This window comes from Artemia sp. Qi Xiang Cuo, chromosome 3, assembly GCF_049724085.1.
Source record: "Artemia sp. Qi Xiang Cuo chromosome 3, ASM4972408v1, whole genome shotgun sequence".
In the NCBI taxonomy this organism is placed as follows: Eukaryota; Metazoa; Arthropoda; class Branchiopoda; order Anostraca; family Artemiidae; genus Artemia; species Artemia sp. Qi Xiang Cuo.
Genome location: NC_142796.1, coordinates 696,759 through 840,937, shown reverse-complemented (window position 1 = coordinate 840,937; position 144,179 = coordinate 696,759). Strand labels below are relative to the sequence as shown.

Below are 144,179 nucleotides of genomic sequence, written 5' to 3'. Positions count from 1 at the left end.
CCCTTGCCCTGAAGGTTCTGGGGGAGTGGCCTCCTCAAAAACATATTTTCTATCGCGAAATCAACTACGCTGAACAAAATGGCTATCTCAAAATTTTGATTGGATGTGTTTTGGGAAATGATGGGCCTGGGGGGGGCTAGTTGCACTCCAATCACTTTCGACTATTAAAAAAGGGTAATAGCACTTTAAATTTCAACTAAATGAGCATGTTTTGAATTTTCTTCGACAACGCCTTCTATAAAAACCTTTTATGCCCCCAGGTCATAACATAAAACCCTTGCCCTGAGGATTGTGGGGGAGTGTCCTTCTAGTTTCTATCTGGAAATCAACTACGCTGAACAAAATGGCTATCTGAAAATTTTGATTGAATTTGTTTGGGGAAATTATGGGCGTGGAGGGAGGGAGGCTGGCTAGTTACACTCCAATCACTTTCCACTATTAAAAAGGGCACTAGCTCTTTAATTTCCAATTGAATGAGCCTGTTTTGAAGTTTCTACGACAAGGCCGTCTATAAAAACCTTACATGCCCCCAGGGCATAACTTAAGACCCTTGCCCTGAGGGTTGTGGGGGATTATCCTCCTCAAAAACATATTTTCTATCTGGAAATCAACTACGCTGAACAAAATGACCATCTCAAAATTTTGATTGGATGTGTTTTGAGGAAGGATAGGCGTGAGGGGGGGGACTAGTTGCCCTCCAATCATTTTCGACTATTAAAAAGGGCACTAGAACTGTCGATTTCCAATCGAGTGAGCCCCCTTTGAAGCTTCTACGACGACCCCTTCCATATGAAGTGCCTCTGGAAAAAATATATAAACAATAAAAGATTGGAGCCGTACGGAATTTACTATAGGCAACGCTGCAGCGTTGCCTCTGATTTTTTTTTCCTGAGTCACTTCATATGGAAGGGGTCGTCATAGAAGCTTCAAAAGGGGTTAATTCAAATGGAAATCGAGAGTTCTAGTGCCCTTTTTAATAGTCGAAATTGATTGGGGGGCAACTAGCCCCCCCACGCCAATCCTTCCCCCAAATGCCGCCCATCAAAATTTTTAGATAGCCATTTTGTTCAGCGTAGTTGATTTTAAGATAGAAAATATATTTTTGAGGAGGACACTCCCCCGCAACCCTCAGGGCAAAGGTTTTCAGTTATCTCCTGGGGGCATATAAGGGTTTTATAGAAGGCGTTGTCGTAGAAACTTCAAAAAAGGCTCATTCGATTGGAAATTGAAAGGAATAGTGCCCTTTTTAATGGTCGAAAGTGATTGGAGGGCAACCCCCCCCCCCACGCTCATCATTGCCCCAAACACATCCAATCAAAATTTTGAGATAGCCATTTTGCTCAGCGTAGTTGATTTCCAAATAGAAAATATGTTTTTGAGGAGGACGATCCCCCACAACCCTCAAGGCAAGGGTTTAAATTATGCCCTGGGGGCATATAAGGTTTTTATAGAAAGCATTGTCGTAGAAACTTCAAAAAAGGCTCATTCGATTAGAAATTCAAAGGGCTAGTACCCTTTTAATAGTCGATAGTGATTGGAGGGCAATTAGCCCCCCCCCCACACGCCCATCTTTCCCCCAAACACATCCGATCAAAATTTTGAGATAGCCATTTTTTTCAGCGTAGTTGATTTCCAGATAGAAAATATGTTTTTGAGGATGACACTCCCCCACAACCTTTAGGACAAGGATTTTAAGTTATGCCCTGGGGGCATATAAGGTTTTTATAGAAGGAGTTGTCGTAGAAACTTGAAAAAAGGCTCATTCGATTGGAAATTCAAAGGGCTATTGCCCTTTTCAATAGTCGAAAGTGATTGGAGGGCAACTAGCCCCCCCCACGCCCCTCACTCCCCCAAACACAGCCAAGAAAAATTTTGCGATAGCCATTTTGTTCAGCGTAGTTGATTTTCAAATAGAAAATATATTTTTGAGGAGGACATTCCTCCACATCCCTCAAGGCAAGGGTTATAAGTTATACCCTGGGGGCATATAAGGTTTTTATAGAATGCGGTGTAGTAGAAACTTGAAAAAGGGTTCATTCGATTGGAAATTCAAAGGGCTAGTGCCCTTTATAATAGTCGAAAGTGATTTGAGGGCAACTAACCCCCCTCTCACTCCCACCTTTTCCCCAAACACATCCAATCAAAATTTTGAGATAGCCATTTTATTAAACGTAGTTTTAAGTTCTGGAAATTAGGTCTTTGAGGATGAAAACTCCCCCAAAGCCCTCAGGGCAAGGGTTGTAATTTAAGGATTCTCCGATTTTTTTATATTATTTCTTATGGAAGGGATGCTCGTATAAACTTTAGAGAGGGCTCATTTGATTGGAAACTGAAAGTTCTTGTTCACTTTTTAAGAGTCAAAAGAGATGGGAGGGCAACTAGCCCCCCCCCCTAACGTAGTCTAAAGTAATGTAATTTACTTAATTAACGCAAGATTGCGTTAATTAAACTTGCTCCTAACGCAAGTTTATCGGATCAACCTATCCCCCCCCTAAAAAAATCCTGGATCCGCCCCTGGTGTAAGGGCACTATAACTTGTAATTTGTAATTCAATGAACTCCGTTCCAAAGTTTATGCGACCACCTCTTCCACATAAAGTGCCCCTGGAAAAATAAATTTTTATTTATTTTATGAATATCCAAAATTATCTGAGGGGAATATGTCTGGGGGAGCATATTCCATGGCTGGAAAATTTCTGCTGGGTGGAATTTAACGCGGGGGAATTATCAGCAGGAAAAGAAAATGTTCATGGAAGGGGGAGGAATTTCCCAGGGGATGAGTTTTCCTAATGTGAATTATTCAGGGGGGACGACTAATCCCATTCGATAATATTTTAAATTTTACATCTGAAAGTAACGGGGATAAAGAATCAACGGAAATGTCAGAGATAGCACTTCGGGTTCCTTTAGACGATTATTTTCGTGTCTTTTGAAAAAAGACATTTTCAAAAGACAGATTATTTTCATTTGTATTACTTTCTCTGTGGTTGCTCAGTTATGCATGTGAGGGGGGAGACTTCCCCACACCACTGTTTACGCTAAGGTTTCAGTTTTTATCTCAAGGCTTACAAATGAACGCAATGCGATAAAAGTATAACTCAAAATAACATATATAGTTTAATATATGCACATAGCACGGAACAATTAATCAAAATTGCATATTATGAGTTGAGGCTCACCCAAATCATGGGCCAGGGGGATCACCATTCCACAATCTATGAAAGCAATCCTGCAATAACGAAAAATATAAAGTATTTTTGAGTATTTTAACGTCTTCCAAAACTCAAACGGTCCAACATTCTACAGCCCAAAGAGTCTCTCTAATCTCCTAAATCGGGAACGGAGGAGATAAGTGAAGTTCCGCCCCGTATTAGATGAGTCTCCAACCTAACCCTCCCCCTCTTGTACTCTATACGCTAAAGTTTTTTTGTTTATGCCAAATATGCTTCCCTCGCTCGAAAGACTTTAGTAAAGTAAAGTTTTGTAAAGAAAGAGAACATAGTAAATTTTCCAAAAAGTGCTTAAATTTGAAACTATACTTAAAATAAGGTTAAAATACATACTTTGCGATAAATGCTAAATTGTTGTGGCACAAAAAATCCGAAAAATGGTCTAATCAAAACGATCCTGTTCTTTCTGCATCAACAAATGCAATAACCTAGCTACTGTTTTTAGAAGTTATTATTTCGATCCATTCATTATCGCGTGAAAAAAATCAGGTTTGATTTTTCAGAGGCATGTAATTAAGCTGTCTATAGCAAAGGCCATAAGGCTTCAATGTTTTATTATTATTAATTAAAAAAACCTTACATAAAAAAAAGTTTTCTAAGAAGAGTAAAGAGCCATATTGAACTCAGGACCAGCAGGAATTATTTCCTGTTATAGTTAAAACTCAAAAAGACCAGAAATTACTGTTAAAGAATAGACAAAACCCCGAACGAACAGAAATTAAGATTAACTATCTTACAAACATAAAGATAACCGGTTCAAACATAAATAAGTAAATTAATCTTATATTGCTTCAATATTTTTTATTAGTTGCCCCCCAAAACTGTTTCATATGCAATGGTTAAAAATACCATTTTGTTAAAAATAGTTGAAACGTTAAGTAACAAAACTCTGGCGTCGACAAAACCCCCCAGGGCCCGGGTGCAGGAAGGGATCCTCGGATAAACTTCAGAGAGGGCTCATTTGATTGGAAATTGGAAGTTCTAGTCCAGCTCTTAAGAGTCAAAATTGATTGAAGGGCAAGTTACCCCCCCCCCCTAAGGCCCAATGAGAGTTAGAATGTTTTGGTATTAACACACACCTATTAGGCATCTGCTCTCCTCCCTAACAAGGAAAGAAACAGAGAGTGTAAGGCATTGGTGGATCCAGGGGAGGGGCGAGGGGGAGCCCCCCCTAACGTAGTCTAAAGTAGTATAATTTACTTAATTAACGCAAGATTGTGTTAATTAAACTTGCTGTTTTTCAATCCACTCATTGTTGTCAATCGCTGTTCACAACTTTTGCAAGCTGTCAACTGTTAATACATAAGGTTTTTTTCAAAAAGGTAATTTTATATACTTGGAAAAAAGCCTAATTTGATTTAAACTGAAAGTTCTAGATCCGTTTTTAAAGTCAAGTATAATCGGACCGTAAGCAACCCCCCCCCCCCCCCTATGTCATAAAAACTTGAGACTTTTTGCAATCAAAAATGACCAAAAATTAATTAAAAAAAACTTTCCGAAAAATAAGTTTTTCCAAGAAAAGTAAAGGCCATTTTAAACTTAAGCTCAGCAGATACAAATCCCTATTAAAATTAAAACTCAAAACGACCAGAAATTACTATTAAAGAATAAATGAAACCCAAGACGAGAAGAAATTAAATAAACAATCATAGCAAAAAACACACAACAAGTAATAATATAAATTAATAAATAGATCTTAAAGCGAGTAATGCTTAGATTGAATAGGAAAATCAAGCTTAAAACGAAAAGAAATAGTTTGCTATTAAAGTATAAATGAAACTTAAAACGAACATAAATTAAATAAACAATCAATGCGAACAAACATACAATATATATTAAAGTAAATGAAAAAATCATTCTTAAAACAAGTGAAACTTGTTTGAATATGCAAATCAAGTTTGAATCGAATAAAAATAACCACAAACTAGAGTTTGGGTATCGCTTCAATGCAGAAGCCTAAAACCTACTGCGTCATTGGCGCTTTACTGAAAACGAATTATATTACAACTGTTTTCTTTTGTACTTAATATTGAAGATAAATATTAAAATTTCAGTAAAATTTTGAACTGATGAGCTTTCAGCAATCAATATCATTATACATAAAATATTCAGTTTAATTTATTAGTTCTTTCCAAGATTGGTCAAGACAAATGTAGTTTCACTAAAAACAAAATTTGGATACTGCCCCCTTCTTTAACTGTAAAAACCTAAAGCCTTCTGCGTCATTGGCGCTTCATTGAAAACGAATTACTCGTATATTACAAATTTATTCTTTTCCAGTTCTTACAGCATTGAAAATGAAAATAAAAATTACAATGAAAAAAAAAATCTTGACCTGATGGATCTTTCAACAATCAATATCATTATATATCTAATATTCAATTTGATTTTGTTTATACTTTCCAAGACTGTTCAAGACTCTTATAGTTTTCAGTAACGCGCCAATGACGCAGTAGGTTTTAGGCTTCTGCAATGAGGCGGTACCCAAACTCTTTTTTGTGGTTATTTCTATTCGATTCAAGCTTAAATTGTGCATTCAACTTAATTCTTACTCGTTTTAGGGTTTATTTATTCATCTTTATAAATACCTAATGTATGTTTGTTTAAACCGATTGTATTTTCAATTTCGGTTTAATTTAAGCTTCATATAAACAATTAAGTTAAATAAACATTCAATGCGAACAAACATACAATATCTTGAACAGTCTTGAACAGTCTTGGAAAGTATAAACAAATTCAAACTGAATATTAGATATATAATGATATTAATTGTTGACAGATCCATCAGTTCAAGATTTTTTTGCACTGTAATTTTTATTTTCATTAGCAATGCTGTAAGAACTGGAAAATAATAAATTTGTAATATACTAGTAATTCGTTTTCAGTGAAGCACCAATGACGCAGAAGGCTTTAAGTTTTTACAGTTAAAGAAGGGGGTAGTATCCAAATTTTGCTTGTAGTGAAACTATATTTGTCTTGACCAATCTTGAAAAGAACTAATAAATTAAACTGAATATTTGATGCATAATGATATTAATTGCTAAAAGCTCATCAGTTCAAAATTTTACAGTAATTTTAATATTTATTTTCAATATTAAGTATAAAAGAAAACATTTGTAATATAATTCGTTTTCAGTAAAGCGCCAATGACGCAGTAGGTTTTAGGCTTCTGCAGTGAGATGATACCCAAACTCTTGTTTGTACTTATTTTTATTCGATTCAAACTTGATTTGCATATTCAATTTAAGTTTCACTCGTTTTAAGATTTATTTATTCATTTACATTAATTTATATTGTATGTTTGTTCGCATTGATTGTTATTTAATTTCTGTTCGTTAAGTTTCATTTATAATTTAATAGCAAAATATTTGTTTTCGTTTTAAGCTTGATTTTCATATTCAATGTAAGCATTACTCGCTTTAAGATCTATTTATTCATTTATATTATTACTTGTTTTAAGTTTTTTGCTATGATTGTTTATTTAATTTCTGTTCGTTTTGGGTTTCATTTATTCTTTAATAGTAATTTCCGTTCGTTTTGAGTTTGAATTTTAACAGGTATTTGTTTCTCCAGAGCTCAAGTTTAAAATGGCCTTACTTTCATTTGAAAAACTTATTTTTCGGAAATTTTTTTTAATTAATTTTTGTTCGTTTTTCATTGCAATCAGTTTCAAGTTTTTTTTGCCGGGGGGTGGGTGCTTACTGTTCGATTATTCTTGACTTTGAAAAACGAATCTAGAACTTTCAATTTAAATCGAATGAGGCTTTTTTCAAAGTCTATACGATTACCTCTTTGATAAAAACCTTATATATGAACAATAGACAGCTTGCATAACTTGTGGACAGCGATTGACAACAATGAATGGATTGAAAAATAGCTCCAATAAGGGGGTTTAGACCATTTAACTTGCTGACACAAAGGGATCACGACTGTTTGGAATTGACCTTAATAGGATTTTGTGTGCTAAAGGAATTTTGCATCTATCACAGAGTATGTATTTTAACTTTATAATTGGATAATTATAATAGATTTCCTATTTGTGCTTCCCACACAAAACCCCTTCCCATAAGTTATAAACCCTCCTTAATAAGTTATGCCCCAGGGCATTACTTACTACGCCTACCCCTGGGCCCTGGTGGGCTCTGTCGACACCGGAATTTTTTGTTATCAGAACTTTGAACTATTTTAACAAAATGTCTATCTCAAACTTTTTATCTGATGTATTTAGGGCGTGGAGGAGGGGGAGGGGCTAGTTGCTCTTCAATCTCTCGTAAAAAGTGATCAAGAACTTACAAATTTCAATCAAATGAGCCCTCTCTAAAGTTTATACGAGCATCCCTTCCATAAGAAATAATATGAAGGATTCGGAGAATCCTTAAATTACAACCTCTACCCTGAGGGCTTTGGGGGAGTTGTAATCCACAAAGACCTAATTTCCAAAATTTAAAATTATGTTTAATATAATGACTATCCTAAAATTTTGATTGGATGTGTTTGAGAAAAAGGTGGGCGTGAGAGGAGGGCTATTTGCCCTCCAATCACTTTCGACTAACAAATAGGGCAGTAGCCCTCGGAATTTCCAATCCAATGAGCCTTTTTTGAAATTTCTACGACAACGCCTTCTATAAAAACCTTATATGCCCCCAGGGCATAACTTAAAACCCTTGCCCTGAGGGTTGTGGGGGAGTGTCCTCCCCAAAAATATATTTTCAATCTGGAAATCAACTACGCTGAACAAAATTGGTTATCTCAAAATTTTGTTGGGATGTGTTTGGGGGAATGATGGGCGTAGGGGTGGGGGGCTAGTTGCCCTCCAATCACTTTCGACTATTAAAAGGGAACTAGCCCTTTTTTTCCAATCGAATGAGTCTGTTTTGAAGTTTCTACGACAACGCCTTCGATAAAAACCTTATATGCCCCCAGGGCATAACTTCAAACCCTTGCCCTGAGGGTTGTGGGGGAGTTTCCTCCTTAAAAATATATTTTAAATCTGGAAATCAACTACGCTGAACAAAATGGCTATCTCAAAATTTTGATTGGATGTGTTTGGGAGAATGATGGGCGTAGGGGGGGGGGGGCTAGTTGCCCTCCAATCACTTTTGAATATTAAAAAGGGCACTATCCTTTTGAATTTCCAATCGAATGAGCCTTTTTTGAAGTTTCTATAACAACGCCTTCAATAAAAACCTTATATGCCCACAGGGGATAACTTAAAACCCTTGCCCTGAGGGTTGTGGGGGATTGTCCTCCTCAAAAATATGTTTTCTATCTGAAAATCAACTACGCTGAACAAAATGGCTATCTCAAATTTTGATTGGATGTGTTTGGGGGAATGATGGGAGTGGGGGGGGGCTAGTTGCCCTCCAATCACTTTCGACTATTAAAAAGGGCCCTATCCCTTTGAATTTCCAATCGAATGAGTCTTTTTTTTAAGTTTCTACGACAATACCTTCTATAAAAACCTTATAAGTCCCCAGGGTATAGCTTAAAACCCTTGCCCTGAGGGTTTTGGGGGAGTATCCTCCTCAAAAACATAATTTCTATCTGGAAATCAACTACGCTGAACAAAATGGCTATCTCAAAATTTTGATTGGATGTGTTTCGGAAATGGTGGGCGTGGGGGGGGGCTAGTTGCCCTCCAATCATTTTCGACTATTAAAAAGGGCACTAGCCCTTTGAAGTTCCAATCGAATGAGCCTGTTTTGAAGTTTCTACGACAACACCTTCTATAAAAAAACTTATATGCCCCCAGGGCATAACTTAAAACCCTTGCCCTGAGGGTTGTGGGGGAGTGTGCTCCTCAAAAACACATTTTCTATGTGGAAATCAACTACGCTGAACAAAATGGCTATCTGAAAATTTTGATTGGATGAGTTTGGGGGAATGATGGGCGTGGGGGGGGGGGCTAGTTGCCCTCCAATCGCTTTCGGCTATTAAAAAGGGCACTAGCTTTTTGAATTTCCAATCGAATAAGCCTTTTTTGAAGCTTCTACGACAACCCCTTCTATAAAAACCTTAGTAGCCCCCAGGCTATAACTTAAAACCCTTGCCCTGAGGGTTGTGGGGGAGTGTTTTCCTCAAAAATATATTTTCTATCTGGAAATCAACTACGCTGAACAAAATGGCTATCTGAAAATTTCGATTGGATGAGTTTGGGGAAATGATGAGCTTGGAGGGGGGGGGGGGCTAGTTACACTCCAATCACTTTCGACTATTAAAAAGGGCACTAGCTTTTTGAATTTCGAATCGAATAAGCCTTTTTTGAAGTTTCTACGACAACGCCATCTATAAAAACCTTATATGCCCCCAAGGCATAACTTAAAACCCTTGCCCTGAGGGTTGTGGGGGAGTGTCCTCCTCAAAAATATATTTTCTGTCTGGAAATCAACTACGCTGAACAAAATGGCTATCTCAAAATTTTGCTTGGATGTGATTGGAGGAATGATGGCCGTGGGAGGGGGGCTAGTTGCCCTCCAATCATTTTCGAATATTAGAAAGGGCACTAGAACTCTTAATTTCCAATCGAATGAGCCCCCTTTGAAGTTTCTATGACAATCCCTTCCGTATGAAGTGCCTCTGGGAAAAAAAATAATAATAATAATAAAACATTGGAGCCGTATGGCCTTTACTCTAGGCAACGCTACAGCGTTGCCTCTGATATCAGTAAATATTACCATTTCACTGCATCCTCTTTTGCACTTAGTGGTCCTGTGAACATGACTTCAGCATGCTGTTGAAGTGTGACCATGCCACTTTCACGTTTGTTGCATCCCAGTCTATAGATGGGCAAGCCCCAAGTTCATTTATGCATTCCTTATACTTCTGACACCTTGTATAGTATTCTATCAAGCATTAAAGGGTAGGCAAGGTAAGGGTAAGCAAAGAGTAAACAAGCAAACAGCAGAAAAGATAAGTATCAAAGATCAAGCATTAAGCATCTACTGTGACCCAAGCACCTACAAAATAAATAGAATATAAGCGACATAATAAATAAAGAAAACATGTATTAAACACTTTAACTAGATAACTCTACAATAACCTGCTTCCTCTGGACAGCACCTCTGCAACTTTGCATTCACATTTGATTTGAATGAGTAATATGCAATAAGGAATCAGGTAGAAATTAAACAATAGATAATTTTCTAAATTTTGGAATGTATGTTCTACAGGAAATGAGTGCTAGCCTATATTTGAATAAAGTATTAAGTTCTAAATGAAATAGCATTTTTATTTCTTAACCATTGTTCCGCTTTCCGAATTACACACATATTTAAAATAACTTCTTTTACTGTACACTCTTTAGTCTATTGGACTGTAAAAGTGGAAAGGTAATGTTCAAAAGAAGCAAGACAGGATAGCCCGGGACTACCTATTTATTCAATTCTAGCAAAGTATTCCCTCTGCTTTGCAGTGTCTGTACACCTTTACCATATTAATGGTTGAAAATTACTTTCATTCAGGCACCTGACTGATATGTATAATATTTGCTCTTGGAAGCACGTTAATTACTAGCTAGAGTGCTCGCGAGTTCTGCAGTAGCCTGTCCAGCCATATATCATTAGAAGTAGAGAGCAAACATTCGTCGCTTTTCCCTTACGGTGACATTACTTAGTATCCATTCAGTTAGGTTCGCCATTTCGCCACATAAATACGCTGATCGAAGTCATTTCGTGGTATAATTGCGTTATGCGGTATGATTAGAAAAAAGTGCGGCATTTCTCTCGAAATTACGGTATTATACCGAAAAATGTAGTATAACTGGCAACACAGTATGAGCTACTAAAAATCTGTCTAGATACCTGCGATACCAATACGGCCAATAACAATATGCCAATACCGATACGCGTGATATCAATACGTCCGTTACCGGTACACTGTGCAGCTCCTTTCCCAGAGTGATATGGAGGGTTACAGCGGCGGATCCAGGGGGGGGGGGGGGGGGGGGCCCGGGGCCCCCCAAGATTTTTGGGCGCCCTCTCATCCATCGTGAAAACGACCATTTTTTGTTAATGATTCAACTAAGACCTACGCTAAAAAAAGAAAAATCGGATACGTCGTCATTTTTTACTTTCTTTTTATCACATTATCTAAAGTTAAAATCCGACACTGCACGAATCATGATTATTGGGTTTATTTTTGGGACGTGCTAAACGAGCAAAACATTTTGTGAATGCTTACGAGAAACGCATGTCTTTGGGGAGTTGCGTGGGTGGTTAGATCCAACCGGCGGGAGGCTAGGCGCGAGCGACCCTGCCACTGCCTTCGGAGTGTTTTTGCTCCGTGTGTTAGACCAGTTAGACGGAAATGCATTTAAAATGGATCGGAAAAAAAAATCAGGGCATGAATATAGAACAGAGAAGAAACAAAGAATGATGGCGGAAAGCCGTAAAGGATCGAGGGACATCTCTGATTATTTTGCCAAGAAAGATCAGATTAAAGGTATGCTTTTAAAGATAGAACAATAAGGAAGGAGTGTCATTTAAAGTGGGTATCAACACTTCTAATTTCTAGCTTTAGCCCATTGTCGGATAGCTTTCCTGATAAGGCTCATTCGTCAAGCTTCATCGCGTACCAGCTGCTTTTGTTGTTATATATTGCATACGGTCCCTCTTGTACAGTGTTCTTCGTATGCAATTTGTCCGAAGCGTTTGACCTGATTTTTACCAGCCCACTCGTCTCGCCTGACGGTTATGATATTGGCTTAAAGCAGTATTTTTACCGACACACTGTGTCAGCTCTGAAATTATCTTTCAATTTCTTGCAGTTAAAGCTCTCTCTTTAGCCTTGTAAACTTCGGTGATAATTGTTTCGGGTTTCAGCTCTTGAAAAATATTTGTTAGCATATGTCGGGGATCGGTTCTTGGGGTTGCAAATTAAATTAGTGATGTTTAGGGTGGTATTTTATTTTAAAGTCCGGGTTTCCTAGAAATAGTTTTGGGGTATGAAAGTTCAAGATTGTTGGGGGAGTTTAAAGTTAATGCTGCTGATTCAGTTTATTTTCAAATTTAGTTCCAATTCTGCCTTCACCATGTTGAGAGTTAAATCTACTAAAGCAAGCCATTATACAAAGTGTATATACGTTTACAATAAATGTCTTGTGCAAAATTTAAAAGAGAAACTTTTTTGTTAGATGTTGAGACGACGGCAACTTCTGATGCCCACTCTGAGTCGACGGTCGGAATGCACAAAAACGCATTCAGCCAGGAGAACGAACTGTCACCAACAACTCCGTCCACTTCACAGACGGCCTTCATAAAAAACTTCGGCGAAACGACACACACTGATCAGCTGACTGAAGGATCAAGAAGCAGTACTCAAACCTTGGTGGTACATAGCCCAACACTGATTTCACAGTCCCCGCACCCGCAGCAGAATCAAAGCGCTATTTTTTCGCCTGAAACTGACTTCACGCCGTCGAATGACTTTGGTATTGCAGTAGCGCTGAAAGAGCGAAATCAGTTGTCTTCTGCCAAAATTATGTTTTTTATGAACGAAAGGTGGAAGCCGAAGAACCAATCTGATCTTCCAGTCTCGACACAAAAGAGAAAAGGTGGCGAAGTCAAGCGTCGCTTGAATACCGAACATCTTGCCCGGTATCCTTGGCTCGCAGTGAGTCGTCATCCAGACCACGAAGGCCTTTGGTGCAGTGTTTGTGTTTTGAGGAGGACCAACGAAAGCGGAGGAGGATGGTCGGCTTTATCTGGAGGCGGCGGAGGGCAAAAAATGGGAAAATTGGTCTTGAAACCGCTAAAAGACTATTCGAAACTTACCGGGAAAGATGGTGCGCTGACAAACCATGCTGAAGCACAGTTTCACAAACACTGCCAGGAAAAAGCTGCCGCGCTGCTAACAACGTTTCAGCGCGGTAGTCAAGATCAAGATATCAGGAATGCTCTGGACTGTGAAAGGGTCAAGCAAATACAGCAGAACCGTGCACTCTTGAGAAGCGTTGTTGAAACTGTCAAGCTTTGCGGGGCACAGAATATCCCCCTTCGTGGCCACCGTGATGATGGCAAACTTGATATCCAAGACTCTGATGTCATTACAGCAGTAAACGACGGGAATTTCCGCCACCTACTTCGGTATCGGATTCAGAGTGGAGACTCGCAACTTAAAAATTTACTTGAAAATGCACCGAGCAACGCCAAATATACGAGTAAACAGATCCAGAATGAACTGATTGGAACAATTGGGGAAATGATAAAAACCGAAGTAGTGAGAAAAGCAAACAAAGCAACAGTTTGGTGTCTTCTTGCGGACGAGTCAACAGACAGGCAGACCATGGAGCTGATGGTCATTGTTTGTCGTTATGTGTGTAAAACCGAACAGGGATACGTGATTCGAGAAGATCCTTTTGCAGTTGTCGATGCCTTTCAAACCCTGTCAAGCCTCGCTGGAGATGAGGAAAGTGACGACGGTAGAAGTATCGAAGAGAAGCTAGACGGCAAGAGCCTCGGGAAGCTGCTGTTGAGTGAGGTCAGGAAGTCAAATCTGGATTTGTCAAAGTGCGTTGGTCAAGGATACGACAAAGCTGCTAGCATGGCAAGCTTGACAAATGGTGCTGCTGCTGAAGTTAAACGCCAGTGTGAACTGGCACATTACTTCCACTGTGTGAGCCATGCCACAAATCTCTCATGTTCAAAGATAGTTTCAGTTCCCATTCTGCGCAATGCCCAAGACGTTGTTCGAGACACAATTTCTCACTTCAGCTCAAGTGCCAAGAGAACAAGACTTCTAAAAAAGCATCTTATCACGGACAAAGCTAAAACAGAGACACTCGTCAGTCTTTGTACCACGAGATTTGTAGAGAGACACGAAGCAATCAGCAGGTTTTGGGACTCCCTTCCGTCGATCGTTTCTGCTCTGCAGGAGATGGAAGGATGGCATGATTGAGAGGCAAGTAGCAGAGCTTATGCATTACGATCCTGCATTGAAAAATCAGATACACTCGTAGGACTGGTTTGCCTGAATTCGTTTTCGTCGATCATGAAACCTTTGGCCGAGTCACTACAACAGAAGGATGGTGACCTCGTGAGAGCCTTGTCCCTCATTAGCAGCGTGAAGGCAATGCTGGAAGATATGCGATCACATGCCGAAACCAAATTCAGACTGCTTTACGAAGATCTTCTGAAAATGGCCGAAAAGATTGATGCTACCATCAAGGTAACGCAGCCACGCATAGCTTCACGTTTTACATACCGGGCAGGGGTACCCAAGATGGATCCAGAAAGTCATTATAGGATGGCGGCATTTATTCCAGCCCTGGACGCCATGCTGCTTGATTTTATGGAGCGGTTCAGCTGCGATTTTACAAATGCTGCAAAACTTTCAGCTTTGATCCCGGCTGTGGTTAATGGCAAACGCTGGGAGGACGTTCAGCCAGGGTACGAAAAGTACAAGGAGCTGCTCGTGGGTACGGAGATAGACGTTAAAACCGAGTTCGAGATTTGGAACAAGTATTGGTCTAAGGAAACCGTGCAAAAACCGAAAACAGCTATTTCAGCGCTGAACAGTTGTCAGGAAAATGTATTTCCCAACATCTTCGCATTGTTGACAATTCTCATGACGCTTCCTGTGTCAACCTGTGAAGCAGAACGAATGTTTTCAAAGGTTGACAGGACATGTTCATCAATACGAAGCACGATGACTGAAGAGAGGTTGGAGGCTCTACTACTCATGCAGACTTACAGAGACGAACTGCCGAAAACAGACGATGCTATCGATATGTTCGCTCTCAGAAAAGCTCGCCGATTGAGTTTAGTTGTGTAGTGTGGTACTGTTTTTATTTTGTTTTGCTACGTTTTACCTTTATGAGCATATTTGGCAGTGTTTTTATATAAATAAAGAGCTATCAAATTAGTCCTGTATAATCAGTTTTTGGCGCCCGGTGTCCGGCGCGGCCCCCCCCCCCCCCAAGATTTTCCTCTAGATCCGCCGGTGGAGGGTCATATCATCACCAAAACCAAAAATATTTGACCTTTGAACTATGTTTGAACGAAATGGCTTTCTCAAAATTGTGATTGGATGACTTTGGGGCGGGGGGGGGAGGGGGCTAGTTGCCCTCCAATCTTTTTAGTCACCTAAAAATGGCACTAGCAAATGTAATTTCCGTTCGAATGAGCTATTACACATCTCTCTGTGACGTTTTGGTCACCCCCTTGGTTTGCTAAAAAAAAAAAAAAAAACAAGAAAAAAACAGGAGATAGATCAGTGCTACCAGTGCAAAAAAGTCATTTTCCTTGTTATTAAAGGAGGGGGGCTGTAACTTCTCCTAACTAGGTTTATCCTAACTAGATCGTGCTGATTCCAATGATAGACTTTTCATTTTTATCAGACTTCATTTTCGAGGGGTTTCAGACTTTTTTTTCGAAATCACCATAAAATTCTTTTCGCAATAAGCTTTTACTTTTAAGACGAAACGAAATAATAGTTACCATTCCTGAATCAGTGTCACATGGCAATTTTTTCACAAAGAAGTTTTTTTCTAAACCATGTTTTTTAACTTTTGGTTACTATGGGCTGTGGTTCGCTCTTTAATACGTTGCGGCTTCCGCTGCAACCATGATTTTTTCCCAATTTCTTTGAAAAGATCTTGGGAATTGTGCTCCAAAATAAAATTCCCGTTTAAGGTTTTTTTCTTTTTATATAAATGAGTAATTATTTCTGGATTCATCTTGATAATATTCAATAGGGAGTAAAAAATAATATATCTAGCAGGGAGCAAATACCTCCTCAAAAGGGGATCAATTCCATTCTCTTCCTTTTTTCCCTTACTTGAGCAGTCTCTTTGCTTAAAAGCTCTTTTCTAGTGCTTGAATCAATCTCTTGAATATTATTGGAGCCTTTGGGGACTTTTTTTTTCCAAAATATGGATTTTCCAAAAGTCTACACCAGACACCAGAAAGTGTCAAAAATTGTAATTCCCCTAATTTAAGAAAATGAAAACAATTATTCTTATTTTGCCCCCCCCCCCTTACTTCTCCCTTGGTAAGTTATCTGATCGTCTTCTCTAAAAGCTCGACCTTTACAAATTGGATTCAAGCCACATGTGTGATTAAACTTTGCCAGTTGAAACAAACTAAAATAAAAATCAAAAGGGAAATAATCTTTTGATCAACTTCACAGTTGCTTACTGCATGCAAACCCACTAATTAAGCAGGGGAAGCAAGGCTGAATAAATGTGAAAAAATGCAAGGTAATGCTGCGCTTGGTAACTTAAAATTAATATGATTTCTAAATATTTTTATAACAGTAAATTTCAAACCGGTTTTATGAAAATATAGTTATGTGTCTATAAAGGTAGGAAAATTTTAAAGCAATTATAGCAACAAAGAGGTATTTGCATAATTTGGTACCTTTCATCACGGGGCTAAGAATATCACTTATCCCGGAAGGCATATTTTAGCTTCTGAGGCGTTTTGATTAAAATATTTGTATGGAAATTTTAATCCGATTCTATTTGAGGGTGGCGGAGACAACCAATAGGAAAGGGCACCGTGACGAGAGCATCTTTAAGGACATTACAGGTCAAAGCCATCCGATGTCAAAATGCACAAAACTAGTTGAAGGGCATAGGGAGCAATGCTTTGTACCAAGAGGGAGGGAGATTATGATTCTCACTTATTTATCCAATTCCAATTGAAACATAAAAACGAAACTAAGAGAAGATTTCAAAGTGCTAAAAAATGAAAGAATATCTTGCGTCTTTTTATCTTTAATGAGGTGTCAGTCTGTCCTAGAATACGTGGTTTGTGAATACTCGTAAATTTGACACATTCCCTTTCTCCTGACACATTACACAGAAAAAAAAGTAAAAAACGCATTAAAAATTGTTATATCCATTTTTGTTACATTTTTACGAGTCGGGCAAACATTTTTTTTTTGGGGGGGGGGTCAAACCCTCTACCCCCCCCCCCCCCCCAGAATATAGCATTGCTTCCAAAAAACTGGCTATCATCGAAAGATGTCAAGAATTTGTGGTTTGAAGGATAAATTTGACTGAAAAGACAGTAAAATTTTACGTCCCTTTTGTCGACAAGCTTGACAATCGAAATGGGCGACACAACAAAAAAGTCCCAAAGCGGCCAAATCGCTCAGATGATAATTCCTTTGACCTGACTTGTAGTTGTTTCCCAGCAGGTATGCTGGAATATTTTTAGGGACTGCCCATTCCTGAACTTTAAAAAAAGTCTGCTTCATTTAATGGAAAAAGCCAAAATTCATCTTTTCGGAAGATGTCAGTATCATTGAAACTGATTATCTCTGGCACAAAACGCGAGAAGTTGAAATGTGGTTCTAAACTTAGCGGTAAAGCAGGCAACGACTTTGAGTTTTAACGACTTTGAGCTTTAACCAATTCTAAACTGTTTGGCAACACAAACTAAAAGAGTTAGGGTAATCTTTTAAAGTACTTTGCCCCTTCAAGGATATAAGATCCCTATTTCTAATTTCGATGCTCAAAAAAATCAATAAAGAAATCCGAAAATGTCACTCGTTTTTTTTTTTTTAAAGAGAGAAATAATTTATTAACCAAAATGACGTTTACATAATATTTCAAGAATCAATGGGGAAACCCATTGGGTTTTCCCAATGGGATTGTTTCCATCATTATGATGGTTGTTTCCATCCTTATAATCTACTAATATATATTCCCACTTCACTTATAAATGAAAATAATAATAATAGTAAAAATACTTAAGTCATTAACAACCTCCCAGAAGGTGACGTTTCAACCCACTCTTGAACTGGCAACATTATCTGCCGCCTTTATACCCTCAGGGAGTGAATTTTACAGCTATGCTCCTGCAAAACACAGAAATACAGATCCGTGTTGAGTACTCCGAGCCTCAGACACTATCCCCGAAGAATATCTAGTTTCATAAGAATGATAAAACGAGTTAAACTTAAAGATTTCCCCAAAGCACTCCGGTGAATAAAGATTCAAACATTGATCAACAAAAATAGCTAGTTGATAATCACTTAACTTATAAACATTTAGAAGTTTCATTTTAGTGAAGCAACTCAAAGGACTATCTTCAAATCTCACATAATCTCCTAAGACATCAACAACTTTATTTAGTAAAATTTGAACTCTTTTAAAACTTGGCACAAAAGAACTAGTCCACAGCAAACAACCATAAGATAGATACGGTCTGGTAAGAGAATGATAGAGGATCATTAGAATTGTTGGTGGGAGCTCATTCCTTGGCCTTCTCATAAGAACCAATCCTCTTGCAACTTATTCTGCTACTGCATCACAGTGTAATTTTCAACTTAAATTGCAATCAAGATAAAAACCTAAATATTTTACACTAAAAGCTTGTTTTAAGAACACTCCATTCAGACATATTTTTTTTTTCATAATGGGAGTACCAATTCTACAAAAAGTCATGAAATTCATCTTTAAAACATTTTTAGATAGACAGCTACATTTCGCAAAACTTACCAGTTCATTTAGGGCCATATTAGCCTTTCCAATCAAAAGACTTTCGCAAGATGACGTTACTGTAAAGACAATATCATTAGCAAAGTAAATTAGGTAAAGTAAGGACCCAAGCACCTAACCTTGTGGAATTTTGTAATGGACTCTATAACTTCTTGATTTACAGCCATCAGCATTCACTCTAAGTGCTTTCCCTCCAAGATAAGACTCAAACCAATTCAAAGATACATCCTGAACACCTAAACAACGTAGCCCGCACAATAAGATCTTAAAAACAACAGTATCAAAAGCTTTGCTGCAATCTATGAAAATTGAAAGCACTAGGCCACGTTCAAGCGCAGAGTTAACAAAATCTGTGAGATGGTGGACTGCATGTATTTTAGAACTGCCTTTCCTGAATCCAAACTATGTTCCAACTCTGTCCCAAACTGTGAATCCAAGATTTTTATACAATCTTCTTTGCATAACCTTTTCATACAGCTTTGAAAACAAAGACAACATTGAAATCGGTCTCCAGTTCGAAGGATTTGAATTCAGACTTCCTTTATGCAAAGAGATAACCGTGGCCTCTTTTAATCATGAAGGAAACTCACCCTTTTTCAGCGATAAGCTGATCAAATATGCAAGGAAGGGCAACAAATATACCATTACTAATTTACATGTTTGCAGATTGAGACCATCACTCCAAGACGAATTTGACTTTATCAATCCTATTATTTGCTTCATCTCTTCTAGATTAGTTTCAGGCATTTTCATATTTACCCCCAAACCTCTTTCATCTTTAAAAGGTTGCAATTTTACTGCTATCGTTATATGAAATTTCAATTACTGATTTACCTATTTTTGAAAAATACTCACCCAAAACCTCAGAAATTTCAGAACATCAACAATTATTCTATCGTCAACTTTTAGGCTAGCTGGATTTCCATTCTTCTTACCACCATTTAATAATTCATTAATAGTTTTCCACGTACCATTCATGTTCCCTTTATTATTTTCAAGTTTCATCCCACCATATTTTTTGAATACATGATCTGCGAAGCCGATGAGTTTCATTACAAAGTTTTCTTAAAGTCATTGAACACCTCCTATGACTCTGAATTCAAATAAAGTATGTACAAACCATTTATTATCTGGATTAGTCACAGAAACTCCTTGGTTATCCATGGTTTTATAGGAGTCGATTTCTTCAGCTTGACATTCCTCATTGGACATGTTGAATCAAAAATCAGTTGAACAATACCTAAGAACTTATCAAATGCAGCGGATGGACTTTCACATTCATCATAAACCTCCGGCCACCCTAGAACACTCAGTTCTTGCATATATTTATCAATATTTTCCTTTTTCATTAGACTTTTCTTTGTCCTATTTATTTTTGGATTTTGTGTACGAAGGAAGGAAGACACTGCCACCACAGGAAAATGATCAGAAGACTCACTAATTATTACATCAGCATAAGAAGCGGCAAGTAGGCGAGATCGAACAAATATCTTATCGATTAATGTTGCTGAGGGCTGAGTAACGCGCGTTGGAATTCCTACTAGAGGATATAGATCAAGACTAACCATAAGGGCAAAAAACTCTAAATCATCATTATTCAAACACAAAAGATCAAAATTAAAGTCACCCATGGAGATAAGCTCGGAAGTACTCAACTGGATCTCATCCGAAACTCGACCAAAAGCAAGTGTAAACTCCTTCCATTGAGTACTCAGTGGCTTATATACCTCACTTATCAAAATCTTATTCCCACCAATTTCTAGCTCAAGAGTAAGAGTTTTAATCTTATCTTCTATCCAAATGAAGTAATCGTCCCTCACATTAGCCACAAGATGCTCCTTAATTAGAAATGCTAAACCTCCACGTGTATTCGTCTTTCCATTTTTTACAATATGCTGGTATCCTGGAATACTAAAAAGTGACAAAGAGTGTTCTGACATTAAAAAATGTTCACATAGGCCTATAATTTTAAATCTGCAATTCGTACTATCAAGCATCTGCAGAATCTCACAATACGATGACGTAATATGATAATTCCAATGACCAGGACAAAACAAATTTGTGTCAACGTTAAATACCGAAGAAAGCAGATTTACATAACAGCTATCTTTATTCTGTCAAAATGTGATAGAAGGGGCTTTCTTTCGCAATATCAGTGTTAATTGCTGACGCAATATCAGCAATACATCTTCTAAAAAAAAAGAGAAGAAAAACAGCTAGTAGTGAAAATATAACAATTTTTACATATTAGCACACACTATTAAGTAATATCGTCGATAGACCATAAACGATGGGGAAACGAATCACTGGCGAGACGTACATAAATCCGAGCTTGATCAGACCACACTTGCTTATTCCCATATTTATTCCCGTGCTAAATTCAGAACATCACGTCTTCGTTTCGTCAGATTTTCCGACACAAAAAAACGAGTGCCAGCTAATTTTGACTTTTCTTTAAAAAATTTAGAAGCAAGGTCCTTAGACTTGAATGTTACAACTAAAGGAGCAATTGCATCCTGTTTACTATTACCTTTGCTTAGATTTAATCTTTTAACCTCGATCACATCTTGATTTGATATTTCTAGCTCCATTTTATTTGTCACTATATCAAGAATTACTGATTTCAAGTCACTATTGGGAGGTTGTTTAACCCCTTTGAACATGAGACTATTTAATCTCGTTTCTTTATCTTACTCCTCAAGCTTTTGCTTTGCAACTTTAATCTGTTTCTCAATAAATCAGCTTCTCTATTAAAACTGTTAAAATATCTTTGGCTTATTTTTAATTTCTTTTTTCTTTTTTAGTGAGGGATCTAATATTCCATAAAAACGTCAGTCAGGTATCAAAAGGTTGCATCTCCATAAGTGTAAATTTTCAGAAGAGAAAACAAATAACCTCATAACTTTTTATTTCCCCTCCTATAACCATGAAAGACAAATACATTGGTGATGCGTTTTTTGTTTTTTTTTACAGTTATCAGAGGGTAAATAAAAGAGTTGTGAGGTTTTTTGTTTCCTTTTCTGAAAGTTTACAATTACGGAGATATGACCTTTTGATACCTGACTGACGAAATTTTTCTCTGAGTTAGTGCTTAAATGCTCTCTAGTTTCTCTCTCCTTGAAAGTTTAAGGAACCTTTATGAGCTCCTCCGTATAATAATGTATTTACAAAATGGTAATTCACTGTGACTAATATTATTCTATCTGAATGTAGATGACGTGATTGTTATGCTAGGGAAATTGAGTCAGTGATATAGATAGAAAAAAACTTGGAGCAATCCTTCTCTGATGTAATACCTTCAAAATGTTTGAATGTCTTCCTAGAGCCCAAAAAGGTTCTATGATAGAACCCAAAATGTTTTCAGTGACTCTTTAAGCCTCGCCATCTCCTCTAAAGAACCAAATATACGAAGTTATAAGGATTATATAATTATCATTTTTATAAAATATTAATGGCTACTCTAACCAAAGAAAAAAGCAAGGAAATAATTTCACAGAGATTGCATGCCTTGGAAGCAAATACGAAAATAGTATTTAAGTTTTACTGTTTCCAAGAATTACAAAAAAAAATACAAGAAAATAAGTAACTCTAATTTAAGTCTATTCCGTACAGAGAATTTGATACTATTACATTATCTATTTTATTAATAAAATAGATAATCAGAGTCAATAGTCAGAGAGTCAATAAAATAGATAAAAATAGTCAGAGAATTCTAAAGATTGATATTAAAACCTAAAAGGAGTAGGAATAGAGTTATATAAATAATAAGTCAAACTTAAAATGAAGAGATATTGTTATGAATGAATAAATGAAACCAAAAAAGAACAGAAACTGTAATATATGATAAAGTCAAGCTAAAAAATGGTTATTATGGATTATTATATAAGCGAACAGAATTGAAAATGAAGAACCAAAACAATAAATACCACATACATTGTGGAGCTACCACTTAACTATTCATTTTAGTTTTTGTTCGTTTTAGGATTCATCTATTCGTTCATACCAGTGTCTGTCATCTTTATGTTTGATATAATTATTTATTTTAGTTTTTATTCCTTTTAGGTCTTATTCATTAATACTATTTTCTGTTCGTTTTAGGTTTGACTTATAATTTAAATGACATTTTTCACTTTAATATTCTCTTAAAGTCATTATTCAATTAATGTGTGCTCGTGTTTTAACTGACATAGATTTACTATTTGTTAGTTGTAGAAATAACTGTAGCTTTTTCTCAGCATTTTACTTAAGAAAATAAAATTTCCGGATAAAAACTCGAACTTGAAGCAAAATCTTGAATAGTGAGCTAAGACGTTCGATGAGCTGTAGTTTGTATTATTAATGGTGCCCGGAGTGTCAGCAATGGACACAACCAAGTTTTATCAAAATATTTTGTTTTCTCTGAGGCTCGTTTTGCCCATGATAGGACACAAAAAAGTGTTGGGCCAATTTTGGATTTCACAAACAGATACATTTTTCTCCCCTTGAAATTCTAGGCCCGCTGAAATGAGTTCATACGCGCTTACCTGGCTACAGCTTTTCATGGGGTTTAATCTGTAATAAGCTCTATTTTTCATTGGTACAATTGGATCATCAAAATCAAAGACACGGAAAAGTAAAGGACAAGAGCTTTCCATTATCTACTTACGTATTTTCTTAGAACTCAGACATGAAAATATAGGATTGTGTAAGCTCAAAATGGCCATGAGCTGGAATATTAATGATTAAACAACAATAAATTTGTCTGGAAAATTTTTGTAAAATGTTCTGAAATATATTCTTTGTTTGCTTAGTAAATAAAAGGGAAAGTTTAAACACCTTAGTTAGTTAGTATACTAGGACCATATTCTATCTGATATTTTTATGAATTGCCTCCCCACTAGTTTTAAGATTGGTCGCAGTCCTTGGATTTTACGTACACCCACGCTAGTGGTTATACTTTTAATTTTGATCATGTACTTTCATGCACATTCATTTCTAGTCTTCCAGTTACAGTTTGCACTTACAATCCGATTACTGACCATTCCGGACTTTCGTTTCAGATGCAGTCTTCACAGATCACTAATAACGCTTATTCCAGCAAAAGTGTGAAAAATACAATAATCCCCTTTATGCCCCTTTATGCACTGTTGCTTCGGTCCTAAGCTGCATCAAAGTTCCGTTTCATCTACTCTGCTCTGGCTCTTCCAACGTCTCAGCCACTGTTGATTTCAACACTTACTACCATCAAGTCATCCATGCTCTGAAAGTTGCCGAATCGAAAGCGGTTCCTACAAGACGAGCCAAAATTGGGACAGAGAATCCGATGTGGCCCAAATCCGCTGAACTCCGGTCGGCAAGGCGACATGCAAAAACGTGGCTGAACATTTGGATTGCTTGTGGTAGACTGCTACGCGGGACTGTATTCGTGCTGAAATGGAGCACAAAATGTAAATACAAAGCTGAAATAAAGAAGTACCGAATTATTGGGCTACAGGTCACTGGAAATAAGAAATCGTGGCTAAGCCTAGTCAGACCAGACGATCGTCTATCTAGTACTTCTCTGACACTGCATGATTGGCACTCTTACTAAACTTCGATGTATCGAGATTAGATTCTTACTATAAACAATCAGTACGAAATGGAAGTTTCCAGCTGGCTTTCACGTTTCTCAGTGCAGCATTGCTTTGTTCCCATTCCCCTTGAGAAGATCAAGTTAGCTTGCGGAAAAGAACTTTCCAAAGCAAAAAATGGAATATAGAGGGACGGTCTTGCAATAAATTACCTCAAGGACTTACCTGAATGATTCTATTCCCATCTTCAGATTATCTTCCAGATGTGCGTTACAAAGGGTTTTGTTCCCAACAAAGGTCAAAACAAATACAAATCTTATAGATCCATAACCGTCTCGTGCATCTTGAGCAAAGTGTTTGAATATGTGATCTTCTCTGAGGTTGATACTGGACACTTTGGGGACAATCAGCTTGGATTCCATAAATATCTTGGGTGCCCAGAGGCTCATTGCCTTCTAGCTAACGTACTTATGGACTCGGAAAAAAATAAGTCGCCTCTATGTATGTGCACTATTTACATATCGAAAGCGTTCAATAACACCAATCTAATGCCAGCAATGAATACTCTACTGCTCAATGGAGTGAGTTTGAGTATAGTGAGTACTTTGAAACTTTGGTACGAAAATTCGGCTGTGTTGACCAAACGGAAAGGTACAATTTCAGATCCCGCAAAAATCAAAAGAGGTGCGAGGCAAGGTAGCGTTCTTAGTCCTCTTGTTTTCAAACATAGAATCACCAAGATTCTGGGCCGTATACTTGGCATACGTTGATAACGTCCTTCTGCTCAGTAGATCCAAAGCGGATTTACAAGACAACCTAAATCGACTCCTAAGCGACTTTCAATCCATCGGGCTTTCTTTCAGTATTGATAAGTGTGAGTTTTTTACCTTTAATGGACCGCAAAGTGATTTTGTCACTCTCGGAAATCATGCTGTCCCTACGGTATCGGAGCTGAAATATCTTGGAATTATGATCGCAGAAGCGATCGTTGAAACTAGACAAGCAATTGTTAAGCAAACAGCTACCACCATTAAATGTGCTTATGCGTCTGTAGTGCTGAATCACAGATGCTACTCCAGGAAATCTCTTGCCTTGATTTATTTTTCAGTGTGCCTACCACACATAACTTACCTTGCCGGTGCATCCCACATGCTGTCACTGAGAGACACTGAAAACGTCAAAAAAGTGCTACTATAAATATGCAAAATTTTATTATACATACCCAAGAGTTATAGGAATTTCTGCATTGAAGAACATGGTCTTATAGAGCCATCCGAAAAATGATCTCGTATTCGACAAAAATTCAGTGCTAAAAGTTAAATTAGATTGGCGACGTTTCTCACCTGCATTTATTTGAGTGTCGTATCTTTATCTTTTTGTAAGCTGGTTTCTTTTTCTTTTTTCTTTTTGTAGTCCTCCACTATAATTTATTTTTGCAGATGGTGGGTGATTAAATGTTGTTATTGTTATTATAGTACTTGTTGTATATTGTCTAAGCAAATTGTTTAGATTTGATCAAGTGCTTTTATCTTTCTGAACAAAGATTGAGGTTTGTATTATCTAAAATTTTTGTGCAATTTGCTCAGCAAATTCAACAGGAATACGCTGTTCTCAGCTGGAAACTGTCACAAACGGTTGACAATAAATGTTTCCCTTGTTTTGGTACATAAATTTTATCAGGAAAAGCACAAAATAGAAAACAGTATTGGTTATTGCTGCAGTCTTCAAAACCAGTTTTCGACGGTTAACATATTCTGACGCTACCTGGCCAACTTCACTTGAAAAAATAAATAAATCAAGACATGGCTTTCGAATGTCTTTGGTCACAAAACTCTCAAAATCCATCCCAAACAGGCAAAATATTCTATGACACAATAATTTCAATTTTCTTCTCTTACCCTCTGCCCCCTAAATAGCCCCTTAATACCCGCTATGGAATTTTAAACTCCAAGCCAAAGAGTTTTCTAGCTTGACAAGAGAAGAAACTCAAGCACTTTCATTGGGGTTCAATGGAAAATAAAGACCCCTAGAACCACTGACAGTACAGTATTGCCAACGGCGTCAATTCGTAAAATCTTAATGGGGCAGGGGCAAAATGAATTTTCAAAATCTAAGAAGGGAGTAAACTTATGGTTCTTCCAATATTTTCAGTGAAGATACAATAAAAAGGAATTTTTCAACGTAAACATAAGAAAGGAATTTATAGGGGACACAGGCCCCGCCCCTACAATTTACACTGCTGAACTTCACCAAGATAAACTAAAAGATTTCAAAACAAACTTTATTTTTGTATTGTAATTTTGATTTTAACTAAAGGTCTAATTTTCTGAACTTCTCATAAAATAGTAAGGGTTGACTTAACTCTGAAGTTTATACGAGCATTCCTTCCATAAGAGCCATATATGCTCCCATGGCATAACCTATACCCCTTGCCCTGAAGAGTGTGGGGGGAGTGTCCTGCTCAAAGATATAATTTCCAGAAATTTCAACTACGTTTAACAAAATGTCTATCTCAAATTTTTGATTTTGGTGGACCTGGATGTGGTGTTAGTCACTTTCGACTATTAAAAACGACACTAGCCATTTAAATTTCCAATCAAATAAGCCCTTTTTGAAGTTTCTACGACGACGCTTTCTATAAAAACTTTATATGCACCCAGGGCAGAACTTACAACCCTTGTCCTGAGGGCTGTAGGGGGAGTGTCCTCCTCATAAACATAATTTCTATGTGGAAATCAACTACGTAGAACAAAATGGCTATCTCAAAATTTTACAACTTTACCTTTTTTCCCTATGTATTATGCTTTTGATGAGCAGTATCTAGTGATCAGAACTGGAGATGAAGTTTTAATTAATCTTTACCTGCCGGATAATAAGAATAATATACTTTCTCTAATGCATTTACTAAGACTATTGTTAAGCTGAATAATTTAATCAGTGGAATATGCGTGAACTGATATGTTTGGTTATTAACTGGGGACTTAAATTGGGATATAAATACGCGACGTCTCCACGATCTGAAACTTTCTCAAATGGCCTTTCCTAGGCTCTCAGCTCATAATATAAAATACGCATTGTACATATACACATAATTCTGTTTTTTGCTATAATCTTGGTAACTGTGTTTGCTAAGCTTTACTGACATCTAGTGTTCACGTAAATGAAAAAGAGAAAGACTATGGCCACTTGCCTTTATCTTTAAAAGGACCTATTTCTGCTAATTTAGTTATCAATTCTCTTTCGTAAATGATTCACAGTCTTTTAAAAATTGTGACTGCGGTCGTAAAAATTAATATGGATTATTATGAAATTTTGATAGCTTGAAGAAGGCTGAAGAGGCTACAGCTCATAGTGAAATTAGTTCGCTACTGTACTCGTAAACCTATGTAGAATATTAATCCAGAGTCAAAGAAAGTTGAAAATCTGATGCAGAACTTCAAAAAAAGCTCCAATGAATGGAAGCATGTTGTTTATTCTTCAAAACTTGATGGTTGACATGTTGATACATCCCGCAACGTCACCGGATTTAACACTGTTTAAGCTTATTTTCCGTTGTAAATTGTGCTTTTCATACTCGGTTTTTGATTCTTTCGTCTTGGTTTTTCACCCCCCCCCCCCTAATTATCGTCAAATAATGTTATTCCTGTTGCACCTGAAGCTATTATGGCGTTGATAAAGCTACTGACACCTATACATGGATAACATTTACATATATCACTTGAATCTGTATTTTAAGTGTTCCTGTTTCATCTGCAGCTATTATTTCAAATGTGCCTTTATAATTCCTTTGGTCGAAATAGTTTTCTTGGGGGAACATTAACTCCGGTCTTGAAGCGAAATAAAGATCCTGACATTATTCATTTAGGTTAATAGCTTTTGCATGTAATATTGGTAAGTTATTCGAGTATTTTTATTATATCATGTTCATGATGTAGTTAATTATAATATTAATCAATTTGGATTTAAAAAACATTTTATTTGCCTATATGTGCATTGAGTCCTCTCAGTTGTCTTAAGAGAAGCTAGCATCAAGTTCTGGGTATCTGGCTGACTGGTCGTATTTCAAACAGTAGGCTGTACGATAAGTGTGGTTCAGTTCTGCTTCCTAAGGCTGTAATGAGAGAAAGGTTATGATGGCTGGGGCACTTTCTGTGGATGAAGGATGACCGATTGCCGAAAATTGTCCATATTGGCCAACCGTCGAAGGCTAAACGGAAAGCAGGTCGTCCGCGGTCAGGGTGGGGGATGTCATAAAAAAAGATTTAAAAGAAATTGAAACTTCCTGGGAGGGTGTAAAGAGACATCCAATCTATTCAATCTTTGAATAGATTGGGGTGGAGGAGGAGCGTGCGTTTCTGTGTTGGCCTCAGGTGGCTTGGTGCTGTGGTGACTTGTTAGTAGAAGCAGATGTAGTAGTTGATGTATCCAAAGCGTTCAACAGCGATGTTCATCCACAAACTATTTATTTAATAAATGAGCTTGTTATCAACACTTCTATTGTTTTAGTATTAAAATTTGGTATTGCAATTCATATTGAAGATTAAAATTGAAATAGTCAGATTTTTTTAAATAAACATGTTCGCTGTGAAGTTAGACAGGGATTGATGCTTTGTTTGTATATTTTAAGTGCTTGTATACCTAGTATTCTTTCAAAGATATCTTATACCTGTTTGGCTCGGTTTTTAAAAGTGTCTTACCTTGGATACACCTTCGATCTGATACTTCTTGGCTGGTCTAAAGTTGGTTTAGCCCAAAATCTTAATAAGGTACGTTCTTCTTTTGAATAAATTAGAAAATCCATTGATACTGCTAATCGTGAATTAATTGGGCTCAGTGGCTTTATGTGGCATGTTATAGTTGTTATAACTATATTTTACATTTTCAAACTTCCGAAATAATTACCTAATACTGTTTTCTGAGCTGCGTTCAAGGGCAAGGTCAGTAAAGCACTGTATGTTTAACCACATTTTATACCTCCTAATCTAAAATACTCTGCTAATCTTCTATTTGTGTAAATTTAGCAAATGATATTTGCCAATGGTCTCAGAACTCAGAAGCATGCAATCGGGCCTTTAGGAGTTTTTTGCTGTCATCTATAAACAATAATTCTTGCCATCTATTTTACAACAATAGTTCAATGAGGGAAATAGCCTTCACAATTCATTTGTTTGATTTTATAATTTTGTTTCCTCTGAAAAGAGTCGTTTGAATATGACTATTTTACCAAAAAAGAAGATATCTCAGAACAGTGCTGATGCTAAAAGTTCAGCTGAAGGTGTTCATCAGCCAATCCAACAGGGCCTTCAAAATCAGGTTAGCCTATGCTCTTCAGAATTTATTGAATGGCCTAATTCTAGGACCAGTCTATGTTGTCTTCTGAAGGGCACACTATGATAACCAAAGTTACCAAATGCTAGCCTAGTACCATGCAATCCCCCAGTAAACACTTTTGAATATGGAAGCTGCTATTGTGACAATCTGCCAGCCCCACCCTCTAAAAGGAGTAAATTTGCAGTTTTCAAGATAATTTAGCTAGGATGAGATTGAATATATCACTTGATGCCTTTTTTATGGTATTTTATAATTCAAAAATTGCTTCTGAAGGAAATTAATTTTCAGCCCTTAAAGGGTTAAAAGGGCTCCAAACAGCCCATTGTAACCAAAAGTTTAAAAAAATTATTGTTTATAGCTAATACAGGAATGGTATTTATTATTTTTTTTTAGGGTAAAATTCTACTTTAGTTACTTTTACCTATATTGGAAAGGGGTGAGGTTAGGAAACTGAAACTTTCAGGGATGGGTCTTCAGGCTAAAATATGTCCTGGGAAGGTATTTTGAAGTACTTATCTCCTCTCCTTTTCACTCTTGAGGGTCCTAAAATTTGCCTACATGACAGGTATTGAAAATTTGAAAAAAAACAATATTTTACCTTAATTTTCAGTTATCAGATTCTTTTTCTCTGGCTTTACTTCTGAAAATGCAATTCCTGTTATTTGAGCAGTATTTTAGGCCATATCAATGTTAATTTTCAAAATTTAGGAAATGTATTTGCATATCTTCAAAACCCTAAATCAGGATTGAGCAAAGTTGTGAAGCTGAAAACAATCTTGTTGGACTTCATTTTAAGCAGAAGATCTATTTTATGAGGTTTCACTTTTATAACACACATATTTTTAAAGGTCAGGACCCTCTAGAGGGAGAAGGAGTGGAGGCAGGTAGGCTATTTCAAAATACATTCACAGGACATAGGCTAGCCTACTTTAGTCTGTAGATCTATCCCTGAAAATTTCATTTTCCTAACCAAACTCCTTTCCAAGATAGCCAGAAGTAGCTAAAGTAGAATTTTAGCCTACCTTTTTAGTTATAATATTAAAAAGTTTTTTGGGGAAAAAATTTGCAGATTTTATAAAAAAAAGCTAGAAACCCCCATAAAAATGACATCAGTTTTGCTGTGATGTCATTTTCAAGGGGGTCCAGGCTCTTTTTAGAAATCCCTACAAATTTGATATTAAAATAACATTTTACTGCTATTTTCTTAGAAACATGTTTTTAAACTTGGTTACTATAGCCTAGACTGTTTGGTAAATTTCTAGTGGGTCATACACTGACATTAATTCTGATTATGAGCCATATGCAGAACCAGTGTGGATAACTGTAAACCTGCCTTGTGAACCTTTGAGAATTGGTTGCAAAATATAAACCCTAGTTACCCCATCCTTGAAGATTCCCTTCTTGCTTTAACTAATTCAATAGCAGTGAATACCAAAATCTGTGGGGGTGTGATTATGGTTTGAGATTTTAAACTCCTGTTTGTTCAATGTATAGATAGTTGTGGTCACTCCACAGGTGACTATCTTATGCCTTTCCTTGAATGTCTAAAAAAAAACAATATTTTTAGCAAATTGTAAATTTTCCAATTAGATACAAATGCCTTCATTGCTAGATCTTGTTCTAGTTAGTGACCCTGAGTCAGTGCTGAGTATAGAACCTTTACTGCCACTTTGTGCAAGTGACCATATCATCATAAGCTGTAGGTTTAGAATATACCCAAAAAGGTTGTTATTTAGAAAACATGTGTATACAGATTATAGTCTAATCTGAAAGGAACTAGCAGAATGTGATTGGTTCTTCATTCATGCAATGAGTATAGAAGATTCATGGCATGCCATGAAAAGTTTATTGCTTGATGTTGTCAGTAGAAATTCATCTACAAAGTGGATACACAAACCCAAAATACTCTGATTTATGTCGAAAAATTAAAAATGGCCAGGAACAGAATAAAAGATTAGAGGTTGCATTCACAGAATGTGAATAATGCAGCATGCAACTATTTGCCTCTTTTTTTACACCTATTGACAGTGCTCCACTCTAAGACCTCCCCTCCCAACATCCTAAGTGTGATGTCACCTATTACTATCAGTAGAGTGGACCTTGAAACCCACCTTAAAAACCTGTACCCAAATAAACCCGTTAACCCAGATGGCATTCACCCTTGACTTCTAAAAGAGGCACATGCTGAATTGTCTCTTGCTTTTACCCAGCTTGCCCAGAAGTCTCCAGATTCAAAGTGTACACATGCAGAACAGAAGTTAGCATATATGCTAACTTCCTATATTAATATATATGCAGAATGGTGCACAAAAATGGTAACAGAGATGAGGCAGTTAACTACCAACCAATCATTATCACCTCTGCAGTAGGAAAAATGCTTGAAAGCATGTTCAGCTCCATAGTGATTCAACATTGCAAGACTTAAGGTAAGCTGTTGTCCCTGTGCAAGGTAAGCATGGTTTCTGTTTTGCTCAATCAGTTGAGACCAACTTTATTGATGCAAGTGAATATATCACCAAACTTATGGACAAGGGTTTCCCAGTAGACATGGTTTTGCTGGACTTTACAAAAACATTCAATAAGGTGTGCATCAGGAGACTGCATTTTAAGCTAGAAGCTATTGGTTTTAATAATAGACTATTGACTAGGTGACACTTTTCTTAGGTAATAGAAAACAAGCATTTACAGTATTTGGGGAAACTGGGTAAACATTTCTTTCTGATTTTGTGGAAGTGAGAAGTGAGGTGCCCCAAGGCACAGTCCTAGGCCCAACTTAGTCATTATTTCAAATCTATCTTATCTTTATCCCTAATCTATTCAAAGCCCCCCTCTTTACACCGTCCCAAGGAGCTCCTATTTCCCTTAAATATTTCTCCACAACATCCTCCCACCCCAACTGCCAATGACCTGCTTTCTGTTTAGCCCTACACAGTTGGCTAAAAAGGACAATCTGTCTTCCTTTATCTGCAGAAAGTGTTCTAGCCATCTCAACCTTTTTCTCATTATAGCCTTAGAAAGCAGGGTAGTTGTATGATATCCTGACCATACTCTAGAAGTGAAGTTGCAGGCCACCCAGAATGCATTATATTAAATACCTAACCTAACCACCTCTATATATCAAATATTTTATTAAAATATACTTGCATAATCTTTTATCTTGCTCAGGCTGAGCTGATTATCTCAAAGTGCACACATAGATACAGAGAGAAACTGGTTTTAATACAGAAAAAATAGAGTACAGTTGGGATATCACACAAGTACCAAAAGTAAAATCAAAGTACACTTTTCATACAGCCTACAAGTTTGAATTCCCTGCAAATTTGCTTTTGAAACTACATTTTACTAATAAGACTAATGAGAATAATAATTACTATTCTTGAATCAACTACAAATGGCAATTTTCTCACTAGACAGTTTTTTAAAGGAACTCCAAAGGTATTTCATTTTTGTAACCACACAAAGAAGTTTCAACATAAACTAAGTAATTGAAAAGTGGTTAAAAGAATAAAACAAGTTTACGAACAGGTTATTCAAGGGCAATATAATCCAAAAATGCTAATTTCCAACAGCTCATATTCCATATATTAGGCAACTCAAATATAAACTAATTTTTTACCATTTCAAGTTTTTTGAATGCCATTGACAAAAATAGCACTGAATTTTGCAATTCAAAACTTTGCCATCAACAATTCAGGGTATATTTTTGCACATTAGGGGTGGTGGTAAAGTTCATGGTAAATTTGCAGTGGACCATATAATTTAGCTAGGATGGTACTTGTCAATTAGCTGGTACACACACAAGATAGATGCTAAAGGAAACTAGTCAAACAGGTATCAGTCAATAGAGAATTGGATTGCAAAGTGTGGCTTGTCATTGCATTTACAATATTTAAACTTTTTTTCTGGGGGGGGGGTTAGGGGTGGAAAAGGTACTAGGTTAAGTTATGTATTTAATATATGCCATGCTCTTCACTTGGCTGTCTAATTGATCATTAAGACTGTTTTTTAAAACCTCTACTTCAGATTCAGCTAATCTACAAAGCATATGGGGCACCAGATGCTTACTTTAAGGATGCAATATGTGTTTTAATATCTATGAATTTGTTATCAATGTCTTTGTTCAACTCAGCTTTAAATTAACAAAAAGATTTTTTACAGCTTCCTTGATCTTTGTGTTTAAGTTCTGCACTGCAACAATAGTGGGATGAAGTGCTTCAAGAATCTTACTGATGGTATTCTGTATTTGGGCTTCACTAATACCAGATCTGGTGCTACCTTTGCAAATTGGGCACTTCCATTCACAGCCAAAACGCCTGGTTATTTTTATGAGAAGATTGTACTCAGGTTCATTTATATCTAGGCAATCAGTGCATAACCACTTTTTAAAAACACTGCAGTTCATTGCAGCTGGTTCTTCATTTAAACTGGTCACAAGCAGCACACTTTCCTGTTCCCTTTTTCGGCCTCCTTTGGTCTTTTTGGTGGCATTTTTAACAGTAATTATTAATTAAAACCAAATGCTGGCCTAAATTCTAAGTTTGGCTCTAGGCTCACAACCTATGAACAACAAAATTCTAATTAAAAAATTTGATAGACCTTAAAATTCTATTAAAGTAATAGGAATTAGGTTTTCCAAGGTAAAGTTTTAGCTGAGGTGCTACTTGTTATCTTGAGAAAATTCATGAATGTGGATAACAATGTAATTGAACATTATTATGTCATTAATATAAAGATGTTGCATTTTATAAAGCAAGATTTTTGTTGTTTAAGTTTTTATATGGGATGGTCAGAGGAGCAGTGCATTTGCAAGCAAGTTCTAATTCAGAGGCCTCTTCCTATCTTGTAAAGCATTTGAGCTATGTGAATAAATCTGGGGCCTAAAATATGCCTTTGAAGGTGTTATCAAGCTACTATCTATACTCTTCTTATTTCGAGAGAAGATTGCATATATGTGAGGTCTCTACAAATATAAATTTTGACAAAGATCATTTTATATTAATTTTGGGTTTTTACTCTCTTTTGACAAGTAATAAATCACCAACTCCTGACAAGAAAATAAGCACAACAGGGGATACACACCAACAAAATCAGCAAAGTTTTGTATATAGCCAAGGGATTTATATGGTCCTTTTAGGAGGGGAACTGGGACATATTTTAAGGACAGCTATTAACACCTTTAAAAGGTTTTAAGTGGATTGTCGTCTCTTAAGTAGGACTCTAATCAAGATGATCTAAAATTAACTGAGCTCTTTCTAATGTAACAGGCTTAGTCAATGCTGTTACAATTGAGTCCCTGTTATGCCCTTGATGGGGGCAGGTTCACAAAATTTTTTTTTCCGAATTGACTTTGCTTGACATTGTCAACCAACTGTTGGTGAGAAATGAGCACATTGTTAATTTTTTCAATGTCTGAAATTATTTGCTAACATAAAAAAAAATGATTTTACAACTTGATTCACCTTTTAGTATTATTTATGAGCACACTAAATGCTTGCTACTGTTCCATTTTGTGCCCTTAAAGTGGCACCTGGTTTTTATTTTCTTATTTGCTTGTAGAACTAAGATATCAGAAAAGAAATATACCATTCAATGTTCTTGCAAAATATTATCATTATTGCTGTTGCAATTGCCCCTCCCCCTGTAATAGGGTCAGATATATATATATATATATATATATATATATATATATATATATATATATATATATATATATATATATATATATATATATATATATATATATATATATATATATATATATATATATATATATATATATATATATATATATATATATATATATATATATATATATATATATATATATATATATATATATATATATATATATATATATATATATATATATATATATATATATATATATATATATATATATATATATATATATATATATATATATATATATATATATATATATATATATATATATATATATATATATATATTTTTTTTTTTTTTTTTTTTTTTTTTTTTTTATATATATTTATATATATATATATATATTTATATATATATATATATATATATATATATATATATATATATATATATATATATATATATATATATATATATATATATATATATATATATATATATATATATATATATATATAGATAGATATATATATATATATATATATATATATATATATATATATATATATATATATATATATATATATATATATATATATATATATATATATATATATATATATATATATATATATATATATATATATATATATATATATATATATATATATATATATATATATATATATATATATATATATATATATATATATCCAGATCTATGGACAATGGCCTCTTCAAAGGGCTGCCTTGACCCTTTTGGGGTACCTGCAAGACTGGGGACCTTGCAGTCAACTCTATTCCCACTTGAGGAGTGGCGCTTCTCAAGGAAAGTATAGCCTAGTAAACAACACAGCACTTGCACAGGATTCTGAGTAATGGACAATTCTTCTGGGCTTGGTATTTTTTGACAGGTGTCTACAGGCTAAAAAACTTCTTCCTAGCTAATTTATCTATTATGGGCGGCATCCTCGTAGTAGCATAATATTTGTAGGCATGAATATATAACGAGTCGGAGGTAATAGGCTTGAGATTGTTTGTGCAGGATTTCAACTCTTTTTGATAGAAGAGCATCGCCAAGTGCTGAAAACCATGTTGTGATCAAGATGGGGCCATGATTGCACAAAGCCTCCATTCATGGAGGTCCCTGGGACTTCTTGCTGTCCGGTTCTAAGCCCGCTTAAGCACTTTGGTGTAGACTTGAGAAGATATGCGATCCCCGTCCTGCACTGGTATCTGGGACAATTGCTTTTCCTGAGGCGAAAATAATTTCAATGATTTAAAGAACATGAAAATTGGAACTTGGAATGTTACCATGTAAAAAAATGACTATCATATCGAGATTTTGACTGGCGAATTCAGACGATTCGAACTGGATTTATTAGGAGTTTCAGAAACTTATATCCCAGGGGTAGGAAGCATGAAAATAGGGGATATAGAATTTGTTTACTCAGGCAGGAAGGATGGGGTACATAGACAGGTAGTAGGGCTCATGATGAATAATGAAACTGCTAAGTCTTGTTTAGGCTGGAAAGTTGTTAATAATAGAATACTAATTGCTCATTTTATGACTAGAAAGTTCAGGGTATCAGTTATAGTAGTATACGCCCCTGTAGAACCAACTGATGGAGATACTAGTGACTCAAATGAATTTTACTTACAGTTACAGGAGCAAATAGACAAGGTCCCAGGTAGAAATATGATGTTATTACTGGGAGATTTTAACGCCCGGGCCGGTAGAAATAGGGATAGATGATAGGGTAGTCTGGTTGAATGTGGTGTAGGAAAAGAAAATAGTAATGGTTACAGACTTTTACAATTTTGTAGGTATAACAATCTAGTTATAACCAATACGGTGTTTGGTCATAAAATGGCTTATAAGTTAAAATGGTATTCATGTGATGGTAAGCAGCAAACCTTATTGATTATGTTATAGTTAACCGAAGACTGGCAGGATCAGTACAAGATACTAGGGTATATAGGATTGCCGTTATTGATGTTAAAAGTAAATATCACCATGTAGTAGTCTCAAAGGTTAATTATTGGAAAGCTGAAATATTGGAAGGGTAACTATCTCCCGGGAAGTTATGATGTTCGTAGACTCCAGGATGAGAATTTGAGAGAAACTTTCCAGGAACATTTGAATACTAAACTTGAGATTTTAAAATTTGATAATGTGGAAGATGGTTGGAATAATTTTAGAAAAATAATTTGTGAAGTTGCTGAAGGTGTCTTAGGGAAGAAAGCTAGAATTGCAGCTAAGAATATTAGTAAAAAAGCTTTATGTTTAATAGAAACGACAAAGGACTTGTACAAGAATTATCTGAGTGATAGATGATATGAAAACAAAAGGAGTGTGAAGAAAGTGGAGAAAGCATTAAAATATGAACTAAAGAGGTGTACAGTTGAGACTATGGATCAAGTTGCAAAGGATCTGGAAGATATAACTAAATAGCACACTAGTAAAAAATTATGATTTTATGTCATGAAAATGAGTGGTAATAATCAATCGAGACGTGTCCCGGTTGAAGATAGGAATGGGGCCGCAATTAGCGATAAGGAAAAAACTAAAGAGAGATGGGCCAAACTTTTTGAGAATCTGCTAAACCGAGATAGAACTACTGGAAACTATATAGAGGAAAATGGAAATGTTTGTGATTCATCAGATGTGAGAAGATATTTTCTTTGTGAGAAGGAATTAACGATAGTAGTTAAAGAAATAAAAAATAAGAAGTTGCCATGCACTGATAATGTGGTAAATGAGTTTCTTAAATATTGTGGCTCTGAGGTTAGAAATAAGTTACTGAAGTCATACTGATGAAATAAGTTACTGAAATCATATTATGAATATGATTTTTGAAAAAGGGGAAGTACCTAATGATTTTAGGAAATCCTTAATTAAGCCACTGAGAAAGGTGATAAGTGAGTGTGGTAATTATCGAGGCATTAGTCTGGTCTCTGTAGGTAGTAAATTACTTAGTAATATGATACTTTTTAGACTGAGAGATGCTGTAGACAAAGTTTTAAGAGAAGAACAGTGCGGTTTTAGAAAAGGTAGAGGATGTGTTGATCAAATTTTCACTTTTACGTTAATAATTGAAAAGTGCCTGAGTTTTCAAACACCTTTGGTCCTCAGTTTTATAGATTATGATCAAGCTTTCGATTCTGTTGATAGAAGAGCTTTACCAAAGTTTTTATCCTTGTATGGTATACCAGACAAATGCATTAAAGTGATTAGTGCTATTTACGAGAATAACACTGCTGCAGTTAAGGTAGAAAATAAGGTTAGCATCTGGTTTTGTATTAAATAATGATTTAAGCTGGGCTGTGTTTTACCCCCCTTTATGTGGATCATTTTGATGGAATTAGTCTTAAAGAGCACAGGAAAGGCAATGGGACACAACGGAATCAAATGGGGAGGAACAAGTCTCCTGGATTTAGATTGTACTGATTATTTAAGCATCCTGGATGAAAGTGTGAGCAAAATGAAGTGTGAGCAATTAGAGGTTTTTGCGAGTTCAGGGTGCTAGAATAGGTTTGAAAATTAACGTTAAAAAGACTAAGTCACTAAGGCTAGGAATAAGTGAAGATGAAAAGGTGACGTTGGGTAATGAAAAGATTGATCAGGTGGGCAGCTTCACTTACCTTGGTAGTATTATTAGTAAAGATGGTGGGTGCAGGGAAGATGTTAAAAGTAGAATAGCCAAGGCTCAGGGTTTTTTTAACAGTTAAAAAAAGTTTGAAGAATAGGAAGATAAGTCTGCAAACCAAGATTACAATTTTGGAAGCTACAGTGATGACAGTGGTCAAATATGCCTCTGAAGCATTGACGCTCCGAAAAGCGGATGAAGATTTGTTCAATGTTTTCCAGAGAAATTGCTTAGGGATTGTTCTGGGTACCCGGCTGACTGACCGTATTTCAAACAATAGGCTATACGAAAAATGTGGTTCAATACCGCTTTCTAGGGCTATAATGAAAGAAAGGTTGAGGTGGCTAGGGCAAGTTCTGCGGATGAAGGATGATAGATTGCCGAAGATTGTCCTTTTTGCCCAACCGTCTAGAGTTAAACGGAAAGCAGGTCTTTCTCGTCTGGGGTGCGAGGATGTCATAAAGAAAGATTTAAAGAAAATGAGAACTTCATGGGCGGGCGCAAAAAGGGAGGTTTTGGAAAGATTGGGATTGAGGAGGAGCTTGCGTAGCTGTGTTGACCTCAGGCGGCTTGGTGCTAAAGATTACTGATATTTTTTTCAGCTTTATTTGGTATTACTAAGTGACTGTTAATGAGAAATTAGTGCACAAATATTGCCAGTCCACAAGATTAGTCAAGCTTTATATATCGTCTAGGTCTATCTATATCTGACCCATTAGGGGACCTGGGGTAACATTATGACAGCAGTTATTCTTATATTTGGAAAGAGTAGGGTATTTACCTTAAATCACACATTGGTATAAGTTAAGGATTTCAATCCTTGTTGTGCTCTGTGATGACATTTGTAGAAGTAATTTTCTTATTGGCTGTGTATCACTTCCTAGTTCAGCTACTTCACAGTTAAACAAAAACTCTTGACATAGCCACTCTTTCTGATTATTTATATATATATATATATATATATATATATATATATATATATATATATATATATATATATATATATATATATATATATATATATATATATATATATATATATATATATATATATATATATATATATATAAAAGATCTGCAAAAAAAACACTTAAGAAATCATGTATTACAATCACTTTGAAACGTCTTTTAGGGGCGGGTTTCAAAATGGAATTTGTAAAAGTAGCAATTAGTGTGTATATTTGGAAAGAGTGTTAAAGGCCCTCAAGGTAGTATAGCCTACTCATCTTTTAGCTATTAAATCAGTCTAAGCATCAACAAATTTACTAAAAAAATTTAATTCGTTTTGAAGATGGACAAAATGTAGACAATATTTTTTTTCTTTAGAATATATGGATATAAGTGAAAATAGTGGGTGCAAAACTGATTGGGCTGTACATAACATAGATATCAAATTAATCCAAGCTATAAATGCATAAATGAAAATAAGTGTGCAAATTGAAGAAATCAAGTTTAAGAAGATCAAGTTATATAAAACGCAATCCATTTTGCACTCCCCTTGATGTGTGCCTAATACTCTCTGGGGCTCTAATAGATGGTTGTCTACCGCTGCAAAGTGTTGAATGGCATATCTCTTTTTGCTACCTGATTTCTGTATTACAACAGAATAATCCAGTCTATATAGTCTGCACTCTCGGTTTTGCTTTGGGAAATTAAATATTATTGAAATGAAATTCAAAAAATTGACAGGTTCAATGGTCAGGTTCACAGGTAATGATTGTTTTTTCATGCATACAGGTAGTTCTGCATCCAGGGACCCATCCCCCCACCCAAAAAAATCTAGAAGATAGTTTTTCATATTTTGAACAGGATACACATGTTTTTTTTTCAAATCACACCTCCTGCAAAACCAATCCTTGCATGTGTGCCTATTATATAGATGACTGAAGAAGCTAAATAGTTCTTTTTAAACCTGAGGAGGGGCGCAAGTTCAGTTGTTTTTTTTCTTTCTTTTTTAGTGAAAATACCCCCAAAAAAGTATTTTTCAGTAAAAAATACCAGAAAAAAAGGTTGTTTTAAAATCAAGAAGGGAGGGTAACTGTCCCAGTTGACGTGCCTGCTCATTAATGTTCTTTTTTAAATCGCTTCTCATTGCATATTCCCATTGATTTAGAGTTCAACCCTCCCTGGGAGAGGATAAATTTACATTAAATATAATAACTTTTAACTAATGTATTTCTGCTTTTTTGCAGTTTCTTTAAATAAACGAACATTAGTAAATACATTCCTTGGTCCAAGATCGTCTGATATGCTGAATATATGACAGTTCAAAAAAAACATTGCCAAGGAGCCTCTAGTGTGTCTGCCAGGGGATATCCAGGAAGTATCCCCTTCTCTATAGTTCTGGTATGGTTGTAAGAGTACAATTTTCATTGTTTATTACATCCGAATGAATTTGGCTCCTTCCAAGGTAAAATCCTACCTATGTCACTGATATTCATTTCTTAACCCTTTGATGGCTGGTGGCTCTTATAAGGCACACCAAGATTTTTGCCTATAGGTTCTTTCTGATTAGCTTAAATAAGAAGTCATCTGGATAGCCAGAGACAAGAGAACGAGAGCTATCGAATAGTATATTACTTTTCCCCTTTATGAGTCATCTAACAATGTTCGCACGGCACTGAAGTTTACATAGTGAAATTTTTCGGATTTTGTTGAATAAAATTAATCGGAATCATGTAATAGGCTATTGAAATTTATATTGCTTAGTGAAGGAAAAAAATCTTATGGTGTTTGTTGCTGTCGTATGTCTCCCCCTGTCTTATCTTAATTCAAAATTTTTTATTCATCCACAAGCAAGGACGGTTTAGAAGTATGCATCTTATAAGGCTCATCTTCCCTAAGGGAGGAAGTACAAACCGACCCACTGAAAAGTTCAGTATAGTTTACACAAGGAAATCTTGGAAATTATGAAATACCATACCCAATCTTGATCCTGGTTGACCTATAAACAGCTAATTTATAATAATTGATCCTGGTTGATTTATAAACAACTAATTTATAATAATTGATCCTAGTTGCCCTATAAACAGCTAATTTATAATAATTGATCCTGGTTGATTTATAAATAATTTAAATAATTGATCCTGGTTTACATATAAACAGCTAATTTGCGGATATAAAGATCAGTTTAAATAAACGGGTTTGTTTAAAACCGTAAGGCCATCTATATATAATCCATGCATCATCCGCCCAGTTCGCCAGTTTACTCTCTACTATCAGCAGCTGAAAAGCCATTGAGATTATGGAGCCCTCAGCCTCTTCACTAGTTGATGAGGCAATAGCAAGGAGTGAAAAAAGTCTGCAGGAAGCACTGAGGAGGTGACATGAAGGACGACTAAGAAGAGTGGACCTCAGCACTGCTGTTTCCTATGTCTTAGAGCCGGATGGCGATCTGTCTGACCTGAATTTGGAGACGACAATGACCCTCTCTTTTGCGAATCAGCTGAAGACGAGCACGATAGTAGTTGGGATGACAGTAACGACGAATACGATCTAGCACTCAGTTGAAGAGCAAAATCTCACCTAAAGTCTACAAGTCCGCGATGAAGCCGAAGCAGCCGTGGTTCCTAAATCTTCGGCTGAAAAGAGACGAATCTGGAAGAAAACCCCTGTGCCAGAGAATGACGTGGACTGGAAAAGACAAATGCCAAGTCGCGACTTGTCTCGGGTTACTCCAATCACGTGCTTCCAAAACTTCTTTGACTCTGAAATTATAAGCATCCTTGTAGAAGAAACGAATCGGTATGCTCTGCCGGAGAAAGGCTTGGAGCCGAAATGTACTATCAAAGAAATGGAACAATTCCTTGGAATATTTTTGCTTATGGTGAAACTTCCCCACTTGTCTATGTACTGCAAAAAGGCTACATGTTATTCTCCAGTGGCTAACGCTATAGCACGCGACCGCTACTAAAGAATAAGACAGTTTTACCACGCGAATGATAGATTCAAAGCAATCAAAAAGGGGAGTCCAGGATGCGACCCACTCTTCATGGTTCGACTCTTGTACGATAGGCATCGTAAGAATATGCGATAAGTCCCAAACGAAGAACGACAATCTGTGGATGAACAAATGGTCCCGTTCAAGGGCCGGCTTGGGTTCAACCTGTACATACAAGACAAGCCACACAAGTGGGGGATAAAAGTATTTACAAGAGCTGGAGCCAGTGGAATAGCTTATGACTCTGTCGGTTCAGACCTTGGTGTTGTTGCTTATGTGGTGCTCCGCTTAGTCGAATACCTCCCGAAAAACCAGAACTTCAAAGTGTTATTTGACAATTTTACAGCAGTTTTCATTTAGTAGAAAAGCTGCAGGAAATGGGAATCCAGTCAGTAGGCATATTCCAAATAGACAGAATGCGGAAAGTGAAACTTCCGTTCTTGGAAGTTGACGACAAGCTCAAAAGCTCCGGAAGAGGATCGTTTGATTGGCGGGTTGAGCAACATTCAGGAATAATCGTGACGAAATGATATAACAAAAAGCCCGTCTGTTTCATTTCTTCATGTTTTGGGCCTAGTCCCCTTGATCAATTGAAATAATAGGACAAAAAGGGAAGGCTTAAATTAATTGAGCCCAAACTTATATTGTCAAAAAGAATTTAAAACCTATGGGCGGGACGGACTTGAGGAACATGTTGACCGAATTATACTGTACTGATATCAAGGGGAAGAAGTGGTACATGCGTCAAATCTATTACTTTCTTGACGTCAGCGTAGCCAATGCTTGGCTACTGTACATGAGCAATCATCACTCTAACGCTGAAAAGCCCCTATTCCTTCTTTGCTTTTGTGTGGATATTGCTGACTGTCTGCTCAGAGGTGCAGCCATCCCTGCAACAAAGAAAGGTAGAACAACCAGCGAGTCTCCAGTTACTACCAAACCGCAAACGAAAACTAGGAGAAACAGCATCTCTTTTTCCTGCGTTCGCTTTGACAACACGACCCAATGGTCTGAGAGGGTGGACGAAAGACAAAGATGCAAGTCCTGTGCAAAACACATCCACACGTTTGTCAAGTTCCTGAAGTGTAATGTGCACCTTTGTTTAACCAGACAAGAATTGTTTCAAAGCATGCCACTCCAGTGCTCAAGTAGACTGTTTCACTATTTGCCTGATGCGCTTTTTAAGACCCATATTCCATGTGAAGTATGAATATTTAAAATAAATGATTTTCCTCAGTTTCCCCTGTGTCATGGGCCCCAAGGAAACTAGTAAAAAGCAAAACCGAATTTTTCTAGGCACAGTTTCATAATTCAGCCATCAAAGGGTTAAGAAAGGTCATTTTTAAGCTTTGTCCCCTACTTAGGACAAAAATTTTCCTTACGGCTTTAAGTGATTTTGTTGGTTCAAGGGCACAAGCGCCCCTCTTCCTGGATTTAGAAAAAAATAACTTTTTGGTATTTACATTGAAAAACACCTGTGTTTTGTCATATAAAAGAAAGTTGACAAAACAACAAAATTGCCTTTCCTCTAGATTTTGCAAAATGTTTTTTTGCCACTCCCCTCTCCTATTTTATTTTTGTGGATTGACGCCCCTGAGTACTTGGGCAGTACTTCCCAGGAATATTTAGAGCGATTAGAGAATAATTTCTATCTCAACCCCAATTCTCTTATATTTATCTGAAGATTCACTGAGTGCTAGTGGGCAAACACAGCCAAATGTTAGGAGTAGATATCAGAGGGTATTTCCAGGTGACAAAAGGGAGTCTTTTTGACGCGAAAACATGTGACATTTGTTCTACAATTTTTTTTTCTAGCCATCTGAAGGATTAAATGGACGAGATAGACTGTTTATACCACCAGTAACGAATTCTCCCCCAAGATGGAGTCCAAGTACTTCTCGAGTTGAAGAAAAACGTCCCGCTTCTTCTTCTTCGCGGTTTGATGAAGATGATGAATTTGGGCCATCACAAAGCAAAAGGAGACATAGAGGATCACCATTAAGGTTCATTTTATTGTTATGGAGCTCAAATATGTTGTAGTAACATAATGAAAACTGTGATTTCATGTATAGATGTATAGGGTCTGTCCCAAAAGTTCTGTTAATTTTTGTTATAAAAAAAATCATTTATTCAATATAAACGACCAAAATACTGTCCTTCCGACTCGATGCAGCTTTCTCAACGTTTTACCCACCTCTCTTAGGCTTCATGAAAGGCGTCAATGGGGACCTCTCGTAGACAGGTTGTCAAAGCGTCTTTTAACCCTCCTAGTGTCCTGTCGGTGATGTCATTTGAACGATCTCTTGATTCTTGCGAGCTAAATGAAGCCTGGCGGGCCGAATCCAGACTGTAAGATCACTAGCAATGCGATCACTAGAACATGAGTGAGAAATCCGCAAAAAAATCAACTAAAAACACATGGCGCGAAACAGCTTAAGAAAATGTAGCTATCTTTGAAGGTGTAGTTGTCTCTAAAAAAAAAACTTCATAATTTTGCGACAGCCAAAGACAAATCTTGAAAAATTACCGAGTTTCGGTATGAATTAAGCTAAGATAGGTGTGGGGGGTCGAAAATATTTTTAAATGCCCTTGGTACTTAATAAACGAAGTCTTGTCTTGAATGCTTTTTTGGCAAATTGTTCAAAAAGTCGGACCTGCTGATATATTTTGACAATTTTTCTTTTGACCGAAAAATTCATTTTATTTGTAGTTCAGCTCAATGGAACCAGTCATCCAGATGAACGGGACTGTCCTATTGAACTCTACTCAATAAGTACTGCTGAGCTTAATTTAGTTTTTAGTCCGATAGAATTGAATATTTACATTGAAAATTTAGAGGTATGTCTAACATTTGGTTAAAAGTAGAACTGTAATAATTTCTATCGTAGCGTTAATGACTGAGTGTGACGATTTATCCTCATTGCTATTTCCGGTTATCCCTAGTATTGTCTCAGAACGTTTTTTCTCTTTGTTATATAGTATTTAAACTTGTTTGTGATGGCAATTCCATAATTTGTGTATATGGTTTTAATAACAAAATATTTATAAGTGTACATACTTTGCTCTGCATGTTTTTTTATGCTTTACTGTACTCAAACTGTATTGTTTATGTAGATAATTTTACTGAAAGTTATTTGCAAATTTACAGACTTTAGTAGATCTCAATAGGTAGTTGGAAAGGAACAGGAAATCAATACAAATCTCTATCGATCATCGCTGTAACTCACTCTTTCTTTTGTGGAAGAGGGGGGAGGAGGGTACTGTGATATGTATGTAGTCAGAGTTTTAGGCTACTGTTTATCATATTCTTTACTATTTAAGCAGATAAGAGTGCTTTAGTTCTCAACAATATTCCTAAGACACAAAACCAGATTTTAAATTGTCAAATTCATTCTAAAATTTTCATTTTAACGTTATTGAAACTTCTTTGAAAAGAGAATCTATGTTTTCTATAGGTCTAGTATTTAGAATTTTCTATATAATATTAGAATAGAAGGTCAACCATTTTTGTCGGGGGCCTTTTTAGTTTATATGGGACTGGAAAGTTTCCTTTATTCCCTGATATGATTTTTTCTTTAGGTCTTTCCGACAAAAGCACAGAGATAGAGGTACAGCATCTCCAATTATCCCAGTGACTGCGCCTAGCCTCCCCTCGCCTGGTGTACCATCTTCACCTCCTTCTGTCTCAGGTACGGTAACAGTAAGGTGCCATATTTTTAGTGACATACAAAAATGTTGTAAATGTTTTGTGTCAATCAGTTGTCATATTATTGGTGCCATAAAAATGAAACATTTGAAGCTTACACTAAAAAATTTAATATTCTTATCAGGGGAATCGTAAAGCTTGGGAAACTAATTTGTGGCAAAAGGAATTAGGCAAAAGTCTGTTGACCTTACTTCTCGTAAAAGCCAATAAAAACTGATAAAAGGCAAATAATGTTAAGTAGATCAGGCGAAACTCTTGGCCATTCAGCTCATAAAAGCCAATGAAAAACTAATAAAAGGCAAAGGATGTTAAAAAAATTAGGCAAAAGTACATGGGCTATGTAGCTCATGAAAGCCAATTAAAGCCAAAGGTATGTGGGCCATGCAGTTCATAACAGCCAATGAAAAACAAGAAAAGCCAAATGATGTTAAACAAATTAACCAAAAGCCTCTGGGTGTGGAGCTCATACAGACAAAGTAGATATTTTAGTAACTTGAGCCAAAAAATATTGGAAACTGATAAGCACCAAGTGAAATTCAATAAGATAGTAAGGATAAAAAAGATAGATTCTCTAGAGTCGTTGATGGTGCATAGGGTGTCGAATCAACGTTTCAATTGCTGTGTCGTTTGTACGGGGACAGGTAGCAAGTCAGTGAACCAACCCTGCGGCAGCCGAAATCTAACACCGTGTTTTGTATACCCGAGCAGAGCATAAATCTACTGTGCTGCCATAGGGTAAACCAGGACAGCAAAATTTGATTTATATCATCTGTAAATATTTATACTTCCGCTAACTTAATGATAAGTTGCCGAAACATTAAACATTTCATATACTAAAACTCGTCACTACGTTTAACTGCCTCACACTTTGACGCATATTCCTCCGTGATATCCTGTGCAAAGTTTCTGTTCCGCCATATCGCAAGAAATCCCCTAGTTATTTCTTAAAACCCGGTCCCAGTTCCGCACGGGGGGGAGTCTTTTTCTGAAAGCGGCAAGTCACGTGAGATTATGCCATGGGTAACTGAAGCCAATTTTTCTCCAGAGAACATTTAAATCGGATTCCACTTGGTTTCTAATTGTCAAAGGAGAGTATATCCCGTCTTGTCTCACAACTTTGGGATCAAGATGAAAATACTTGGGGATCGAGTTGGAATGCCAGTCTGTCAATCAAAGCAGGTGTTTCTTTTGAGCAGATTTTCAGCGTTTGTCGAGTAGGTGTGCTAGAACGTTTTTAGGGTCTTGAAGTTTAAAAGAAATTCAGCTCCGTTTAATCGGAAAAATATCACCCTTTTTGAAGTTTCATTAAAACAGTATCTCTATATCAGGTACAAAGTGGAAGAAATTAATTGGTTTTCTAAGGTTACTGGGAAATTAGGCGTCGGCTTTTAGCATTCTGTCGTTTACTTGGATCTCTTATCCATGGTCAACAAGTTATAGCAAGACCCCCTAATCGATTCTAAATAGTTTGCCACAGAAACCAAAAAAGTCTATAACGTACGAGGATGGGAGATTTTTTAAAGCATCAAATACCCTTAAATGCCTGGTCTTCATGATTTGATTTCATAAATAGGAATTTGTCACATTCCACAGAGGGGATTCTATATATATTGCTTCTGTAGACGATTTAGTGTTTTAATCGATATCACTATTGATTAAAATATTATTTACCCTTCTCCAGGGGCGGATCTACAACATTTTCATTGGGGGGGGGGGGGCAAGAGGGGTCTACTTTCGTATATTCAAGGGTATGGGCTTTATAATAATTTTTTCTCCACATTACTGGGGGGCAACTGCCCCCCTTGCCCCTCCCAAACGACGTCCCTGCCCTTCTCCTTAGGATACCCTTTAGGTACATATTCCCTAATAGATGACAGATGGTTAATATCATAAAACGCGTTGTTTGGCTGTTCGTTTTTTCACTATGCATTTCTAAATGAGTGGACCAATTGGGTGGAAACTTGGAACATCTTCTCTGGCAGGGTGAGGGCAAGAGGGGGTGGGTAATAATATATTGCGCTTAGTCTAAAGCGTTTACAACACATATTACCCACTCTAGCAGGGGGCTGAAGGTAGAAGGTTGGAGCTTAGTTATTTGCTTCTAACTATTTGTATTATACTTTACTTGGGACGTGACATTACTATCAAGTAGAGAGTTAAGGTCTCTTCCACTGACAATTCCGAATACAAAATGACAAATCGGATTATAAATTTGCCGGTCTAACAATTATCCAGATCATGAATATACTGTTCTACTTACAACCGGGATTGTGAGTCCATAATTAAGACTCTGGATTTGGCTGAGTCGTTTGCCGAGTTTGCAAGTCGACAATCCTATTTTGTAAACGTTTTAGTTCCAGTGATAATTCTTTGTCCTGTTTCAAGACTCTGGTTTGTAGGTGAGAGATACCTTAATTAAATTTGTGTCAGGTTTAAAAATTTAATTCTGTTATTTTATAAAGCTTCCCAATCAACACCGGTTAGTTTTGGCTGCTTGAAACTATTAGTTTGTAGAAGTATCTTCGAAATGATAAGCCTATAAGCTGCACGTGTGTTTTTCCTGCCATGAAACAATTGTTGCGGTTAGCCCTATCCCAATTCGACTATAGGATTCGAATAATGCTGAACCCATATTTTACATTCCCAAAGAATAATAAATGTTAGAGAAAGAAATTGGAAAATTTGCAAAAGAAATTGACACAGCTTGGCGCTGCTGTGTTTCTTCAGGCGGATTTGCGTTAGGATGATTTGTTACTTATTTATTTATTTATTTCTTGTATTTATCTTTATGATTTTGTTGTATACCGCTAGATGATGTTGGTTGGTGATAGTATTCAGTACCCAAAACAGCCAGCATTTTGCGGGAATCCTTATAAAACAGTGTGACTAACTATATGATATAAATTTAATTGATTCTCCACCCTCTTCTTGACCATGAAAGCTTCGAAATGGTTCAGAATGGTTATATCACGTGCCTAGTTTAGTACAGTTTTGGTTACTTAATACTATCTTACTTGCAGAAATACCTTCAAGTCCGAACCCTGACGAGCGTGGCTATAATAGTGGTGATGAGTACGGGCCGTTGCCATTGGACCTTACTGAAGATGAATGGATTGAAGTATGTTGCATTTTTGCTTTTATTTTGTGACTTCGTAAGTAGGATTAAGTGACATGATTTCTAGTCAAAAAAGGTCTTTATATCCTAAATAATTGTGTTAGCTGATTAAATATATGCTAAAGTGAGCTGTAGCATATTCAAACACATTTTATTCTTAACTTTGTACGTTGATAAAGACATTTCTTAACAAAAGAATTCATTAAAAAAAAATAATTGACAAAAACCTTTAAAAATCAAGTACAATGTAATTCTTTGGACGTCATTGTGACCAAATTAAAAACCATTATTGGTAGTTGAAGCCTGTTTTAATCTCAAACTTATAGGCTTAGAATGGTTAAACACGTCCCAGTCTTATTAAACACGATTTAAGACGTTATTACTCAGTCTTATTAAACACGATTAAAGACGTTATTACCCAGTCTTATAAAACACGATTAAAGACGTTATTATACTAGATTAAACACGTTTTAACGTAGTGAATAAACCACGATTAAACAAATCATTAAATTAGATTAAGCACACCTCAGTTGTATTTGGGTTCCTAACGAGGGTATCAGTATTACTGTAGTGCGAACAACGAACCAACAGAGAATACCTATTAAGATTACAGCCTAGGCTACCTTTATAGGCTAGTAAATCGTCTTTAGGAAACTCACGCTCAGAAGTACTCCGAGTTGGTGCAACCTCGAACTGATACGACTCAATAGCCACCTCAGTCTGTCACACTAGGACCCCCCCCCCCCCGGACAATTCCATTCCTCGCTGAAAATTCCCCTGTAAAATTTCTTGCGAGCAGTTCTTCATGAAAAATTCTCCTTAGTATACTTTCATTTGAAAAAGACTTTAATTTCTAATCGTTTTTCAGATCACCTCGGAAATTCCCCTTACGTGGGAATTTTTCTCCGGAAATCGCCCACCCAACCCATTGGGAAATTGCTCCCGCATAAGATTATCTAGAGAGAATTTCCCCCGCTAAAAAATCCCCCTGACAATTATCCTGGAACATCTCCACATGGAAAATTGAGTTGGAAAACAGAAAGTATGACTAATAAAAGAATTTCGTATAGGAATTGTGTCAAATTCTTCCATTTTAAGATTTCCCCTGGAAAGTTCACCTCTGGAAACTTCTCTTCCCATGGAAAATTAATTCCGTGGGAACCCATCCTAGTTGACCCCCCCCCCCCCCCTGGGAAAATTTCTGAGCACTTTCCGATAAAAATGGGCAAATTTCATAACTTACAGCCATTTCCCCAGGAACTGTGGGGTGGGTCATATTTTTTGGACCTTCTAACTATGCTAAACAAAATGCCTATTTCAAATTTTGATCGGACGACTTTGGAGGAAAAGGGGGCATGGGAGGGAGTCTAGCTGCCCTCCAGTCTTTTTGGTCACCTAAAAAGAGTACTAAAACTTTTACTTTCCATTCGAACGAGCCCTACTCCGATATTCTAGAACTATTGGATCAATATGACCACTGGAAAAAAAATTAAAGAAATAAATAAACACGGAACCATGATCTTTCTTGTAAAAAATACAATATTCCACGTTTTTGCAGATGGGAGCTTGAAACCTCCCCAGTAGGGTTCTCTGATACGCTGAATCTGATGGTGTGATATTCACTAAGATTCCTTGACTTTTAGGATCCCCCCGTTTTTTTCAAAAATCAGATGTCGCTCCTTACTTACAGTTTGTTTAAACACGTTTTCAGTATTATCATCAAGTGCTATATGTTCCTTTTAGAAACTGATGTGACTATATCCAGACTCAAAAATTATTATTAATAATTTAAACACGTTTTAATTTTAGATTTTTAGTCCGCAAGGATTAAACACTTTTCAAGTTGGCAATTTGTTTCTTCTCTGGTCTTGTTAAAACAAGTTTCAATACTAAGGTTGTGGGTTACCAAAGATAAAACGTGTTTAACTAGTTGAATGGGAACATGTGTGGGAGTTGATGTCACGAGCCTTTAAGAATTGAACCCACAATAACTAGCTAAAGCCTTTGTTCCTAGACCATGCAGCATAGGAGGATTTTTTTTTTTTTTTTTGTCATCTCATTTTACACCTAATCGTTCAAGGTAAATCAATCTGATAAATAAACTGAAAATAGTAATTTATCCGTAATAGAACATTTTCCCTACAGAGCAAAAATGAGATCAGTCAGTTGGTTTTTGAGTTTTCACAAGGGAACATGTGGGTTTTTTTTCTGCCTACAGGCAAATGATTACGTCTCATTGCAAATATTACTTACAGTCAGAATGTTTCATTAAAAGGTAAAAATTTTGTGCGTAGCTAGTTAAGCATATGTAGCTTAGGTGCCGAGAACCTTAGCTGTTGAATGGTTTGGATATCGAGTTGAAGCTTACAGAAAAAAAAACTTTTTTATGGGTGTGTGTGTCGGGGGGGGGGGGATTAAAATTCTGGGGAACGAGTTAAAAAATATTTTCTCTTTATTTTCAAAAGAGTGCATGCCACTTTTTTCTTTTTTATGTCTGTCATCTGACAGGTTCTTGATTATATTAAATAAAAAAAAACAAGTTTTTTTTAACAGAAAGTAAGGAACGACGTTAAAACTTAAAACGAGCAGAACTTATTCCGTATATGAAAGGGGCTGTCCCCTCCTCAACGCCTCACTCTTTACGCTAAAGTTTTTCATTAAAAAAAAAAAGAGTTGTGAGAAAGTCAAACTTTAACGTAAAGAGCGAGGCGTTGAGGAGGGGACAGCCCCTTTCATATACGGAATAATTTCTGTTCGTTTTAAGTTTTAACGTCGTTCCTTACTTTCAGTTAAAAAAACTTTTTTTTTTATTTAATTTCTTAACATTTTTGAATTAATGCAGGTTTTGATTTTGGCTAATCGTAAATGAATAATCAAAACAAAATTTGCATATTAATTTTACTTTTTTTTGGTTAAATGGCTTTCTCGAAACTTGTTTAATTTTATTTGCGAACGTTTTTATTAGTAATAAATATACGTAACTTACAAATTAACTTACGTAACGAACTTCTATATTCATATATTTTTAATACATATATTAGAGGGTTCTCCCTAGTCAATACCTTGCTCTTTAAGCTAAAGTTCGAATTTTGTTCCAATTCTTTAAAAATGACCTCTTAATCTCAAAGGCCGGTAATTAGAATAAATAGCTCTTATGAAAGTACTAAAAAATCTTTGGCTTAAAGAGTGATGTATTGACTAGGGGGTGAACCCAATCATATACGTAATTTTTTCTGTCGTTTTAAGTTTTGATGTTGCTCCTTACTTTCAGTTGAAAAACTTGTTTTTTTTATATATATATAATCTCTGATCTTTTTTTAAATAATGCTGGGAAATCCGGCGCCCCCTACATAGCAATGTCCCATCCCCCATGAAAACTTCCTCCATGGAAAGATCCTCCCACATAAACCCCGACCCACTCCCCCCCCCCACTACCAGAAAAAAACCCCCCGGGAAATGTGTGTACACTTCCCAATAACCAATACTATATGTTAACATTGGGTAAAGTTCATAACTTTCAATCCTCCCCCCGGGGACTTTGGGGGATTAAGTCATCCTAAAAGACATAGTTGTCATATTATCGACCATGCTGAATAAAATGGCTATCTCAAAATTTTGATCGGGTGACTTCGGGAAAAAAGTGAGCGTGGGAGGGGACCTATTTGCCCTCCATTTTTTTGGTCACTTAAAAAGGGCCCTAGAACTTTTAATTTGCGTTCCAATGAGCCCTCCCACGATGTTTTAGGACCACTGGGTTGATACGATCACCCCTGGGGAAAAAGAAAACAAACAAACAAATAAACACGCATCCGTGATCTTTCTTCTGGCAAAAAATGCAAAATTCCACATTTTTGTAGATAGGAGCTTGAAACTTCTGCAGTAGGGTTCTCTGATACGCTGACTATGATGGTGTAATTCATTAAGGTTCTGTAACTTTTAGGGGGTCTTTTCCCCTTTTTTCGAAAATCAGCCAAATTTTCTCAGGCGTGTAACTTTTGATAGTTAGGACTAAACTTGATGAAACTTATATATTTGAAATCATCATTAAAATCTGATTCTTTTGATGTATCTATTGGTATTAAAATTTCATTTTCTAGAGTTTCGGTTACCATTGAGCCGGGTCGCTCCTTACTTACAGTTCGTTACCACGAACTGTTTGATAAAACAATTTTTGTAATATAATATTATTCTATTGAACATTATAGTAATAATAGTTATATATAACCTTGTTTACTTTTAATAGTTAAAGGCAAAGTGGGTGGAGAGATGTGGTGGAATAGACCAAGATATAGATCCAAGGAACGTTGCGGTGATGAAATAGATAAGTAGTATCAGAACAATCTTCGTAAATGAGAGCTATGAGATTTAAAGATTGATTCTATTCTTTCAGAAAGAGCGGCGCTTTGAGAAGAAGATGATCAAACGTGGCTTTCTAATTAAAGTGATGCATCCCGACGGTGCCTGTTTGTTTAGATCAGTTTCGGATCAAGTTTATGGAGATCAAGAGATGCACTCTCTAGTTCGCCAACAATGTATGGATTATATTGTAAGCTCTTTTTGGTACTGTAAATGGAAATATTGTATAAAAAAAAATTCCGCTATTAAATTAGTTCTAGTTTGCATGCCTAGAACTGAAGACAGAATTTTGATTACTTTTGTGTGATAAGATTTGAAAGTCTTTTAAGAGGCTTATGCACTCTTAGCTTTTAAACTGAAACATTAAGGAAAAGAAATTACAAGGTTGTCACAAATGTTATGCGATATAGAGAGCAACAACAGCAACTTCAAGTTTGCTCTCGTTGTGGTTCCAAGATCTTTTAAAAACATTTTTTGGAATAAATTGATTACAATCCTTCTATTAAATTTTTTCTCATAAAAAAAGCAAGAAATATGTGATTATTATTATATTTAGGCTTCAGGATAATTTCGGTATTTCAGTTCTTCCCTTCATTGATGCTAAACTTGACAGCACGCTTGTAGCAAATCGGGAACGGTCTTGACTCAATTAGCTTTAGAGAAAAGATTTCGCATTTTCAGCGTTGAGACACGAAGCGAGGTTAGTGCTCGCTCAGATCATTAAGACGGTTATCAACTGGAACCGAAGCACCACAATTGCCTCGTCTTGTTAACTGCAACATCGCGCTGGAAAGTGCTTCCGTATTTCCTCCTCGACTGTGGCACAGACACGAATCCTCTTACGACCCTTCATCGGAACTAAAGCACGGTAATTTTTTCTTTAGGAAACAAGAGTGTGAAAAATACGGGCATTGTAATGTCAAAAATACTAAACCGTAGAAAAGCCAGGGCAACCATTTCAATGACTATTTGCTCGATATCATCTTTTGCTATTTGAAGGGCTATTACAACGGAGGAGAGACCCATTATAATTCTTTCTTCTTGCAGAGACTACCTTTGTACCATGGTAGTTGGATGCAAACAGAACAATCTTGGAGTTAATGCTTTTATAGACACCAATCAATCCACAATGTTTGTGATCGAAACTCCCTGTATCTAGAGTTCTGTAGGGTGCAGGGATAGAGAGCTCCTTAGCTACTCAAGAAGGGAGACAGACGAAAAGAACTTATCAAAGTGATGATATGCTCTTTTCCACTGAGTCATTTGTCGAACGACTCTGCCGTCAAGTCTGAATTCTTAATCGTCCTCGAGAGCTTCGAGTTGTCCTTGATAAACGTCAAAATTGTAGACAAAACTGCTCATGGAGACGAAGCACCAAAGCTTGTAGCCATTTTTATCGGCTTCATTGGGTTATATCGGTTTAGCGTGGAACGTCCTTTGAAGAGAAAGTTGAGCAAGTCAATCTTCGGCCCCAACTTGAAAAGACTGTATTTCTCGTCAGCTTTGATATTCAAGTTGTCTCTGACAGCAAGTTTCTTAAAAATCACTTCGATCCCGTTTTTTGACACCCTTGAAGATACAAAAGGGACACCCAGGTGTCCCTGACACTCAGTATCAGTCACCAAGTAATCTCTCGTGCTAGGAAGTTGGTAGTTCCCTATTAAAGGATTTATTCCAAAGAATACCTTACGTTTATCGTTTAATACGTTGAAATTCTTGCCCTTCTAAAGTGAATAAAGATTCGATTGAAAAACCAGAAGCTCATTACCTATGCAGGTGAGGAAAAAAGCTATAAAAGTTGATTCACGCCCTATTTACTCTAAATTGGCCTCATGACTCATCATATCCAACTGATGGGTTTCTGCGGCAACTTTCTTCCGAGTCATTTCTGGTTCAATGACTTTTGCCTTCGTTGGCGGTACTCTTACATTTTTCTTGGGTTGATTGGCTGAACAAGACGGTACTGGTGCCGATGTACTTGAAGGCGGAGCAAGGCTGGGATCTGTGTTGGTTGGGATTGGATAACTCGGGAAAACAGTAGCGAACACCATGTCAGCCAAGTCCGGCTACATTTCACTGTCCTCTGTGTTGGTATCTTCCCGTAGATTCTGCTTTATCTCATCAGACTGCTAAACCAGTTCGCATCTTCATCTCAATCACTAAGATCGCTTCCCACTTGTTCTAAGGCTTCCAGTATGGTACTTTGATTGGTAGATACTCGCTTTCGCATCTTGTGGAAAAGCACCAACCCTAAAATGAAATCATACAGTGGAGAGAGTGAAAGATAGAGTGCGTTTGTGATCAGTGAGGCCAGCCAAACCAAAAGGAGGCCATAGGAAGTCAAAACCAACCAGAGAAAAACAATTTCAAGATTACTGGATTTTTGAAAGTGCCATTTTACCAACTTCGTCCTGCGGGACTTTACTGTCGCCGCCACGCAAGGTCCTTTCCCACTGGAACCGCAAGGTCCCAAAACTAGAATCCTTCACAGCTGGAAATGGCTTTGTCGGATTTGTTTTTGCTAAAATGTTTTATTACACACCGGCAATACCTCTTGTACTTTTGGCTTTGATCTTAGCACAGTATTACTTGCTATCACAAATAAAAAATCCGACTTACTACCTTTTTTGAAAGAAAATAAACACAGCAAAAACTTGGCCGTCAGCTAAATAAGTCCAACTAAAAGCTACTTTGACTTGTTACCCATTAATCGTCGAGCCAGAAAGGGCTAAACACCATGGGTCACGTTTTCCTATTGTAGCCATCGGTTTAGGAGCGCCCCAAGGATTTCTACATGCCGAGACTGTGAGGTCCCTGAGGTTGCCAAAGGATTAAATACTATGAAGGACTTATTAGTTTAATTCTTGAATGTTAATAAGCTAAGATTGTCAGGTCTAAAAATGTTGTTTCATTTGATATCTTCTAAATATCTTTAACGTAAATTATAAATATTTTGAAAGCTAAATGAAACAGACTTGACAAACAAATCGATGGAACTCGATTGTTTCAAAAGTGTGACTACAAACAAAAATTGTAAAAATTGCACATATCGCCTTTTAAATTGATACTGTTCAAGTCTTAACGTAAACGCTCATTGATAAATAATTATTTCGTTCCAGATCGCCAATGCTGATTATTTCCGTCAGTGGATAACCGAGGACTTCCATTCATATGTTATTAGAAAACGTAATGAGTTTGTCCAAGGCAACCATGTTGAAATACAAGCTCTGTCAGAGATGTATAATAGACCCATTGAAGTCTTCTGTTACAGTTCAGGTTTGTGAATACCCTTATCTTGTAACATGTTGCTGTAAACTTGCTAAAACGTCTTTCTATCGAAAGACTTTTGCTGCACTTCAGGCTTGTAAACACCCTTATCTTGTAGCATGTTGCTGTAAATACGTTATACGCATTTATTTAGTGAAATCTTCTGCTACAGCTAATGTTTGTAAACACCCTTATTTTGTGGCATGTTGATGTAAACACGTTAAATACATTTGTCTAGTGAAGCCTTCTTCTGCTGCTCAGGTTGGTAAGCAAGTTTATTTAAAAAGACTTGGATGGGATACGTCTGAAAACGATCCGGAACTTTGGGGCCAAGTCAGTTTCTCTCTTTGAAAGGTACTTACACCGTGATTACGACAACACAGAAGAATTTAAACAAATGAAAATATAGACAAAAGGGTATAATATTTGAAACAGAAACAGTGGAGAAAAACAGTAATAAAACAACAAGGTTTTAATAAAAAAATAATCCGAATATTACGGCTTCGCATTTGGAAGCCTTTATCAACGGGGGGGGGGGAATAAGAGACTAGCCTAAGGAAACAATTATACCCGTTTTTGTATATTTTGATTTGTTTAACTTTGTAAATGGAAAGGCAGCGTAGTCTAAGGAATTATCTAATACATAAGATATTAAATTAAACTAGAAAAAAGCTGGGCTTTCGTACCATCTCTTTGCTTGCCTTGGTTGGTATGTTGAGCTTAAAGACCTCACATGCTTGTAATCATGACGTCATATTTCCAAGTTTGGGCAGTATTGTAGGCCGTAGAAAATCCGAACATATCTTATAAAAGGAAGAATTAAAAAGAATTCGACTTCAAATGGTGTCATCATTTTGATTGTTTGGAATTGAAAGTACATCGATATGACGTTCAATTTGCTTCTTACCAGAAATAAGCTCTGAAAAAAAAAATCTAAATTTGTGATTCTTCCTGGAATGAATATCATTATATGTTAAACAGTCAGTCAATTTTCATTAGCTTCTTGTTGAAAATACAGCCGATACAACAAACAGGATTTGGAGCAGAAAGATACTATTTAATTATTCATAACACACTCAAGAATTTTGATCTGTAGATATGTAAAAACTGGTTTCATATCTCATAGCGACAAGACTTATTGGCTTTGACAGAATGCGTTGGACTTACGGCGTGAAGTTAGAAAATAATTCTTTCTTTATAATATGCAGAATAATTGTAGCTAATACATTTTGCATGCAGACCCACTATACTTTACCCCCACCTCCTAATGTGCCAATGACCTGGGTATATAGCCCAAATTATATAAATCCAATGCATTATAATAATAATGTATTTCTTACCCGTCTACAAAAAGGGGAGTGACGGAGTACTATATAAAAAGAAAAAAGGAGATTCGGTACTAAATACTTATTTTCGCCGAAACTAATCGAATCAATTCGATGAGAGGAAGACTTCTCTTCGTACATCATACATAAAAGAACTTTCAGCACGGGTAACAACAGATTAGATGATAAGTTAGCCACAACCTTTCGAAACTTCGGTTAGTTATTTACACTTGATGGTATGTGGGGGATGTCTTTCACTTCCATAATGTTCACATCTAATAGGTACAGAACAAGGTTTCTCACGATTGGAGGTATGTCCTCCGGAGTATCTAACACTCTTTGCCGCATTTTTACATTCGGAAGCTCCGTTTCCATAGTGTTGGCAAATGTGGAGCGTTTTTGATTAAACAAGAATTTTACTATCCAAAAGCCATCACTTTTGATCTAAATACCAAGTCCAATTCCAGAGAAAAGGGCACTTACGGTCTGAAAATGTTTTGTGAATATCGACGAGCTTCCCATACGGCTCGCTTTTATGCATTCTGGTGACGCAGCTTTTTTCTCTTTTTCTGCTACACCACTAGGTATCCCTTTCACAACGCCAATGAAGACGGGCTCAGTCACTTTCGTTGTCACAGTGTCGCTTTTCAGGTTTTTTGCAATGTTTTCAGCCGAAACCCGGTACGTCACCCATCACTTGTCTTTGTGGCTATGAAACCGATTTTCTCTGATCTCACATTCACATCAGAGTTCTCGAGTGTGTTCTGAATAATTAACAAGTACCGGTCCTTAAGTAGTCTACAGGTTCGAAAAACCTGAGCAAGCACAGCTTTCAATAAAAATTGCTAGTTCTACAGAATTCTACAAATAAAGGGAAATATATTGAGTCAGTTTATTTCAATTAATATTGCAGATATATGTTGCATAAACTGTGATGCAATTATTTTCTTATTTTTCAAGTTTCAGCCCTGCTCAGTTTCAAGTTCAGTAATTAGAATACCAAGAACACTAAAATTGAAATCAAAATTTTGAATAAAATTTTGGACTTCTTGGGTTTAAATTCAGTATTTTGTCTTTGTTTATTTTCCCAAATAAAGTCCTGAGTGTCTTCTCTTGGCATTCGATACCAATTCCATAACTGTTTTTTGTTTTGTCTTTTTGGCAGATGATCTGCCAAAACTTACCATATAATACAAGTAAAAGGGAAAAAAAGTGATAGTTACCGAAAAAAATATTTTCATAGTTAAAAAAGGATAAAGAGCCCAGCTCTTCAAAATGAGTAAATGCAGATTCGAAGCGATATACAAAGGGGCAAGTTAAATCTCCTGTCCAAGAAGATTCAGCTGGCCCAAAAATTTAGCCCCGTTCTCCAAACATGTAGTACCGTATATAATTTTCTTTTGGCCCTTTACCTTGCAATAATCTACCAAATTTTGGTATTCAGTATAATTCCCACTGCTCAGAAGAAAGACCACGCATTCTTGGAACGGAGATTTTGGCTTAAAATTCCTGTCAATAGTTCTCTTTAGCAGGGGGTCAAAGTATCGATAGTCATCAACTTCAGTCGAATGCTTTAATTCCATGAAGTGGTCCACAATCCTAGTAACAGGAAAATTATCTTGCTTTATAAGTAGGCTCTTAATACCATCCATGAACGATGCCGAAGTTTTTGAAAGGCTTCTAATAAGAGAGGCCGACTTAGTGCCACCCTTAAAGTAATTGGTGGACATTTGTGGCCGAGAATGTGTCTTCCATTGCTTGATGTAATTCAATGCAGCGAGATTACAGCTACAATCGAACAGCGCCTCTTGACACTTATTATACTCTTCCGTAGGAATCGAGGGCGTGCGAATCAAGTAAATTAGAAATAAACGAAGCTTATCTTCTGGGTTTCCTATGGAAGGATCTGAAAGAATTTCATGGAGGGGTCGTTCAAGACTTGGTTTGCTCATTATTTTCTGTTCTAATTCAAAATACACATTTAAGTGTCTCGTTTTTATTTGATCCATGATCGCTTGAAGCAGTGAGGTATGCACCTCAATTCGTTTTTTCTTTTCAACAAGCTGCAGCAAAGAGGACGTAGCTGTAGTGATTTGACGGTTTGTAGATATCAAATCAACTTCACCTTCTGTTATTGTTTCTTTCAGACTTCTGACTTTCTCATTTTCCTGTTTAAACGAGTTAATTTCTTGCTGCAGAACTTCAGTTACGAAGGGAATAGCACTTCCTTTCTGATCGATCCAGAATTTGTCATTATCATTTAGTTCCCAAGTAATTTCCTTTTCCTTGCCACTGTTTTCATCCATCTCCTTAACTGAGACGAATCCTGATTTGTAATCCAAAACATCAGCGATAAGCGTTTGATATGTCCACGCGTGATGCAAGCAGGTTGCTAAATCTATGTCACGGTCTAGAATCACCAACAACGGTCTCTCTTGACAAAAATTGTTGAGTGATCCGAAATCTCTTTTAAATAGAGTTCTAGATGGATTGCTTATGTAACTTTTGATTTTATTGTTCAGTCGTTCAGCTACTTTTTCTGCAGCATTTCCCTTTGGACATCGAATTATAGGGGCACGGCCCATTGTTGCAAAAGCGTCAAACAGCCCTTCCACAATTTGATGCAAAATATCATCGATTTGTTCCTCAGTGGCTCCAGATCTAACCAGGTTGTAATAGCCTAGAGCCTCAGCGCCAATTTTAGACCGCAGCGTAAACAAGTTCTCTTCTGGGCACATAAAACTAGTATACTGACAAACAACTTCATGCACATCATCATATATACCACTATCAAAGGATCCTTGTGCCAACTCTTCTAGCAGAGGCCGCGTAATGTTGCCGGTGAAATTGAAGTAGTACTGGCAGTATAAATTTGCCTTCATGTCTTGAATAATCCGAGTAATGTTTTCGGTAGTTGGCTGACAGAAGTAAATGGACGGACTCGCAGGAGCCGCCTCTCGGGAGGAATGAAGGTTCATGCATTTCAAGACACCCATTTCATCAAGTTCTTTCTGAAGGAATAAATGTGCAATTATTTCTTGAGAAAATTGGTCGTAGATGAGCATCTTCCAATCACAGACTATGTTTGTAAGAGGCTTATTGAAGTTCAACATTTGTTTAAGCATGTCCTTTTGACACTTTCTGATGGACATTTTTACCAAGAAACGTAATTTTTCATTTTGCCTAGTCACAAATCTCGTCTAAACGATTGGTTTTTCTGCAAAATTCCTAGACATCGTAAAAAAAATTTGGCCATTAGTAAAATTAGCCATAAATATATTTTTGTTCACTAGCCTGTAGCAAATAATTTTGCAATTGCTGTAAATAAATTTTGTTTCTCGTGTTAAAATTTTTCGTCTTGCTCGCGATATGTAAATATCGTCAAACTATTGTGACGCTTATGATAAATAGTAAAAACTTCGAAGGTTATAAAACTCGTCTGATATTCCCTCCATGGTTTCCAATTTCGTAAATTTTATGTTAAAAAACATCTAGATAATAAATTTTTGGCCCCCCCCCCCCAAAAAAAAAGATTTTTTTTTTAGCCAATAAACGATTAATAAAGGATAACAAACAAAACAAATAAATAAGATAACTAATGGGCCTTCCACTCTCTAGGGCTCCCATAATCCTTGTGTATTTTCTGCAGCTCCTAGAGAGTCCTCGTTAGTGTCTAACCCCTTACAATATTATCTGCACATTGCAGCTTTCTGGAAATTATTTACAAATTCAGATAAGTGAAAACTTCGATCTCAGCTGGAATCTAGTAAAGAACGAACATAAAGCATGATGCGTAAAATATACCACAGAATACAGTTTTTTGTAAAAAAATTAAATAAATAAAGCTTTTCAAGATGATGAGGGGGGGGGGGGCTCTAGACCTCCTGGTTTGGGTTTTAGACAACAAATGGTTATCTTACAATTTCTATTCCTCAACTTAATCCAATCAGTTTCAAATGTTATAAAGGGCACTAGAACTTTCGATTTCCAGTTGAATTAACCCTCTCCCATGTTTCGAAGGCCTATCCTTCTATACGAAGTGGTCGAAAAAAAGAAGAAAATACATGGAGTGGAGGTCTCATCGTTCCTTACTAAGTCTGCCTCAGTAGATGCGCTTTGATAAAGAACAGTTGATAAACATAACGTCATACTTAAGCACTGTTTGACCTGTTGGGCTAGAACTGTTCTAATAGATAAAGCCAAATCAGTGTGAAGGCATATTATTCAATTTAGCAGCATTAAGCAACAACACTGGAGTAGCAATTCTTCTGGAATTCCAGGAGGAGTGCAAGAAAAAAGAGGAAAAGGTAGCGCTTCCTAACCACTGTAAATAGGACTAAAAGAAAACTTTTGCAACTGACCATAACCGGTTTCAAACTTTGAATTCCAAAGAGTGGGAAATGGTCCAAACCTGTGAAGATGCGGGAAGTTTTCCTCTACAAGATTATTTTTTATGATAGGTGGAGACAGCCAATATATTAAAGAGAAAGTAGCATCGGCGTATTTTCTTTGGCCTTAAGTTGTTTATCTGACGTCATGCCACTTTTTGATTCCCTGCCCGTGGTGGAAGTCGTGGCGGAAATGATTCTCTTTCTTGGCGGTCTTGCAACAATGTGTCAAGTTTTACTTATTTTCACATTTCTTTGTCTTTTCTTCGTTTCTTCTTCTTCGAACGGTCCTTTGCTGTGCTATCATCAGGCATGTTGGAATTTCAATTCTCAAATAAACCTGATGATAAAATGGCGAACGACCGGTCAAAATATGACTAAAATCAATAATCGATAACTATAAAGCCATAGTTACAGGGAAGCTAAACATGTTCCTCTAATTATTATAAAATTTAACGCCATTACTGCACACTGACCCTCACAAATGGCACTCCTCGGTCAAAACCCTTGCAGGGAAATCAACGCCAAAGGACCTGAGACTACTCAAAGATGACGGCACACTGACATCAGCTACTGAAGTGAAAAAATTTTTCTCCGGCATATGCACCACATACCCATCAATCATAAACTCAGAAATTGAGAGTCTCATTGCTGACACCGGGACTGATGAGATATGTGAAGTATCTGAATATGCTGTCTTTAAGGAGCTTCAGAAACTGAAAATAAATTGTGCGTCTTACCCTGGTAAACTCCCTGTTAAGTTGTTACACGAGTTCTCCATTTTTCTCGCAAAACCACTCAGCTCTATTATTAACCAATGTTTTCGCGAACAAGTGTTCCCCAGTGTTTGGAAGAGAGCTTATGTGCGCGTCATTCCAAAAGTGAAAAACCCAAAATCTTGCGACCAGCTCCGCCCAATTTCGATAGTTCCGAACCTCTCTAAGGTAGCGGAATCATTTATATATCGTGAACTTATGTCACAAGTCCAGGGCTCTCTTGATCCATACCAATACGAGTGCTTGAAAGGTAGTAGTACAACTGTTTATCTTGTGCGTCTGTATCACCTTATTGTTGAATGGCTTGACCAAGGAGGCACAATTGTAGATCTCCTCCTAGCCGACTATAGAAAAGCCTTCGACTTGATACGCCATTATACTGCAGTGAACAATCTGAAGGTTATGGGAACTTGCAGACACATTCTCTTATTAATAATAGATTTCTTACGTGACCGACTACAGAGTGTATGTGGTCTCTACCCGGGTGATACTGATTCGGAATGGTCTGAGCTTACGTGTGGTGCCCCACAAGGCACTAAACTCGCTGCCTTGTTGTTCTTGGCAGTGACCAACTTCGTCCTTGCCGATTTTGACGAACGGTTCAAATTCGTAGATGACCTTTCCACCCTCTTAAAATACCTCATTGTGAAGTCTCAAACCGTTCCCCAGTTCAGTGAATCATTTATCGACAACTTTAGAGACCAGTGTTCTGAAAACAGCCTCCGAATCAACGAAACGAAAACCAAAATTCTTCGATTTAACCCTCTCAAAAGGGATTTTCAGTGCCCCCCTCCACCATACCAAAGCGAATCGTCGGCAGTTATTCTCGGTGTTACGTTCAGCGTTGACTGCTCGTTTAGCCTCCACGTCCAAGAGGTAGTGAAAAAGGCGAACTGTGCCATGCGTACCCTTTTACTGATGCGAAGATTTGGTTTTTCAGTGCCGCAATTGAAAACAGCCTACCTGACATATATTTGCCCAATATTAGAGTATGCGTGCCCTGTATGGGGTCCACAGGTTCAGAACACTGCCTATATGAGCGAAGTACTCGAATCAGTCCAGAAAAGAGCGGTGAAGGCCATACTGTCTGATCAGTACACCGATTACGAATCAGCACTGTCTCAACTAAATTTGCCGTCACTTCACGACCGCCGTTTTCAACTTATCTGTAAATTTGGCCAGTTTCTTCTGACAAGTGATAAACACAGAAATATATTACCCTCAATGCTGACAAAAAAAGTAACTACAAGATCAAAAGCAACAAAACTAGCCCAGCCCAAGTGTCGCACTAATCGCTTCAGCAATTCGTTTGTGCCTTTTTATGTTTCTGTCTACAATAAGTGACATGTGTATTAATTTTTTTGTGTCTTTGTTTACTTTGTAAATAATAGCGCGATTTAGTCGGGATTTAAACCCTGACTACGAAAGCTTTTATGTTAATAAATGATTCTGATTCTGATTATGTCTAACAATGAGACTGGCTTAAGAAATTATCTTATATATCTTAAATGTCTGCGATTTTAAATATTAAATTTATATATCCCACGGAGGGTATTGTCTCATCAGAACCCTCTAACTGTGAATTTTGACTGAGTATCAATCTAGGCTCAACCATGCGAAAAATTGCGGCTGATCGGCAGATGTATGGAAGGTAGGCTTCAACCAGATCCGAAACGTGCCGTTTTACATCTCACCCTACTAAAAAGTCAAAATTGGCGGGTGGTCATAGGTGCCAAACTCAAGGGAAACCTTACATCTTTTTTGGGGGCGGGACCTTTTTTAGAGGGAGAGAAATATCTGTTTAAAAATGACTCCCTTAAAAGTACCGTAGTGAACAAAATTGTTACAGAAACTTGTAAGTTTCTGCACATTCTACATAGAGCGTTTAGTTTTTTGTTCTTTTTTAGCTGAGACTTGTTATATAGGGTGAGAATGTTTTAGATGATTGTAGCTAGGTGAAAGTGACAAAAGAAAATACTCCAAAAAGATGTCTAGTGGCAACTATTCATCTTGTAACACTATTTTCAAAATATTCGTTATCATTCAGGGTCTACTGAACAATAACTTGTAAAAATGTATACGGGAAAACATTTTTGGGAATGTAGGGTATATTACAATATTTTAATAATTCCGTGGGTATATTACAATACCCACGGAATGAGAGAAATTTTTGAATTTCGTGGCTTTCACACTACGCACGTAGTTTTCTATGCTAAGTGGATAAGTTAGGTTACAGTTTAGTAAAACCTTTCCAACTTAAACATATCCTTTCTCACTTGGTCGACGTAAACATCCGTAAAACGATCATAATCATGGTTGCAGCGGTCGCTATACCCTAGTAAAGGACGACTCAAGGCATAGTAACCAAAACTAAAAAAAATGCGTTTTGCCATTTGTAGCTTTTTCAAGCATGAATGGTAACTATTATCTCGATTAGTCTTAATAGTAAAACGTTATTTTGAAAACAAATTCATGGGTATTTTGCAAAATAACCCGAAACCCCTAAAAGATGGCACCTAGAGTCCCCTGCCTTGAACAACAAGGAAAATGACGTTTTCGCATGGGTAACAGTGATGTGTCCTTTTCTTCTCCTCTGCTGCTAGTGGGGCACTGGAGCGTCATAGAGAGCTGTTTAAGGGATCATTTTAAAGACAATTGCTTTGTCTAGTGCCTTCCTTACATCCCCTACTGTTTTGAACAGTTTGCTGTCTCTTATAAAAATTGAAGTGCAAATTGAACTACTACCATGACATCTTTAGCATACTAATTTACTTCAGATGATCTTTGAGGGTAATCTTGGTGTGAGATCCCTTTTCTGAACTAAACATCACCGTCTAAAATCATCATCATAAGCAGACTATTCAAAACTTTTTATTTAGAGGTTGAAAACTCTTATGGTTGAAAACCTCCTGAACTAGATGTTTTCAGCCCTCTGTCTGAAATTGAGGAATATCGTATATTACTTGGACTGCTGTGATAAAAAGTAAGGAAGGGTAGGGGCAATTTTGGTTTTTTCTAAATTATTTACTGCCTGTGAAATAATCATTTTTACTCTATTCCGATGATTCAAAAAAATATTTGAGCTGATGTAAATTTGTGTTTAGTTTTCTCAATTATGTGACCAACGTTTGGAACTAAGTCAAACTAACTTAGGATTCGGGCTTTGTTTCTGAGGATTACTGTTTGACTATGTGTAGAAGGATGTTTAAGATTTTGCACTAATGAGTTCAAAATATCGCAATTCGGAAGAGGAAAGCAAAGAGGTAGATGATTTGGGAGTCATTACAAAAAAGTGCGTCAAACCTAGCTCTATTAGGAATAGGTTAAAACCTAGACTTTGGGATGATGAGGTTGAGGAGGCATTTAATGCCATCATTTCTGATGAAGCACTCACATGTGTTAGGCCCTATTATACAGAGCGTCAGGTTGCACAACTTGCTCCTCTTATTGCCAAAATTAAGAGTTTCATGGAGATCCCCATTCACCCTAGATCTGTTGCTACACCTCCCCTATACAGCCCTGGAGATTGTAATGCAGAAATAACCTGCCAAATTTGCTATTACAGGGTGTCGTAGATTACAGATACGATTATTATCAACTCACTTCATATTAACGTTCAGTTATGTAACCACGACGTTTGTCATGCGTGATTCGTGCATAGAGGTTGCAACAAAAAGTGGTTGCAAGTAGGCCTATATTTTGACTTACTGGATTTGTTATTGCGCTACTTGTGAAGAAGGTCCGTGCTCATGTCCTAAGCCCTGTGGTAAGCCAACTAAGGTCGAACCCAAACAAATGTATTTTAAAGAGGAATATGTTATTTCTTATTCAAGTTTATTTGACTAGCTTCTTCAGCGTTTTGGTATTTGGGATAAAACAAACGGAGGTAAGGTTACTAGGCTAAATATCGAGGAAGTATTTGGGCCATAATTACTGTAAACACTTGATCGGTTCAACAGGCCGAAGTCGAGAAGAGCTTGTCGATACGTACACACTTAAGTCCAAAGTCAGTTAGTGTTGTTTCTTTTTTTGCTTTTGAAGAGGCCTCTATTCACAGAATGAAATTACAAACCTACTTACAAAATGCAAGAATTCCGTAGTGGACTTAAAAGGTGCCTCAGGTTAAAACACATGGTAAGGTATATTAGGCAATTAATTAAAAAAAAATCCACAAAATAAGTTTTTCAAAAAAAGTAAAGAACTCCATTAAACCAAAACATAACAAAAATAGAATCAAATAATCTACCAATCATACAACTACCACAAATCAGCATCAATAAATAAATGAAACCGAAAACGAATAGAAATTAACATAAATTATAATCATCAGGGCGCTGGGGGCTGTGCCACCCCTAGAGACATTATTATATGTTCTTTGGACTATTCTGAACAAAATCGTTATCTCATAGTTTTAATCAGATGCGTTTGGTGAAAATAGTGGTTGTCAGGGAGGGGGTCTAAATGCCCTCCATCACTTTTGACGTCTAAAAAGGAACTAAAACTCCCAATTTTCAACCAAATGAGCCTCTTCTAAAGTTAAACAACCATCCCATCCATAAAAACCTTAAATGCCCCGTGTCATTACTTACAACCCTCCGTCCCTATGCTCTGGTGGTTTGTTTCAGCCCCAAAAGCCTTGTTATATGATCTTTGGTATATTTTGAATAAAATGGCTGTTTCGAAATTTTTAATTTGATGTATTTCGGGAAAACACGACGTGTTCAGGGGACGGGGGTAAATGCCTTTTGATCATTTTGACTCTTAAAAAGGGCACTCGAAATGCAGATTACCAATCCAATGAGTCCCTTCTAAAGAATATATGGCCTACCTTTCTAAAGAACCTTATATGCCCCTGAGGCATAACTTAAAACCCTTGCCCTGAGAGCTGTGGGGGCGGGGAAGTCTTCCTCAAAGACATAATTCCGGACTCTTCAACTATACTAAAAAAATTGTTATCTTCAAATTTTGATTGGATGTCTTTGGGGGAATGATGAGGGGGGGGCTGGTTTCTCTCAAATCACTTTTGACTCTTAAAAAGGGTACTATAACTTAGTAGAGATGACCCTATAACTCCGGTACCCACACCATATATGGGCATAGAGTCATTAGGGAGAATGATTGCGTAATCGGTCAATGACCTCTTTCTCCAGGTGTGTTTTTGGCACGCTCTTAGCGAATGTCAAGGTCAATGTTGTTATTGTTTCCGAGCCAAATGTCAAGGTCAATGTTGTTGTTGTTTGAGTCATTAGAGAGAACACGTGGTTAATAGGGTCAATGTTGTTGTTGTTATTCGAGGCAAAATCTCAAGGTCAATGTTGTTGTTGTTTCCGAGCCAACTTTCTTTTCAGTCTAGAGTTGGCAGTCAGAGTGAAAGGATTGAAAAATGAATAAATTTGAGAAAGAGAGAATTAGATCTCTGTTTACGGAAAAACATTTGATTTTGAATGATGATTTTCTAGAGCTGTCTATTCAACTTTTAAAGTGCGATTCAAATGCTTATACTCAATTTATTGATATCTTGATCACGACACGACAGAATGATATCGTGGATATACATTCATTGCCAATGTAGATGGCTCCTCCTTCGAAAGAGGCAACGTCACAGAGTTACTCCTCTCCCCTTTCCTACACTTTGAATTTATGGCGCGAAGAGGATCAGTTTCGTTTTAGCTGTGAGAGAGTTGACATCGGAAACCAAAATGTTCTATATATGCCCATTGTGCATGTACACTCTTGGCAGTTGGACTCAATGTGAGAATTGTACAATTATTGATGACTATAATGAAAAGTGTAAATTATGTAATCCTTGAAAATTACATAGAGGATATGCTGTACAAATTAAAGGTTGTAATTCATGTCTTGAAGAGGTGTGTGACTCTCACCCTAGCGGGCACCTATGTTCCAATTGTATCATTGATAAATGTGATCAGTGGGAGAATACTTACCCCGCTATGATTAGAAAGAATCCTAAACGTGATTTTAGTTTATTTCTACGAGATTGGTATCGTCGTGGGTTTAAATTATTCTGGGAAGAGGAATCTGGTCTACGATTCAACTGTTGGGGTAACAAGACAATCTGGTTTCTACGTCATCGCTGTGACGACACTGCCTATTATGACTATAAACCTAGTGATTTTTATTTGGCAGTTACCGAATGTGATTCACCATTTGAAAACACTGTATGTGATATTGCTTCAAATAGACAGATTGAAACTCGTGAATTTCATAACATGAATGCAAATAGTATCACTGACTATACAAAGAGGTATGACAAGAGTGAATTTATATTGTAGTGCAGAAAATTTGACACCGACTTTGCCATCAATCAATGTCAATATATAGTGAAGCCAAATGATTTACCGTAACTAGTTGTTCACGAGAGTTACCTATACACAGATGACGAAATCTAAAAGTAAAGATTTAAAGACATTGTTGTATATATACATTTTATTAATAAACAAATTCACAAACATTTTTTAAGCACTTTATTCTTAGGGCACTGAAATCAATATTAAATACACTTGTAAGGATATTTTCCACTAGAAAGTCGTTCAGACGGGGATTCTCATCATAAATATTGAGAAAGTGCTAGTAAGTATATCCAAGGTATCGGAACACAAAATATAGCCGTGCATGGAAGCCGCAGCTCTTAGTCGTTAGATCCTGCACCCTCTTTCGATTTTGAATAATAGTTTTCCCACTGCTCTCAATATAGTTGCTGACGTGTGGTGTGTAGAATGTATAGGGTAGACCAAGAGGATCAAAAAATTCGATATTCTTCGCTGTTTGAAAGATGCACAGCCTATGACCCGTCCGCACAGTCGATGGACTGCTATTAACAATAATCAAGGTATTGTTCACGCTTTGAATTTTTCCAAGACAGTCTGAGGGCAGACAATAGGATTTGTACTGAGACATGTAGGGGTCCATATTAAATACACTGATTATTTGACTGGTGTTCATGGCGCCAAGTCTAGTAGAACACTGCCTTCGGGAGTGATTTCACAATAGGTTTCATATTGATTTAGTGAGATTAGGGCAACACTCTCAGCCAATGGGTTGGCAAATGTACACTCTAAACTCACAGTCCCCGTACGTACAGTACTCATATCCTGTTTGCCAGACAAATCCAATACAATAATACAGTGTGTTTTAGCAAACATATCTTCGGTTATACCATTTTCAAATAGTTGCGAGTCATGATCTAGGGTTTGCATGGTCAACTCATACAATGTTCTATAGGATTTATCAAAAGATAGATTGTAGAGAGGGATACCGTTTACTTTGCACACAAGAGATGAAAGTCCAAACATCTCGAATTTATGTGGGTATTCAGTCCATGATCCTATTGCAATGGCGCTTTTTACAAATGCCAAAGCCATTTTCGAGGGGATTTCACCATTGATAAAGGATGAATCGGTGAAGGTGCGTGACCCCATGGCAATATGTCGTTGATTGGTGATTGTATGAAGAACAAGTAGTTTAATATTGTTACAATTAGATCTCAGTTTTTCCACGGCCAAAGCAACAGAACTCATAAACTGTTGTTTGCGTTCATGAAGTATTGCTGAGGTGAGGGAGGGACTTACATCAGGATTGGCAGCAAGTTCCTTTCTCAATATAAAATAGGATGGTGCAAGCGTCAATTTTATATCTACTTTAACATTGGGCGGCAGCCATTGGGGTATATTAAATATTTCATGATATATTTTTCCAACTAGATGTAATTCACTAGTTGTAGCATTTTTAAGCGCGTCTGTACTATCAGTATTAGTAATATATTCATATCCATTGGAGGCGCCTCTCAAGTCCTTGTATGACTTGGGTGTCATCAGCATGAGTTGGATAGAGCTTGCATAGTTTGAGAGAGTGTTACTTGTGCTTACCAGCGTGCCATTGATGCAGACACTAATTTGATGAAATAAATTATGTAATATACAATTTTCAAAGGATATTTCATCAGCTCCAATTGGCATTGTATTATTGGATTTCCGCACTTTCATTTGTAAATCTATAAATGTTGAAGACATGTCCATAAAGTAGTCTTCATTGGAATAAATTTGAAATTGGATATTATCGGAGAGGGGTTGTAGTGGAAAAAATTGTTCATAGTATCCATGCTTGACACTCACATCAACATTTTCAGCATTGAATAGATTCAATGAGGCGGTGATTGAAGGTTGAGAATCCTTATGTGGCAGGTAGGACATTTTAGGAGAAGAAATCTAGTTTCGATCTGACAATTCTATTCTTCCTGGGACTTCTGGTTACACTACGTGTTGGCTTTCTTTTCTTTGACAAAAGGGATGTCTTTCGTTTCCCTCCTGAGTAAAGACTGATGAGGGATGCGTTGTTTCTTGACCTTTTTAAACCTTTACAATTCTGTTTTAATCTCTCGCCAAGGGTTCATGCACTGGACCAAATATTTTCAGAAGCATTTTTTTTTAAATACTTACCAGAACCCCAATCGTATAGTGTAGACGCTGCAAAATCTGTCGCAGCCGGTACAAGATATTTTCTAGCCAGTGGTAGTGAAGAGCAAAACAGCTTAGCAAACCAGCTGCCAAGACCATAGCCAGACATTGACGAGCGACCCTTATAATAGTCCATTCCATTGCCCTGTTGTCTTGGACCAAGAGTATTAACATAGCAGTCAATATCAGGACAAGTGAATACCACTTTTTTATTATACATCTTTATGTTGAACGATGCGTCGAAAATGACATGTAATCACGGCCAAACTTTTTGAAATCGCTATGGGATCGCTCAATTCAGTTCTTAGTGTTAACTGACAGAGTTCCAAATAGGACGTGTTTACTGGAATATACTGAAGATGCTTTATATTGTAGTGATGAATATGTTCTTGATTGGTTTTTCGTTCAAGAACTCGTAGGAGGGGGACATTTGAATTACCAACCCGAGATGTTTCCACAAATGAAGCATAGAGAAATATACAGGTATCCGTGGAGAAGGCAGGTGGGTAGTCGGCAAAAATGAAATTAGTGTTTCCGGCACTTTTACCATTGATTATATTGAGCTTAAAGCCAAGAACATCCTTTAGGTTATCATTGAGAATAACCTTTTCACTGGCAATAGGCGAACTAATGTAGATGTTGCCCTCCTCCTTTGAATAGTTGAAATGAAAAGCTCCTTTTTTACGAGCGGAAATTCTTTTATTAATAGAACGACATAAATCATTCATACAGGTGAGTTCCTCGTAGGGTAATTCAATATATGGATATTCAACCAATTGATTTTTTGAATTTGTTCTTGATCACCCAGTGGCGGCGGCCAATCATACGGTCTAATTTTAATTTCGTATTCACGATCATTTCTTAGGATACCATTGGATTTTTTGAGAATACAATCGACAAGAGCCACTTCATACTTTCTCTCAAATTTAATGGTGGGGGAGAGTTTTGTCCAAAAATCACTTGTTTTATTCAAGTCATTGTAGAGAGGATCAGAAACATTGGACATGAAAGTCACATAGAAATCATTGGGCATTGTTAATATTTTCAGCACTGACACAAGAATCAAAATCCGAGTTGTATCCTAGCCAACGAACAAGCAACTGTTTCTTGCCCCTACGAGTACGACTCTTTAATATCTTTTCAATTTGATAAATTTCACTAGTGTTTCTAACTTTTTGTAGTTCATATTCATAAAAACAGCCAAGAATCTCATCATCTTTGGTATCTCGTAGTCGATAAGTTATGGGCATAGTGTCTAGGATTTTGGACACTTTAAAAAGTTCGGTGCTCCATAAATAATTCCCCTTTTCAAAAATATTGCTGGCTCTATTAATTCGAACAGTATCACCAACATTGAATTTCTTCTTCTTTTTCTTCTCATTGCCATTGGAGTATTGCTTTAGAAAAGTATCAAATGTATTCTCACTGTAGTGAACATCCGGAGGGCTAGAGTTGGACAAAGATCGATGTGGTCGATGGTTGTATATCTGCATGATTTTATCTAAATCGTGCTTTAAAACATTTCAGTGTACAATATCTTGAAATTAATAGACGAATCGTTCTTATTAATCGTTCAGCCAATGCAGCCTTTATTGGACTATGACTGTGATAGAGTGTTGTATTATATTTCAAAAGAACCTTTTGCACATGTGGATTAACAAATTCACTACCGCGATCTGATCGAATTTTTCTATACGAATCCTGTTCGAGAATACTTTCAATGGCCCGAGCAAATTCAACACCTCTCTTTGATCGCAGTGGAATGGCATAGGCATAGCGACTAAAGACACTGATTGCCACTAGAATATATTTGTAGGGTGTATTGTGACGTCGTTGAACTGCGTCTAAAGTTAAAAGATCCATTTGCATTATATGCAGAGGGAAAAAGGCTTTAGTTTGACGATATTGTTTACTGCGAAGTCTATGATTCCGATGTAGTGTGTAACTTGGTTCATTTTCTAGATAGTCTTTTGCTTTTTTCAATGTGTTGCCAGACACAGCTCTAGAAAGCGTTTTGGGAGAACTTAAACTCCCCGCTTCACCAACGTTTTCATAGATACCTTTCAAAACTTCATCCATTTTGAACGTAAACACGTAGTGTAATGTCCAATCCCCTTTTGCACACTGGTGGGTGAATCAATTTGTCTTCGCTTTTGACTAGCAGTCACAGGTGTTGTAAAATCAGTGGTGCTAGTATCTTCTTCTTCTTCTTCTTTTTTAAATTGTGTTGTTGGATGTTCATTTAATTTCTTTAGAATTTGCTTATTGCCAATAAGACTTTTGGGAAAGTTTGATACACCTAGAAAGGTGTATAGATTATCGTCAAAGGATAAGAGTCCTTTACGATTCGTCACCATATCACAAATTAAATCAACTAGATTATAACTTTTTCCCCGAATTATAATTCGTTTCCCTATGCTATCGACTTGAACTTGATCACCAGATTCCGACATGAGATAAGATAATACTCTTTTACTCTGTTCTCGATAGGACAGTGGCAATTGGTTACCAATTTTCAATACAAACAAATTCAATTCCTTCTCCTTTGATCGTGTAGAATATTGATATGTTTCTTGTTTAGAGGGATTGGCGACGGTGGGTCTCTCACGATAAGGTCTATGTTTGTCCATACATTGCAATGTATCTTGAAGTAAAAGCAGTTTTTTATCATCGGCAATATTCTCATCATTAATGAATTTGTTTAGATTGTCTTCAAAATGCTCGACGGGCGAGAGAGCGAGTTCTATAGGTGTCAATTTATAGGGTTTTGCCATTCTATAGAGAAAACTGCTTACAAGTCCTGCGATTGTCGGTAGTAAAAGCGTGAAAAAGCTAAAGCCTGCTTGAAGGAGCCGTGTTCATTTAAAATTTTGTAACGTTTTTTTAAACTACCAGGCACCTAAAACTAAAACATTTTGGGTTTCCTTTATTATAAAAATTTATTGTCATTTAAAAATGCCCTTAGTCAAATTTAAAAAAAGTTAATATATTATATTAATAAAATCATTTTCAACGCTATATTTAAGTATGGCCTTCCTAAGCAAGGGTTTTGAAGTGCTTAAAACAGAAAATAAATGCCGTTGTTCGTGTAGTTTCTTCAGTGTCATGATAGCGACTAATAGCCTTTTCTACTATTCACCGGAAGATATACTGTAATTTCATTGTCGAAAATGTCGGTGACTACACGAAGATCCTCGGGCGTGCTCTGATTAAGATCCAATAAAATGTAGCCATTTGGCTTGTTTGTGGCTTGTGTGTACGTTGAAACCATACATTTTGGGGCGCGGGGTTTTATATTTTTTTTTAGATTTAGTCGTGAGCTATAAACACTCACGACTCGATAGATAATATAGATAGTACAATTCAAAGCAAGGGTTCGCATACATTTGCTCTGATGAAACAGATTGTGTAGAACTAGGGTTATGGAAATGTTTTCATGATGAGATCGGACAGTGAACAATTGCAGCATTTCCTGTGAGAACTGTTCAATGGATTCAGCCAAATCATCAATGATCAGCCAAGAGTTTGGTTCAATACTATTGAAAACATCAAGTCCTCTTATGAATTGTATTGGTATGGTTGTGGCAATAGCTTTTATTTTATCATAGGACTCTTGCCAAATACTATAGCAATGATTTTTTTCGGTTTTTCCGAAAACATTTTATCGCAATTTTGAATTATTCTAGCTAAAAGCGTTGTTTTCCCCGACATTGAGGGACCACACAAAAATGATCTGAAGGGTGCTTTAAATTGAGACAAGCTGTTGACAACAGTCGTACTCTGACTAGCTTTAAATCATATTTTTCCAATGAATAAGTAGCAATAATCTTCCATTATATTGAAGAACAACAAAAACAATATTTCACGATGCCATATATTACAACAAATATTTATTAAACAAGAACAATTGACAAAATTTCATGGTCAACATGGACAATTATAACACTTTTTGTACGACACCTTTGTCCATCTACAGCACTTTCTGTACAACACTTTTCTGTACAACTCTTTTGTACAACACTTTTCTATACAACACTTTTCTTTACAACACTTTTCTTTACAACACTTGAAAGCAACACTTGGAACTAGCACAGTTGAACATTAGAGTGATTGGTGGCCCCCCCCACCCCCCGGGCGCCGGCCTTGGGAAGGGTCCCCCCTCCCCCCCCCGGGAGCCGCGATGGAAAAATAGTTGTCGTCACTGCTACGGGTTAGTTGAGGTTGGGTTAGTGCTTGGGTTAGATGAGGTTGAGTGGTTAGTTGGTTAGGTTAATTTATCCAGACCAAGTTGATTACGATAGTCAATGCATTCAACTCGATCTGAAATACGGTAGTGGCCATGGGGCAGGACACTCACACCATTCTCGAGCACATAGACCTTGTCGGATATACACGACATTGCATTTTTTTTCTACTCTCACAGTATAATTTCTATACTGTAGAGAGCGAATTCCAAGCACTTGTGCTCTTGGCACTAGGCTACTTTCTACGCAGTCTTTGAACACGCTTATATTAAAATTTCTCTTTACAAAATGTGTAGGCACCCCTTTACATGTCTTCTTTTCATCCCCACTATGTGTTTCCACGCAATAAACTTTGGGACCCGGGAACATCCCCCTGGAGATCAAATCACTCTCTGTTTCTGATTTTAATTTTAATAGTTGGTTGGGGGCTTGACGTTTCACCAGCTCGGGGTAGAGAGATGGATTCCAGTTGGTGAAATCCATCAGCGAGCTGATATGCACCCCCTTTTGCAAATCACCCAATAAATCTTCAGTTTTTACTTTTAGCAGTAGAGAATCGGTATCCCCATAATATACTTTTACCTCCCCCTCCCGTGGCCATTGCACCTTGCACACATTGTAAAAGAACGACAACATGAGCTTTTTTGAAATTTCTAGTACTGAACTACCTCCTGCGATATTCTTGTTCAGTACTACGTTTCACTTTTTCCTGTGTAGAAGAACCATGCCGGCCTCTATGCTCGTGAATGATGTAAAATTAGGGTCGGCAATAATTCGTGCACACTCTAGAGGGTCAGTTACGACGTCACAGCGAGATCTGTTACGTACGCTTTCACACATTTTGCCAAACGCTGAATTTAGAATGAGCTTGTACAATTCCTTCTCTACCTTTGAATTTGCCCTAGAACGTTTATCGACAAAAGTATCGATAAACGTTTTCAAATAAGGTTTCTGATTAAACTGAAGGACCTTATGTATTTTGGTGATTTCGAAACCATTGTTCACTATCCAGTGCAAAAGCACATGGTGAACAACGATATTCTCTTTAGGGTCCAAATCAGCAATCAGTTTCTGTTTAGAGGGAGTCCAATGCATTCCCATATCCTCGACCAATGACCGATTGTAGGGGCTCAACGAGTCCCTGGTCACTGGTCGATTGATACAGGGAAAAACAAAATCTTTGACTGAGTCGTGAAGGGCCAGTGGAATGTGACCGTCAATTTCAAAGAACCATCCTTGTGGCCCGTTGTCCTCGACGGTGGTAATGTCGGGGAACTCACAAGGATTCTCAAGCCATTGATAGTTCCCACACGGCAAAGAGTAGTGGGACATTGCCGAGGGGTACAACGAGTTCATGTCCAAGAAAACTGCATTTGACTTTACACCGGTGCTTTGTCCGCTCGGATCGGTTGATAAGACCCGGTCCCCGTGAAAAACATACCCTCCCCTCATTGAACGCTCTACAAAAAGGTGTTGGTCTACATTCGTGATTAGGCCTATTTCCTCCCTGCTAATTTTTAAAATTAAATCCATTACTAAATGCGGTGTAGAAAAATAATATCCTATATCTAGTCCAAACTCTGAATAGATCTGGTCTGTATTCTTACAGACTATATCCAACAGAGTTAAAACGTCACTGGCCAAGTACAGTCTACAATAATCCCACCCATTTTTACAATTCCCCTTAGCCCACACCTTCTTGGCAAACTCGTACTCCTCGACTGTGCATTCACTGTTGGTGAGTGAATTGTGAAAAGCTTCAATTGGAGGTAGTTTCTCCTCGCTTAAGCGAGTGCCAGAACAGTAATAATCATATGCATATACACCTTTGCTTGTTAATAAGTCAGACATTTCTCTGTCTGGAAAGTGCTGTTTAAGCAAGGGAAAGCTATCAAAATTGTCGCTTTTCTGCACTTGAATCAATTTACTTAAGTATTTGGGGAAAAAACTAAAATAATCTAAAAACCTTATTTTATTACAGCACGTACGCCCATTATCCACTACCTGCCATTTCAGTTCGAGAAGAAACAACTTCTCGGCTGATTTGGGAATGATGTTATAGGCAAATGAATTATTCACCCATGGACTATCTACTCCCCCTCCCTCCCTGTGCATACGTGCCAGTGCCGGTAAAATAAATTTTAAGTCATAGTTAGAATTATGAATAAAAACTGGGATAAAAAACTGTTGGCTAACGTTTAAGTTACATGATTGATGCGCTACCCCCCTAAAATTACTACCCCCAGATGATATTTCCTGCCACAAATGATCGTGGTCTCTGACTTTTCCCCGCCCCCCGCGGTTCCCTGTAGTGCCCGTAGCCCCCGCTCCCAACTCCCCCGTACCTACCCAACATATTTTTTGATTTTTAATCGCAAGACGATCCTCTGCAGACAGCACCACTGGATAATGCGTATTTCTCAAACGAGAAATAGCACCATTAGCCGTGCCAATCAGTTTAGTCAATGCCTTAACCATGAACTCATCTCCCTCATCCAATGTTTCTACTACTTCTAACAACCGCATGGTATTAGAATTATCTCTTTGCGCATGGGCATAGGAGACTGCAATGGCCTGGTGTTCTTTGATACGGTTTGGATATTGGGGGTCACTCACCTCCACCAGCTTAGCTTCGCAATCCAAAGATATTTTGTTGCATTGGAGAAGAGTATTCTGAAAATTTTTGAATCGTAAAATAGCCCTATCCCCTGAAACCGTTTCCACTGTCTGGTACCCATGTCGTCTACAATGCTTCATGTGACCCCGCAGTTTCATATCACTACGGAATTGTGACAGGCATGTTGGACAGTAGAAACGCACCCCCTTCTGCTTACCACCCCCCGGTACGCTACTAATGTCAATGCTTGGGGTAAAATGCCCGATTGTGTTCGGTTGTCTAGGCGGTGTGTCAAGCAACCAAACCCAGTGTTTAACCAAATCAACTGAGGGGCCCCTTACGGGGAAAACCACCCCCTTCTTTTTAGAACGAGCCCCATCTTCAAATTCTGTTTCGTACTGTACCACAGTAACGCCTATGTTTAAATGGGCATTAGCCCTTTCAAACATGTCAATAGATCTTAGCGTTACTGGGTATTTTCCTTCTAAGCATGAAAAATCTACAACTGGGAAATCGGACCCTTCCTTCCCATGTACAGCCCAGTGATCTAAATTCTTCTTGGTGGCTTCATCTTTCAATGGTCGGAAAGCTGATATGAGGAAAGCATATCTGACACACTTTTGATCTGTTTCAAAACGGATTTTCTGGACACCTTGACAACCCTCTAGATCTGGATTATAATTTAAAACTGTACCCTTATCCCTATGCCCCCCTCTTAAAATAAAATCTTTCTTAAATTTACAAATATTTATGGTTACATTGTCAATGAACAAACCTACTGAGCCGCTCCCATTTTCGTTATAGTTCTTGAGATGTGCTATAATTTGTCCTACACACTCACTAAAAACTTCCTCAAAATTTTCTAAATTTTGATAAATTACGCGCATCTCGGAATGTACAAAATGATAATAAACCTCACTTTTCCCCTCAGTCAAATAAAAAACCTTTAAAACAATTGAAACCTTAATTGAATCCCTACCCCCCCACAACTGAATTTGTTGCTCCAGTAGTGCATGAATTTTATCTACATAAGCATGCACTATTTCTACTGGATCAAAAACAAAATTTCCCTCCATAAGTGTATTAATAGGGTCTCCAAATGGTGCAGTGAAAACAACTATATTATTCAATATTGTATTGGACAGTTGAAAGTCTGGGAATGATGTATCCCCTCCCCCTACTTGTTCAACAATATCTGGACTCTGTTCCACTTCAGTTGTTTGAAGTGGGTAATCGGTGGGAGGAGGGTTCCCTGCCAATTCCCGGGTAAAATCGTCTAAAATTTGCAAGGTATTTTGGCTCAAGTCTACCAGTTCAACTGTGCTACTATCTACTTTAAAAAAATCATCTAAAAACTCATCAATATTGTCAGGTACTTCAATAGAGTTGTCCCATGTTAAATTGTTGGGGGACTCCAAAGATGCATCTTCTTCCCCTTCTTCACTAGACGGCGAGTAGGGGGCCAGGACAACCTATAAATGAAAAAAATAGCTTAACGACGATCTAAGATATGACATAGGATTTTTTTTTTTCTTTTATTTTTTTTTTTTTTTGGGGGGGGGGGCATCCCTGTGGCACTCCCTGACCCGTGGCGCACCCGCAGCGCTTCCCTGACTCGTGGCGCATCCCTGTGGCGCTTCTTGGACCTATGGCGCTTCTTGGACTCGTGGTGCGTCCCCCGGCGCGTCCCTTGCCCCGCAGCGCTTCCTAGACCCAAAGGCTACGTGGTTCCCGGCCGTGTTAATAAAGTCCGCCCAAAACCGTATTGTTATAATACATAAGTCCAAGTTTCTCTCTAATCACATTCTATAAGTTCGGTGAACTCTTCATTAGCTCGCAATTATTGTAAGCCACCGCACGAGTGTTCCAGGATTGAACCGTTAACTCGGTTTCCCCTTCACTAAAATCTTTGGCACAATATAAATATTCAGTGTAAATTAGAACGTCAATATGTGACAGATGGGATAATCTCTCTCTCAAATTACGTGAAAAAGAGCAGTCGGTGTTTCAAAGGTATCTAAAATATATATGATAGCAACAGAGAAAATATTAAAGATTAGAAAAAATAGGGGATTTTGAGTTTCAAATGCAGCGATTATTAATAGAAATTACCTAAAAATATTCGCTTATGAGATAGCGGCGAAGAGATAGGGGTGAATGCATAGAAAATAGCAAAGATTAGAAAAGGAGCAGTTTGACAAGCAAAAAAAATATATTTAGATATCTCTGTGGGAGGGCAGAGAAAATAAGGGTTGGGAGGGGGGTTAATATTTTAATAAATCTCTGAGATATACTTTTACACAGTGTTGAAAAATAGGTTTGTTTAGATATTTCATGGTCCTGAATGATAGAAAAAAGTGAAAAGACAAAAGTAAAGAGTAAAAGGCTCTCTAACAGCTAAAAATAGCTTACTTGATTGAAAAAAAATACTCACGTCTTCAAATTGATCAATCACTTGACAGAAAGCTGGAGGCTTGACCATTACATGATAGGGAGCCATTGGTTGGTCTATGACTTGCTTGAAGGAGCCAACCCTTCTATCTTGCATGGAAGGCTCAGGACTTGACGGAGAGTGCACTGACGCTTGATGGGGAGCTGATAGCTCAGATATTGCGTGAGAAGGGGCCTATGTTTGGCCTACGGCTTGTCTTGAAGGCCCAGGTAACGTCTGTTGGAGGGTGGAGGGGCCAACGTTAATGTCGTGTGCAGGAGCTGTGACTTGCGTAGCCTGGACAGGGGCTTGCATGGAGTGGACAGGCAAAACTTGTTTGGGGGGCTTTGGCCAGTGACCATATTGGACAACTGTCGCCTTCGCAGGGGGCACAGTATTGGCCCTCACTTTCTTAGTAGGTGGCGGCACGCATTCTTCGCTATTTGCATCAGACATAGGTCCCATCAATGTAGTGTTCGAAAATTCTTCATAATTTACCTTAAAGAAGAGAAGAAAAATAAAATCAAAATAATTTCTCCCTTTTTAAAGAAAGAAAGTTATTAACCATTATTTTGTTTAGTTTATCACTAAGAAAGAACAAAACCAATATTCTCTCCCCCCCTAAATTTAGGAAAATTAAGCCATCACTCTCATAGAGTTAATAGTGCGTTTTATTCATGCGAAAGGCATATCTTACTAGCTTTTATTCAAATGTTATAGCTAAAATCCCTAAATGATGAAGAAGCAATAATCTTTTCTATTTCTAATAAAAGCGCTAACCCCCAACAAAAATCCTGGATTCACGCCTGGGAATATAAAAGAAACTTTATTGAGAGCTTGAAAAAATTATAAATTTACACATTAGTTTTCTTGTCAATGTGCGTATATGTCTACACACAGAATCCCCCTTACTTTTACTTACAACGAAGCTGTTAGAAGCGATGTATTGCCCCCTCCCCCCTTTCACATAATATCCTAAATATATTGTTAAACTTAATCTGTTTCTCTCCTTCCATATAGGTTACGAAACTACAATTCTAATTATTGCTTAAAAGTGTTTTAATTTTGACGGAGAAACCCTTTGGCTGCTGCGTTTGTAAACACATCGGAAGAGGGGACGACAAAGTAATTATAACCCTGCGGAAATGTACTGTCAAAACATAGCGGGTTAATAGCTAAGAGATATGCAGAAGTTGATAAGGCTTACAGAAAGGCCAAATTTATCGAAAAGGTATTTCTTTGTGCGGTGGTTAGGTTTTGACGGTAAAAGAATATATTTACGTTTTGCATTCAGTATGGTTTGTTTGGGGGGGGGGATTTAGCTGGAAATATAGAGGGAAGGAATTTATCGAAATGGTATTTCTTTTGCGAGAATTTGGGATTGTAAAACAATGGTGGGGGGGGGGGATTTAGCGGGAAATATATAGGGACGTAATTTATTGAAATGGTATTTCTTTTTGCGGGAATGTGGGGTTGTAAAAAAATGGTGGAGGGAGGGGGGGATATAGCTGGAAAAATAGAGGGAAGGAATTTATTGAAATGCTCGTTATTAGAGATAGAATTTGATATTGTAAAACAATGGTGGAGGGAGGGGGATTTAGCTAGAAATATAGAGGGAAGGAATTTATCGAAATGGTATTTCTTTTGCGAGAATTTGGGATTGTAAAACAATGGTGGCGGGCGGGGGGATTTAGCTGGAAATATAGAAGGAATGAATGTATTGAAATGCTATTTTTTTTGCGAGAATTTGGGATTGTAAAACAATGGTGGAGGGAGGGGGGATTTAGGTGGAAATATAGAGGGAAGGAATTTATCGAAATGGTATTTCTTTTTGCGAGAATTTGGGATTGTAAAACACTGGTTGCGGGAGGGGGTCTGGAGCTGTAAATATAAAAGGCATGACTAGAATGAAATGGTATGAATTTTTGCAATTTTTTGATTTAAAAACAAAGGTGGAGGGCGGGGCGATGTAGGTGGAAAGATAGACGGGACGACTGTATCGAAATGGTATTTCTTTTGCGAGAATTTGGGATTGTAAAACAATGGTGGGGGGGGGGTAGAGGAATATATTTACGTTTTAGCTGAATATATTGGAGGATGTCCAAGGAAAATTTGTTTGAAAATAAAAATGTACTTACATTGCTAATTGCGGTTGCCAAGGCCTCAAGCTCATCAATTATGTTAATTGTTTTATCCATTGTCAGGTTCTTTGCAATGTGTCAAACTACTTTCTGATAATTTAGTCACATTACATGTCCGTTATATATGAAATCTCAAAGGCGAATTGTTATGTAACTGGGAAAACCATATGTAACAAGCCCTTTGATTGGTTGAGATGGGGGATGTAACCGAGTCGCTGATTGGCTAAGAAGTGGGATCTAGCTGTTTCCCGGGAACTCGTAACATTTGGCTCGGAAACAATAACAAATACTATTTCTGGATCATAACATCTGCCTCGAACCGGAAGGAAGTGTCATTAACTGTTTCCGGGAACCTCATAACATCTGGCTCGAATAACAATAACAAATACTATTTCTGGATCATAACATCTGCCTCGAACAGGAAGGAAGTGTCATTAACTTTGCTTCGAACGACAACAACATTGACCCTATTAACCACGTGTTCTCCCTAATGACTCAAACAACAACAACATTGACCTTGACATTTGGCTCGGAAACAATAACAACATTGACATTCGCTAAGAGCGTGCCAAAAACACACCTGGAGAAAGAGGTCATTGACCGATTACGCAATCATTCTCCCTAATGACTCTATGCCCATATATGGTGTGGGTACCGGAGTTATAGGGTCATCTCTACTTAACTTTCAATTTCAAATCAAATGAGTCCCATCTGAAGTTTATGCAACCACCCATTCCATAAAAACCTTATATAACCCCAGGCCATGACTTACAGCCGTCCTAGCTGAGTGGATTGCTGCGCTGGATATAGAATTCTTTGTCCGAGAGGGCGAGGGTTCGAACCATAGTGTATCCAATTATTTGGTTTCGGATGGGGTCAGTGGTATGAATCTGTAAGCTCCGCCAGAGTGCACTCAGCTCTAAATGGGTACCTGGAGAAATCTGAGGAAGGTAAGCAGGAAAGGTGTGCAAAAGCACAGGATGGTTGGCCCCCAGCCCCCCGTTGCACTTCCTGGCTGAAGGGCCAAGAAACGGAGATCAGCACCACCGGTAGGGACTGTAAAGTCCTTTGCCGTATTCTTTACATTTACCTTTACCATGACTTACAACCCTATCTTCAGGGCACTGGGGGTTGTGTCAACCCTAGAGTCATTGTTTTAGTTCTTTGGACTATTTTGGGCAAAATTGCTATCACAATTTTAATCAGATTCGGGTAGTTTGGGGGGGGGGATAGCTGCCCGTAAATACCCCCTGGGCATAACTTACAATCCTTGTCCCTAGGCTATGAGGTTAGTTTCAACCCATAAAGGCTTGTTATATGATATTTGGACTATTTTGAATAAAATAGATATCTCCAAATTTCTGTTAGATGCATTTCGGGACTATACGACGTGTGTGTGTGGTGGGTAGGGTAGCTGCCCTCTGATCACTTTGAATCTTGAAAAGAGCAGTAGAGCTTCTGATTACCAATCTAACGAACCCGCTCTGATGTTTATATGACCACGCTTTCTATAAAAACCTTATATGCCCCCGGAGCATAACTTACAACCCTTGCCCTGAGGGCTGGGGGATTTGTTATCTTCAAAGACATAATTTCCGGACCTTTCAAATACGTTGAACAAAATAGCTATCTCAAAATTTTAATTGGAAGTGTTTTGGGAAATGATTGGGGGGAGGGTCATTTGCCTTTCGATCACTTTCGACTAATAAAAGGGCACCAGTCCTCTCAATTTCCAATCGAATGAGCCCTTTTTTAAGTTTCTACGACAACGCTTTATATAAAAACCTTTTATGCCCCAAGTGCATAACTTACAACCCTCGTCCTGGGGGCTGCGGGAGGGGGGTGTTATCCTCAAAGACATAATTTCTGGACCTTTCAAATAATTTGAACAAAATGGCCATATCAAAATTTTGATCGGAAGTGTTTGGGGAAATGAAGGGCGTGGGGGTATTCACCCTCCGCTCACTTTCTACTATTAACAAGGGCACATATCCCTCTCAATTTCCAATCGAATGAGCCCTTTTGAAGTTTTGCGACAACACTTTCTATAAAAAAAACCTTATATGTTCCCGGGGCATAACTTACAACCCTTGCCCTGAGGGCTGTGGGAGGGTTGTCATTCTCAAAGAGATAATTTTCAGACCTTTCAATTACGCTGAACAAAATGGCTATCTCAAAATTTGAATTGGATGTGTTTGGGGAAATGGTGGGCGTGGGAGGAGAGTACGTTGCCCTCCTATCACTTTCAACTATTAAAAAGGGCACTAATCCTCTCAATTTCCAATTGAGTGAGCCCTTTTTGAAGTTTCTACAACAACGCTTTCTATAAAGATGAATAAAAGTAAGAAAGGTGATAAAAGGTTCTAGGTGATAAAGGTTCTAGAAAGGTGATAAAAGTCAGTGTGGTAATTATCGAGGCATTAGTCTGGTCTCTGTAGGTAGTAAATTACTTAGTAAAATATGATCCTTTTTAGACTTGAGATTCCGTAGACAAAATTTTAAGAGATGAACAGTGTGGTTTTAGAAAAGGTAGAGGATGTGTCAACCAAATTTTGACTCCTAGGTTAATAATTGAGAAGTGCCTGGGTTGTCAAACACCTTTGGTCCTCAGTTTTATAGATTATGAGCAAGCGTTCGATTCTGTTGATAGAAGAGCTTCAGTAAAAGTTCTGTCCTTGTATGGTATACCAGACGAATACATTAAAGTGATTAGTGCTATGTACGAGAATAACACTGCTGCGGTTAAGGTAGGAAATGAGGTTAGCAGCTGGATTTGTATAAAATCACGAGTTAAGCAGGGTTTTGTTCTATCCCCCTTTTTATGGATTATTTTGATGGATTTTGTCTTAAGGAGCACAGGAAAGGCAATGGGAGACCACGGAATCAAATGGGGAGGAAAAGGTCTCCTGGACTTTGATGCTGATGATTTAAGCATCCCAGGTGAAAGTGTGAGCAAAAGGTACAAAGTTTTAGAGGTTTTGTTAGCCTAGGCTGGCAAATTAGGTTTAAAGGATAATACCGGTAAGACTTTATCGCTAAGGTTAGGAATGAGCGAAGGTGTGAGGTTGACGACGTTGGGAAGCGGAAAGATTAATTAGTTAAGCAGCGTTTCTTACTATTGCAACGTTATTGCCCGAAACGAGAGGTGCCTTGAAGATATTAAAAGTAGACTAGTTTAGGCTCGGGATGTTTTCTCACAGTTAAAAAAGTTTGGAAGAATAGGAAGACAAGTCTGCAAACCAAGATTAGAATATTAGAAGCTACAGTGATGACTGTGGTCAAATATGGCCCCGAAAAGCGGATGAAGATTTGCTAGATGTTTTCCAGAGAAATTGCTTACGGATTGTTCTTTGTACCCGGCTGACTGACCGTATTTCAAACAATAGGCTGTACGAAAAATGTGGTTCAATATAGCTCTCTAGGGCTATAAGGAAAGAAAGGTTGAAATGGCCAGGGCACGTTGTGCGGATGAAGGATGACAGATTGCCGAAAATTATCCTTTTCGGCCAACCGTCTAGGGCTAAACGGAAAGCAGGTCGTCCTCGTTTGGGATGGGAGGACGTCATAAAGAAAGATTTAAAGGAAATGGGAATTTCCTGGGAGGGTGTAAAAAGGGAGGCTTTGAATAGATTGGGATGGAGGAGGAGCGTGCGTAGTTATGTTGGCCTCAGGTGGCTTGGTACTGCGGTGAGTTGTTGTTAGTAGTAGTAGTATTAGCTTTCTATAAAAAAAACCTTATATGCATCCAGGACATAACTTTCAACCCTTGCCCTGAGGGCTGTAGGGGAGTTGTCATCCTCAAATACATAATTTCTAGAACTTTCAACTACGTTGAACAAAATGGCTATCTCAAAATTTTGATTGGATGTGTTTTGGGAAATGGTGGGCGTGGGAGAGGGGTTAGTTGCCCTCCAATCACTTTTGACTATTGAAAAGGGCACTAGCCCCTTCAATTTTCAATTGATTGAGTCCTTTTTGAAGTTTTTACGACAAATCCTTCGATACGAAGTGCCCTGGTCTAGGACCAAAAAAAAAAATACATTGTGTCAACATCGTTCTTTACTTAGGCAGTCCTATTGCGCTGCCTATGAATATCCTGCTTAAATGTGTAAATAAAAATAGAGTTTCGCGGCAAGGCCTAGGCTCCTTCGGCTCACTCGGAATTTTGTCGGATGCTTTAGTTTTCTCCGTTGGCTTGGCCTTTGCTGGGACCGGCCTTCAGTTTTATGAGATTTGAATATCTTAATTTCTAACGCCAAATTAGCGTTTCACACCATTGGTCGCAAGTACATGCACGAATCTATTGAATTTATTAAGCTAATTACTTTTTTTTTCTTTCGGCGAAACTACTATTATATTTCTTTATTAAAATATTTTTACAATTGAACTTTTGAAATTTCAGAATCTCTTCTATAGAAAAAAAAATGTGACGTCATAAAAAAAATGTCATTTGCATAAATTGTTATAGCTAGTTTTCAGATATTTGGAGATTAAATTTTAATTGTTTATTTGTATTTGTAGAACCAATCAACATTTTTCAAGGACAGCTTCAGAATGGAGATATGAATCCAGCCATTCGTCTGTCCTATCATAGAGGTGTGCATTATAATAGCATAGTTGATCCATTTAAGGCCACTGTTGGGGTTGGCCTGGGTCTGCCTGGTCATGTCCCTGGGGCTGCAGACAGGAGTCTTGTCCGGGATGCTATTTCCCAAAGTGAAGAAACTGAAATTGAAAGAGTGAGTCCTTTTCATTTTTCATTTGAAATAATTTATAATATTATTAAATATTTTCAAATAGTTTTAATGTAATAAATATTTTTCAGGTGAAATAATAAAAAAATAAAAATCAAATAGAACAGTTATTTTTTATATCTTATTAACTGACGCCACGCACCTACAAAATATTTTGTAGAAAAAAAAAACAAAGTAGGAACATCATCCCCCTTTTTTTTAATTTCCAATGAAGTGAGCCCGCTCCTAAGTTTGTATGACCACCCCTTCCTTACGGAATGGCCAGGGGAAAAAAGAAGCACATGGAGGTCACATCATTCTTTCCTACCGATTTTTATATATGATTGTATTTTCTTACTTTTTATTTCTATTCGGCCACATTAAAGATTTGAAACTTGGGGTATTCAGGCATACTCTGACAAGTGAAAAACCATATCAGCATATTAAATTTTCAAATTTGGGTATGCGAGGGGGATCCTAAGAATATTTGACTATACGAATATTTGAAATGATGCCAATTTTTACTTGAAATTTATTTCTTACTTTTTTTCTATTTGACTATTGTAAGAGATTAAACCAAACCTTTATGTTGTTAGTTTTATTTTGGGGAGGAGGGAGGGCCTTCAGAGAATTGGACAAAACGAATTACCAAAATTAGACCAGTTTTCCGTAAAAACCATTTTTGTTTTGGTTATCTGTTTGGCTGCAATAGATTAGAGAACTGAAAGAAATGTTTCTTGCTAGCTTTGTATGTAAATCTTATTTAGATGTTTGGACGGTTCCATTAAAACAACCGTTTATTGGCATATGTAAATATCTTGAAAACTGGGTTTATTGGCATATGTCTTTGTCGCTAAGCAGGGTCATGTGATAATACTGTTCCAAATACTTTGTTTTAATTTCAGATTTGGTTTTAATAATATTTTTATTTACAGACTATGATGGAGGATAAAATCAAGGCCACCGATTGGGAAGCAACCAATGAAGCCATTGAAGAGCACATTGCTCGTGAAAGCTATATAGAATGGCTTCGAGAAAATGAACGAAATACCAAGCACTCGGTAATTTATTTCCTCCAAATTTTGCTTTATTTACCTTTTTTAATTTTTGTTTGTTCTATTTTGTTTCTGTTTTTCTCTAGTCCTAAGGTGCAATAAAGTGATTGACTAAACTAGATTTGTAAGTTCTGGTGGTGCCAGTGTATGCGACATAGTGCCACCAATACCACTAGTGGCCTCTGCTAGGGTTATAGCATCGCGGTTCCAGCTGTCACCCGGGTTCTACGAGTTCTTTCCGCTCTGATATTATGACCAGCGTGTTAAAACATAAAATCGCGAAGAAAGGAAGAAAATCAGGACAATTAACAGCCAGTGAAAAAATTGAAAAATTATGCAAATATTTCGGTCAAGACCTCCGCTTGACCGTCCTCAGTGCAGAATAAAACTGATAAAAATATAAAAACCAAACCCTAAAATAAAAACACCAAACTAAAATTGGACGACCCTTTCTTAGTAACGGTGAAACTTAGTAACGTTGAGTTATCCTTTCACCGTTACTAAGAAAGGGTCGTCCAATCTTAGTTTTGTGTTTTTATTTTAAGGTTTGGTTTTTATATATTTTTCAGTTTTATTCTGCACTGAGGACGGTCAAGCGGAGGTCTTGACCGAAATATTTGCATAATTTTTCAATTTTTTCACAGGGTGATAACTGTCCTCGTTTTCTTCCTTTCTTCGCGATTTTATGTTTTATCATGATTAGCCAGTGTGGTCTCAGAAATTATTTACGACCAGCGTGTGTACGACAAGTGTACTACTTATGAGGGAGTAAGTGCCACAGTATTTGACCCAAGGTGTATCGACCTGTTTCACCATTGATAAATTTATCCTTGGATGGGGACGGGTCCTCCGGTGGATACTACAATGGCAATAATTCCCAATGCTCTCTTCCTAAACCCCTCCCCCCCACCTGGGTTCGTGAAAAATAATCTAATACCATCGTAGCAAAATAACTCAGTTTTATTACCAACGTCAATTCCAATGTCACGATTTCAATTCTAAACGGCTTTAATATCACTTGCTGAACTCTAAACGGGAACTAACTTAAAAACATATATACATACAAGAGGTAAGCCTCTTAATACGGACAAGAGCTCGCCTCTTTCGCCATGGTGTCACGCCGTGGGTCAATAAAATTTATGGGAGTCAAAACTGAACTTGCCTTCCGCATTAATGGTTTTTCAATGGCAAGATTTAGCTAAATAAAAATAGAACTTCAGTACAAACCAATTTCTTCCCTCTTGCAAAATTATTGCAGTGAAAACAGGCTAGCCTCTGTGAAAGTTTACCTTGTAAATAAAATTTTATTCTAGGTAAATTTATGTATAAATAAAAAGGGATATTTATCTGATAAAAAAGGGGCACAGGCCCCAAAAAGATTCATGCGTGAGATTATGGAGTAAGATTTTTTTTTTTTTTGTATTATTATTAGTATTATTCGACTAGCTTACACATCGCGTGTTGCTGCAATCTTAAAAGAAGGACATTCTAGAAAAAATATTCTCCCCGGAACATTCCCCCCTCAATTGCGTATTAGTAAAAATCGTATTTTTGAATTTAAAAGTATTTGAAAAATTTACACGCTGTAGATAATTTCCCTCGAAAAATCTCCCCTCTCTGCAATAAATTCCTTCTTCGCGGAAAATTCTCCCCCACTGGAACTTCCCCCCTGCATATTAATAACGGTCGTATTAAAATTCCCTTTGCGGACAGATCTCCCTCTGGAAAATCCCACCTATTGAAAACTCCGCGGAAAATGTTACTTCCCCGCGGAAAACACCCCGGGAAAATCACCTTCCTCCGCGAAAATTTTCCACGTAAAAATTAACCCCGGGAAAATTTCACCCTTCCTATAATTCCCCCTTAGAAAACTTCCCCCACGTGTAAAGTACTGTTCACATTTAAAATTTTTAAATACTTGAAAAATTAGTTAAGGATTATTTGCCTACCCGTCAGACGTTGTTGGATAAATAATATCCAGAAAATGCGAATAATGTAACGTTTGAACCGAAGGAACTATCAAGTATTTGTGTTCACCCTATCAAGTATCTTTATGAAAAGTATTAAGAGAGCCTTGGGGGGGGGGGGGGGGATCATGTCTAAAATCTTCGCAAGAGTGTACTCGACAACTTGTGTGTCCTCAACAACTTAAGAGTTTATTGGCAATCGGATCAGCGCTGCTAACGGGATACATTTGTACCATTTTTGGTGCAATATTGAGGCTCTGGTAAAATTTGATATATTTGAAAATATGTTGATATAATGCAAATTTACCAGTACGTTTTAGTTTCATTTGATCTTTCCTGACTCAGATATCTATTCAAGTTGTAGTTTATCGAAAATTTCCGTCTTAATATGGCAATTTTTTAACCTGCTCTTGAAATGGTACAAATTACTCCCTTGTGGGACTTTTAGTTGAAAAACTAGTACAGTTTATTTCATAGCGTTGGCAACCCTGGATTGGATAAACAGTGTACTAATGCATGCAGGACAGGCACACAAGTATACACTCGATTTTATTTGTATAAATAATTCCTATTGATGATACATGTCCTTATTTACCAAGGCTACCCTTACGGAAAATTAATTCTTAAGTGTTATTAAATCGACGTGGTATATATGGAAGGAAGTTACGATATCTGACACACACACTCTGCAGATATTTAATTGTATTTTTTCTTCTTTTTTCTTTTTTTTTTACGAGAAACAGGAAAAACCACTAAGATAGTTTGGTAAAGATAATTGCCAAGTAAAAGTTCGGTATAGATATTTCTGATTGAGAAGAGCTTTGTGAATATGCTAAGATATTTGGTAAAGCAAACCAAGGTCTGTTTGACTGAATTTTATTCGGTTAATAGTGATGTTAGCATAGGAAACGTTTAAGCTTTCTTTTATTGGTTTTTTAATTTGCAGATTCGTAGCGCCAGGTACTTTTAATTGTGGAATACGCCACTATTTATCCTGTTTCTTCAGGAGATTATAAATGTCTGTTGAGGCTTCTTTTGAAGGAGTCAACAGAGAAACTTTTAGAGAAAACGCTCCCAGGAAGAACATTCCAGGTCGAAGTACAACTTCGAACAAAGCTCGTCTTCAAGTGCTCAGTTCTTGACTTGTCAACCGTAAGATATTTGGCCTAAGATGCATGCCTTCGTGTCTGTCTTGTTTGTTGAACAATGGGAGGGGGAAGAGTGATACAAGAAAGATCTACATTAGGAAGTAAATTGATGTACTTGGAGAAAACAGCCATTGACGTTACCTCAAACGTTTTACTAAGAGACTGGAAAGAGGCATGGGTAACGTCTAAACCTGCCCTATTAAGGCCCTTCCATACCTTAAAATCATGTTGCGAGTCTCAGCGTCGATTGAACGTCTTAAAGACAAGGGTTCCATTGCCGAATTTTTCCAGCACAATATGCAACTCCCAAAGCAGTTTTGGCGAAAATAGATAGAGGATCTTAAATGTGTCAACAGTTCAAAAAGGTAAAGAAAGACTAGTTTAAAGTAAAGAAAAGATATAGTCTTCTACGAATTGTTCAACAAAGCACTGCCTACTTAATGTACCTGCAGCATAGATAATACGTCCCCTGTGTTGGCAAGGTTTTCAGTCAAAGCGGGTAGCACATCAGGGAACTTTCTAAGATGTCAAATTGGTCAATGATACTGTTTTTGAGGTGATTTTTAATATTTTCTAAGCATGTGTGTTATAATATTTTAAGAGACCTCCTTTTCCTGAACTTTAAAAGAAAATTCTTTTCCGTTCAATAAAAAAAATAAAATTCACGCTATCTAATGATGTTTATTTCGTTAAATCAGAGTATTTCTATCTCCGGCACAAAACAGGAGAATTTAAAGGGTTTTCTAAGATTTCCGGGAAAGTAGGTGCCGGGCTCTAGTGTTCTGTCATTTATTCGGAGCTCTTAGCCTAGCTCACAAGTTCTGGCAGGGCCGCCCAGTCAATTCTGTATAGTTTTGCTGCACAATTTAAAAAGTTTATAATGGACGAGACAGGGCGATTATTTAAATTATCGAATCCCCTTAAATAAATTGTTTTCATGATTCGATTTCATATTTGGCTTTATGTTTGGTTTTTTCAAGTTTGTCATCTTTCTTATTGTTAGACATTGTATAATTGAGCGAAACCTTTGTCTACTCTTCCCTTTTGCCATTTTCCTCCACAAAGTTAGTGATTTGTTGAGTTATCTTTTTTCAGCGTGGTGCTAATTTGAAATCACCTGATATTCGATCACCCCGCCATAGAGGAGAAACATCGACGAAATTAAGTCCTGTTCATAATTTTGGGACGAAAAATTCCCCTAAATTAACCCTTGGAGAAAAAAGGTCTTCATGCCAATCTCCACAGCCAGGTCATAGCCGTAAGTTGTTTTTTTTTTCATTAATATAACTTGTTAACTATATTACTAAGCTATATTAAATCATTTTTGATAAGATGAATGAATAAGACTTATTGGTGCGGCATTAATTCGTAAAAAGGCTTCTTGACCTGTAAAGGATAGAAAAGAGACGCGCTTCATTTAAACGCTGACCCGTAAAAAGAAAGGGAGTACTTTCCTAGCAAGCCAATAGGTGCTGACTATAAGACTCATAACATCACTCAATAAATACTAGACTCCAATCAACCTTAGACCAAAAAAAGATTAGAGAGAAACAAAAAAAAATTCTGAGTGACACCCTTGAGCTGATCCTAGACAAAAAAAAGATTCGAGAGAAGCCAAAAAGATTTAAGATTTTTGTTTTTTAAAGTCAAGTGAGTGACACCTATCAGTTGATTCAGTTCATAAAATCACTTAGAAAATATGAAACAGACTCCAATAAATCCTAGACAAAAAACGATTCGAGAGAAGTCAAAGGTTTTTTTTTTTTTTTTTTTTTTTTTTTTTTTTTTTTTTTTTTTTTGCAGGTAAGACGAGTGATACCCTTGATCTAATTCAAATTCATAAAATCAATAAAAAAAATACTAAAGAGACTTCAATCAATCTTAGACAAAAAAAAGGTTAGAGAAGCCAAAAAAGAATTGTCAGTTTAAAAAAGAAAAGGCCAAACGAGTAACACCCTTGAGCTTATTTAGTCATCTTTTTCGTGGTTACAACACAGCAGTCTGACCTTACCGATGGGATAGAAGAAATTTGAATATATACGTTGCGAAATGGATTTTTATTTGATCGTATTTCGTTTAAAGTAGTAACCAAAATAACTTATTTAATGTTTTACTTGTTTACTAATATATAAGTAATTATGTTCTCCATAATAACATAAAAACATACTAGCGCCAGAATGCCAATCAAACAGTTGGTAATGAGTTCAAACAGTTCGTGGTAGCGAACTGTAAGTAAGGATCGATGTGGCTTAATAGTAACCAAAACTCTAAAAAATGGAATTTTTATATCAATTGATATATCAAAAGAATCGGCTTATTATGTTGATTTCAAATATATAAGTTTAATTAAATTTAGTTTTACCCGTCGAAGCCTACGAGCCTGAGAAAATTTACCTGATTTTCGAAAAAAGGAGGAAACGCCCTCTAAAAGTCATATAATCTTAATGAAATCACGCCATTAGATTCAACATGTCAGAGAATCATATTCTAGAGGTTGCAAGCTCCCATCTTCAAAAACGGGGTTTTTGTTGCCATAAGAAAGATCACGAATGTGTGTTTATTATTTGTTTTTCAGGGGTGATCGTTTTGAACCTTATTGAGTCCTAAAATATCGGGAGAGGATCGGTTAAGTAGAACAATAAGAAGCTTTTTATAAGTACTAGCGTAAAGAGCGAGGTATTAAGGAGAGGGCAAACCCGTCATATACGTAATAGCTTCTGTTTGCTCTAAGTTGTAATGTTGCTCCTTACTTCAGTTGAAAAACTTTTTCTATTTAATTACATGTTAAATCACATACAATACACTTCAGAAAACCTCACGAATTAAAATGCCACACAGAGTAAGGTTCAAATACAGGCAAGTACCGGTCAGTCGAATTAACGGGTGGAAGGCTTACTTTTTTAATAATAACCGACCAGATAAACTGTCCTGCACAGGTCTTCAGTCTTAAATCTGACCCATAAGAAGGGGAAACTTCTCAGTGGGTCTCAGACAATAGACTTTTGAAGCCAAATTTCCTCGTCAGGTAATGTCTTCTTTCTTTAGGGGTCAGTAGCTATATTGTCCTGAGGCTATCACAAGTAACCTACTTGGTTCCTAAAATATTTTTGTACGCCATTATGCTGCAGGCTCTACAAAGCAGTAATAGGTGATGTATAATACAAATAAAAATAAATTATTGCAAATAAACATTTTAATATTGTAAGGATTTTTAAAAAAGTTTCTTCACCCGTGTTTGTAAACAAGTTCATTTCCTTTAAATAAATCAGAAAATAACACAAAATTTAAGCCAATTACCTTCGCTGGAGAACTAGATTACGTACAGAAATGGGTCTTTAAAACTTCAGTAGTAAATTTACCAGGCCTTTGATGCAAAAATGAATTCCAGTGTATGTGTGAATACACAGGATTTTTTTTCATTATTATTATTAAAGTAGGGATTTATTTGGTGCTTACTGCGCTATCAAGCACAGTAAGAAAAATTCTTTAGGGAGATAAAATGGAAAGTTCAAGTAGTTCCAATCTTCGCCAAAAATAATTAAAACAAATTGCACAAGCACCATGAAACCGACTGACGATTTCTATTAGAACATAGACACGGTTTTAGATTCAAAATGTTCGCAAAGAATTTTTGGATCGCAAAAGAGACGCCTTGGTGAATAAATCAAAGAGGGAGGGGAAAAGAAGAGAAGTACAAGAGTCTTTATCGACATTATTTTATCGGTTTTCTGGTTTGGGAAGTGGGTCAGTAGAGTGACCCTGTAAGCTGAGCACGAGTTGACTCAGCTCTAAATGGGTACCTGGAGAAATATGGGAAAGGTAAAGACTAAGGGTGTGCCAAAGCAGAAAATGGCTGACCCCCAACCCCTATTGTACTTACTGGCTGAAGGGCCGTTAAACGGAGATCAGTACCGCCGGTAGGGACTGTTAAAGTTCAATGTCGTATTCTTTTTATTCTTAATCTAACCCCCTTTTTCTTTTTATTCTTAACCCCCTTTTTGATCCTAGTCTACCCACAGTTTTTCAGAATGAATGCGAGCGAGCTAGCCTTACCCTCAATGAGCAGAAGTGCAAGGTGATTTGTTTCAACCCTCTTGAATTGGACTTCCAGGAGTCCACTACCTTGTTGGAAAAGTTGGCAGTGAAAAAATTATGGGGGTAATTTTCTCCGTTGATTGCAAGTTCAACAACCACGTTAGTGACCTTATGCGAAAAGGGTATGCAGCGCTGTAGTCACTGATTACCATGAAGCGGTTCGGGTTCAGTGTGAATTCCATGAAGCTTGCCTTCGACTTATATCCTACCCTTCATTGAATATGCGTACCCCGTGTGGGGCCCTGGTGTACAGTTGAGTGCTGGGATGTGTCGAGACATCGAAGCTATCGAAATACGGGCTTGTAAGATTATGCTGGGTCAGGCCTTCACTACTTATGACAATGCGCTTAAGGTTCTTGGCCTCGAGTCGCTTTTTAACCGCCGTAACCGCCGTCAGATACTGATTTGCTAGTTCGGCTATTTCCTGCTCCATAGCAGCAAACACAGGACGATCCTGCCCCCACTAGCCCCCGTTACGTCCCATACCCGGAGACAATACAAGCTCAACCCAGTGACATGCCGTACGACTTGCTACCAGCACTCCTTTGTCCCTTTTTTACAGACATGGTCAACCAATTCTAAGAAAAGTAATATGGTTTTGTTCATTTTTTGTTGTCGTATTTGTTATTTAACTTTGTTGTATATGTAAAAACCCTCCGTATTAGTGCTTTTAGTATGTCTTAAGTATGTCTATGTCTATGTCTATAACTGCAACTTGAACGGCTAGTTATTGCATTTTTTCAGTATTGTTTTTCCTTTTCTTTATCTCTTCTTCTTTATATTAGTGAGTACATGTCAATCTTCTTTTTCTCTTGCTATTTAACAAGGCCCCTTTCCAGGGTCCCAGAAGACTTTCTCTGGGGGTGAAGCGAGCTATCATGTTTTTTTTTGTAATAAAATAATGTATTTATCTGATAAGAAATCCACATTTTCAAAATCTCGTGCACTTGCATTTCGAATGGTATATACTTTTAGAATTTTAGTATACTCTTAATCCAACCATCTTTACTTAAAGTAAAAACTATGTTGTAACCCAGCGTTTGCCTCTAAATTACCTTATAGGTATATTTCTATCTAGCATTTGTTAAAATTTTAATTGCCTTTTATTTCGTTTAGGTGACCAGCTCCCATCAACAAGCAAAGATGCAGATTTTTGCGATTTTAAATTGTCAGAGACAGCTTCGTTTTTAAATAAACTACCACCAGATATGTTCGGTATGTTCTCTCTCTCTCTCTCTCTCTCTCTCTCTCTCTCTCTCTCTCTCTCTCTCTCTCTCTCTCTCTCTCTCTCTCTCTCTCTCTCTCTCTCTCTCTCTCTCTCTCTCTCTCTCTCTCTGTCTCTCTCTCTGTCTCCATCTCTGCCTCTGTCTCCTGTTTGCAGATATGGTTCATATAGCGGTGAGAATATTTTAATTTAATTTCTTTTTTAGGTATCTAAAGGAAACTGTTATTTTAGGAAATTAGCCCTCCATAAGGTGGGTTTGCCCCTCTCCCCACAAGAATCATCTTAAAAACATAATCTTAATTTGTTTTTATTTGAATGAATAAAAACAAAGCCTCGTTTCTAGGAATTTGTATAATATTTAATTTTAGTTTTTTTTAGGTATTTTGGAAAATTGTAATGTTATGAGAATAGCTCTCCATAAGGTGGGTCTTCCCCGCACTCCATTCTCTTCCCCATTCTCTATGTACATAAAGATTTGTGAATCTATATATATATATATATATATATATATATATATATATATATATATATATATATATATATATATATATACATAAGCCTGAAGAGAATTGGAAGGATTGGGTTAATTACTGATACGAAAGGAAGTTAGGTATCTTTATCTTTAGATATTTTTACGTCCATGATTTCCTCTTTCTTTTTTTACTTCTGTTGCATTTTTTTCCTATTTCTTACGGACCCTCGTTTGCACCTACCCGTCTGTCCACGATTTGTCTAATGTATGAAAACGGACCTTGGACCATATGTTGTGTAAAAATGGAAACACGAACCTTTTTCTTATTATTTTTCTTTAGTTTCTTCATGTGAGACTAAGGAGAAAATAAATCAATTACCGAACTTAGTTGGAACATTCTCATTTAACGGCTCCGTGAAGCCATCTTGGTTTCAACATAGTGGGAAAATTTAAAGTTGTTTCTCGACACATGGCTGAAGTGTCTGCCCAATATTTCCTTTGAAATTTCTCTTGTATATTTTTAGTAGGTTCGCTAGCAGCAGGTTCACCATTTATTGTCCCTGAATTCGGTCACATTTAAGATGGAACTAATGGTGGGGAAAACATTTTCGCTCAAGAGCTTAAAAATATTTACATTTTTGATTTGCCAAAGCGTAAAGTATATAATCAAAAATAGCATTTTTCCGTGAGGATAACTCATTAATTAATACGTGCTCATTAATACGTGTCAGGGCATTATGTATTATTTGCTGTGCGTGTGCATTGACACGCACTATAATTATTGGGGAAGTAGAAGAACTTTTTATATCCTTTGTTGGTTGAAAATATTCTTTTTCCTAGATTGACTTCTTTTAAGTACCAATGACACCAAAAAATTTTTTTCGACTGTTTCAAAATTATTGCGTTTTTAGCGCAGAACCGCATTTTCGTCAGTGTTACCACGTTCAACCGCGCAAATGAATAAGCAAAATTCAAATCCCCCCAAAATTTAAATATTAGTAATCTGTTGATCCCTAAAGACAACTACACGAAAACAACACTTTCTTATGCTCTTTGGCGCCATATATTTTTAATTTTTTGTTGATTTTTACCCATATTTCTTCTGTTTATTTAACTTTTTAGTAGTATACGTTACTATCAAAAAGTGCATAACTACATACTAAGTATTTTTTCCTTAAAAATGTAATTTTCCCCAATTTTTTAGTATAAATGTTACCGTGAATGTCCGCAAATGGGTGAATGTCGACATTCAACAGTGAATGTCCAAAATACCTTCTTTTTTTTCTTGGGTTTAGTCAACATTACCAGTTAACTCTTTCAATTTAATGTAAGGTTTGATGATAACAGGTTAGGTCACATTAAGGTTGGTTAGGTTAGCTTAGGTTTCGTTAGGTTTTAGCCCATTTCTGATATTTAGAACCGAATTTAACCTAATCTAATTTAACCTAAACTAACATAATCTAGCCTAACCTAACTTAACTTTTACCATCATATCTTGCATAAGACCGAAAAATCTGACTCGCGAAGCTGATTAAATCTAAGCAGAAAAAAAGGTATTTCGGACATTTACCAGTGAATGTTGACATTAACCAGATTTTGGACATTCATGGTATGTGTAGGCATCTACATAAAACAATTAGACCCAATTCAAACAAGGCAACGATACTTCGCTTTCTTCAATGTCCTTGTTTCTTTCGCTGGTGACAGCACATTTGGCACTTCGGAGAGTTGTAAATCAGAGCCTGGATTAAATATAGTAAATTTGCTTATGATAGTATTTCTATGGTTTAGCGCTAATTATCTTACCCTATATTTAAAAAAGAACATTCATTTTCTCATGTGTTTCTCAGGTTTATCCTCAGTTATCTTAAATTCACCCGTCAAATGGGATTATTAATAGGAGTAGCGATTGGTATGTTCGTTTTGTGGGTATTCTTGTTAATGAAAATATGTATTTCTAACGTCACATTGATTTGACTAACCTGAAGAAGGGCACGAGTCTGGGTATTTAAGAGATTCTTAAACAATCTTTTCTGGAAGGATTTTGAAAGTTTTTTTTCACTGGTGGATCCAACCTTGTATTTCTTATTGCCCAATAGTATGCATGTCAAATTGTCCTTCTCTTTTAAAACGGCGTTCTAAGTTTTACAATCAAGCTAGAACCTAATTCTTCTGTAGTTACTCCTTTACTTGATCTTGAATTACTATACATTCTTTCGTGTCCATGTTTTAATTTTCATCAGCTTCATGTTGATCTCCCTCAGGCCCTAAGTGTTCAGCCGTCTTTTACCTCTGATGAAAATAATTATCATCTTCGTAATACAGAAAATCACATTCAAATTCTTTTCTCCTTCTGAAAGGCCAGACTTCAATCCTGTAACGACGAGTTGTATTGTGTGGCATATGATGCCCCAATCAGCTCCAATATGTCACGCTTATAGGTTGTTCGAAAAAAAAATTCGGCTTCCTAAAAATCTTCCGCTTCTAAAGATTCCATAATTTTTGAAAAACCGAAGAGAAAAATATTTAAAAATTGCGCTCTTCAGATATAAATAGAACTAAGATGGGTCAACAAGGCGGAAATTGTATTCATTTTGCTTTCCTTGGCACTTCAACTATTTAATTGTTAATTAGCTGACAACGAAACATCATTAGGGAAAAAAAGTAAAAAGCAAGATAACCCTTATTTTCACAAAATCATTCTAAAGAAAAAAAGAAACCTAAACCCATGAACCGCTATATAATAGGTACTTCTTCAATTATTATAATTTCAGGTCTAGCTGAGTGGGACGAAGCGGACGTTTTGGCGAAAGTTTTAGCTGAATCCCAAGCCGAATATTTAAACAGTTTGAAAAATAGTGCTGCGGGAACTAGCGCTGCTAGTAGTGATAGTGAACATTGATTTGTGAGAATCAAAGGATCCGAGTTTTTGTGATGAAAGCGAAGTTGGACTGAATTTGAATTTTTGAGTGAGTGAATCGAATTCTTCTTTTTCATGGATGGGACTCTCTTAACTCTAGAGTTTTGAATGTATACCATGTATAGCAAATATGTTCTTAGCCAATTCTGTAACTGGGCTGGGCTAAGATATTGATTTTTCGTCCATACTGCTTAAACGCAGAAAGTGACAGAAGCTAAATGAAACATTTTTTCGATTATACATTTGGAAAATATATATGCAAAGGTTATTCTCAAGGGGCCATTTTATTCATTTTTTTGGAAATTCATGTCCCCCCTTAACTTCAGATTGCCTAATAGATTAGTGTATTCAGATTTATCCTGTCTTGTTTGGTTCTTAAAACATCTTTAAAAAAAAAAACCTGTTTGGCTTATGTCGAATGTCTAAAAAGAACCTATTGCATTCAGACAAATATTGAAACAAAAATGTTTTAACACTAAGCACCATTGACAAACTATCAAATAGACTCAGATTTAAGTGCTCCTATACCTGAAATAATAACCCGTCATGATCTTCCAACCGAAGCTCCTGCATCACTCCCTCCGCTTTCTTCTCTGGTAACTTTCCAAGGGCTATTTCTGTCTTGCAGAATTGCCTACGCCAGGGGGAGTCGAGCTACCGAATAAAAAATATTCAAGTTTACAACACATTTTCGGGGTTTGTCACTCTGTTGTGTGATGTGTGTTGTCTTACATCAGGTTTATTGGGTTTTCATAACGGATATAATGAAATAGACTTGCGAAAATAGTTATGGTAGCCCAAAAGAGGCTATGTTACAAACAATAAGTGTATGTTTATGAATTTTATAATGTTTCTGGTGGCCAGCCCTATGCCAGGAGTTTTGACTGAAGAACTACTAAAAATGTTTTTCTGGCGTTTAATATAAACAACTTAGAAATACATTTTATTTAATGTCTCACCTTTTTGGGTATTAAGTTAAGTTTTATATTAAAATAATGACTTTTAATAAATAATGAACTTTTTTGTCGTTACTTGTCATACAAGTAGCATTTTGCTCTAAATGTCTTGTAATTGGTGAATGCAGAGACAATACATGGAGGGGTGGGGGGGGGCCTAAATGGGTCCGCTGCCATATGAGTCATGCAAGAAAATGTAAGATGATTAGGCCAAGTTTTACACATGCAGGATGATGGGTTGCAAAACTTTTTTTGCAAATCAAGCTTAGGCTGTGTCCCAAAGCGGGGCGTGAAAAGGTTCTAAGAAAATGTTAAAGGGAGTGGGAGCTTCGAGAGAAAGATTAAGCTAAAGATCTTATATAGGCTAAGGGTGAGGAGGCTCAGCTGTACTAACCTCTGGTGGATCATCGCTTTAATGCAGTTTAACAAAATTACTTGGGTCGAAATTAATTGAAGTTAAAAAAAACTCGGTGTCTAATAAAAAATTCATTCAGAGTCTGTACGATCCGTAATGTGTATTTGCAACAAAAAGTTTAGCCCTTAGGTTCGGGAAAATCAAATGAGATAAATTATCAAAAATATCCTCAAACTCTCCCAAAACAGGTTTCTGAAAAAGGAATAAATGGAAAAATCAATTTAATTATTAGATTGTATATCTGTAATCAGAGTAGATACCCAAAAGTATATGTATGAGTGAATTCATCATTCAGACGACAGAAAGTCTTCATATACAGTATTCCTTTTTAAGAAAATGAATTGTGGATGCTCTTATAGTTATATATTAATCATATGTTTTTTAATGTAAGTGAGTCCTTTTAATTTAAAAAAAATGTAGAGATGCATGGGAGGCTATGCCATACAAAGGACAAGAATTCTCTAAAAAAAAAAGCGTTGCTTTGCATTCTGAAGAATGGCTATGGATTAACTATACATTTCTTGTTTAAACATTCATAAATTATGTCAAAACAACCAAAAAGAAACAGGTGTGCCTAATCCGTAAAAATCCCACTAATTCTCCATAAACGGCATTGCTTTTTGATAGCGAATTGCTGATGATTTTAACTTATCCATTAACCACACTTTTTGAATTTAATTTTTTATGTTGAATAATCCACATCCTATAAAATTTAAATGTGAGCATTTATGAAACCCTGTAGCTACAAAGTGTTAAATTATCGCCTTGGAATATTGTCTTGCCTATACCCTGAATGGGTAATCCCAGGGCTAGAATGTAGTGACATCTGTTATCCAATCCCTCAGTAATACGTAAAATTACGTAGTTTGTAAAAATTTACTGTAAATTTACCTGAACCGCATCCATTAAATTCAAAAGTTGAACCAAGCCTAGCTCTATTGACTCATTTTTACTGGTGATCGCTGCGTCAAGCCAACTTAAAAATTGAGATGTTGTAGGAGGCAAAAAAAATTCGTTAGTTTATGGGTTTTTTTTATGAATGACGTTTTTTCCAAGCTTATGATTAGGTTAAAACAGCTTTAGAATTTTTTGTTGATTTGCTATCCAGAAATTTGACCAGTGGAAGGACCTGAATGAAAGAATGTTAGGACATCAGTGGGGGTGGTGATGGAGGTAATCCCTCCCCCCAAATTTTGATATTTTTTTCTTCTTTGGTATTTCATTGAAGAAAATATAAAAACAACAAAATCATCCCCCTAGACTTTTAAAAATACACAGAAATAATATTTGACCACTATACTGTAGGAATTAAGAAATGCAAAAAATGAATACTTCAGAAATGGAAAAATCTGTGACTTTTTTTTAACAAGATTATTGTTACTCCAAACAATGAGTTGCGATCAAGATATCGATCGGTGGAATTAACAAATGCTCTGAACAAAGTAAGATATGAAAATGATACTGAAAATGGATATCATTCACCCCATCAGCAACATTTGTTTGAGGTGGATGATTTTTGGACAGCCTTCGAAAATTTCGAAGGCTATGTTTGGCTGTCCAGTCAAAGCCGCCCAGCTGTTGGTAGAGTGAATGAGCTCAATCAAGACGAGGCTATAAATAACCTTAAGAAATACTAAATATAACGGTAAAGAAGTAGAGTCCTAAAATGATATATAAAAATGCTAAGTTCATTCCCTTTTGAACTTAGCTAATGGAAGGAATATAGACGAATAAATTTCACCAATTGACATAGCCAGTAAATGTATAAAACTCAATTCAATTGTTTTTTTCCTTTGTCTCTTTAATATATAGCAATATCAAGGGTGTATCCAGGATTTTCGTCCTGGGGGAGGGGGTATGAAAAAACCGTATAAAAACCTATCGAAAATTTGATATGCATTTTGTTACATTTTTACGAGTCGGACAAAAAGTCGGGGGGGGGGGAGTGTAAAACCGGGTAACCCCCCCCCCCACTGGGTACGGCCTTGGGTGATATGTATATTTTAGTTTGATCGAGCATAATAGCTTCCTACAAAATGGTCGCCTGATACTATTGATTTGTTCTTTCTTATCTAGATTAATTAGATTTTAATTAATTCATAAACCTGACAAAAAAGGTGTGAATTTGCTTCATATTGTAATATGACCATATATATATTCCTTTTTCAGAATGGTTTCCTTTTTTTGAGATAATCTTCTTCTTCTATTCGTATTTTTTGTGATTTACTGTGAAAAATTTTGTTTGCTTTATTTTTTGAAAATAATTTTGGATGTTCTTTTTTAATTGTGATTTGTTATCAAAATTATTTTGCTCTATAAAGTGCAAGTTATTGGGATGTTTTTAAGTATGTTTATAAGCCTATGTGTAAATGTGATTGAATTTGGCGAAAAAGCAAAAATGTTATATAATAAACATCGTAGTTCATGTGTTCGATAATTCTTTTAATAATATAAATTAAAAACTGCTGTTGAGGTGTGTGTTCTTTTAAAATTAGATTTCCCTGCTTTTTTTGTAACTGAAATTCTGGTGTTCGAGAAAATCAGTTTTGTGAAAACAGGTTGCGAACAACCAAAGAAAAGATAATTTTTGAGGATATAATGGCGGTAAAAATACTATAGGGAGTCAATATCAGCGCCTAATATCTCATTGTCGCCGGTTTTGCACATGTTTATTAATTTTTTAACCTACAGACGGATAAATCGTGTTATATCTGCACCTTCCCCTCCCGGCACGGGTAAGATACAGGGATGTTGAGATTATTTCTGTGTTAATGCCAAATCTGGCTTGCAGAATTTTCAGTTGCTCAGCTCTCACTTTGGGGAACATAAGAAAGTGGGTGCTTACTCTCAGTTTTGAAATTATTGCATAATTTATCTTTTATTTAAGAATCAGTTTCTGGAAGTTTTTGAATATTCAGAAAATTTTGTTTTTGAACTTTCAGTGTTGAATTTATGATTCTATCTCATTCCTGAATTGGAGAGTACATTACAGTCTTTAAATCCTCCTTACCCGAGTGTCCCTGGTGAAAGATCCCTCAATCAAATTTGATAAAGGTTATAACATAAGAAGTGTGCTTACCGCGCTTGATAAAGTTGCTTGAATGCCACCGAATGACCGGTCGTCAAAAAATTTGTGCAGCATATGCGTGGCCAGGGGGGGGAGGGCTCCCGTGGGAAGCAAGAATACATGTAAATTGAAACAAAACTCTTGGTAGTACTTACCCTATCACCTTGGGAGAATTGTCCGACAGTCCTTTTAACGTAAATAACAACAAAGACCACACTGCCTTTCCATAAAACAAATGAAAAAAGGTAAAACAAGGAAGATTTATTTAAGACAGTGCAGTTTTTTTTTTCAAATGAATATTTCGGCTCTATATCTAAGAGCCGTCGTCAGAAAAGCACAGATATATAAAAAAAAAGACTTGCAGTAAATTACATGACCATTAAAATTAAAAATTAACCAAGTCCTAAAATCATCACTTTAAAAAAGTTCAACCAGGAATGAAAAACACACGAAACAAGGCAATTCATTCAGATGAAAACAAATCAAGAGTATGTTTTAATGTTGTCGTCTTTTTGGTCGCTAATCCAAAATGATTTTTTTTATACAAGGTCAAAGGTCTCATCGATACAAAACTAATAGTTAATATCAATGAATGTGTATCGAAAAAACGTTTTAGGTTAGCTGCCAAAAAAACAAGAATAGCATTAAAAGCATGCACTTGATTTGTTTTTACCTCAATGAATTGTCTCGTTTCGTGTTGATTTCTCTTCAGTCCTGACTGAACTTCCTAGAAGTGATGATTCTAGGACTTATTCAATTTTAGTTTCAGTGATCATGTTTTGTTTTATTTGTGCTTTTCTGACGATTGACGTACAGTTGATGGAATAGGTTGAAACAGGTTCGAACCATAAGGGACAAGGAAGTAAGTGTTTTATTAGCTACTTATTGTATACTCAAGGACTTATTCCCTAATTTGAAAAAATTGGGGTGTTACGGCAATCTATATGGCTAATGAAGAAACGTTGACAAATAAAGATATTTGGCTAAATACAATAAGTTTCCTATGATAAAATATTCAAATATAAAGTTCTGATACTTATACAGTGTGATAAAGTTCTTTTTTTACTTGTGTTTAAGTGCTCCAAAACTCGGTCTACAGTTGCCAGTGGCATCAAACAGGTAAGGAACGGTGCTTAGCGCTCAAATATTCACATTAGTTGGTACCTAACGTTTTTTAGGGTTAGAACACAGAGTATGAGAGTGCGTTCGAGCATCCCCTATCTAACTTCATATCGAATCATAGTGAAAAACCCTCACCTCACGACATCCAGCCGACAATAAATGCAATTATTCAGGTAGAAGTGGAAAAGGAATTAGGAGAACAGAAAAAGATGAATTTTGTAGTCATGGGGCTGCCTGAATCTACTGCTGTCAATGACATTACACAGGTTGTCAAATTGACTCAAGAAAACGAGCTCGGGGCAAATATCACTGAAGGGGAGTTACTAGAAACTGCCCGGATTGAAAGACCAAAAGAAGATGGTAGTCCACAAACTTTGATAGTTAAGCTAAAAAAAATCACAAGAGATTGAGATGAAAAGGCAAACAATCCTGAGGACAGCTCCAAATCTAAGAAAATTATCAAATAAAGAAACTCTTACCAAAGTATATATAAACCCAGATCTCACGCCCATGCAGAGACAAATGCTCGCCGTGAAGAGGCAACAGAAGAGGAATACCCGCACCCAGTGCGATCGTCAAATGGAGATGCAGAGCCATTGGAGGCGAGGTAAAGACTTCAACGAAGAGCAACGGCAAATATGAAGTAGAATAACCAAAGCCAAACAAATGCCACCATCCTTCAGGCCTAACAAAAAAGCTACTAAAGTAAAAATACTAAAGATACTATATTTAAATGCTGATTCACTACCAAACAAATTATCAGAATTAAAAGTAGAAATTGCAGCAAAGAACCCAGACATAGCAGCAGTGGTCGAAGCTAAGCCTAAACACTGTCAATATATCCCAACTTTACCAGAGTTGGCCATCAACAGCTACAAAAGCCACACCTTGAACATAGATCAAGAAGAAGGTCGGGGAATTATTTTCTACGTCTTAGACAACTTATCAGTCCAGAAAGTGTCATCAAAAATAAATGGACAGGAAATTATTTGGCTTCAGATATCAAACACAAACCAAGCAACTCTAAATTTGGCTGTAGTATATAGAAGTCCAAATAGCACAGCCGTGAATGACCAAGTACTCTTTAAAGATATTCAAACTATATGTCAAAGATTAACAGAGCCAACTCTAATCAATGGAGATTTCAATTACTCTAACATAGATTGGGACCTTCCACACTTCCTAGAGCATAGCGGGTCACCCTCACAGAGGGAATTTCTGAAGATAGTGAACGATAATTACCTAGAACAGCTTATTAAAAAACCAACAAGAATCCGAGGAAGCGACAAGCCAACACTACTGGACCTAGTCCTATGCAGTAATACGGAACTAATAAAAGAACTTACTATAGGTCCTCCTGTTGGAAAATCGGACCACGCTACAATTTACTTAGAGGTGATTATAAGTTGCGAAACTATGAGAAAGAAAGAGAGGTGGATGTATTCAAAAGGTGATTACAATACCATGCGAACGGAGCTAGAAGTTTTCAACTGGACTGAAATACTAAATAACACAGATCTAGTAGATGACATGTACAGAAAGTTTGCATCCGTAATCATAGACCTCACAAAGAAGTATATACCAATAGTCAGAATATTTAAACGACCGCCTCTAAAACGAGACATCCTTGACCTAATAAAAACCAAGCGGCAAGCCTGGGAGACACTCAAGCAGACTGATACCAAAAGTAATCGTAGAAATTATCGCAGAATCTCCAACAAAGTCAGGAAAGCCACTAAACAAGAAGCAAGTGAAAAGGAGAGTAAAGTAGCTGAAAACTCAAAGATCAACCCCAAGGCTTTTTGGAACTTCGTAAATTAGAACAGAAAAGAACAGCCGGTTATTCCCGATCTTAGAAACTCAGCAACAAATTTAACAATCAGCGACCCAATAGCTAAGGCCAACCTACCAAATCAACCGTTTTCAACTGTTTTCACAACAGAGAGACAAAGATGAAAGTCAAGAGGAATGTCAGCCACTAGACGCAGGCAAATTTGAAGAAATAGAACTGACAATACAAATGGTCTACAAAAAACTAAAAAATCTAAACCCTTACAAATCAGAAGGTCCAGATGGCCTACACCCTAGAGTGCTCAAAGAGCTGGCACAAGAAATTGCAGCGCCATTGCAATACATTTTTGTCAAGTCGCTACAAACAGGGAACCTGTCTGATACATGGAAGCAAGCAACAGTGATACCCCTCTTCAAAAAAGGAAGCAAATCAGATCCAAGTAATTACAGACCTATCAGTTTAACCTGTATCACATGCAAAATACTAGAATCTTTAGTCCACGATAATATATTACAGTACCTACTCGAAAGGAGCCTCATTTCACCCGCACAGTTTGGATTTCTCAAGAAAAGATCAGCAGAAAGCCAGCTACTTGTCGCTACAAACGCCTGGAGAAAATATATGGATAGTGAGATCCAGGTAGATATTTTATACTTAGATCTCAGAAAAGCCTTTGATAAAGTCTCACAAAGTCAATTTCTTCGAAAACTACAGTCTATCGATGTTGGCGATACTATTCTAAAGTGGGTACTCAACTTTCTGAAAGGAAGATCTCAGCGAGTGAAACTGGAGGGATATCTTAGCAGCAATGAGACAAAAGTCACAAGTGGAGTGGTTCAAGGTAGTGTTCTGGGGCCTTTACTATCCAATATTTACATAAATGATCTTCCAAATAGCATAGATTCAGAGATACTGCTTTATGCAGATGACACAAAAATCTTTCGCGCAATAACAAGCTTTGAAGATACAGAAATACTGCAGCAACACTTAAACAAAATAGCGGAATGGATAAAAAAAAGGAGCATGGAAGTGAATACAGAAAAAAGTAGTCACATTCGGCTAGGCCCAAAACACATTTCTCAGTACTACTGCTTTGAAGGACAACAGATACCTATACAAGAAGAAGCGCGAGATTTGGGAGTGACAATAGACAGTGACATGACTTTCACCAAGCATTACGAGTCAATCATCTCTAAGTCATCACAAGTCTTGGGAATTATTCGAAGGAATTTCTCTCTTACTGACTCAACACTGTTTTCTATACTCTTCAAATTGTTAGTGAGACCAATGATCGAATACGGTCATACAACAACCAGACCATTTTTTCAAAAAGACAGCAATGCAATACAAAAAACTCCAAAGGAGGGCTACTAAATTTGTTCCATCACTTAGAGACTTATCATACCAAGACTGTTTGAAAAAACTGTTGCTCCCAAGCTTCTCATACTGCTTTTTGAGAGGAGATCTTATGAAGTATATAAAATATGCGACAGACATTATAACAACATCCCTCCAGAAAAGATAATAACATTCAAGAATAATAACCTAAGAGGTTCCGAGATTAGGCAAATCGAATAACGTCTCAGAAAAGATGTTGGTAGATGAGCATTCAGCAACCGCATTGTCTCCGAGTGGACCGCACTACCATCAGACACTGTTAACTCAGATTCAGTCAATGCATTTAAGAACAAGATTGACAATCATTATAGTGATAAAGCATTTGATTATTTAAATTTTTGGAGATAGAGGCGCAAGCCTGTTTTCGCAATATATTCGTATTATATATATTCGTATTATATGCTTAGTATTAACTTCCCCGGATGTAATCCGTAAAAGATAACAACAAATATTCATTCGGCAACTTGTCAATTGAAACGGTATAGGCAACTGGGCGAATAACAACATTAACCATGTGTACTCCACTGTCAACATAACTTATTTACAAACTCCTGAAGGTGTGCCATATTTCACATTTACTGTCCCTTTCTGCTCTCCTCGTATAATTTCATATACTTCTATTTCAATTTTTTTTATAATGGCGTCATTTATCCTCAGATATCCTGCATTTTCCAGGGTTAGCAGGTGTAACTTATCCGACAACTAAGCCCAACTATTTCAAGTTCCAATCCTACTAATCTCTGACATCATTTGCATCTTATGAAACGTTAAGGATAAGTAATCTTGGAATGCTCAAACGCACTATGGCTAAATTTTAAGAGTGGAAAGTGGCGCTAATGCCGAAAAAATCACAATCGCCATCTAGATTTTGGTGTCTCATTCAGCATTTTTTTTAGACTTAACTATGATGTTTTCTTCAGAAATTGAGATCATATACTTGTTATTAAACTAGTTTTGTCAACTAAATTAATTAAAATATTTTTTGATTTATTATTAAACTAAAAAAAAACAAATGCTTGATAGCATTGGTAATTTATTCCGACATTGGGGCCAGTTTCCGCTCTTATTAAGCTACTCGTACTCTTTGGTCTGGGATTCATAGAGCTAGGGAGGGGGCAGACTTGTAAGAGAGACTTTATCACCAATTTGTGTTTACGCTGATGTAGCACCAAGAAATAACGGCAGATGATGCGTTTTTTATAATTTCAATTCCACTCTACCATCTTATCAAGGAGGCACACTTGTGCCTCTATAAAGAGGCGACCCACCACAATGGTAAGCGATTTCAGGTCCTAGAGGTCGCAGAGAGACGGCGGTAATCGCATTTTGTAGCCCAAGCTCAAACTAAGAAACTTGCAAAATTTCATCCTTCTCCGACTTTATCTTCATGGGGTAAACTGGGCCGGAAGTTTCGATCCTCACACCACAGCCCCCCTTTAACATGGTCCGATTGGGCTGAAAATTAGAAGTTAAGCTTTTCTAGGGACCGGAAGCTTAACCTCAAAATTTTCGCTGAATCCGATTACTCCTTTCCTGTATTCAAAAAACCAAATATAGCCACTTAAAATTCATCTATCAGCATTTCTTTTTTTTTCTTATCCACGCCTACAGGCCACAGTTGGCAACTGGTCGGTGTGAATGAGGACTCATTCGAAGCAGAATTTGATCTGTTAGGGCCTTTTGATATTTTCAGACCGAAAAAATTATCCCCCGAATTTACATTTACGAAAAACCTCGTTTTCCTATAATAGCCCATGTTAATTTTTCCCACCACAGCCCCCTTTAACGTTGTCTGATCGGGCTGAAATTTTGAGAATGATTTTTCTTGAGGCCTGGGAGCTTATCCTCGAAATTTCATCTCCATCTGATTACTCTTTCCCTGTTTTCCAAAAACCAAATATCTAAGTTTTGTGGGAATTTGCCTTGCGAAAAAAGATTCCATTTACTAAAAAACAATTACATTCATTAGTCCAGCGGTTGATACTTCAGACTGTCAGGCGGAAAACCCAGGTTCGATTCACCGTCAGAGCAAATTTTTTATATACTGAATTTAAACTTTAAAAAAGAAACTCAGTTTCTTTTTTAAATTAATTGAAAAAAATAACGTTTTCTAAAGAGTTAAAGAGGCTGAGTTGCAAGGTCGACCATTAAAACGTACAGGGATTAGGAGGCACAGTTGGGGGGCTGTTAAAGAGGCTGAGTCACAAGTTCGAACCTTAAAACGTACAGGGATTAGGAGGCACCCTGTACGACGTGATTTGAGTATTCAGGAATTAAAAGCCTTAACACAAGAATGTTCAAGAGCGGGGGGTTTGGGGGCGGCAGCCCCCAACTTTAACTCCTGACACGATCAGCTAACAGTTAGTCAAGCAATAATAAGTAATAAACTGTGCAAAAACGTGCAGAAATTATTTTAAAAAAAACTACGTTTTCTAAAGAGTTAAAGAGGCTGAGTTACAGGGTCGAACCTTAAAACGTACAGGGATTAGGAGGCACAGTTGGGGGCTGCCGCCCCCAAACCCCCGCTTTCGCAGCCTTTAAATCAAAAAAAAAGTTTTTTAAACTGAAAGTAAGGAGCGACATTAAATCTTAAAACGAACAGAAATTATTCCGTATATGAAAGAGGCTGTGCCCTCCTCAATGCCTCGCTCTTTACGCTAAAGTTTTTTATTGTTTTAAAAAATAAAGTTGTGAGACAGACTCAAACTTTAGCGTAAAGAGCGAGGCGTTGAGGAGGGCACAGCCTCTTTAATATACGGAATAATTTCTGTTCGTTTTAAGATTTAATGTCGCTCCTTACTTTCAGTTTAAAAAACTTTTTTTCTTTTTTTTATTTAAAGGCTGCGAAAGCAGGGGGTTTGGGGGGCGGCAGCCCCCCAACTGTGCCTCCTAATCCCTGTACGTTTTAAGGTTCGACCTTGTAACTCAGCCTCTTTAACTCTTTAGAAAAGGTAGTTTTTTGAAATAATTATATATAATACTTCTGTAAAGAATCATTATAAAATTTGGATGGTGTACATTCACTGATAGTGGGATTTTTTAGCCCTTGCCAGTGACAAGGAAGATTCTGCAGCCACCTGTGAGGAACAGAAGCGTTATCATATTAAGCCCACGACTTTTACTAGCTCCGGACCAGGCAGGTACGTGGGTTCTTTTAGAGGGGGGGCAATTGTCATTAATTTGAATAAGAGTTTTCCAGCAATTTGTGCGAATATAGAATTTCAGGGGGATGACCCCGACCCCTTGCATTGCATATAACCTTTTTTCAACCATAACTTTTACAATGCTAAGATGGAAAAACAATAAGATAAGGGAAAAGATTTCGCTTTTAAAAATTTAAAATAAAATGGTAGCTAATTATTTCTCAGTTTGCAGATTTTTTTTTTTTTTAATAATCCCACCTCCTCTCCTCTCGGTGACCTTCAAAAATTCTTTAAAAATATCTCATAATTTATCTAATGCCGCATACTCTTTTCTCAATAAAAAAAACTTCTTCAAAAAATAAAATTATTAAAATTATATAAAAATTGAGCATTCCAAAATATACCAGGGTATAAAAATAGATGTATACTACAATTCAGTTTTCTCATATCTTTTAGGTTCATCCGATATCTCAGGCTGTCCTTCCCCCTTAGGGCAACCCTTCCATCGTGACCTTAAATTACACTTTTCATATACTTTTCCATCAACCTCTATTTCCCCCGATATATATTTCACCTTTACACCCTTCCCCCAAAATGAGAATATAAAAAAAAGTAAGAAAGAAATGAAATACTCCACCTTTACAAATGAAAACCAATAGGTAGAATCTTTCATGATCCTTATACTTCATTTGCTTTACCCTTATTACTCATCTTTCATTTACCCTTTGGCTGCTCAATCCTGATTAAAACATTATCATTATCCTACTTTCAATACTTCTTTCTTTATAATTTTTTTTATTCCTTTTTTAAATAACAGCATTTCAATTTCTAATTGTAAATTCTAACAAAACTTTTCCATTTTTCTTACTCTCTTCAAAAAAAAACCTCACTTTTACCTTTACCTTCACTTTTTTCCTTTGTTTGCCTTTCCTTATATTTACTATCCTATACCACTGAACCCTTACCTTTTTCATTACCTCTGTTGGGTTCGTATCTTTCATTTTCGCTTTCCAAAAATTGTAGCTGAAATGTTTGAAAATGTGTGCCAAATCCTCGTTTTTTTTAGTTTGATTGGTTTCCGTACATAATTTTAACTCTACAACCTTTTCTGCGGTGAACAGTTGCTCATTTTCTTGTATTTCACTACCTAACAGTTGTTTCAATTCTTCTAATTCTGTTTTTAACACTTTTGCAATGAAGAATTAAATGTTCAAGTGTTTCAATTTGATTTCCACACCTTCTGCACATTCCAGTCGACTTGGTGGGGTCTATCCTATGTTTTCTCTCTTCAGTTGGCAGTATTTTGTGAACTTGGAAAAACACATTCTTTTTAACCTTCGGCGGTAAGAAACTAGAGTGTATCAGGTCGAACATTTTCTTCAGTTTTTCATCGTCAAGATCACTTGTCTCTAGAATTTTTGCTGGAGATAGGTTTTCCTACGAAATGAACCAGTGTTTCATAACCCTTTTGTTGATTTTTTGGCTATCCGGGTCTGCGATCCTTCTTTCCAGTAATTCTTTGACAGCTCCGAAATGTTTTTGTACCGAATTTGGGCAGTCACTCCTTTCATTTCTCACCCATGCGTTATACCAATTTTTCATAGGTGTTGTTTCTTCAAAATGGATTTCCTCGATAATTGTTTTCATGTGAAGTTATTTTATCTTGGCTTCTGTGTTAATTATTTGTAGGCCTCCTTGGCTTTTCAGTAGAAACATATCTGTAAGTTTAAACTTTGGAGGGGATTTTCCGTACCAGACGAACTGATATATCATTGATTTTATTTTCTTCTGGATGCCTTTTGTGGGGTTTGATACTAAAGCGAAATACCATATCACTGGACAACAGTAAATATTAACGTACTGAGCTTTTTGAAATATTGTGAAGGCTCTTCCATAGCCGTAAACCAGTGCTGACTGAAAATTCTGCAATGTTTTAGCCCACTTTGCTTTCTCCGTCTCTTTCCATTTTTTTTTCCATTGGATACCTAAAAACTTTGTTTCATCTTTCCTTTCCATCCCGCCAATAAACTGAGGTTCTTCTTCCCTTAAACACATGACTTCGCATTTTTCTTTGTTTAATTCTAGTTTGAACAAATCGCTGTACTTAGTTATACAATGAAGAGCTCGTAAATAATCCATGTCTGTTTCCGTGAAAGTCGTGAGGTCATCGACAAATCCTTCTATCTTTTGTTGGGTTCCTCCTATCTCGATTCCTTGTATCTCTTGCTCCAGATATCGCAACAAAGGGTCAATATATATTTCGAACAATAAAGAGCTTAATGAGCATCCCTGTCTCACTCCTGTCTCTCCTTCAAAGCTATCGCTTTCCATATTCCCTATTACAATGATCTGTTCTATTTTCTCCAAGGTCTTTTTTATCCATTCGATAAACTTTACAGAAACCGTATGCCACTAGTATAATAAGTAGGATTGTTCTTCTTATTTTGTCAAATATTTTTCGAATGTCAAAGCTTGTGATTCTGCATTTCCCTTTTCCTTATTTTTTTCCATCACGTGTATTACGTTTCGTATGGCTCTTCGAACATCAGCTGTTTTCCGTCCATCTAATCCTCCTTTTTGTCGCTTACTTAGCAACTTAGCAAGTACCTTTTTTAGTCAGTTTGCAAGAACTTTGGTGAGGATCCGATAGTCGCAGTTTGTTAAATTTACAGGTCTCCAGTTCTTCAGTTCTTCAAGATTTCCTCACTTTGGTAGGAGCTTCATTGTTCCAATGCATCTAATTTTTTCTTCGGGGCTATTTAGCATCTCGTTGAACATTTCAGACAGAATCGGAGCTATTTCATTGGCATGATGCTTATAAAACTCGTAAGGTATGCCGTGTCTGCTCGGTGAGTTGTTATTTTTCGTTTCCGATAATTTTTTTTTTTATTTCTTCTGCAGTGATTTCGCTTATTAGCATTTCATTCTGTTCATCTGTTACTTTTGTTATATTGATATCCTCAATAAATTCTCGTACCTTCTTTTGCTCGTCTTCGGTTTCTTCTTTTTCTTTCTTGAACACTTTCTGGTAATAATCTCTTGCTTCGTTTAATATATCTTTTTCGTTTTCAAAGACTTCCCCTTTCTGATTTCTTATTCTTCTCATTTGTTGTTAGCTTATTTTTTCTTCTCTTCGAACCTTGCTGTATCACGAGAGATTTATTGGGCTACTTTTGTAATCGCTGGTTTAGGTACACTCTCCCAATGTTTCGGAAGGCTACTTTTCTCGACAGTTTTCAGTACCTCTAATATCTTTTCTGTTGCGTTTGTGAATTCTTTGTTTCTCAGTACCTCAGTATTCATCTTCCATGACGCATTTCTGAAAGAAGATTTTTTTTTCTCGTCGTTTCTCAATGTGGCAAAAACAGCTTGATGGTCGGAAAACGGTACAATTTTGTTCTCGATTTTGTCTATTTGTGGAAGGATCTCACCTGACGTGTATATGCGGTCGAGTCTAGCTCCACCTCCGTACGCCGTCCACCTTATCTAAGTGAAACTCCTTGTATTCACTTTTTCTTTCCAAACTTCAAGAAAACCTGCATCACGCACGAATCGTTTCAGTGACGAGCAATTATTATCACATCGTGCTATAGCACCTTGCTTGTCTGTTATGCAGTTAAAATCTCCAAGGAAAATCCTGTGTTTTCAATATCTTTCGGTATATATGGGGCCATATTTTCTTCGAAAAATACTTCTCGTACTTTTTTGTTTTGCGACCCAGATGGAGCATATATGTTGACAAATTTGCACCCACCTATCTCACACCTGATAATTCTCCCGTCTGTATCGGTTCGAACATCTTTTACATGGAGCTTTTCTTTATATATTATTGCTACGCTTCCTTCTCCCGCATTGCAATTCGTAAAATATTTATATTCAGGTTCAAAACCCTTCAATTCGCTTGTGTCGTTCTCTTGTATAAATGCTTAGTCTATTCTTTCTTTTAGTAGATACCCTTTTAGCATTATTTGTCTACTTTTTTGCTTTATTCCATTTACGTTCAAAGTTACGAATTTTTTGGAAGCTCTTGCTGATCTATCACCATGTCTTCTGCATTTTCTCTGGTTCTTGCTTTCTTGGTTTCTAATCCTTCTACCGACGAGAAAGACGTCTCAGCGTAATCGATTAGCTCCAATGCGTGGCTTGCCGAAGGGCTGTTGCTGCTCTGTACGATTTCTTCCACACAATCGATCATACCTTTGATGCTTTCAAGTCGGCTCGGAAGTTCAGCTTGCCCTGTCTGTGATTCTGTTCTTTGCGATCTTTTGTTCCTTTTCATACCCCTAGTCAGTACTCCCAGCAGTGAGCTACTCCTGCTGCGAGCCTCTTGGAACTCTTCATCTTTGCTGTCAGTATATTGTCCTTTTTTCTTCAGTTTCTTTTTTCTTTCTAGCTCGTCCTTGTATTCACGGGTCGTTTTCCGCTTTTCCGATCTTGCGGGTTCGGGGTTCATTTTGTCTATTTCGCAATCTATTTTTCTTCCTGATTTTTATGCGCATTTGTCTTTTCCTGTCCAGTTTCTTTTTCTTTGGGTCTCAGTTTTGTTTGGTTTGCAGGTTGTTTTTCTGGCCAAACATTGCTTTGACTACTAACGGCATTAAGGCCACTTGGTTTGGATGTTATGTTTCTTTGCAACCTTTGTGAGGAAAAAGAACACTGGCGGCTAAATGTCTTGTTTCCTCACATATACCGCAAGTTTGCATTTGGCCATCATACCGTATCCGCATTCTCATTCCATTTACGAAAATGAAAGAAGGGATGTTCTTATCTACTTTCATGCTTATTATTGCTCTTGTTTTGGCTGTTTCAAGATATCTGTCACCAGAGTAATACTCACGTTTGCATTAGAAAACCCTACCATACCTTTCCAATGTCTCTTGGACATCTAACAACTCCATTTCTAGCGGCATTCTTTCTATTTTCGGTTTGCAGATTATTTATTTCGTTTCTTATAAATATCATCACGGACAACCTAGCATAGTTGGCTATGCCGAATTTCTTTTTTTTTCTTTTTTTTTTTAAGTTGTATTTCAGAGTAAAAAAAAATACAACAAAATACAGGCGAATAAACTGAGAAGAAGAAGAAAATAATTGGACATCAAAGATAAAAAATGGGTTTAAAAAAAATATTTTGAATTTTTTTTAAAATATATTCACACATAATAAAGTATTGTTCATTGAATACTAGATAAAAATGATAAAATGAGAGGGCGCGTAAGATGAGAAAATAATGTAATTTAATGGATTTTTTACTAAATTTTTTTTACGAAATAAGATTGGAGAAACCAGATAGAACTGGTTGATAGGGCTCGGTTATTTATAGGGACTGTAAATTAAGTTTTGTAAAAATGTCACATAATGACTTTTGAATTATTGCAGTCGAATCGTCACCTACTATATTGTTGAAGGCGTGTCCTCTTTCAACAGCTTCTTCCAGTGTGCCGATTTTGCAACGTTTGTGATCTTAGAACTACCAACACAAAATCGGCAAACAAGTCGCCAAAATGGAATTTGCAGATTCATAGAGTATGCCAAATGGATTGGCGCTTTAAAAGGGCGTCTCCATTGTTAAATCAGTTGGCGCTAAATCGTCTCAGATTAAAATGCGTCTTGCTTTTGAATTGAGGTAATTCAAAATGCGTTAAGAGAAACAACATAAATTTTGCAAGAAAATGGAAAAACTAAAAAAGAGCTGTGTTTTGTTTCTATGCTAAGGATCCAGTATTGATACGAGGACGTCATTTTTACGTGACTTCAAAAACAAAACTGACATCCCTTCAGAAATGAATATGGGGGATCACGTCAGTTTAAAATTACTAACAGTGAATGATAAAGGGTGAAGGTCCTCTAAAACCATTGCTGGGGTGTAGGGCGGCAATTTGACGTTTCAATTGCTTGAAAAAGCTAAATGTTAACGTACTTTATTATGACAAAGTAACCATAAGTTCAAAAGGAAGAAAGTGACATCGAATTTAGTGTGCTGTGATGATGGAAAATTTCAATATGAGAATTTAAGAAGCTTTAAATTTTATGCGGTGGGGATTTACGCAGGGGTTGGGTCCAGGTCATCCCAAAAAATCTTAATTTCCATTAATTTCGGGAATTTATTTTTGGGTCGCATTGTTAAAAAAAATAAAAAAGAAATCCTTTGTACAGCCTGCAATGTATCAATTCTTGTAATTTGAAAAATAGATCGCATGTTAGATGATTTTTGCTTTTTTAAATGGTCAAACTAATAAATTTTGGTTTTTCATATTCATGATTGATTAATTTAACTTTTTTTTTTAATATATTTCAGAACGGAAGGTACATTTGGAGTGTCAGTTTGCTGAGGTAATTAAAAAGTGTGCTATGGCATACAGCACAAACTATACAGGAGAGCGAAGAAAAATAAATTGTGGGTTTCCCTATTTTTTTATTTTTTTTAATTGCTGTTCAGCTGTCCTATCCCTAATCAGTGTATCTTCATTCTTCTAAATCTTACGATAGAAGGGATCCATAACTTGTCCTGAGGACCGCATTTACCCAACTTCGGCAATAGAGAGGCCAATCAGAGTGAAGATATAAGGTCTTGATTTTTAAATCGTAAATTACTTATCAATTCTCAATCAGATTTTCATGCTGAATCGTTTGGTTGTTTGTTTTGCGAAAGCTTAATGACATTTTCAAGATATTAGACGCCTCTGTATATCCCCAAACAGTGTTTCTGCGCCTTTTCTTTCTTTTGAGTTAAGAGTGGCTTCCTATGTAAGTTTCCGCGTTGAATCCAGTGGCGGTTTTATGTCTAATAACCCGGGGGGAGGTATGCCAAAGGCCTGTAAAAATATGAAATAAAAGGAATTCATTGTCAGATATAAAAAAAGGGGGGGGTCAGCTCCCCCCCCCCATACCTAGGCTTAGAGCTGCCACTTGTTGAATCGACTGATATGTACGAAGAAACCGGAACTTTTCCAGGAAATTGGATTGGTAATTCCACCCTAGAGTGTCTAATCTGTTTCACCTGACTTCCTGAGTCCAAAAAAGTGCATCTGTACTAACACCTATTGGGTGGGGGGGGGGGAATTGTCCCCCTAGATTTTGAAACTAAAATTTCTATCTACATTTTATAAAATGAATCCTTCCCCTCCCCCTACATTTTCGTGAATTGGTGCCCTGTTTCGAAATTGGACAGCTGAGCTTTCTGGTAATAAGAACTCTTTTTAGACCTCTGCTCTCTAACTCTTTCTGTATGCTAGAAAAAAGGACAAAAGATATTTAAAGAAGTGAGCGAGTTGTAAAAATAACAAATAAAACACGTGGAAATAGGTTAAACCAATCGATAAATCTTGCTGTTATTGGTAAAGTGGGATGACAATTTATCTTTCCTAACCATGGTGCATAACACCTTTTGAGTTGCCGCAGTGCCAATATGCCACCGGGGAGTGTTATTGGAGATATTAGCCTCAAAATCACTGATTGAAGCTTAACTTTACACAGTCTTAAGATTATTCCCAAAAAATGAGTTTTACCTTTAAAAAGAGAATCGGCTATTGAAGATAAACTTTTACAGCCATCTAGATAAACTTTTAGAGCCATCTAGATAAACTTTTAGATCCCAACTTGACTAAGTCCTTATTAGGTGTACTTGCGCACACTTTCTTAAGCAGACGTGTCTCGGCGATTTTGTTTTCTTAAAAGCAATTCCTGTATTTATTTTAGTATTTGTGAAATCCTTTGGGGTTGGTTCATACTCGTTGTGGTGACTCAAAAGACTTTTGTCCTATTCAAAAAGTTTTATACAAAAAACTTGTAAATATTTTTCACCTTTTTTAATTATAGGACCAGCTGAGGAAAGTTTTTTGTTCAGCTCTCCAAGATATGGCGAAATAGTTCTTATAATGAAAGTTTTACTTCCCGATTATTTTCCTGTGAGTGAGAACAAAAGGATACAGCGCATGTTATGAAAACTTTGAAGTTTTAACTAGCTTGAGAGCCAAAAAGATAGGACGAAAAAGGATCCGACGAATCGATATAGCCTGCATCTATATATTGAGGGCACTAATACTTGGTTTAAAGAAGTGTCGCATATCACCTTTTGAATTATCATAGATGAAACCCTAAATGCAAGGGTAATAATGTAATCTAAAGATTCTTGTTTCTCAAGCATTTTAGTGATAGAAGGCAATATTTTCTTGAAAAAATGTTAAATTTAGTTTTAAGTAAAAAGGAAATGAGAGATTGCTTTCCTAAATTCATAGTAAAAAGTAATCTTTAACTTTACTAGCTTACGTTTGGGACACGTTATCGTAAGTCAATGGCAATATTCCTTAAGTGTATCCCAAAAAGGAAAGCCAAACTTTAATATACGCTATTAAGATGCATTTACCGCAACTGAAGGCAACCTTGCCTTTCAGAAACCTTGATTGGATTTGGTTCCTATGTGAATAATAACAGAAATTGTAGGACAGTAAAAAAAAAAAAAAAAAATTTTTTGGAGTCTCAAGATGTTTTACATATGAATCCTCTGTGGTCAGCCATTCAAAGGGAAGCTCCCTTTGAACGGCTCTTGATAGCGGTATGTGTATAATTGTAATACCCTTCTGTTGATTAATTTAATAAAAAAAATACTGAGAAAGCTAACTTATACATTAATATATAATTATTATATCTATATATTTTCTTCAACTCTTTTTACTGTTTCGATTTAAAGCAAATCGCATACTAAAAATGTCATGATAATTTTGCGACAGGATTTATTAAAAGCGGATTTTAAATTCAAAATGATCTGTTTTTTATTGTTGTTATGTAGCGCTAGATATAATATTTTAGTTGTCTTGTCCTAATAAAGCTGATAAAACTAATCATCAACTTCTATATAAATTAATAATTTTCAAACATTTTTGTATATTTGCCTAAGAACCTTTGCCAGCCCTATTTCTTCCTAGGGATTAATGTACATGGCACTAAATTCGCTTGGCGAATTCCACTGTTGCTTCCCTTACTAGAATACATGAAATATTAGGCAAATACTGTTTTTTGAAAAGTGTCCTTTTTAGCCAACTGTCTTGGGCTAAACAATAATTAAGCCGTCCGCGGCTGGGGTGGGAGGATGTTATAAATTAAGATAATTTCTTAAGCCAAATTGGCCTGACATAACATAAAGAAAGAAAAACGAGCAAAAATGAGGTTTTTAAAGGCCAAATAAAAATACCGACAAAATGAAAACAAAGCGAATATTTCGAGGGGACAAACGCCTCTCTTCTTCAGTGCGAAACGAAAAAATATAATCAATGAGAGTGCCGAAGAAAAAAATAATAAAACGCGGAAAGTCGACGTGAATGGGAAAAAAACAATGGAAAAAAAAATTAAAAGATGAATAAAATTCAATAAAAGCCAAAAATTGTATGAATTAAAACCAAATACCTAACAGCAATAAAAGTGAGTCATTCACCAATATCCGTAAGTTGCAAAGAAATTCAAAATTGAACCGCCATCGACGGATACTAGTGAATAGGGGAGAGAGGGGCGAAACCGCACAGGGGGACTCCATACGTTTGACCTCTCATCTAAAGTTTTTGAACTAATCTATTCAAAAAATTCCCACTAGATACCCTTCATGTAACGCACATTTGGTGCAAGTTTCAAATTTTGGATAAAAGAGCAAATAAGAAAAGAGGTAAGTAAGTTTTTATATGCCTGTTGGAAATCCTGACACATGTACTCTTTGTCAAATATTTTCTAAGTTATTGTAGCTCTTGGGCCGTAAGTTAGCCGGATGAGACAAGGTATACCCCTGCTGTTTGCATGTCAATTTTCATCAGTAAATATCAGACCTTTATCTACAAAAATATAACTTTTCAAAATTGAGTCAATATGGGGCTAATCCGGACACTTTTTTGGGGATGATTCCAGACACTTTTCATGGTGTCCGGTTTTGCTCCCTACTAATGGAAGTTTTTGTAACTTGGAAAATAGAACTATATGTAGCTGGAAGCAGAACATTGATAAAATTGATAGTGTTTGTGTTGTGTTATAGAGGACCTGAAGTAATATATTTTTGGCTATCAAAATTTGTTCTCAACATTTACATTTAGACAAAAGTTTTTGAAAAGGGTCCTTTTTAGCCAACTGTGTTGGGCTAAACAAAAATTTGGTCGTCCGTGGTTGGGGTGGGAGGATGTTATAAATTAAGATAATTTATTAAACCACATTGGCTTGACATAATGTAAAGAAACAAAAACGAGCAAAAATGGGGTTTTTAAAGGCCAAATGAAAATACTGACAAAATAAAATAAAGCGAATATTTCGAGGGACAAACGCCTCTTTTCTTCAGCGCGAAACAAAAAAAGTAATCAATGAGAGTGCCGAAGAAAAAAACAAACAAATAAAACGCGGAAAGGCAATGTGGATGGGAAAAAAACAATGGAAAAAAGTTTAAGAGATGAATAAAATTCAATAAAAGCCTAAAATTGTAAGAATTAAAACCAAATACCTAACAGCAATAAAAGTGAGTCATTCACCAATATCCGTGATTTGCAAAGAAATTCAAAATTGAACCGCCATCGATGGATACTAGTGAATAGGCCTAACCGAGAAATAAAATAAAAACATTCATTCACTCAAACCAAGACGGAACAGCATTGAATGAGTTGGATAGCTATGTCATCTGATTCCTGATTTCAATAATTGCATTCCTCGCAGGCACTCTTTGAAACATAAGGGGTTGTTAACGTGTCTGATTAATTGATTGGGAAATTGTTACAAGGTTTATATCTGGGACTACTAAAGTATCGGCTTCTTTTTTGAGAAAACCGAAATACGACTCATTTATTATTAAATCGGCTGAATCCGTGTTCAAAGCTAGACCTAAATGTTGGTATTTATAAATTTCAACAGCTTCTCTGTAGTGCTGGACCTTAAATTATTAATTTAATAATTTATTCCACCGTTACTTAAATTATTCCTCTAATCATTCTCCTGCTGTGAAAAAAGGAGTAGTCACTTCTCTACTTGATAGAGCATTGTAGTTTTTTCAACACGCTTCTTGGATTCAGAGCTCGACCACCTTAGAGATATTTTATTTGGGAATGGTTATCCAATTAGTTTAATAAATTCTGTAATTACAAAACGCATTAAAAGATTATCAGATAGTTACACAGAAAACAACAAATTTAATACATATTGCTTAACGCTTTCTCGTTTTCTTCAAATCAGCTAGAGATGCTAATCTCTTTGATGTTCCAGTTTTCAATCCATTGACTTGATTTTTTTTTGGGAAGTTTCATTATCAGGTAAACAAAAGTCAATAGCATTGAGAGAAACCAAATTTATTTTATTTGACTGTAGTAAACTATCATAAATTGAATTTAAAGTCAAAATCACTTGCATCTCTGTTCAAATGCCAGGTTTTTGAACAAGATTCTTTAATTTTTAAGATTTGTTAAAAAAGGTTCCCCTAAAACTTGTTTTAAATCCCGGTCCCTAAAAATCAGAGAGACATTTTCAAACATAATAAAATGGTCCAGGAAATTAAAAATGTGTTCAGATAGAGTTGATGTGAAATTTTCAGATTTGGGTTTTTGCTTTAGGGTTGACGAAATAGATTCTTAATGTTGTAGTAATCTAATTCTTAAATTCTGGCTAGTACATCCTACATAGGAGTCTAGAAGCTCCTATTAGGAGCTTCCGTTACTGTCACTGTTGTCACTGTTTTTGTTGTGTCACTGTCAAATAAATGGATTTGTCCCTATTGAACTTTTATTTGTAAGTCAGGGAGAGCAGTGTAGTCTTCGAAAATACCTACTTACTTGTATCATTCTTTAAGACGGATTAATAAACTTTAGGCTTCACCTCTACAAATATATAGCCCACATTTTATATACTTAATGAATTTTTTTATAGGCCGTATGTTTTTTTTCATATTAAAGTAAGGACAAACAAGCAATAGGACGGCAACAAGCAGTGGGAAGAAATGAGTTGGCCTGCCAAAAATTTGTTGAGTATATGTAGTTTGGGCTATATGTTTGTCCATTAGAGGGGCGGGGAAAACTTTTATTAGTATGCCTTAAAGTATAATATTAGGAAGTAACTTAGAATTTTAAAGTAGTTTTCAAAAATTTGTAGTTCTTCCTAGCGTTGAATGGGAATGTTAAACTGATACTGCTATTCTTCTCATGACGCCACATTTCCAGTTTGTAAATGTATATATATTTCCAGTTTTCAGTTTGTATATATATAACTACTCTACTCTCTTTAAACGAGCAATTGTATATGTATTTATTTTTATTTATGTATGTATTTTTCCTTGAAAACAGCTCCATGATTTTTTTTTTGTAAATCGGAATCTTGAGATTTTCTGGCCTGAAAAAAGATTTAGATATGGCACGTTTTTGAAGATTTGTTTAGAGCCTTAATTTTGGGGAAAAAAATGTCATGTGAGCGACTTCACGGTTTATATACATTTAAACAGTCAAAATTATACTATTTTTTTTACAGCGATGGTCGTATCGTTTTTTATATCTATGATGGCTGCAAAATTACACAAGATGACAAATGATTTCGAACATCTAAAGCAAAAGGCATGGAACAAATGGCAGCAAGAATCACATTGAATTACAAACGAAACTGTCGTACAACGAAATCTGCGTTTAGAAGACAAATAAAAATTGCAGTGGAATGAAGGAACTTGTTAGTTTAGGGACTGTGAAGGATAAACAGCGAGAATTACAATGCTTACCCTGCCTATGTAAAAAAAAAATTTACACTCACGAAAAGAAACTAAAGGCTCATCGATACGTAACTCTAAATAAAGAAAAAAAAACAAATAAAGTTTCAGGGGCTGAAGTTCATGTAGAGGCTACTATAGAAACTATAACGATGGAAGAATCGATTAAAACCTTTCAAAACAAAAGAAACGACCATTGTCGCTAAAAGAAGAAAAACGATGAAAAATGGAAATGGTGGGAAGAATAGAAGGAGGGCTTTGACATAAGCTTGGAGAACGGAATTTTTTCATGTAATGACGTCACATTCATATGCACTATATGTATTTAAAGAGCATATACATTATTTTTCCCAGGGATGGACACATCGTTTCTGGTGTCTATAACGCTTGCGAAATTATACAAGATGGCAAATGCCTCCGAACAGTTAAAGAAAAGGTATAAAAACTGATAGTGAGAATCAAGGAAAAATTAAATTCATGAATTGCATTTCCATTACTTAAAACTAAAGAACAACACGGTAATTATGCTAATCCACAATTAGAAATAGATATTTCAGAGATAATATCCAATGGATCATGCTTGGTTTTGCTAAATTACATAACAGCATGATTAAAGCAAAAATAAAATTAATGGAAAAAAGCTTGAAAAAAAAGTTGAAAGACGTCGAGCGAAATTATAAAAGATAATGAATGACTTTAAACAGCTAAAGTAAAAGACATGGAAAAATGTCTGAAGTAATGGTAAACAAAATAAGGTAAAACGAGATCTTTGATTAGAAGACATACGACAACTAGTATTCCACTGGATCACAAATGAAATGACACACAACAAAATGTGCGGCTAGTAGACAAACGACAGCGAGGATCACATCGAATCGTTAACGAAATCTCGAAGAGAAACAACAACCAGAGTCACAACGAATCCCATGAGAATACAAGTTCTATAAAATATATGATTCCGCGAAGGATAATCAGAAAGTAGGAATCAAAATCACTGCAGGATCTCTTTACTCAATTCAAATTGGTGATTTGCCACCTCATGACTTAAAACTAAAGAATTACACAATAATTATTCTAATACATAATTTATGAAGGACATATTTACAAGCCTGCCGCGTGCCCCGGTACATCAAAATTTGTTTTTAGAGTTTCTGCTACGATTAGCCCGTGTCACTCATTGCTTACAGGACTGACTTATTCAGCTTAAAGTTAAAGATTTACGTTGTTTTCACACTACACTGTAGAAACCTTCTTACCAGTATAATCTGAGGCTTTACGTTCCACTATATTACATTATGGAAAAAATTTTGTCCAATTTTTACGTGTCAGCAGGCAGTTCAAAGAAGAATGGAGCTCCACATAGAAGGTTGCACTACATAGGTTTATATTACGTTATTTACAATTAAAAAAGTAGCAACAAAGGGAATTTTTAGGTAGACAATTAATCCAAAATAGAGAATAAAATATCCTTTCACGCATGATCAGAGCTGCGATTTACATCTCCTTATCTATTACTACTATTAATACTAACAACTCGTCGCAGCACTAAGCGGCCTGAGGCCAACACAGCTACCCTTGCTCCGACTACATACCGATTAATTCAAAGCCTCTCTCTTTGCGCCCTCTCATGAAGTCCGTTTTCCCTTAAATCTTTCCTTGCGACATCCCCCAACCGAAGATGACCTGCTTTACGTTTAGCCCTGGACAGCTGGCCGAAAAGGACAATCTTTGGCAATCTGTCATCCTTCATCCGCAGAACATGCCCTAGTCATCTAATTTTTTCTCTATCTATAGCCCTAAGGATTGAACCAAACTATTTGCACAGTCTACTGTTTGAGATACGGTCAGTCAGTCGAGTACCCGAAACAATCCGTAAGCAATTTCTCTGGAAAACATCTACCAAATCCTCTTCCGTTTTTCGGATCACCCACGCTTCAGTTCAATATTTGACCACTGTCACAACTGTAGCTTCCAATATTCTAGTCTTTTTATACAGACTTATGTTCTTATTCTTCCAAACTCTTTTCAACCGTAAAAAAAAAAACACCCTGGGCCTTGGCTATTCTACTTTTAACATTTTAAGACACGACTAAAATTACCCTCATTTTCTAAGCCTCATATATTAAAGTTCACTGGAATAGAAAGGGCGTTTATACTTGAAAATGCAAAAGATAGTATTTGAAAAAGGTAGAGAATGCCTGTCACCATGCATTTCCTAACATCTACAGGAATGCAACATCAAACCAGTCATCTCAACATTCTGAAAGCCGCTGAACAAAAATGTTTCAATATGGGTATTTTTTGGTGTTGAGGAATGGGAGTTCAAGGACAATTGTCAACCCTTTTTTTCTAACCTTAATCAAATCCCAGGGCGAAAATTCCAGGCAAAGCTGGAAATATTTGTGCTACTATCTAGTAGATGCATTTTCAAACATATCTTTTAATTGACTTTATTCGTGCTACAGATCTCTACTAGTCTCGAGAACAAAGAGAAGCATTTTTCATACCAGCTCTTAAAATGTCACATTCCACAGATTTTGCCCACAGCACTAGCTACAGACCTCATTTTCAGTGTTCATTTCCAGATCCTGCAGACTCTACACATCAAAGACAAAGAGGAAATTAATTTCAAAAAAATACTTTGGTTTTAGGTGTAGGTAAAATGATCGCCGGAGAAAAACCCATTAGAAAACCTATGCAGTCTCAACTGCATCAACTCAACTAAGCTGAAGTAAAGTGCAACTGCCTGTCATTTTCATTTTTCCTCTTTACTGTGTGTTTTTTTCGGTTCGCATTCCCTGTCATAGACCCTTGTAGGGGATATAAGATGTTGCATTTATATACGTACCATGTGCTTGAATATGTGTATATTTCATCAGAATAAATATAATCTCTTACCTTGAAGGCATTTTTACCGCTTAAATTCCTTTTTTTAGAAAAGAGAAAATAACGGATGTTTGTCTTATCAAAAACTGTCTACTATCTGTACCACTGCTTGGCATTAAGTTAGAAACAGATAATAATAAATAATTACGAATTGGTTAAAAATCAGGTGAAAACTTTGGAGATATAATTCCATATAATCATTTCTTTTTGACCAAGAAAATATGTATTGGCGTAAAAATAGGGGGATATCCAAATACCTAAGTATTATAAGGATTTGATTTTTTACACAAAATTTCTTTGAACTTTCTGTCCTTCTGTGTAAAAAAAAAGGAAAAAAATGAATAAGGAGCTAAAGGAAAAATCTGTTTATCATCACCCAGACGTCATCCCTTTTTCGGTGACGACAACGGTGAAGATTTGATGGGGACGTGAAATAGAACGAAAATTACGGCTATAGCTTTCCTACTTCTTGAACTGACAACTTAAGACTAAAGTAGGATTTTTTCAACTTGTTCTCGTATTGATAGCAAAAAATTATACTAATTTTCAAACTGAAAGAAAAATGGCAAACTAAGTGTTTTGAACTGAGAAGCAAAAACCATAAATACTTGATTTAATTACGGAAAATGATGCTTGGGCTACAAGATTATTAATTATTAATCTTTTTTAGTTTATTGAATTCTCATTTTCTCTCCTTCGCAAGAAGCGCATCTGGTATGTCCCACAAACCTATGAACATCACAGCAGAAATATATATAACGAACAGTAGCAAAAAGCCCTATGCTCTACATTAAAGATTTTTGAAACACATTAACCTAAGCCACTCTTCATGACTCCGCCCTCGTGCACGCGCAATGACAAATGTTTAGCCCATCTCGAAGAATTTATGGGACCTATTGCTCTGACGGTTTAGGAACCTTACTGAACTAGCAAACTTTGATGTTGTATCATTTTTGGAGAAACTTTTCGCTACTTTTTGTTACATACATTTCTACTGTGATGCACATTCATAAGAGAAGAAATGGTTCTGGGGTCCAACTTGCTCTTAATGAGCTTGAATAGAGAAAATTGTCTCTCTGCTGAGGCACTGTAGTGGTGAAGGGACAGCAATACTGCGCGAACATAAACAGTTATAATACAAACATAATAAAATCGCCAATTTTATAATAAAATCACAATTTTTTTTTTTTGGTAAAACTTGCAAATCACGAAATTTGGTGATAAATCACCAACGGTGGCAACCTTGCCAAGAAGATTTAAGTATACAAGATGGCACAAAGTAACACCTATTTACAGTGTTGCCAACTGGATACATTTTATGTAAATAGGACACATATCCATGTACCCGGACACAATGACATAAAAGGCTGAAAAAGTGACATATTTTAGAAATTTGGGACTAAAAGGACCAAAAAAGACACATTTTATAAATCTATGACAGAAAACGAAACACTTTCCAACTGGGTATATATTTTGCTAAAAAGATGTCAATTTTCACCAAAGTTGTGCTTTTTCTCAGTTTTTTTTTTTAGTATCAAGGAAAGCATTTTCTCCAAAGTAAGGAATTTACACGTTTAAATGACGCATGAAGCTAAGAGAGGAAAGAAAATAATAAATGATAACTAAAACCAAAACAGGGTGAGAAAACGAGGATTTTGTGACCCAGTGGTAAAATATGAAGACGAAAAACCAGCAAATATTTCGACAAGGACCTCCGCCAAGTTGTCAAGTCGTACCACTGGCTGACAAAATCCTCGTTTTCTCACCTTTTTTGGTTTTATTTATCATTTATTATTTCCTTTCCTCTCTTAGCTTCATACGTCATGTATAGCCAGTGTGGTCTTAGAAAGTATTTACGTTTAAATGAATTTCGTGCTTTTACATTAAGTAATTTTGTATAAATTTTCTATATGGATTCTTTGTGTTTTCATTAGATTTGATGTAACTGGGCACTTTGATAAAGGTTTACGAAGCGTCGTTTGGTCAATAGTATAAGATTTAAATGGTAAAAAAAAAGTGGTATCTAGTTATAGATCTTTCAAGATTGACACAAAGTAGCAAAAAATAACACATCTTTGGATGCGCAGGAAACAGATTCATGGACCGAAAAGTTGACAACCGTGCATATTCGATATCCAAATCTTCTTAATGAGTATTATTATGCTGATTGATGAAGATTAGGGCATCAATCTTCAAACTATTCAGCATTTCAAAAATTGAAAGACGTTTTTAGTTATTTAATGAAAGTTTGTCGAAAATGAAGTGAGTATATTACCATTCATTAAATAAAGCTATACCATATATTAAACGTAATAAGTATTTTATTAAACATTATTAATTTTTTTTTAATTATACATAGCGTCGTTGGATTGTACAAAATGTTTTGTATAAAAAAATTTTACAACGTAATTAAAAACTATCACATTAAGTGCGCTTTTTGTAATTTATTACTTTAGAATTAGGACATATCAAAAGTTTCTGACTGCCTCTTTTAGATAACCCGATTCGACAAAGAGAAAAGCCTATGGTGAAATAAAACATTCATTTATTAAGAAGAAACGTTAAGCGGTGTTAGAGTAATTTTAAACGTATTAGTATTTTATGAAAGCTTTGATAGACTAAATTTGAATTAGCACCAACGATCAAGAAATACGCTTTGATAGCCCCAGTATTATCAAATTAGCTGCCAATGAACACTAATTCAGTTCAATTTAGTCTTTGAGTCTAATAACCCGGCATAAAGAACCGAGAGAAGCTACTGAATCTTGATTAAAGGGGGATAAAACTACAGGATCAGTCTTAAGGTCAATATGACCAAAGAGTGGGGTTGGAGGGGGCAGTTGCGGGCCTAATAATTAGGGTAGTGTCTGTTGTGACATTAGAAGTATAGAAATTGAAACTCCTTTTCAAATAAAATTAAAGAGCGACACCAACACTTGAGATAGAATGAGCAGAAACTATCTCGTACATGGGCTAATAGGAATTCTATTTTGTTTTAATATTTCTGACACCCCAAGAAAGGTTTTTAGAGAGTTTCACTTTATCTGAGATCACCACTGTTCAAGGAGGATTGTGGTATTTTTATTCAAATATCATATTAATATCATGCATGAATTTAAAAGGGATCCAAGGGAGGGTGGTTGAACCTTCCTCAAATTTAATACAATCCTGGTCATGCAGCTTGTAGCAACAAATTGCAGGTAAATTGCTCCCCTAATAACAAATGAACTCGCATCCATGACGCTTCATCTCGTAAAAAATTCAAATATTTCGTATTTTAAAGATAGATGCTTAAAATCTCTGCATCAGAGTTCTCAGATATGCTGATTTTGATGCTGTATTTTTATTCACATCGCATACTCTTTTTCGGGGTTTATTGCCCTTTCAAAAAAATAGAGCCTATTTTCTTAGGCTCAAAACTCTCGACAGGTCATTTAAAAAAGAAATTTTATTACATTCAGAATCATAATAAAAAACAATTATTTTGATATATATATATATATATATATATATATATATATATATATATATATATATATATATATATATATATATATATATATATATATATATATATATATATATATATATATATATATATATATATATATATATATATATATATATATATATATATATAATATATAGATCTCCAAGAATTTCTTTAAGAATCTCTTTGGCACAACATTCAATTAATTCTACATTTTTTTTTTTTTTTGCTTATATAAGTAGCATTTGCACCTGAGCTTTCCGAATGTAAGTGATGTCACCACTACTTAGACGGTACCTTAAAAGTTCTCGAAAGTTCCCTTTGTTTGTTGACGGGCCCTTCTCTGCCGAAAAGGAAATATTAGAAGGAAATATTTGCCTGCGTCAACAGAATCGCCGTGGTACTAACTATTTTCATGAGACAACAATTCGTCATCTTTTCGAGGTAGCTTAGCAGAAGTCATGAGGGGCTTCTTTACCAGCTTTTGCAGTTGATTAAGGCCTCCAACCCCTGGAGGTTAAACAAAACACAATTTAAATAATAATCCCCTGATCTTATTTGAGGATACTAGCCAATGGAATTTTTCCAAGTGAGTACGATTGAAAAATCTCTTTTTGTTCCTGTCCTACTTCTTGTGAACTCAACAGGGGAAGGAATAGATTGCGGAGTCTGAGGGCTCTGAAGCAATTGATATTTTTTGCGATCCTCCAGTTTTTCAATTCTTTCGATGGTACTTGTCTGTTATAGCGCCTATGTTATAGCGCCTATGTATATTGAAGCTAAGTAGAACCGGTTTTCCTTTAGTTTGCGATCTGTATTGAAAGAGAATAATGTCTGATCATGGATGTTAAAATGAAAATTTGGGATTTGCCATTTTGTCAACCCAGAAAACAGGCGTATCTACCCAACAAGTAAAAAGAATGTAAGGTTCCGCAAACTGGATAAATAAACGGTACCAAGGTAAAGTCCGTCGCCACCTGAAATCTAGCGGAGTACATGTGGCGTGTGGCAGTGAGGTCAGAAGTCAAAGATCTTTTAAACAAGATTCTTAATGACATCAATGCATTCTGGGCGACCTGCATTCTATAAGTTTCTTCTGTAGTTTACATAATGTTTTTAATAGAATATTATATATTCATCATATTTTGTGATATTTCATTAGGAATGACTGTCAGAGAAACAGGGTCTACTTAGCTTCTATATACATATGCGCTATAACATAGGTGCTATAACAGACAAGTACCCTATCCATAAAGCGTCTGATATCATTTTTGCAGAAGTTGCTTATATTTTAGATGTTTGTGTTAGGCTTGGGGCCACACACTTCAATTTTTGCTAATGAATCACCACCGATATCACCATTTGTCACAGCGCTGGAATAACCGTCAACCCTGAAATTCTCATTATTTATATCTTCATTTAGATGTAGATCTTCCGCTTGCCTAGATTTTGAACCAACAAAGTTGGGTACTGGTGCATTATGCGGACACCGCGAAAGAAGTCAAGTTTGGTTAATGCTGAAATAAAATAGGATGAATATATAATAGTTTATAAACAAATTTGGGCTATATATTTGCACATTAGGGGTGGGGATGGGGGGTAAAGCATAGCATATATTAAATACATAACCTAACCTAGGTACCTCCTTCCCCCTAAACCCCCAAAAAACAACAGTTTAAATATCGTAAACGCAATGAAAACCATGCTTTGCATTCCGTTTCTCTATAACGGTCTCTTGCAAATAACCCGTTTGGCGGGTCTCTTGTTTCCTTGATACAGTATATAGCAGTGTCCGCATAATGCAACAGTACCCAAATTTGTCTATAATTGACTGCTTTCTTCGCTTCGAACTCATAATTGGTTAATATCATTATCAAAAATCGTATACCTTTCCAATTCTTCTGGGATCGCGACTAACCCTAAGACGTGTCTGTTATTGCAGTCATTTTAAGAAATTACTTATCTATGGAAAAAAAAAGTTTTTGACGAGTACACGGTTTGAAGTTTCGAAGATCTGCGAGAAGACAAGCTACAAAACGCTTTGTAAGCTCAGGTGACACAAAACACTATGAACAGTTCTATAATGACTTGAGGAAGGCAGATCAAATGTTGTTATATCCTTTTCTGGGATGCCAAATGGACACTTTTAGTGGCTTTTGGACACTTTTTCACTCTGAGGAACACCGGGACACTATTGGGTCAAAAAAGGTGGCTTTTTGAAAAAAGGGACACTTTTTGGACATTTTTCCAAATCAATAAACCAAATGTCTTTATTTTCTTCTTTTTTTATAAATACGACTGCTTTTAATTTATAATTTACTTTTAAGCTAATCTTGGGGATTTTTCTTAGATGTTTTTGCGCCCTGCACGAACACCGGACCGGAATACGACGGAAGAAATAAAGCGAAGCTTATTATTCGAAAGAAGAATAGTCAATAGTGTTTGTTTTTATCCATTTGAATCAGTTGACAGTGTTTACACCTCAATTGATTGATTGATATACGGTAAGAAATCAGGTTGTTCTTATCAGGGGTAGCTAATCTGCACCTTTACTAATAAAATTAATTTCTGTCAAGTAAATAAAATGAGAAGAAGCAAGTTTGAATAAAATGACAATTATGTTTGGATTTTCCCAAATTTGTTTTACCTTCCTTTTGGAGTCCTTCTGCTCCTTATTCGATTATCATCCTAGCTTGCCTAGTTGCTTCTCTTTTGCTGCATGGTGAACTTTTAAAAAGGTATGGTGTACTTCTGTCATTGTGATTATAGCATCTTAGTATTAATAAATGCTAATCTGCACGTTTACTACTAAAATCAATTTCTGTCAAGTAAATAAAATGAGAAGAAGACAGTTTGAATAAAATGACAATTATGTTTGGATTTTCCCAAAAATTTATCAGCAGCCTGTGAATCTGAAAGATCCGCCAAAAAAATTATGTCATAGTTACAAATTAATGATGCCTGGATTACTGAATCCTCTCAAGTTGGTTGGTTATATATCTTGTAACAAATGCTCAATTTCTCACTGGAGGTCATGAGCATATTTATGGAGAGAAGAGAGGCTAGACCAATAGTAAATTTTAGGCTTCCATTTTTCAAATATTCTGTTAGATTTTCCTTAATTTCTATTTTCGATCTCAGTTCTATTGTGTACCAGAAAACAGAGAACAGCAAAGAAAAATATGTATTTTTTGTCAAAGCAGAAACCTGAGAACAGAACTATGACCAGAAATCAAAAACAAACCTATTGTTTAATGAGTGATAAGATTTCTGGAATCTCCAGCTCTTCTCTGCCGAAAAAACTTTATCCACCTGATGACTTATATTAAATGAGAAAAGAATTTTGTTAGCATATCCATTTACCCCCCCTGGAAATTGGTTAGTTACTCTGGCCACTGCCCATTTACCCAAGAATGTCTATTCTATTTTCTGTTAGGCTTTAGCTAAGACAATCTATTAAACAGTTGGATTGGAAGTTTCTCTCATTTAATTCTTCTTTAATAAAAGAAAAATTACAGCCCCTCAACCAATGCAGTATAGTTTTCTTTAAATTAACAAGCCTTTTACTGAAAAATAATCCGAAAAAAATAATACTGAATATGCAGTAGACTTGGTTTCCCATATAAAGATTACCTCTATGTTGTTTTGTTTTGTTCTTCTTCAAAAAGGTTTTAGGAAGGGACTGTTATATTCAGATAGAGAGTTGAATTCTGAATAAATGCTATGTTAATTTCTTAGCTATCTCATTGTGGTCCTATATTCCAAAATTATACAGACTTCCCGTAAAACATGAAAGGCTAATGATGTGTATCTGAGAGCATATTCGAATGCTAAATACTATGCTTAAAACATCTTGAAAATCACATATTACTGTGATTCATTGTTTTTGTAATTCATTACATCGTCTTTTTCTTTTTTCACCTAAATTGCCTTTTTCACTCTGACTAAATTCAGTAATCTTGTAAATCATGAATTTGCCAAAGCAGCTCATTTTTCAGGGTGCTTATGTAAAAACTGGACCAGAATAGACATATGAAAAAAGGAGATGATTTAACTATATATGGTCAGTGTAAAAGAAAATTTTTTTCAGGTGCCATGAGTGAAAATTCAAAGAAAAAATAACAGAGCATTGGTGACTTCTTTTGAAACCCTTAACAAGACCCCAAACCTCAACCTCAATACCACAAACCTCTAAAGCAGTTGATGATGTTGGTTCTAGATGCGGTACCAGTGGAAGCCTGGGAAAAGTCCCTGGTGCAAAACAAAAACCAAGTGGAGATAATAGGGACCAAAGAAAAGAAGGATCACCCAAAACCAACATATTAAATATTGTCGGTGATAATCGAAAGAAAGCTACACCTCTGGCTGTGCATTGTACCAAAAGCAAGAAATTTCACATTATGCCCATAAGAATAGGTGATGGTTTTAATTTTGACTCAAGCAGCAATGAAAGTGATAATGCACCAGAAGAGCTGTTGGCTGGTACTGTTGATATTGCAGATAAAACAGGCGGTGATACTAAACATAAGAGGAAGAAAGCAGGACCAGAAAAGCAGGAGTTTGAAGTAGTAGTTGATACTTCTGATACTGGTTTGAGCAGTTCTGAAAGTTAGCTAGAAGAGCTGGTCGGTACTGTTGGTGATGTAGACAAGTCAAAAAAGGGTGCTGGTTCTAAACGTAAAAAATCACAAGTAGCACAAAGAAAACGAAGTTTTGTTTGTTCGTGGGAACAAGATCAAAAGATGAAACATTTTGTGGTAAGATCACCACATGACGGCAAGAGAGCATGGTGCAAGTTCTGCTGTAAAACTCTGACGGGTACAAAATACAATATGATTGTTCACAGCCAGAGGGAATCCCACAAAGAGAAGGTAAAGATGGACGGAAATCAGACGCCAATTAACCCCCTTTTTGAGTCTGCATTGCAGAAAAGGCATGCCGTCTCTATGTGCTAAATGCACCTTGTGGCATGGTTTTCTGCTGAGGATATACTGTTTAAGAAAGCTGATTCCTTAACACCGGTTCTAAAGGCGTCTGCTCCAGACTCAAATATTCTTCGTCAGGTGAAGCTTAAAAGAACAAAAGTAAAGGGAGTGATTGATGACCTTATGGCTCCGCATGAGTGTCAGACTTTATCGGACCTTCTTACTACTGCACATTATTCGATCATAGTGGACGAGACTACAGACAAGAAATCGGCGAAACCGCTTGTCATGATTGCAAAGCACAAGCATTCTGAAACTCTTTTAGTGAAGGAGGAGTTCTTAGGTCTGGTAGAAGTGACTGATGCCTCAAGTGAGGGACAGAAAAAGCTAATACAAACTTATCTCAAAGACATTGGAGTTCCATTCTCCAATCTGATGGGCATTGCCAATGACAAAGCATCTGTAAACACCGGGGTTCATGATGGACTAGGTGCACTGCTTCACCAATCATTACCGCACCTTTTTACCCTTGGACGCACAAGACATTCACTTGCGCTGTGTGCTAGCTATGCATCCAAGTTTCTTCCGGACGGATTGGAGCTCTTCATGAAAGATCTTGTAAACTATGTTGCAGGAAGCCCAAAAAGAATCACAGAGCTCAACCAGATACAGGAATTCCTCCAGTCTACGCATTACAAATTGTCGCAGATTGCCAATACCTATGGCTTTCTCTAGAGGCAGCTATCAGACGAGTTTTTGAATTATGGTCACCCCTGGTTATCATTTTTCACAAACATTCAAAGGAACCCTCTGCAGACAAAGGTTTGTTATGATTTTTCTTGCCCGTGGTCTATTTAAGGGCTATTCTGCTGACCCAATCTTAGCTTGGGACTATTTTTTCTCTCCAACTTGCCCCGGGTTCGTTGTCTCAGGTACATAGTGGGTTACCGATCAATGGCCTCATCCTTCCTGATCACCGTGAATCAGGGTGTCCGCCGGAAGTTTTGAATAGCCTGTAACGATGTTGAAGCGATGTAGCAATTTAGTCTTCCATAGCTTTGATTAAAAAAAACTGGTCAGCAAAATAAACATGCTTATTGCCTTCCAAAAAATAGTGCTCGACTTTGTAGAGGCAAGAAAACATAGGGTGGGCTGGGTTGTTTACTAGGATGCTTACGATTTGGTGAAAGTTCTATCGAGTCTGCGAACGAGAAAAATCTGAGTTGTACTATATTTAGCAAACGTTACAATAGGCTTCCGAATATGATTTCACATAAGTACTCCAATAACACTTACAATCGAAGCAAAACTGGGGACTCCTTGATCCGGTGGGTATCATGTAATCCCTGTAACGTAAGTACAGTATATACACCGTCAACCCGGAGTATCGACAGCCTGAAAGTTCCTCCTGTCGCTACTTTCTCAACCTTTTTATAGTTTCCTTTCGAACCACAATTTTGGGCTTTTGCGTCATTTCCACGTCAAGTTAACTGTGCCACTCGGGTAACTAAATATCCTGAAAAACCCAAAATTTTGCTTATATTAAAATTTGGTTATTTTATACTTCGATCATTTATTAAAGTTTTCTTATTTTAAATTTAGACAATTCATTGATTAGTATCTTACTTATTACAGGTTCAAAAGAAAAGGCATCCAAGATTCTAACCTATGTGAAAGAACCAACAACGAAGGCATATCTGTACTTTCTGGCTTTCGTACTTGGTAAGGTTAATAGCTTGAACGTACAGTTCCAGTTTGAGGACACAATGATCCACACTTTGATAACAAGCTTATGATCAACACTGAAAGTGTCGCTTCTTGAAAGTGAGATGCTTCGTGAAACAAGAACTTTTGAACCGAAGTGATGCTTCTGAGTTGCCCCTTGAGCCCCGAAACTACAAAGATGTGAAAGATATTTTGTTTGGTCCTAACACAGAAGCTTACCTGAATGAAGAAAGAGTCTCTGAGAAAGATGCCAAACTGTTTAAGCTGACGTGCTTGGGATTCTACGTTCAACGGGTGAAGCAGTTGGGAAAGCGGGTCAATCATGAAGATAAGACGTTACAACCGCTCGAGTGCTTAGACCCGAAAGTTGCCGTGAGTGGAACTGTTTAAACTTTATCTGATTTAGAAAACTTCTGGGGAAAAGTCAGAGCGAGATAGAGTCTGCTAGAGACACTCTTGAAGACCAGTGGATGGTCTTGCCAGATTACAAAGAAGAAATGATCCTGAAGTCTGGTGGTGAAGAGCTAGTGTTCTCTCCATCTTATTTTTTGAAGCTCTTGTTAAATGTGAAGAATCCTGACGGCACTCCCAAATTCGTTGAACTATCAAACTTTATGTTGAACTTATGCTGGTTATCTCACTCGAGTGCTGGTGCCGAGAGACAATTTTCGCAATTAACAAACATTAAAACTAAGTTGCGAAATCGGCTGAAAGTGAAAACTGTGGATTCCCTCATGCATGTAAAGCAGCTGGTTACTCGTAGCGCTGCGTCGGTGGATCAGTGGCAGATTCCGCCTATATTATTGAACAACTTCTCGAGGTGGTACTACAAGGATGACGACATGGGCAAGCAAATACAGGATGAATCCGAACTCGATCCATTTGACTGACCAAATCCTATGCGTCTTATCATTATGCTGAACCATTAGAGGTAAGCTGAATCGTATGTCTAACTAAATCTTTCCCTTCTTGCGTAATGTAAGGTCAATCCGTACTACAACGTTTGAATGCTTTCTCAGGAAAGCATTCTTGATATTTACTATGGAGCTTATCTTGTATCACTAGATATACTATGGATTACATCAGCCCACAATATTCAGAAGAAATCCAATTGCCAAAATTAAAACTTCCTTTATCTAAAAGGGGACGATAATTTACAGTTTCAATAATATACTTAATCTTAAATGAAGGTAGATATGGCAAATGCACCATATAATGGTAGCTACCACTAGGGGGGGGGGGTAGTTCTCGGGGTTCATTATAAAAATCAGTTAAATTTCTGCAAATCAGATCCAGTAGAGTATCACCTTTTGTCGTTAGGAAATAAACTATTTAACTCTGCCATTTTATCTACGTTTAAGCTTTCAGCATTTAGAGTTGAAAATGAAGGGAAATGAAAATAACAATTCGGAAATTCTTTTTCTATTGTTTTAGCTGATTTATTCTTTGACTGTGAATGTGACAGGACATTGACCAGGGCAGTTTTTGGAAATCCGTTCTGCTTTAATTTGGTTGGCGTTGCATGAGCTGGTGATCTCAGAATGATAGTTAAATGATATTTTTTCAGCTCGTGGATCTTTTTCTTATGAATACATTAATCTCATTCTTATAAATACATTAACATTTGGATGAAATAACGTTTTACATAGGGGTCTACTAATTTATACTTTATACGGGAAAAGTAAGAGCGTAAATCCGGCCCTGGAGTTAGGACAGAACTGGAGTTAAAGCCTTTTTTGTCAACAGACCTTTCCAAATCAATCAGGTCCATTTCTAAAGCCATTAATTGCGTCAGCTTAGACTACTGAGTCAGGGAGAGAATTCCAATTGTTTACAGCTTGAATACTCCAAATTTTTGTTCTGATGTTACTCTTCTATTTTCTTATTACTTTTTGTTACTCTTTGCTTCTGATACTCTTTCTATTGAATCTGATGTTACTCTTCTATTTTCTTTCTCATGTTTTTCTTTGATTACCCTTCTCCCCCCTTTCTTGTATCCTATTAGTTCTTTTTGCCCGCAAAGAAAGCATATCTTCATTTCCAACTACCCTTTTCACATCTCAATCCTGAAATGAGATCTTCAATTTTTCTTCATGGAACATCTTCTCCTAGGCTCGTTTCGAGGAAATCAAGAAAGAAGTTTCCGCCTACATCGAAAAGATCGGTTACAACCCAGCATCCGGAGCCATCTGACAGACTTCCATGGTGCAATGGGTGGGTCATTGAGGGATCATCAGATCCCTAATTATGGTTTCTGGTTTGAAATGTATGAAAACCTGAATATCGTAGAAAAAACTTGCGGAAGTCCCTTACAGGCATTATCCTGCTATTAACCTGTCAAATTTATCCATTATCAACCATTACGTTGTCGAGAGTCGTGGGTCCTGTGGCAAGTCACATGTGATGCCTTTGAACCTTAGGAGAAATACAACTGCGTGGCCATTGCCGCAGTAAACTACTACATAGAGTGCAAAGAAGGCAAGACTGACGGCAAGACCCTCCTAGAGGCTCTTGATGCCATCCAGCCACCCAACCACCTAACTGAAAACCCCTTCGTCTTCCTCTTCAGGTGAGTCGAAATCGACAATGGCCGTTGTTTGTCTCTAGGAACCGATCTGAGACTTTTCAACCACTTTCAGAGAATGCATTGTTTCCATTTTCAGAGTACTTCCATTTATCAACCGAATAGGAATAGGACCTAAAGTATTAACCAATATGGTATGCTAGAATTATCGAATCCATCTTTTTCTTCTGTCTTACGGTTGACGTTTGTCATCAAGTCGGTCAACTTCAAAGACCCACCTACTGCTGGTGGCAAAGTCACCAAGACCACTGAGAAGGCTGGAAAGAAGAAGTGAATGGCCATTCCCTGCTTGCGCGTTCCGCGTAAATCCCTTTGGCGTCTAGCCATGTGCATATGGCTATTATTACACAGCTGTCATAGAAAGAAAGGAGTTTCGCAGAAAAGCTGTGTTGCAGCTCAATTTTATTAATAGTCGCTGCTATTAATATTTTATAATAGTCAAATGCTGGTCGCCAGTTACAATCGAGTATAACTCAAGCAAATTTATTTCAATCGGCCTTGTCTTCTCACTTTTTTAGTTCTCGAAAACGTCATTTTTGCTCAGGGCTACTTCTAAATGTTCAGAAAAGAGCAAGATAGAGGAGCTGTAAGACAATTTTAACCACTTGACAAACCAGTCGGCTGAGTTGTTAAGGCGATCGACGTCTTTTGTTTAACTTTAAAACTATGTAGGTCAAAACAGACATTTCGTTGCTACAGCCGTTCGGACCTTGTCACACCCAAAGATCCTTAATAGCTACCGAAGATCAACGACTCGCATCTTTTTAGAATAACTTATGAAAATGCCGAAGTGAAAATTAATCTCTATGATTGGTTCTTTACTTTTCGACTATGATAGGAAGCGGTATCGATAATCGATATAAAATTTCGCCCTGTTTACATTCTCCTGACGATTTTTTTCTGCCATCTCTTCAAATTGAACTAACACTAAATTTAATTTATAGGTAGCGTTAATTTCAAAGCTGGAAATACTTGCAGCACTCATGCAGGTAACAGACCGCTAGGTAGCAGAACTAAGAAGGACGAATTTCACAGGTTTTTCGGCACTTTTTTCACAGGTTTTGAAAATTCAGAGTGGTAACCCTGTATATTGGCTAATTATCTAGAGGGACACTAAAATTGTCCTTTTTGGCTGATTTGGCCACTTTTGCCCCTAAAAGTTTTGGCAACCCTGATCCTTTTCAAACATGCGCTGATCCAAGCCTTGATTTCGTAATCAAGTCACAGAAATCTAATAATAGAACTTTTTGCCCACACCAAGGGGTTGGGATGTCCCCCGACCCTCTGGATCCGCTACTGCTTAGAGGGAGTAACGTGTGATGCTTGAAGTTAAAGATTTAGCTTGTTTTCCACACTACAACAAAGAACCCTCCTTACCAGCGAAGACTTTACGCTACAATGTTAAGCCTTAAGAGGCAAATTTTATCCAGTTCCAAGACAAGATTAGTAGGCAATTTAAAGAAGACCGGACCTCCACATAGAAGTTTACGCTCCATAAGTCTATATTACGTTATTTAGATTCAAAATGGTAGCGACAAATGAAATTTCTAGATAAATAATTAATATGCATTGGAGGGTAAATTAGTAAAAGTATCCTTTCACGCTTGACCAGAGCTTCTATTTCCATCTGCTTTCCAAACTCTTAATGTTTCAATAGTTTGCTTATTCTGACTATGAGGATTTTAGACGATGATTATGATACTTTTATGGATTTTTACGTGAATTTAGTGTGAATGAGCTGTCTTTAAAAATTGAGCTCCAATTTCCTTGGCAGCAATGCCGCGTGATGGAACCTTTGTTCCTAAAGATATGAAGTACAGAGAAAATAAATGGTTTATAGAGACACTCATTTTGAAGCTTCATTGAACAAAATTTATTCATATGATTTAGCTTGCAGGTCGAGCGTTGCCACTATTTAAAAAGAACAGAAATTCAGGAAAAAATTCCCCAGCAGTGGAAAATTCATCCGCAGAAAATCACACCCGCATCTCGAACATTAGATATCAACGTTACTATCTAAAGTTTGTATTTAATTATTTTAAGACATAGACATGATAGTTAGTTATGCTAATTTACAGAAGATCAGTATATAAATCTTCTGTCTGCCCAACATTTCAAAAATTATAATTAATTCTTTATCTGCATCTACTGCAATAATATTTTAAACATGGATTTATTATATCACCATTCATCCAATAGAGCTATATGAAATATTAATCGTTATTTTTTTTATTATTTATCCGTTTACAAATTATGTATACTTTCATTGTATTGTGTATAATATTTTTTATTTAGTAATTTCTTCAACCTAATTAAAAAATTATCACTTTGAGACTTTTTTTTGTAATTTTTCCTTTAGAATTAAGAAATATCAAATGTTTCTGACTATCGCTTTTAGATAAGCCGATGATATTGGGAGAACAGCCGATGTTTCAGGGTCTCAGAATTTTGTGAAAGTATTGACAGGCTTTTTTGAGTTCGTCTAAAAACTGTCCAAAAGGACGATTTGATAGTCAGAGCATTATCAAGTTAGCCTCCAGTGAACACTAATTCAGTTTTATTCGATCTTTAAGTCAAGTAAGCCAACGTAAAGCATCGAGAGGTGCTATGGAGCCTTGATAAAACATGGATTGAACTAACAGGGTCAGTTTTAAGCTAAACGCGACTAAAGAATGGGGTCGAAGGGAAAGTTGCCGTCCATATATTTAGAATAGTCTTGGCTACGACATTATAAGATAGAAGTTAAAACTCC

General features: G+C 36.7%; 3 protein-coding genes and 1 pseudogene across 3 annotated transcripts; 3 read left to right on the top strand and 1 right to left on the bottom strand.

Moving 5' to 3' along the window:
* Positions 1-29,373: 29,373 nt before the first annotated feature.
* Positions 29,374-105,064, top strand: LOC148953632 (OTU domain-containing protein 5-B-like). The gene is made up of 11 exons (XM_089087284.1): positions 29,374-29,536; positions 44,582-44,769; positions 46,346-46,455; positions 49,493-49,590; positions 53,978-54,133; positions 57,063-57,219; positions 88,128-88,345; positions 89,275-89,400; positions 93,605-93,767; positions 97,721-97,819; positions 101,076-105,064. Exons 1-11 carry the CDS (start codon positions 29,435-29,437, stop codon positions 101,201-101,203), a joined length of 1,545 nt encoding a protein of 514 aa, XP_088943410.1. The 5' UTR covers positions 29,374-29,434; the 3' UTR covers positions 101,204-105,064.
* LOC148953634 (sec1 family domain-containing protein 1 pseudogene) lies at positions 59,852-61,687 on the bottom strand (annotated as a pseudogene).
* On the top strand, positions 63,898-65,146 carry LOC148953633 (uncharacterized). The gene has a single exon (XM_089086750.1). The coding sequence runs from the start codon at positions 63,898-63,900 to the stop codon at positions 65,041-65,043; it is 1,146 nt and encodes a 381-aa protein (XP_088942876.1). The 3' UTR covers positions 65,044-65,146.
* Positions 105,065-107,447: 2,383 nt separating the features above from the next.
* On the top strand, positions 107,448-108,602 carry LOC148953631 (uncharacterized). Its single transcript, XM_089087262.1, has one exon. It carries the CDS (start codon positions 107,448-107,450, stop codon positions 108,600-108,602), a length of 1,155 nt encoding a protein of 384 aa, XP_088943388.1.
* The last annotated feature ends 35,577 nt before the right edge of the window (positions 108,603-144,179 follow it).

What these genes read in the sequence shown, in the direction of transcription:
- LOC148953632 (XM_089087284.1), top strand. Translation starts at nt 29,435, where the DNA reads ATGACTATTTTACCAAAAAAGAAGATATCTCAGAACAGTGCTGATGCT. An exon ending in AAGAAACTGAAATTGAAAGA is followed by an intron (nt 88,346 to 89,274) that starts GTGAGTCCTTTT and finishes TTTTATTTACAG; the next exon opens with ACTATGATGGAGGATAAAAT. An exon ending in TCCACAGCCAGGTCATAGCC is followed by an intron (nt 93,768 to 97,720) that starts GTAAGTTGTTTT and finishes TATTTCGTTTAG; the next exon opens with GTGACCAGCTCCCATCAACA.
- LOC148953631 (XM_089087262.1), top strand. Translation starts at nt 107,448, where the DNA reads ATGCCACCATCCTTCAGGCCTAACAAAAAAGCTACTAAAGTAAAAATA.
- LOC148953633 (XM_089086750.1), top strand. Translation starts at nt 63,898, where the DNA reads ATGTCACAAGTCCAGGGCTCTCTTGATCCATACCAATACGAGTGCTTG.